Genomic DNA, 144,179 nt, shown 5'->3' on the forward strand with positions numbered 1-144,179 from the left:
AAGTGAAAAATACACAAAACAGAGGATTCCTCTTTTGCAGCGTTATAACCCAAATAAAGGGGATCATTGGTAAATCCCCATAAATCAATGTAAAACATGGTATTATCATCATATATGTTGCAAATATGTGGGAATTTAATATGATAAAGGACAAAGTTCATTATGAATTTTACATGCATCAACATCCCCAAGCTTGACCTATGCTCGTCCTAAGCATCAAGGTGATAAAACTAACATGAACTTTGGAATGTATAATATATAGCTTCCAAATAATCATGCAAAGTATCACATGGTTCAATCAATAAAGAATGACAATAAATAACATGAACTAATCAAGTGATAACTCTTACATTCTACAAAGCATGCATAATAGTAAATAGCATTGTAAGAAACATGAATGATAAGTATTATGAATAATAAAGCATGCTTGGAAGAATCCTATGGAATTGTTGGAAGACTTTTGTCCTCTCTTTTCAGGAATATTTATTTTGACTCTTGAACACAAGAAAATAAGCAGGGAATTTATATGCTAAACCTCCAATAAATTAAAAGGATGGGTACCAAGTATCTCACGCATGAAGATATCTATGTGTCATGAGTTTAACCTCTTATGAGTAATTGTTGCCTCACTTTATTGAATGCTAAGGACTACACCTCTTGTTACTCAACTTTGGGTTACCGAGATTTTTCGACATACATGTTTCAACCAAGCATCACAATGGGGTACCTTCATGCCACCTTACAAAGGACCAAAGGAGATGTGCATCTCAATATAATCCATCCATACCGGGACAACATGAACAACATACGTTGAGCATCCTCTATTACTCTCTCTCATTTTTTTCTCATACTCTTTTTGTTTTTCTTTTCTCATTCTTTTTTCACGATGACGTTGGGACTCCAAGTGCAGAATGTTGCGTCAGCGAAGTATTTTCCCCACAAGGGTGACTCGAGGGTTTATATCGAACTCTCGGGGAACTAGCTCAAAGAGTATTCTCTTCTCTCCTCTTCAAGCAATCCCGCAAGTAAAATAAATGCCTTGTGTCCCCAACTCCACCGTGTGGTTGTCAAGCACAAGGTTTCGCGTAAGTAAATAACATAAGTAGTAATAAAGCAAGTAAAAAAACTAAACTAGATAAAATAACTAATTAAAATTGTAAGAGTTTGAATGTTTTTGGTGTTTTGGATGTAAATAAGATAAGTAAATATTTTTATATTTTCGGATAAAAATAGTGCAACAAATAGAAAACAATGTAAAACAAATATAAAGGTGTCTCTGATGATAAAAAGTAGACCGAGGTTCATGGGTTCACTTGACTATTTTCTCGTAAAGTTGTGGTGGAAAAAAGCAATTCATCAATGAGATATGAAGGTACAAATAATATTATATATAAGATCAGAATAAATATGAGCATCACATCCTAACATAGAGATGGTGCAACACACCTCTCTTATGCTCCACAAGAAAGAAACTTCATCAATCTTGTATTAAGAATTAACAGAGCATAGCAATAAGTAATTCGACATGAAGCTTGAATATCAAATATGCTACCTTGAACCAACAAGATCATCATTGTTGTCACATGATGAACATATCACATGCATTCACTTAATCCCTATTGAGGTAGCAAAAGAAAGGTAAAACCATAATAGATCTTGAACATATTGTCACTATCCAATCACTAAAACCTTTGCTACTCCATCTAACACACACATCACCCCTGCACCTTCTCTAAATTAGGACCTGCACCTGCTCTAAATTAGGCCGAAATTATTTTTAATGTTCGTGTGAATTATCGTTGCATGCAGAGGTATTCTCATGCTCAGCTTATGGAAGCAACTAATTTGGAGCAGCCTACATGCGATGTGTGTATGATGCGTTTATGCAAGTTCATACCTGCAGAATGTCAGATTGCATGCGAGACTGATACGTCTCCAACGTATCTATAATATCTGATGTTCCATGCTTGTTTTATGACAATACCAACATGTTTTGTTCACACTTTATATCATTTTTATGCGTTTTTCGGAACTAACCTATTGACGAGATGCCACAGTGCCAGTTCCTGTTTTCTGCTGTTTTTGGTTCCAGAAAGGCTGTTCGGGCAATATTCTCGGAATTCGACGAAACGAAGACCAAAGCTCCTATTTTTCCCGGAAGGCTCCAGAACACCGAAGAAGAGTCGGAGAGGGGCCAGAGGGCCACCACACCATAGGGCGGCGCGGCCTGGCCTGGGCCCGCGCCGGCCTATGGTGGGGAGCCCCCAGGTGCCCCCCTGCGCCGCCTCTTCGCCTATAAAATCCCTTTCGACCTAAAAACACCGGAACTCTGGACGAAACTCCAGAAAGACTCCAGGGGCGCCGCCGCCATCGCGAAACTCCAATTCGGGGGACAGAACTCTCTGTTCCGGCACCCTGCCGGGGCGGGGAATTGCCCCCGGAGTCATCTCCACCGCCGTCTCCACCGCCATCTTCACCGCCATCGCTGTCTCCATGATGAGGAGGGAGTAATCCACCCCCGGGGCTGAGGGCTCTACCGTAGCTATGTGGTTAATCTCTCTCTCTGTACTCCAATACAATGATCTCGTGAATTGCTTTGCATGATTGAGATCCATATGATGAGCTTTGTATCGCTACTAGTTTATGTGCTACTCATGTGATGTTATTAAAGTAGTCTATTCCTCCTACTTGGTGTAAAGGTGACTAGTGTGTGCACCGTGTGGTTCTTGTCGTAGGCTATGATCATGATCTCTTGTAGATTGTGGAGTTAATTATCATTATGATAGTATTGATGTGATCTATTCCTCCTTCATAGTGTAATGTGGACGGTGTGTGCACTATGTTAGTTCTTGGTTTATCTTGCAATGATCTATTATGCTCTAAGGTTATTTAAATATGAACATTGAATTGTGGAGCTTGTTAACTCCGGCATTGAGGGTTCGTGTAATCCTACGCAATGTGTTCATCATCCAACAAAAGAGTGTATGTAGCACATAAGAGAAAGAGTTATTTATTATGCGATCAATGTTGAGAGTGTCCACTAGTGAAAGTATGATCCCTAGGCCTTGTTTCCAAACATCGAATCTCCGTTTATTTATCGTTCGTTGCATGTTTACTCGCTGCCATATTTTATTCAGATTGCTATTACCACTCATATACATCCATACTACTTGTATTTCACTATCTCTTCGCCGAACTAGTGCACCTATACATCCGACAAGTGTATTAGGTGTGTTGGGGACACAAGAGACTTCTTGCTTTGTGGTTGCAGGGTTGCTTGAGAGGGATATCTTTGACCTCTTCCTCCCCGAGATCGATAAACCTTGGGTGATCCACTTAAGGGAAACTTGTCTGCTGTTCTACAAACCTCTCGCTCTTGGAGGCCCAACACTGTCTACAAGAATAGAAGCACCCGTAGACATCAAGCACTTTTCTGGCGCCGTTGCCGAGGAGGTAAGGTAAAAGGTATTCACATCCTCCGACTACTAAGCTATTTCCTAGCACTGTTGCCGGTGTGTGAGTGCTCGAAGCTATTTCCTTTAGATCCTGCAATTGCATCTTTTTGTTTCTTGTTTTTATTTTCACTAGTTAGGCATAATGGAAAACAACAAAAAATTTGGTGAGCTTTTTAATCTTTTTCCTGATTTAGAATTGTTTGGTGCGAACATTAAAAAACCAATGGAACCTTATTCGCATGCTAGTAGCGATGTTATTAGTATGAATGCAATTACTCGCTAATGCTATGGAGAAGTCTAAGCTTGGGGAAGCTAGTTTTTGTGATCTTTTTAGCTTCCCATCTTTAGGGGAGAAAATTTGCTCGATAATACTTTATCTCCCATATGCGATAACTCTAATGATGCTTGTGATATTTTAAATGCACCTACTGAAAGTATTCCATATAAAATACCTATGAAAATTATTGAACGTGTTATGGATAACCGCTATGAAGGGGATGGAACTGTGCATCCTGGAGATCATTTACTGTTTTTGCATGAATTATGTGGGTTATTCAAGTGTGCAGGTATCTCTATGGATGAAGTGAAGAAGAAATTACTCTATGTCGTTGTCCGGTAAAGCGGCGCATTGGCATAAACTGCTGAAGGATGAGCATGCTCTTGATTGGAAGGATATTGTGCCTCTATTTTATTCTAAATTCTATCCTCCAAGTGAAATTCACAAAGATCGAAACCGAATATATAATTTCTGGCCTCATGATGGAGAGAGTATTGCCCAAGCATGGGAGAGATTGAAGTCTTTAATGCTCAAATGCCCCAATCATGAGCTTCCAGGTAATATCATCATTGATAATTTCTATGCAAGACTTTCTTTTCAAGATAAGACCTTGCTGGATGCTACTTGTTCTGGATCATTCACGCGCAACAAAGAAGAGTTTAAAAGGGACCTTCTTGATCGGATTAAGGAGAACGCTCGAAGATTGGGAGAACGACAAAGGTAAAGAGTCGGGTATAAATTATGATTATGAATGCATTGAAACTTTTATGGATACCGATAAATTTCGAAATATGAGTGCTACTTATGGTCTTGACTCTCAAGTTGCTGCAAATCTTTATAAAGCCTTTGCTTGTCATTTTGAATTGCCTAAAAAGAATTTTGATAAGTATCATGAACCTTTTAAAGAGGCTTGCATGAAGAATGAAATTGTTGTTAAATATTGTAATAAGCATGCTCAAACTCCTAAGAATGCTATTTCCTATAAGCATGTTAATTTTTGTGGAATACATAGACCTTGTGGAATTAATCAAATCGAAGATGAATATTGTATCTATCATGCTAATAAAAAACTAGAAAGTGGTTTAGGGATCTAGATGATCTTGGTAAAAAAGTTTGTGCCCTCTATCCTTTTATTTGTGAAGTTTTCCATGAAGTGGGTCATTTTAATTTTCAATGCTCCTCCAATGATAATTTGAACCCAATGAGTGCTGCAAATTTGTATTGTGATGATGAAATTACTCCTAATCAGCATGATGAACTTACTTTATTTTTGGGGTGTGAGGAAGTGTCAACAAAAATATCTTTGTTGCATATGAGTGATCTTGATATTGATGATGTCCTGCATGGGTGTTTTTCTTATTGCATTGATAATAGCCATACAAATACTTACATACAAAATATTTTAGAAGATGACACCTTGCCAAAATATGATAGGACCGATGTGTGTTTTCAACTAATTAATGAAAAGGAGGGATCCTCCCAAGTTTCTTCTATTGTTTCTGAAAGTAAATCAGGTTATGCGGACAAGCCACCCTTCAAGCCTCTTCCTCCTAAAGAAGGGAACAAGAAGAAGGGAACGAAGAAGAAGAAGAAGAAGAAGAAGAAGAAGAAGAAGAAGAAGAAGAATAAAAAGAAAGAGGTAATGGCGTATCCCCGCGTGAATGAGATAACGCTAGGTAACCGTAAGTATGTTGCTCCTAATGATTATTATGATAACGAATATGAATACGATGATCTTCCTATGCCCTTTACATACATTAGCGATCATGATTTGAATGAGCACACTACTTTTTATATTACAAATCTCTGGGAAACTAATTCTGAAAATGATGATAATAATTGCCATAGTGTCAGTGCTATCCATGCTTCCTCCCATAATGATATAGAAAGCTCTAAGCTTGGGGAAGAGGTGTTTGAAAATCCTTTAGCTACTGGTCATTATGTTCTTGATACATCTCCTTCTAATAACAATGATGGTGTGGACACGGATAAACCGACTGTGAAAGATAACTATTCTATTTCCTATGATGACACTGTGCCCCCGATCTCTGATGATTATTATAAAGAATGCTATGATATAGGTTCTAACTATCCTTATGATACTTGTCATAGTCATGATTGGATTACCAAAAACAATTCCCTTAATATGCAATTTGTTTACCATGTTCAAATTCTTGATAATAATTTTACTCCAATTACTATTAATGAGAATAACTCTTCTTATGCCAAATTTAATGATACTTCTATGCATATGAATCATGATAAGAATGTTTTAAGTGATGGGTATATTGTGGATTTCATCAATGATGCTACTGAAAGTTATTATAAGAGAGGGAAATATGGTTATATGCATTTCAATAATATTAAGTTTCCCCTTTTTATGTCGAGAATCTTGAAGTTACTCGTGTTTTATCCTCTTATGCTTGTCACTTTGTTCTTCATGAATTCATTTGTGTACAAGAATCCTCTTCATAGGAAGCATTGATGACCCACAAGTATAGGGGATCGCAACAGTCTTCGAGGGAAGTAAAACCCAAATTTATTGATTCGACACAAGGGGAGGTAAAGAATACTTATAAGCCTTAACAACTGAGTTGTCAATTCAGCTGCACCTGGAAAAGCACTAGCAACGGGGGTGATGTGAAAGTAGCAGTGATATGAGAGCAGTAGTAACAGTAACACAGCAGCGAGTAATAGTAGTATGAGAGCAATGGCACCAGAAAACAGTTGACATGTAGAACGAGTATATGATGATGAAAGATGGACCGGGGTTCCCAGCTATCTACACTAGTGGCAACTCTCCAATAACAAGTGTTGGGTGAACAAATTACAGTCGGGCAATTGATAGGATTGATAAAGCATTAAGATAGAACATCAATTCATTAATCATGTAGGCATGTTTTCCAATTATAGTCGTACGTGCTCGCAATGAGAAACTTGCACAACATCTTTTGTCCTACCAGCCGGTGGCAGCCGGGCCTCAAGGGAAACTACTGGATATTAAGGTACTCCTTTTAATAGAGTACCGGAGCAAAGCATTAACACACCGTGAAAACATGTGATCCTCACATCACTACCATCCCCTCCGGTTGTCCCGATTTCGTCACTTCGGGGCCATTGGTTCCGGACGGTGACATGTGCATACAACTTGTAGATACAATCTAAGCAACGATATAGAGCTTAAATCTAAGATCATGCCACTCGGGCCCTAGTGACAAGCATTAAGCATAACAAGATTGCAGCAACAATAACTTCATAAACTTTGTAGATAGACAATCATAATGTAACAATCCATCGGATCCCGACAAACACAACACCGATTACATCGAGATGAATCTCAATCATGTAAGGCAGCTCATGAGATCATTGTATTGAAGTACATGGGGGAGAGAATACCAACTAGCTACAGCTAGAACCCGTAGTCCATGGGGGAACTACTCACGGAGCATGGCGGAGGCGGTGGCGTTGATGGAGATGGCTTCCGGGGCACTTCCCGGTCCCGGCGAGGTGCCGGAACGAGTTCTGTCCCCCGAATTGGAGTTTCGCGACGGTGGCGGCGCCCACGGAGTCTTTCCGGAGTTTCGTCAATTGGTACTGCGTTTTTAGGTCGAAAGGGCTTTTATAGGCGAAGAGGCGGCGCGGGGGGGCACACGGGGCGCCACACCCTAGGCCGGCGCGGCCTAGGCCCGGCCCGCGCCGCCATGTGGTGTGGTGGCCCCCGGCCCCTCTCCGACTCTTCTTCGGTGTTCGGAGCCTTCCGGAGAAAATAGGAGGTTTGGCGTTGATTTCGTCCAATTCCGAGAATATTGCCCGAACAGCCTTTACGGAACCAAAAACAGGCAGAAAACAGGAACTGGCACTGTGGCATCTTGTTAATAGGTTAGTTCCGGAAAATGCATGAAAACATCATAAAGTGCAAGCAAAACATGTAAGTATTGTCATAAAACAAGCATGGAACGACAGAAATTATGGATACGTCGGAGGCGTATCAGCATCCCCAAGCTTAGTTCCTGCTCGTCCCGAGCAGGTAAACGATAAAAAGAATAATTTCTGTAGTGACATGCTACTTACATAACCTTGATCATACTATTACAAAGCATATGAAATGAATGAAGTGACTCAAGGCAATGATCTATAGTTGCTAAAAAGTAGATAACATATAGCAAAACTTTTCATGAAGAGTACTTTCAAGACAAGCATCAAAATTCTTGCATAAGAGTTAACTCCTAAAGCAATAGATTCAAAGTAAAGGCATCGAAGCAACACAAAGGAAGATATAAGTTTCAGCGGATGCTTTCAACTTTCAACATGTATATCTCATGGATATTGTCAACACAAAGTAATATGATGAATGCAAATATGCAAGTATGTAAGAATCAATGCACGGTTAACACAAGTGTTTGCTTCTAAGGTGGGAGGAAGTAGGTAACTGACTCAACATAAAAGTAAAAGAATGGTCCTTCAAAGAGGAAAGCATCGATTGCTATATTTGTGCTAGAGCTTTGGTTTTAAAAACATAAAGAGAGCATAAAAGTAAAGTTTTGAGAGGTGTTTGTTTTTGTCAACGAATGGTAGTGGGCACTCTAACCCCCTTGCCAGGCAAACCTTCAAGAGCGGCTCCCATGAATTATTTTTATTTTTGGGTGGCACTCCTTCCAACCTTTCTTTCACAAACCATGGCTAACCGAATCCTCGGGTGCCTGCCAACAATCTCATACCATGAAGGAGTGCCTTTTTATTTTAGTTTCATTATGATGATGACACTCCTCCCAACCTTTGCTTACACAAGCCATGGCTAACCGAATCCTCGGGTGCCGTCCAACAATCACATACCATGGAGGAGTGTCTATTTTGGTTAATTAATTTGGGACTGGGAATCCCATTGCCGGCTCTTTTTGCAAAATTATTGGATAAGCGGATGAAGCCACTAGTCCATTGGTGAAAGTTGCCCAACAAGATTGAAAGATAAACACCACATACTTCCTCATGAGCTATAAAACATTGACACAAATCAGAGGTAATAAATTTTGAATTGTTTAAAGGTAGCACTCAAGCAATTTACTTTGGAATGGCAGGAAATACCACATAGTAGGTAGGTATGGTGGACACAAATGGCATAGTGGTTGGCTCAAGGATTTTGGATGCATGAGAAGTAATCCCTCTCGATACAAGGCTTAGGCTAGCAAGGTTGTTTGAAGCAAACACAAGTATGAACCGGTACAGACAAAACTTACATAAGAACATATCGCAAGCATTATAATACTCTACACTTGTCTTCCTTGTTGCTCAAACACTTTTACCAGAAAATATCTAGACCTTAAGAGAGACCAATTATGCAAACCAATTTCAACAAGCTCTACAGTAGTTCTCCACTAATAGGCTTAGACTACATGAAAAAAAAACTTAATAATGATCTACTTGAGAGCTCAAAACAATTGCCAAGTGTCAAATTATCCACAACATATGAGGCATTTTCTTTTCCCAACCAAATAACCAATAAGTATTGTAGCTTCCAACTTTTATCATTGAACATTAAAAGTAAAACGAAAAACACATGTGTTCATATGAAAAAGCGGAGCGTGTATCTCTCCCAATCAAGGATTTCTAGGATCCGATCTTATTCAAATAAACAAAACGAAAATAAACACACAGACGCTCCAAGTAAAGCACATATGATGTGACCGAATAAAAATATAGTTTCAGGGGAGGAACCTGATAAGTTGATGAAGAAGGGGATGCCTTGGGCATCCCCAAGCTTAGACGCTTGAGTCTTCTTGAAATATGCAGGGATGAACCACGGGGGCATCCCCAAGCTTAGACTTTTCACTCTTCTTGATCATATATCATCCTCCTCTCTTGACCCTTGAAAACTTCCTTCACACCAAACTTCTCACAAACTTCATTAGAGGGGTTAGTACTCAAAAAATTTGAATCCACCTTGGTCCTGTAGTGGCACATTGCAAGAACTCAATAAAACATTAGCTACAGCCCTCTACGTCTAGAAAACCTCGCTTAAAATCCACAAGAGACAATGCAAAAAACAGAGACAGAATCTGCCAAAACAGAACAGCCAGTAAAGACGAATTTTAATAAAATACTTCCGCTGCTCAAATCAGAAAACTCAAAACTAATGAAAGTTGCGTACATATCTGAGGATCACTCACGTAAATTGGCATAATTTTCTGAGTTACCTACAGAGAATTTTACCCAGATTCGTGACAGCAAAGAAATCTGTTTCTGCGCAGAAATCCAAATCTAGTATCAACCTTCGATTAGAGGCTTCACTTGGCACAACAAAACACAAAACTAAGATAAGGAGAGGTTGCTACAGTAGTAAACAACTTCCAAGACACAAATATAAAACAAATTACTGTAGCAAAATAACACATGGGTTATCTCCCAAGAAGTTGCTTTCTTTATAGCCATTAAGATGGGCTCAGCAGTTTTAATGATGCACTCGCAAGAAATAGTATTCGAAGCAAAAGAGAGCATCAAGAGGCAAATCCAAAACAAGTTTAAGCCTAACATGCTTCCTATGCATAGGAATCTTGTACACGAATAAATTCATGAAGAACAAAGTGACAAGCATAAGAAGATAAAACAAGTGTAGCTTCAAAATTTTAAGCATATAGAGAGGTGTCTTAGTACCATGCAAATTTCTACTACCATATTTTCCTCTCTCATAATAATTTTCAGTAGCTTCATGAAAAAACTCAACAATATAACTATCACATGCAGCATACTTTTCATGATTTCCAAACACATAATTTTTATCAAGTTCAAGAATTGTGGAATTAAAACTTTCAAACTTACTTTTATTAATAATATAACAAGGTAGTTGATCAATCTCAATAGATATGGGACTCCTAAATAAAGTCAATACTTCTCCAATCCCATTTTCATTAGTAGCACAATTAATATTGTCAAGTAACATAGGACCATCATCTAGAGCTTTATCATAAACATTTGCCAAACAAAATTCTTTAGTACCATGCATTTCGACATCGAGGCACAAACAAAGCATTATCATAAGATTTATCAAAGTAGCATGGATTATCATATATAACGAGTAGCATAATCATTCTCACAAGTATTACTCATAGGTACTTTTTCAAGAGAATCCACAGGAACATAACATTCAACCTCTTCCAGGTAAGCATGGAGGACAATCAAATAGTGTAAGAGATAAAGAGTTACTCTCATTAGAAGGTTGGCATGGGTAGCTAATCCATTCTTCCTCCTTTTGTTCGTCGCTCTCCTCTTCTTTTTCATCCAATGAGCTTTCAGGTTCATCAATTTCCTCCTCTTTTTCATCCAATGAGCTTTCAGGTTCATCAATTTCTTCTTCCTCCGGTTCCTGCAAATTGTGAGTGCATTCTTGTGCATTAATGTGTCGCTCTTTATAATCAAGGATATAAGGATTCCTACTGTAGCATTCTATGCAAGAATTAAGGATAGTAGAGACATAATCTTTAAGGCCCTTACAAACAACACAAGTTTCATAATTCTCAACCATGAAGGATTCTATCTCGGAGGCTCCCATAAATAAGACAAATTGTTCTACCTCTTCGAACCTATAATGAATATAGCAATTCCGATTATAGTTCTTAATTAAAAATTCCTCACTAAAGCCACATTGAAATTTAAGATGTTTAGTATCCTGTTGAGAGCAACAGTTTATATCATGGCATTCAAGCAAGATTTTAGCAATTGTATTCAATTTTTCTATCATAGCACTCATTATTTTACCAGTTCTTGATTCTCTATAATTATTATAACATTCTATAAGCTCCAAGTAGGTTGTTGGTTCTCCCATAGCAGCAGTTTTTAATTTTTTGGTTTTTCAAATTTTTATGGATTTTTGGGTATATGAGACAAATAAAACAAGACAAAAATAAACTAAGTAAAAGTAAACTAAGCAAACTAATACTAGACAGAAATAAACTAAGCACAAATAAACTAGGAAAAAGTAAACTAAGCAAAACAAAACAAAATAAAATAGAGAGAGAGGTAGAGTGTACTCCCCAGGTGAACTTATGAGTAGAGCTATGCCTCCCCGACAACGGCGCCGAGAAAATAGTCTTGATGACCCACAAGTATAGGGGATCGCAACGAGTCTTCGAGGGAAGTAAAACCCAAATTTATTGATTCGACACAAGGGGAGGTAAAGAATACTTATAAGCCTTAACAACCGAGTTGTCAATTCAGCTGCACTGGAAAAGCACTAGCAACGGGGGTGATGTGAAAGTAGCGGTGATATGAGAGCGAGTAGTAACGGTAACACGGCAGCGAGTAATAGTAGTATGAGAGCAATGGCACCGGAAAACGAGTTGACATGTAGAACGAGTATATGATGATGAAAGATGGACCGGGGTTCCCAGCTATCTACACTAGTGGCAACTCTCCAATAACAAGTGTTGGGTGAACAAATTACAGTCGGGCAATTGATAGGATTGATAAAGCATTAAGATAGAACATCAATTCATTAATCATGTAGGCATGTTTTCCGTATATAGTCGTACGTGCTCGCAATGAGAAACTTGCACAACATCTTTTGTCCTACCAGCCGGTGGCAGCCGGGCCTCAAGGGAAACTACTGGATATTAAGGTACTCCTTTTAATAGAGTACCGGAGCAAAGCATTAACACACCGTGAAAACATGTGATCCTCACATCACTACCATCCCCTCCGGTTGTCCCGATTTCTGTCACTTCGGGGCCATTGGTTCCGGACAGTGACATGTGCATACAACTTGTAGATACAATCTAAGCAACGATATAGAGCTTAAATCTAAGATCATGCCACTCGGGCCCTAGTGACAAGCATTAAGCATAACAAGATTGCAGCAACAATAACTTCATAAACTTTGTAGATAGACAATCATAATGTAACAATCCATCGGATCCCGACAAACACAACACCGATTACATCAGATGAATCTCAATCATGTAAGGCAGCTCATGAGATCATTGTATTGAAGTACATGGGGGAGAGAATACCAACTAGCTACAGCTAGAACCCGTAGTCCATGGGAGAACTACTCACGGAGCATGGCGGAGGCGGTGGCGTTGATGGAGATGGCTTCCGGGGGCACTTCCCCGTCCCGGCAGGGTGTCGGAACAGAGTTCTGTCCCCCGAATTGGAGTTTCGCGACGGTGGCGGCGCCCCTGGAGTCTTTCTGGAGTTTCGTCAATTGGTACTGCGTTTTTAGGTCGAAAGGGCTTTTATAGGCGAAGAGGCGGCGCAGGGGGGCACACGGGGCGCCACACCCTAGGCCGGCGCGGCCTAGGCCTGGCCCGCGCCGCCATGTGGTGTGGTGGCCCCCCGGCCCCTCTCCGACTCTTCTTCGGTGTTCGGAGCCTTCGGAGAAAATAGGAGGTTTGGCGTTGATTTCGTCCAATTCCGAGAATATTGCCCGAACAGCCTTTTCGGAACCAAAAACAGCGAGAAAACGAGAACCGGCACTGTGGCATCTTGTTAATAGGTTAGTTCCGGAAAATGCATGAAAACATCATAAAGTGCAAGCAAAACATGTAAGTATTGTCATAAAACAAGCATGGAACGACAGAAATTATGGATACGTCGGAGGCGTATCAAGCATGTTAGACTTAAATGTGTTTTGGATTTGCTTCTTGATGCTCTCTTTTTGCTCCAAATACTATTTCCTGCGAGCGCAACATTAAAACTGCTGAGCCCATCTTAATGGCTATAAAGAAAGAACTTCTTGGGAGATAACCCATGTGTTATTTTGCTACAGTACTTTGTTTTATATTTGTGTCTTGGAAGTTGTTTACTACTGTAGCAACCTCTCCTTATCTTAGTTTTGTGTTTTGTTGTGCCAAGTAAAGTCTTTGATAGTAAAGTGAATACTAGATTTCGATTACTGCGCAGAAACAGATTTCTTTGCTGTCACGAATCTGGGTCTAATTCTCTGTAGGTAACTCAGAAAATTAAGCCAATTTACGTGAGTGATCCTCAGATATGTACGCAACTTTCATTCAATTTGAGCATTTTCATTTGAGCAAGTCGGGTGCCCTTTTAAAATTCGTCTTTACGGATTGTTCTGTTTTGACAGATTCTGCCTTTTATTTCGCATTGCTTCTTCCGCTGTGTTGGGTGGATTTCTTTGTTCCATTACCTTCCAGTAGCTTTGAGCAATGTCCAGAAGTGTTAAGAATGATTGTGTCACCTCTGAACATGTGAATTTTTAATTATGCACTAACCCTCTAATGAGTTTGTTTCGAGTTTGGTGTGGAGGAAGTTTTCAAGGGTCAAGAGAGGAGGATGATATACTATGATCAAGGAGAGTGAAAGCTCTAAGCTTGGGGATGCCCCGGTGGTTCATCCCTGCATATTTCAAGAAGACTCAAGCATCTAAGCTTGGGGATGCCCAAGGCATCCCCTTCTTCATCGATAAATTATCAGGTTCCTTCTCTTGAAACTATATTTTTATTCGGTCACATCTTATGTATTTTACTTGGAGCGTCTGTATGTTTCTTGTTTTTGTTTGAATAAATGCTTGTGTGGGAGAGAGACACGCTCCGCTGGTTCGTATGAACATATGTGTTCTTAGCTTTTAATTTTCATGGCGAAGGATGAAATTGCTTCGTTAATTGTTATATGGTTGGAAACGGAAAATGCTACGTGTAGTAACTGGTATGATGTCTTGAATAATATGATACTTGGCAACTGTTGTGCTCATGTTTAAGCTCTTGCATCATATACTTTGCACCTATTAGTGAAGAAATACATAGAGCTTGTTAAAATTTGGTTTGCATGAGTGGTTTCTCTAGAGTCTAGATATTTTCTAGTGAGGTGTTTGAACAACAGGGAAGACAATGTATAGTCTTATAATGCTTATAATATGTCTTTTATCGAGGAGAGTGAAAGCTCTAAGCTTGTGTTTGCTTCAAACAACCTTGCTAGCCTAAGCCTTGTATCGAGAGGGAGTACTTCTCATGCATCCAAAATCCTTGAGCCAACCACTATGCCATTTGTGTCCACCATACCTACCTACTACATGGTATTTCTCCGCCATTCCAAAGTAAATTGCTTGAAGTGCTACCTTTAAATTTCTATCCTCTACCTTTACAATATATAGCTCATGGGACAAATAGCTTAAAAACTATTGTGGTATTGAATATGTACTTATGCACTTTATCTCTTATTAAGTTGCTTGTTGTGCGATAACCATGTTTCGGGGACGCCATCAACTATTCTTTGTTGAATATCATGTGAGTTGCTATGCATGTCCGTCTTGTCTGAAGTAAGAGAGATCTACCACCTTAATGGTTGGAGCATGCATATTGTTAGAGAATAACATTGGGCCGCTAACTAAAGCCATGATTCATGGTGGAAGTTTCAGTTTTGGACATATATCCTCAATCTCATATGAGAATAATAATTGTTGCCACATGCTTATGCATTAAAGAGGAGTCCATTATCTCGTTGTCCATGTTGTCCCGGTATGGATTTCTAAGTTGAGAATAATCAAAAGCGAGAAATCCAAAATGCGAGCTTTCTCCTTAGACCTTTGTACAGGCGGCATGGAGGTACCCCATTGTGACACTTGGTTAAAACATGTGTATTGCGATGATCCGGTAGTCCAAGCTAATTAGGACAAGGTGCGGGCACTATTAGTATACTATGCATGAGGCTTGCAACTTGTAAGATATAATTTACATAACTCATATGCTTTATTACTACCGTTGACAAAATTGTTTTCTTGCTTTCAAAACCAAAGCTCTAGCACAAATATAGCAATCAATGCTTCCTCTGCGAAGGGCCATTCTTTTACTTTTATGTTGAGTCAGTTTACCCATTTCTCTATCATAGAAGCAAACACTTGTGATTAACTGTGCATTGATTCTTACATACTTGCATATTATACTTGTTATATTGCTTTGCATTGACAATTATCCATGAGATATACATGTTACAAGTTGAAAGCAACTGCTGAAACTTAATCTTCCATTGTGTTGCTTCAATGTCTTTACTTTGAATTTATTGCTTTATGAGTAACTCTTATGCAAGACTTATTGATACTTGTCTTGAAAGTACTATTCATGAAAAGTCTTTGCTATATGATTCAATTGTTTACTCATTGCATTAATATTGTTTTGAATCGCTGCATTCATCTCATATGCTTTACAATAGTATGATTAAGATTATGTTGGTAGCATGTCACCTCGTAAATTATCTTTTATCGTTTACCTACTCGAGGACGAGTAGGAACTAAGCTTGGGGATGCCGATACGTCTCCAACGTATCTATAATTTCTGATGTTCCATGCTTGTTTTATGACAATACCAACATGTTTTGTTCACACTTTATATCATTTTTATGCGTTTTTCGGAACTAACCTATTGACGAGATGCCACGGTGCCGGTTCTCGTTTTCTGCTGTTTTTGGTTCCAGAAAGGCTGTTCGGGCAATATTCTCGGAATTCGACGAAACGAAGACCAAAGCTCCTATTTTTCCCGGAAGGCTCCAGAACACCGAAGAAGAGTCGGAGAGGGGGCAGAGGGCCACCACACCATAGGGCGGCGTGGCCTGGCCTGGGCCCGCGCCGGCCTGTGGTGGGGAGCCCCCAGGTGCCCCCCTGCGCCGCCTCTTCGCCTATAAAATCCCTTTCGACCTAAAAACACCGGAACTCTGGACGAAACTCCAGAAAGACTCCAGGGGCGCCGCCGCCATCGCGAAACTCCAATTCGGGGGACAGAACTCTCTGTTCCGGCACCCTGCCGGGGCGGGGAATTGCCCCCGGAGTCATCTCCACCGCCGTCTCCACCGTCATCTTCACCGCCATCGCTGTCTCCATGATGAGGAGGGAGTAATCCACCCCTGGGGCTGAGGGCTCTACCGTAGCTATGTGGTTAATCTCTCTCTCTCTCTGTACTCCAATACAATGATCTCGTGAATTGCTTTGCATGATTGAGATCCATATGATGAGCTTTGTATCGCTACTAGTTTATGTGCTACTCATGTGATGTTATTAAAGTAGTCTATTCCTCCTACTTGGTGTAAAGGTGACTAGTGTGTGCACCGTGTGGTTCTTGTCGTAGGCTATGATCATGATCTCTTGTAGATTGTGGAGTTAATTATCATTATGATAGTATTGATGTGATCTATTCCTCCTTCATAGTGTAATGTGGACAGTGTGTGCACTATGTTAGTTCTTGGTTTATCTTGCAATGATCTATTATGCTCTAAGGTTATTTAAATATGAACATTGAATTGTGGAGCTTGTTAACTCCGGCATTGAGGGTTCGTGTAATCCTACGCAATGTGTTCATCATCCAACAAAAGAGTGTATGTAGCACATAAGAGAAAGAGTTATTTATTATGCGATCAATGTTGAGAGTGTCCACTATTGAAAGTATGATCCCTAGGCCTTGTTTCCAAACATCGAATCTCCGTTTATTTATCGTTCGTTGCATGTTTACTCGCTGCCATATTTTATTCAGATTGCTATTACCACTCATATACATCCATACTACTTGTATTTCACTATCTCTTTGCCGAACTAGTGCATCTATACATCTGACAAGTGTATTAGGTGTGTTGGGGACACAAGAGACTTCTTGCTTTGTGGTTGCAGGGTTGCTTGAGAGGGATATCTTTGACCTCTTCCTCCCTTAGATCGATAAACCTTGGGTGATCCACTTAAGGGAAACTTGCTGCTGTTCTACAAACCTCTGCTCTTGGAGGCCCAACACTGTCTACAAGAATAGAAGCTCCCGTAGACATCAGAGACGTGCAAAGCAGATCGAGGAGCTCGAGAATGTCCGCATTAGCTCACGGGGGAAATCCTCATCAGCCCTCGGGGGTGGTCCACATCAGTTCTCCTTCTCTTGAACATCTGTCAGCACAAGGGAGAGCCTCAGAAGTAGAAGTTTACATGAACTAAAAAAAAATAGTCCACAGAAGTGCTCCCCATGTGCAAATGGAATTTAGAACAGATGGGGAGGTCAGCGGCGGGTACAATTTTAAGTGATACCAACTTCCATGGATTCCTTTCTAATAAAAAGTCACCTTTTTTCATGGGCAATGTGAATTTCTATCTTTTGCTATCAGCCACACATCAAATATTTGTACTGGTGAGGCTAATTAGAAACCACTATAGAGTCAAAATATTACTGAATATTATTACTGAATCCGAATTTCAGTAGGAGAAACAGTAAACAATGCCAGCGTTGTGTATCATACCAGAGCTCAACATTCACAGAGAGCTCGTTCTTGCTCATGTGAACTAGCACCTTCTATAGTTGCATCTTGCATTTATGCCTGCATATACAGTAAATATAAAGTAACTAACTGTTATATAAAAGTTAAGGATAAGGAAAAACACAAGGAATCCAGTAGCACATGTGCATGCTACTCCGAATCATCTAGTGAACTCGCATAAATGTAAAACAATCAGTATCTTCCAGTAATATGAACGAACTTCATTATTTATATAAGGCAAACTTCCACTATACAAACAATGATTTTTTGGTTTTATGTTTAAAATGGATACTTTCATGGTAAACAAAACACTGAACTTTGGCATGCTAATCAACTACATTTCAAGATTAAAAACATATACTTTTTCGAAGAGGTGGTGTTTGGTTTTAAGGTTGAGGATGTTAGCATTATTGAGGTTTACCAGGGGACAGTGCCCCTTTCCCTTCCTATTATGAGATTGGTTCTCTTCCTCTTCTAAAAATTGTCAAGTTAATTTTACAATTTACGTTTTGTTGGTGCTTCTTGTAAATGCCGCACCAGGAGCTGTTCCTAGCCTATATAAACACGCATCCGACACCGAGATAAAGGCAGTCGATTCACCTAGCTTGATAGAGGAAACAACATTACTTGTGCATTTCTCAAATGCAAATAATGAACTTACAAATATCAAAGAATGAATGTTTAAAATTTCTTTTAATGCTAACGTTAATTTTTTTCCCAAACTAAGCACACACAATCTACAAAATTATCTCACGCAAGCATAACCAACAGAAATTGAAGAAATACTCTAGGAAGTACGATGTTAAAATATTCTGCAATTTCTCCCGATTTAAGTGGTTGTGCATGTACTGCAGTGGGTCGGCAGCTGCAGGGGCTGCAACAATGAGGTTTAGAAATATAAACAAAGAAATTCAGAAGAAGGGTGGGGCAATACGAACTTCCCTATTAATAAGAGTGATTTTCTTCCGGATGCAAAAAGTGCACCGCTAAGATTGCACTTGTGTACCTCGCTCACAAGGTATATGAACGCCATGAAGGTGAGCAGGAGACTTCACATACATACAAACCAAACGTCAGTTTGTCCGTAGTGAACTTTTATTTTTATAGCGAACTGACATAGTTTGAGTTGTGAACTTAAATTTTAAGAATGGAACTAACTTTGTACAAGATTGAAATAAATTTTATTGAATCAATAACCTGAACTTTCCGGGAATAGTGGATTTTACATAGAAGTAAATAAACAAATGCACTGACATCCTAAAATAAACAAGTGTACTAGTGGAATTTTTTTGACAGGAACGTGAACTCGCTCGGCCTAACCGATCTCCTCAATGTTGTCATATACTACTCCTTACTGAAATGAAATAAAATACCAATCAAAAAAGTGTCGACAAAGATATTGTGAACTCTCCCGACAAACAAAGCAGACTCCCATGTGGGAGAAAGTTAACTTCTCATACCCTCCTCGGAAGATGTGAACTTTCCGACAAAAAATTGTGAAATTTCCACTCAGCGATAGAATTTGAACTTTGGTGCAGTTAAAAAAGTGAACGCCTGCGTTAGACGTTAGACGAAGCAAACTGCTCCAAATAATAAAAATGAACTTCACACGCGCTGCCCGAATGTGTTTTTTTTACCAGCACATGTTTATGTATTTTCAGGAACACTAATTTACCTCAGTTCTCTCCATGACTAGTCCAGTGCGCTTAGACAGAAAAATGCAAACTCCAGCGGTTCAAACACAATATCATAAATTTGTAGTACGGAAGTTCCACTCTCACTGGGGCAAGCCACCGTGGCTGGCACCTCGCTGACTACTCAACTAGCGGCAGTTTAGAACCACACACAAGAAAATTCAGTAGCAAGAGTGAAGACAAAAGGAAACTTGACCAAACAAAATGGGAATTGCTTGAGCGGCCTGATCGAGTTGTTTTCTAGGAAGTGAACCTAACTCAACTGGTTGGGGGAGTGGATGTACAAATCCAGCACCTAAGTTCAAATCCTCACGGACGCGAATTTAGGTTCCTATTTGTACTTGAGGCCCAGACTAGTCCTGGTACTCATGCAACTTATCTTGAGGACTATGGTTTAATCTTAACCAAGATTTAAAAAGTTAGTACTCATGCCAAATGGATGTGTGCATCCCTAGTTGGTGCAGAGGCCGGGAAGTGAAATTCTCCCTATTTTTTTAGGGAAGTGGATGTTCAATACCAGCACCTGAGTTCAAATCCTCACGGACGCGAATTTAGGTTCCTATTTATACTTGAGGCCCAGGCTAGTCCTGGTACTCATGCAACTTATCTTGAGGACTATGCTTTAATCTTAACCAAGATTAAAAATCTTAGTACTCATGCCAAATGGTTGTTTGCATCCCTAGTTGGTGCAGAGGTCGGGAAGTGAAATTCTCCCCATTTTTTATTCTGCGAACAGGTACGCGTCCTCGCGTCGTCCCCCAGGGCGACGGCAGGGCGACTCTAGCGCCGCCAGCCGCCGTCCCCCCTTCGCATACCTCCCTCCGCCGTTGCCGCCAAAGGTGGTCGGGGGGGGGGGTGGTGGCGGCAATCCGTTGTGGCGGCTGAGGAGGCGGTTGCGGGGAGGCACGCACGGCGTCTGGGGCGGAGATCCCTTGATGTGCGGCGGCTGCTCCCTCCATGGCCTTCCAACGATGGGTGGTGGTGGCTGCGGGTCTAGTTCCCACATAGACTCGTCGTTGGTTCGGCTAATGGCGCGAGGAGGGGGCAGCGACCTTGCGTGGCGTGGATGGTGTGGTACCGGCGTCCAAGACCGCGTGGCGTGGCAGGCCTGATCTGAGATCTGGGTGGCGTGGGTCTCGGATGGTTCGTCCACCGATTCCTCCTTCGTTTTCGTTGGCTAGCAGATGGCGGCGAGGGGGCCTGTTCATCTGTTTCGCAGTTTGAAGGTGGTGGTCCTAGGGTTTCTCTTGCGCGAAGATGGAGACCTTCCTGAGGTCTGTCCTTCTTGATTTGGCCGGAGTGTTGAGTTCCGGAAGGCGCTGCCGGTGAATGAAACAGTGCATCTTTTGCGTATAGTTTGCTGGATCGGGTAGTATTCGGTCCGTGCGCACCCATGTTTTTATTCCAGCCATTTGGTTGTGGAGGGAGCGGCGCGAAGCTCTGTTCTGTGTTGACATTAAGTGACATTTTGGTCCATGGTGAAGTCAGAAGAAGAGAATATCATGAAGGCCGGATCGGAGGACTAGCTAATGGAGGTTCAAGTCTCCGCGTTCTTGAGGAACTTGCTTGGTGTTCTGGGCTTCGCAGCAGTGGTATGAACGTGGGGGCGGCAACATAGGTGAAGTTCAGAGTCCTACCTTTCAGGGTGAAAACCCAAGGTCTGGCCTTAACTGGTTGTATCTGGCAATAACCTTGTTGGAGGCATTGTTTTGAGAGCGCGGACTATCTTCATGGTGAAAACCTAACATCTTTGGTCGGGCGATAACGACGCTGGTGCACTGTTTCCTTCTTGAAGGCGTCACTTTTGAAGAGTCTGTATTTTAGGTGTTTTCTTGGTGGTGGATGTATTGTTGTTGTTAGGTCCTGTAGCGGGACTTTTGTTTCTTAGTTTTGTTTTTTTTTGGATGTATGCATTCGTACTGTCATTAGGGTGTTGTATTATTGCAGAAGCTGTGTGTAATTGGTATCTTTTGATATTAATATATTTCCTTTATCTAAAAAAGTATAGATGAAGCCAAATCCCCACACGACCGAATCAGTTTGATAATTTCACAACTGCCGAAACAAGTAGCAGTTTAGTTCAATAGTCCAGTACCAGCAATAAGTAAACATCGACACAAAAATAGCTGCCTACCAAAAGAAGTTTTTTTTTGAAACGGAGGCAAAAGCTTTGCCTCATTCTATTAAATAAGGAGAAAAAAGAAGTTTACAAGGTGACCCAGTGAGACTTTACAAACCGCCTACTCTCGGCATCAAAATACTCACATGCTTTGCCCCCCGGCGACCCAAAGTTTTAGCTCTTTTTTAATGTTCCCGAAAACCACCCGTTGGCGGAGCATGTTTGTGCCTAAAAATTCTAGCGTTTCGCTCATTCCAAATCTCCCAAGAGCTTTCCGGTTTGGCGTAGAGGCACCGGTCATGAGGCTCCACCACTCATGAAGAGACATAGCAAGCCACGTGTGGAGTTCAATAGAATATAAACCGAGCCACTCTTTGATTAGACCCCAAAGCCTTTGGGTGAAACGGCAATGAACGAGAAGATGATCGATGGACTCCGCACTCCTCATGCATAGAGGGCAATTGCCGCAATTAGACCAACCTCTTTTTTGCAAACGATCCGCCATCCAAAGCCTATTTTGAAGGGCAAACCAAGCAAAGAACTTAACTTTCACATACCAAAAGAAGTGAAATTTTCTAGAGGACGAAGAGAGCATGTTTCCACATAGTAAAGTGAACTGCACGCACCATAAGATAAAAAAAAAAACAAATAGCAGGAGTGATCCATCCAACAGTGTTAGAAGTGAATAAGTATGAAAAACCAGCTGCAGGCATTAGGACGAACTGAACTCTACGCCTTGGTGGACTTCACGCATCAGTTTAGGGAAAGAAGGAAGTGACACAGCATGCGGGATAGGAGCCGTACCCACGGCCCAGAAGCAGGACAGGGCAGCCACGAAGGCAGGCGTCGTACATCCAGCAACAACACAGATGGCCAGGGATGGGCGTTGGTCGAGCAAGGACCATGGGGGTTCAGAAGAGCTCTAGGGCATATGGACGAGGAGGGAAGGGTGGCTATGCCGGTGAGCTCCACAACGGGCCAGCCGGCCAGCGGAAGGTGAACTCCTAGCAGGGGAGGGGCGCCAGCGGCAGTGGTGCCGCCGGTAGGTCCTGCGATAGGGAGAAGAGGCTATGCCGCAAACGCCTAAAAACTAAACACGTTTCGCGCACCGAGGCCGTCCCCAGGATTTTCCTTGCTCCACAGTGAATCATGTGTCGCGCGGGGAAGTCTTTTCCCTTCGCAAAGGTTATCCTTTTTTTTTTTAGAGAATTTGACAACAAGGCAGTAGTTACCTTGTGCCATCGGCACCCATCATAACAGTTCGACAATTGGTCGTCTTGTTTGTCTTGTTTATTACCAGTCCGTAAGTACATTCCCAAGTAAATTTCTCAGAATTCTGATTTTTTTGATGATCAGTTCACCGACTTGCCATCTCGCTGATTTTAATTTCCGAGGCCCTGATAGTGAGAATACATTACATTGCTTTTTCTTTCCCGACTCTAGGCACTACACACATATATTACAATTTTCACAAATTCGAGATATATTAAGTATATTGTATTACTCCCTATGTTCAATCATATAAGATATTTTAGGTATTTCTAAAGTAGACTACATATAAACTAAAGTGAGAACCTACGTACTGAAAATAGACTAGATACAAACTAAATTGGGTCAACCAAAGAAAGTGTTTCAACATCTTACATATACAAACGGATGGACAATACTATTCTCTAATGTCTACCTTCACATAGATGACATATAGTTGGTGCCACTCAATATTTGATGTAATTATTTTTCAGCATTGTGTGATATCATGCCGTCTTTATCGAGAAAGTGTCCATCTGGTCATGCTTAAAGGAAACCAACAAAATAGATGGATGCCTTGATACAACCACATAGAGGATATGTGGAGATATTCACAAATTTTCCATGGCTATTTGGCTAATTCTACTGCTTCTATAAACACAAATGATGAGTTGGCGATAGTTGCCATGGAGGAAGAGCAATGAGATAAAGATTTTTTAAATTTGACAAGCAAGAAGAAAATATCGACACTAACATTGGCCACAAAAACTTAAGTAACTTTGCATCAAGGAATGTTAGAAGAAACATGTACGAATTATTTACTGTGCAATTGCTCGTTTGGATGTATTTAAGTGTTATTGACAACACATGTTGACGCGTATAGTTATTACCGTTCTGATGTCTACATAAAAGGCTCCGAATTTTTCTTTTTTGAGGTATAAAAAGGCTCCGTATTTTAGTCTCGCTCCAGGGGCCTCTAAAATCCAGGACCGGTCCTGTCACCAGATCCTCACCCAGCAAAAAACAAAATGGTCTTCTTCTCCACCCAGCTCCTCCTCCTGCTCCTGCTGCCCATCTTGGGCTCTCTGCTTCTGCTAGCGAGGAGCGGAAGGAAAGGCAAGCTTGCTCCCGGACCCGTAGGTATGCCGATGCTCGGGAACCTGCACCAGCTGGGCCCGCTCCCGCACCGGAACCTGCGGGATATCGCTCGGCGGCACGGCCCCGTGATGCTGCTCCGCCTAGGCGCGACGCGCATGCTCGTGGTGTCGTCGGCGTCGGCGGCGCGCGAGGTGCTCCAGACGCACGACGCCGACTGCTGCAGCAGGACGGCGGGCCCTGGGCCAAAGCTCCTCTCCTACGGGTTCAAGGACGTGGCGTTCGCACCCTACGGCGAGCAGTGGCGCGAGATGCGCAAGCTCTTCGTCAAGGAGTTCGTCAGCATGCGCCGTGTCAAGGCCGCGTGGGTCGCGCGCCAGGCGCAGGTGGAGAAGCTGATGGCCGGCTTGACCCCCAACACGCCGGTGGCCCTCGGCGAACGCATCTACGGCCTCGTCAATGGCATCATCTGCACCGTGGCGTTTGGCGACGTCTACGGTGCAGAGATGTTCCATCGCGTGCTCGGCGAGGCGTTGGAGCTGCAGGCCAGCTTCTCGGCGGAGGACTTCTTCCCAAACGCGGCCGGCCGCCTGGTCGACCGCCTCACCGGCCTCGCCGCCAGCCGCGATCGGAGCTTTGCAGCCATCGACACTTTCTTGGAGGTGGTCATCGAGCAGCACCTGGAGCCCAAGAGCGAGAGGGAGGGCAGCGACCTCGTCGACGTCCTCATCAACCTCTCCAAGGAGCACCCGGCCTTCACCAGGGACAATGTGAAGGCGATCCTCATGGTACGTGCATGTTAACCGAGCTCTTTCTCCGCATTACATTAATTTTTAAAATCAAAATCAAAATTGTCTCTAACTGAATGCAGGACACGTTCGTGGGAGGCGTGAACACGACCTCGGTGACGATCCTGTGGGCGATGTCGGAGCTGATCCGGAACCCGCGGGTGCTGAAGAAGGTGCAAGAGGAGATCAGGGTGGCGGCGCGAGGCAACAACTGGGTGCAACCGGAAGACATGCCCAAGCTGAGCTACCTCAGGATGGTGGTGAAGGAGACGCTGCGGCTGTACCCGCCGGCGACGCTGCTGCTACCGCGGGAGACGCTGCAGCACGTCAAGATCGGCGGCTACGACGTGCCGGCGAGGACGAGGGTGGCCGTGAACGTGTGGGCCATCGGGAGGGATCCGGCGAGCTGGGGCGAGGGCGCGGAGGAGTTCGACCCTGACAGGTTCGAGGCCGGAGCGAGCCACGGCGAGGTGGACCTGCACGGTGCACACTTCGAGCTGCTCCCGTTCGGCGCCGGTAGGCGGATCTGCCCGGGCATCGCCATGGCGCTGATGAACGTGGAGTTCACGCTGGCCAACCTGCTGTGCGGCTTCGACTGGGAGCTGCCGGAGGGGATGGAGGTGGAGGACATAAGCATGGAGGAGACAGGCGCCGGGCTGACCTTCCACCGCAAGACGCCGCTCGTGCTCGTGCCCACTCTGCCTCAGCGCGCCTAAGGGAATTGATTGTTCTAACAGCTGCATGCAATGCTTGTTCGGCCAATTCTTTGGTCGTTGGCTATGTTTACTGCTTTTTAGCTAGGCCGAATGATCCACGAGTGATAAGCAACCTCGATCGACTATGTATATATTTGCAGTTGCCACACTATGCTAATCATGTGTTGTGCCCATTCTCAGCTCCTTAATCAATGATGTGATATATTAGTATTACCATGTGATGACCATATAAGCGTCAGTTTTTCTTCTTCACAACTTGCGGAGAAGGATTGTACTAGGTTATACTCTCCACCTTTTATTCATTCAATTCAACCGGCGTTTAACCATTGATGCATGATTTCCAGATGCATTTTTTCTTGGAAAACGTGCAAAAATCCACAATCAGACTTCAAGTTTGCAGAACACAGTAACTCTGCTCTGTAGTTCAAGGAAAACACCACACACGTGCGATCGAGCAGCTGATTCAAGATATCAAGTTGTCACTCAATGGGTTTCTCGCCCAGGACGACGACAGAACCAAGGCAGTCGCCCTGGACACTGAACGCACACAATCGGGTAGCTGATTCAAGATGTACTCGCTACAGCGTTTCTCTCTCTTTTTTCTTTCTTGGACAAATACACACATTGCATTACTCAGTGGACGAAGCTAAATCGGCTTCCATTCCCATGCTACAAGCAAAGACGTACTGTGGCGTGTGGGCCGACCCACCCACGGTGCGTCTCGTGATCGAGCGAGACGCAAAATGGTGTAGCCGACCCACCCACGGTGCGCATGCATGTGCCAGCCGCTGCTTGTATGTTAAACCACTTCCGGCGTCATTTTTGTTTTTGTCATCGCCAACAGATTAATACGTAAGATGAGAGCATCCTCACCGGCACCTGTAAATAGCACAAGCGTTTTGGAGGCGCCGGCGGATGATGCTGCTGTTTTGGGGCCCACAGCGCGCGGCGCCAAATGACCAGCTCAAATGCAAAATACTAGAAGGATCTCGCGCGCTTTGCTGCCCGCGATTTGTTGCCCTTCAAGCTATTTTTTTCCCTTTACTCATGGGAAATTTTGTAATTGAAGTTATGCCGATGCATAAAATCAATAGCAATTTGAAAATTGACATCCACAACTCAAAGTGATTGAGCCAGAAAAAAGTTACATGAGTTAAAACCTGTATGAAAGACTTGTTTATGATGAAAATGAGTAACCACTAATGCCCACGTGTTGGATCGGCATTAGTGATTACCCATTGATGGCTCCCTGCAGAAGAAAAAATAGATACTTGTTGTACTTCAAGATGTTTACACACGAACAAGGGAAAATACAACCTTTCGAAAAACAATGTTGTTGAAACCCTTTGATAGCACCCCGCAAAAGAAAAAATAGATATAGTCTACACACTCAGAAAGAAAAAAGCAAAACAGAGAAGGTTAGAAGTAAAGAAGCAAAAAAAATGCAATATAAAAAAACAAGGCAAAACATAATGAAAAATGGGGATGTTTACTGGATGAAATGTAAAATTGCAGGAAATGTTAAACAGGGAAGATATCTAAGCATTTCACCAAACATGTTTTTTTTATAAAGGATGCTTTATTACTTTTGAGAAGCAATTACATCCAGCCTCTACATAACCAGGATGCACACACTAGTCGGAGGTTACAAGGTAGACGCTACTTGGATGACAGATCAAATAGATCTCGCAAATTGGCACTAGAAGAAAAGGTGTTTAATGGTTTCATCATGATGACAAAAAATACATCGAGTACTTCCGTGCCAATTCCGCTTAACAAGATTGTCCTTGATGATGATAACACCTCGACGAAGATACCATCCAAATATTTTTATTTTTAATGGTATCTTCATCTTCCAAATTTTCTTATTATTATCAACTGGTATATCAGAATGAAGTATGGCGTTGTATAAAGATTTGACCGAGAAAGAGCCATCTACATGTAAATTCCACCTAAATTCGTCTGGTTCAGGTGATAGGTTAATATCCCCCAGCCTTTGAATTAGTGCATTCCATGCCAATAGTTTTTGTCCTAGCAAAACTCTTCTGAATGTCACATTCGGTGGCGAGGTAGCCATTACTGTAGCAATGGTATCACCTTGGCGACGAACAATACTATACAACGCATGATACTGTTCACTTATGGGTGCATTATCTAACCAAACATCTTCCCAGTGCTCCATTCTTGATTGAGAAAGTACCATGACGAAAAAAGACATTTTTTGTCGCCATTAGCCCAGCCCAGAAATGTGAATCCCCATGTTTCCAAACCACTTGGGATAACGTCTTGGAGCCGATATATTTTCTCCGAAGAATAGTTTTCCAAATCCCATCCTCGGTAAGAAGCTTTAAAAGCCATTTACCCAGCAGAGATGAATTCTTGACCTCCAGGTCATGAAATCCAAGCCCGCCTTGATCTTTGGGACTACAAACTATACTCCATTTAACCAATCGATATTTCTTTTTCTCACTTTCCCCTTGCCAAAAGAATCTGGATCGATAATAATCGAGTTTATGCAGAATTCCTTTTGGCAATAGGAAGAATGATAACATATACAGTACCATATTTGTCAGTACCGAATTAATGAGTACCAATCTTTCCCCCAGGGACAGCAATTTACCTTTCCAACTGCTAAGGCGCTTCTGTAATCTTTCTTCCAGTATTTTCCGTTCAGCAATTGTAAGTCTCTGATAATGAATCGGAATACCCAAATAGCGAATAGGAAATTGGCCCTGCCCACAACCAAACAACTCTTTATATAGAGCTGTATCATCTTGGGCATCACCGAAACAGAACAATTCACTTTTATGGACATTGATTTTCAGGTGTTGAGCTTTTTCGAGATCGTGATCCATAAACAGAATTGTATCATCGGCAAATTGAAGGATACATAAACCACCATCAACCAGATGTGGAATCTCACCTTCAATCTGACCATCAGACTTGGCCCGCTCTATGAGTATAGCCAGCATATCCGCCACAATGTTGAATAACATTCGTGATAACGGATCACCTTGGCGTAACCCCTTTCGTGTTTGGAAATAATGGCCGGTGTCATCATTAACCCGGATTGCCACACTACCTCCATACACAAAATCATTTATTAAAGTGCGCCATTCAGGAGAAAAACCTTTCATCCTGAGTGTCTGTTGTAGGAAAGACAACTTGACCTTGTCATAAGCCTTTTCAAAACCTAGTTTTAAAATAACCCCATTTAATTTCTTGGTATGCATCTCATGTACCGTCTCATGCAAAACCGCCACTCCATCTAGGATATTTCTTCCTTGCATGAAAGTGGTCTGTGATAGCTGAACGACATGATCCGCAACCGTATTAAGTCTAATGGTGGCCACTTTCGTGAAAATCTTGAAACTTACGTTTAAGAGGCAAATAGGTCTATATTGTTGAATCCTTTATGCCTCATTAACTTTCGGTAACAAGATTACTTCACCAAAATTTAGACGAAATAATTCTAGTTTTCCAATATGAGAGCACTGAATAAATCTAGAAGATCCACTGTGCTTTGTTGCATTCCATTTGGAAAATTGCCTTCTGCACTTCTTCCTCACAATAAGGTGCAGTTAATAAGCCATTCTCTTCAATAGAAACTTGGGGTATATCAGCTTTTGAGTCCTCATTTAGAGAAAAGGAGCTTTCATCCGGAGGACCAAACAGACCTTTATAATAATTAGTAATGTAAGATTTGAGTTGCTCATGGCCTTTAATCAACCCTTCATCTTGAATAAGAGAGTGAATACGTTTTTTCCGATGTCTCCCATTGGTTATGCCATGGAAATATCGCGTATTTGAGTCTCCTTCCAGAATGAATTGGGCTTTGGAACGTTGATACCATTTGAGTTCCTCTTCGCGAAGAAGACTCGACATCTGCGCATTGGACTGATTCTTAAGTTCAATCTCATCTGGAGACAACGGTCTTACCTCAGCAACCGCCTCTAGCTCATCAATTACAGTTGATAAGCGATCCTTCTCTTTTTTGAGAATGTCAGCCGTATGGGCAGCCCAACCAGAGAGATGTGTGCGCATTGCACGCATCTTATTATTCCATCTCAAGATTGGAGTGCTACCACCAACTGGTCTTTCCCAAACTGTCTTAAGCATCTGATGAAACCCTTCTCTATGTAACTAGCCAAGTTCAAATTTGAAAGGCCGCTTACAAACAGGTCGGGTATTCCCAGTAGTTAGGAGTATAGGAGCATGGTCAGACAATTTTTTAATACATTCTAGTGCACGGACAGACACCATAGGGTATTTATCTTCCCATTCGGTATCCATCAACACGCGATCTAGCTTTTCATATGTGGGTTCAGGCAAGCTGTTGGCCCAAGTAAACTGTCGACCGGACAAAATCACATCCCTTAAGTCAAGGCTATCAATGACAACATTAAACAAGAAAGGCCAATGTCCATCGAAAAAACCTTTAATTTTCTCATGAGGAAATCTTAGTAAATTGAAATCCCCTCCGATCAAAATCGGGTAGGGATTATCTTTAGTAAGATTTACCAACTCACGTAAAAAGTCAGCCTTAAAAGCGTCTTGGGCGGCACCATACACAGCAACCAGACTCCAAGTGAAACTGTCAGCTTTATTCTGAATGTCGAGCTTAATGTGATACTCTCCATCAGAACTAGCTAGAATAGTCATGGTGTCTATGCGGATGCCAAGTAAAATGCCCCCAGACCTACCACGAGGCGGGCGAGAAAACCACTGAAAGTTAATCCCACCTGATAAACGGTCTAGGAAACTCTGTGAGAAATTCCGCCTACTCGTCTCTGATATGGCAATAAAATCTAAATCATAATCTCTACAACCATCGGCAATGTGAGAATGCTTAGCCAAGTCTTCAAGACCTCTGCTATTCCGAAACATGCCATTCATTAAGAGACTATTTTAGATTTAGAACTCTTGCTATATCGACGAGACTTCTTTCCAGCTGACGACCGAGAACCTCGTGCTGAAGCTTTTAGATCATAAACTGAACTAAGCTCCAAGTGTTCTAAGTCAACTTCTGAAATATTACCAATGATAGTCGAGAGAAGCTAGCCATCTAGGATGGCATCCTCTTCATCATCATCTATCACGTAAGTTTCAAGCCCAGTGGAGTCATTCGGAGCAACCGTTAAACGGTCAAGTTCCGTTTGTCTCAACACATTAGCCGAAACCGAGATCTCATCAGACGTAGTACCCAACGAGACCCCTAGACTACTCAAATTAGAAGAAATGCGAGAATTTGAAAAAGAAGTAAAAGACTTGGATGGTTGTTTCAAACCAGCCGTGTCGAGGTTCTTCTCCACCTTGCGTCGCATAACTCGCTGCACGACGTCCTCGTCCGTCGCCCCGGACCCATCCTCTACAAGCGCGTACCTCCCACTCCGCCTCACCGTCGGTTGAACGACAGGAGAAGGGACAGCGGGAGGTGGCTTCTGCAAGGTGGAGACCGGCGGAGGTGAAGTCGAACGTTGTGAAGACCCAACCGAGGGTGGAGAGAAGGCCGGCGATACATGGGTAGAAGGAGGTGTAGCCCCCTGTATCGAACCAGCCTGCGACGATCCCTCCTTCGAGGGAGAAGACGGTGACGTGGGCATTACCCTTCGGGTAACTGACATTGCCCTATCATGTGCGGCCCAACTGGAGGTCCATGAAGATACCCGACGGCAAGGTGGGCCACTAGGACGGTGCAGGAGAAGATCCCTTGAAGAACAAGGCAAGAGGGAATCCGAACAAGGAAAGTTTAGAGCTAGGCCTTTTGTAAACCTAGTCGTACCCGGACAGATCTCTTGAGACCTGGCCTCCTATATAAAGGCCAGGAGAGGGGCTGCCGAGGGACAGAATCCATCATAGCAATTTTAGCCACCAGAAGTCTAGAGCTAGGTCGCCATAGCACTTAGCCTCTCGACGAGATCACAGCCGAAACCTTCGGCATCCCATTGTAACCCAATATTCTCATAATCAAGATCAGACAGGCAGGACGTAAGGGTTTTACCTCATCGAGGGCCCCAAACCTGGGTAAATCGCTCTCCCCGCTTGTCGGTTAACCGGTGTCTCGTGTCAGCCTACAGGATTCCATCAACCCTAAGCCCCAATCCGAGGGCATTGCCGAGGAGCACCCTCGACAATTGGCACCGTCTGTGGGAAGCCTGTCGGCACAAGATCCGACATCGGCAGATCCAGTCATGTCGTCGGCAGCTTCGCCGACACCATCATCGTCATCATCACCAAGCCTAGGAAGCCCGATTCGATTCGGCTCCTACGAATTCACCCCGCACAGTGAATCCTCGCGCTCGACTTTCTCAGATCTACAAGGAAACATGGAGATGACGTTCGGCAGCGTCCACTACAACGTCAACGCGGAAGGAGTCCTTCGACTGCTAGAACCATACACCCCCAGGTCAGCGAGGAAATCACCACCACCGGCCGCGGGACCAAGCTTGTCATCATCAGTCGACCTTTCGGCTGGCCTGATCGACTCGACGAACTCATCATCGCCATCAACCCCTCGGTCGACGTCTTCAATGTCAGTTGGATATGATAATCTTGTGTCTTCAGAGATGACCTCATACTACTGTTTAAACTGCGACACCAGGCACGGGTTGGGATCAAGCGACACACTGTTCATCTGCAGCGTCCAGTATTCGTCGGGAGAGGACAACGTCGACAGCGTCGTCAAGAGGGCCACCTGGAAAGCAGCGCGCCACCAGGTTTATGCCGCCAATAACACAGGAAACACAAGAAATAGGGGAGATGGAGATCACACCCCCCGCTCCAGCAGACGGATAAGTTTTGAAAACAGCGTCAGTAACAACAACAACGATTACACCATCGCAGAAGAAGAGTGGGCAGCAGCCAGGGCAGCCGTGCTTAACAACACATCGCTCTCTGCAGGAACCTCGGTTGGAACCCTCAACGCCTATCGCTCTATATTGGAGAAGAACCGGGAGCGCTTATCAAAAGAGTAAGCCACCCTCGAGAGACGCCTATCCGGTGCAGATCAATCTAGCGAGCGACGATGGGGCTCGCGAGGAAGCGCCTCCCGAAGCAGTCAAGGCGTAGGCAAGCACGATCGAGGTTATCCAGGCTTTCGGAAGACGACGCTAGAAAAATCACGTCGAATCTGACCAAGTCCTTCATGACCACGGACACCGCGGGCATGCTACGGCCAAAAACCGTCGAGGGAGCAACTGCCAGTGTCGCAGCGTACCTCATCAATCAACGACCTGAAGGTTCTATGGCTCAAGCTCATCGGGGCGCCTTAGAAAGTCTCGCGATATTAGGAGACAACTTGGTCCCGCGGAAGGAAAAGACCACTTTACAGGCCAGTGGCTCAAAGCATCGCTCGAGGGATGCTCGAGATGAAATCACCCAGAGTAGAATCGATAAAGCAAGACGACGACGCGCCGCTAGGGAGGAATACGACAGTGATACCTCGGATGAAAACCAAGAGAACGACGATGAGCTAAGGGGGGGCGATTGCTTAAGCTACAAGATCCGCGAGGCGATGCCGCCCAAAAAATTCAAGCCCACCCCCACTGACGCCGCCAAGTACGATGGACAGCAGGAGCCGAGGTCTTGGATAGACGATTACTTACAGACTGTGATCCTACACAAGGGAAATTAGATAGCAGCAATGCAGTGCTTGCAGCTTTACCTGAAGGATTCGGCACGAGCTTGGTTGAGAGGCCTGCCGAAAGGTTCCATCAAATCATGGGACGACCTAGTGGACGCTTTCGTTCCGAATTTCCAAGCAACATACAAAAGACCCATCGGGATCGAGGAATTACGGCATTGCCAACAGAAGCAGAAGGAGTCGATGCACGCATACATCGAAAGATTCACCAAGCTCCTAAACGTTGTCGAAGATGTTTCTGTCGACAGAGCAATCGATGCTTTCAACGATGGCATCCAACGTGAAACCTACATAGAGGAACTTGGGCGCAAGAAGCCGAAAACCATAACCAAGTTAATGGAAATCGCCAACAGCTGGGCTGATGGCGAGGACAACGTACGAAGGCCACGACAGCGCAGTGACGACGAAGACGATGATCAGCCGAAACAACGACAGTAACCTGGTAGCTGCGGGATACTCCGATCGGCAGGACGATCGGTACGATGACAGACGAGACGATCGACAGGACGGCAACCGGAACAACTCTAGAAATCGCGGCAATTACAAACCATGACCACAGAGGACTCCCGAACTACCCTTTGCTGAACAGATAAACGCTCCCCGCTACCTGCATTCGTACGTCGACTCTTAAGACAACAAGACGAAGTCAAGTCATCTGCTCAGGGATTGTCGACAGTTCATCGAAATGCAGAAGCTCATCCAGCAGCAACAACAGCCAACACCACCACCACCTCCACCTCAGCACCAGGTCCAGCAGGCTCAGCCTCACAACCCCAACGAGTCGTTTCCACCACCACGTGGGCAGATGAGCATGATCCATAGGACAGTGATGTCTACGGGAGCTTCTATTCTTGTAGACAGTGTTGGGTCTCCAAGAGCAGAGGTTTGTAGAACAGCAGCAAGTTTCCCTTAAGTGGATTACCCAAGGTTTATCGATCTCAGGGAGGAAGAGGTCGAAGATATCCCTCTCATGCAACCCTGCATGCAACCACAAAGCAAGAAGTCTCTTGTGTCCCCAACACACCTAATAGGTGCACTAGTTCGGCGAAGAGATAGTGAAATACAGGTGGTATGAATAAGCAGTAGCAACGGCACCAGAAAAGTGCTTTGCCCAGGACAAGTAAACAAGCAGTAGTAATACAACGAGTAGTAACGCAAGTAAAACAAGTAAACAAGCAGCGATAGCAGTATTTAGGAACAAGGCCTAGGGATTACACTTTCACTAGCGGACACTCTCAACATTGATCACATAACAGAATAGATAAATGCATACTCTACACTTTTGTTGGATGATGAGCACATTGCGTAGGATTACACGAACCCTCAATGCCGGAGTTAACAAGCTCCACAATAATGCTCATATTTTAGTAACCTTTAGTGTAAGATAGATCAAAAGACTAAACCAAGTACTAGCATAGCATGCACACTCGTCACCTTCATGCATATGTAGGAGGAATAGATCACATCAATATTATCATAGCAATAGTTAACTTCGCAATCTACAAGAGATCATGATCATAGCATAAACCAAGTACTAACACGGTGCACACATCTGTCACCTTTGCACACGTGCGGGAGGAATAAAACTACTTTAATAACATTGCTAGAGTAGCACATAGATAAATTGTGATACAAACACATTGCAATCATAAAGAGATATAAATAAGCACCTCACTATGCCATTCAACGAGTGAATAAGTATTCTGTGAAATATAGCCTAAGAGACCCACACGGTGCACACACTCGTCACCTTTACACACGTGGGACAAGGAGTCTCCGGAGATCACATAAGTAAAACTCACTTGACTAGCATAATGACATCTAGATTACAAGCATCATCATATGAATCTCAATCATGTAAGGCAGCTCATGAGATTATTGTATTGAAGCACATAGGAGAGAGATGAACCACATAGCTACCGGTACAGCCCCGAGCCTCGATGGAGAACTACTCCTCCTCATGGGAGCAGCAGCGGTGATGAAGATGGCGGTGGAGATGGCAGCGGTGTCGATGGAGAAGCCTTCCGGGGCACTTCCCCGCTCCGGCAGGGTGCCGGAACGGAGACTCCTGTCCCCCGGATCTTGGCTTCACGATGGCGGCGGCTCCGGAAGGTTTTCCGTATCGTGGTTTTTCGCATCGGGGTTTTCGCGACGGAGGCTTTATATAGGCGAAGAGGCGGCGCAGGAGGGTCGAAGGGGTGGCCACACCATATGGCGGCGCGGCCGGGGCCTGGGCCGCGCCGGCCTATGGTCCGGGGGTCCGAGTGCCCCCTCTCGGTCCTTCCCGCGTGTTCCGGATGCTTCCGGTGAAAATAGGAACCCGGGTCTTGATTTCATCCGATTCCGAGAATATTTCGTTACTAGGATTTCGAAACCAAAAACAGCAGAAAACAAGAATCGGCACTTCGACATCTTGTTAATAGGTTAGTTCCGGAAAATGCACGAATATGACATAAAGTGTGCATAAAACATGTAGATAACATCAATAATGTGGCATGGAACACAAGAAATTATCGATACGTCGGAGACGTATCAGCATCCCCAAGCTTAGTTCTGCTCGTCCCGAGCAGGTAAAACGATAACAAAGATAATTTCTGGAGTGACATGCCATCATAAACTTGATCATATTGTAAACATATGTAATGAATACAGCGATCAAAACAATGGTAATGACATGAGTAAACAACTGAATCATAAAGCAAAGACTTTTCATGAATAGTACTTCAAGCATCAATAAGTCTTGCATAAGAGTTAACTCATAAAGCAATAAATCAAAGTAAAGGCATTGAAGCAACACAAAGGAAGATTAAGTTTCAGCGGTTGCTTTCAACTTGTAACATGTATATCTCATGGATAATTGTCAACATAGAGTAATATAACAAGTTCAATATGCAAATATGTAGGAATCAATGCACAGTTCACACAAGTGTTTGCTTCTTGAGGTGGAGAGAGATAGGTGAACTGACTCAACATAAAAGTAAAAAGAATGGTCCTTCAAAGAGGAAAGCATCGATTGCTATATTTGTGCTAGAGCTTTTATTTTGAAAACATGAAACAATTTTGTCAACGGTAGTAATAAAGCATATGAGTTATGTACATTATATCTTACAAGTTGCAAGCCTCATGCATAGTATACTAATAGTGCCCGCACCTTGTCCTAATTAACTTGGACTACCGGATCTTTGCAATGCACGTGTTTTAACCAAGTGTCACAATGGGGTACCTCCATGCCGCCTCGTACAAAGGTCTAAGGAGAAAGCTCGCATTTTGGATTTCTCGCTTTTGATTATTCTCAACTTAGACATCCATACCGGGACAACATGGACAACAGATAATGGACTCCTCTTTAATGCATAAGCATGTGGCAACAATTATTATTCTCATATGAGATTGAGGATGTATGTCCAAAACTGAAACTTCCACCATGAATCATGGCTTTAGTTAGCGGCCCAATGCTCTTCTCTAACAATATGCATGCTCCAACCATAAAGGTGGTAGATCTCTCTTACTTCAGACAAGACGGACATGCATAGCAACTCACATGATATTCAACAAAGAATAGTTGATGGCGTCCCAGAAGCATGGTTATCGCACAACAAGCAACTTAATAAGAGATAAAATGCATAAGTACATATTCAATACCACAATAGTTTTTAAGCTACTTGTCCCATGAGCTATATATTGCAAAGGTGAATGATGGAATTTTAAAGGTAGCACTCAAGCAATTTACTTTGGAATGGCGGATAAATACCATGTAGTAGGTAGGTATGGTGGACACAATTGGCATAGTGGTTGGCTCAAGTATTTTGGATGCATGAGAAGTATTCCCTCTCGATACAAGGTTTAGGCTAGCAAGGTTATTTGAAACAAACACAAGGATGAACGGTGCAACAAAAACTCACATAAAAGACATATTGTAAACATTATAAGATTCTACACCGTCTTCCTTGTTGTTCAAAACTCAATACTAGATGTTATCTAGACTCTAGAGAAACCAAATATGCAAACCAAATTAGCAAGCTCTATGTGTTTCTTCATTAATGGGTGCAAAGTATATGATGCAAGAGCTTAAACATGAGCACAACAATTGCCAAGTATCACATTATCCAAGACATGATAGCAATTTACTACATGTATCATTTTCCAATTCCAACCATATAACAAATTAACGAAGATGAAACTTCGCCATGAATACTATGAGTAGAGCCTAAGGACATATTTGCCCATATGATACAGCGGAGCGTGTCTCTCTCCCACACAAGCATTTATTCAAACAAAAATAAAAACAAAAGCACACAAACGCTCCAAGTAAAGTACATAAGATGTGGCCGAATAAAAATATAGTTTCAAGAGAAGGAACCTGATAATGTTGTCGATGAAGAAGGGGATGCCTTGGGCATCCCCAAGCTTAGACGCTTGAGTCTTCTTATAATATGCAGGGGTGAACCACCGGGGCATCCCCAAGCTTAGAGCTTTCACTCTCCTTGATCATAGTATATCATCCTCCTCTCTTGACCCTTGAAAACTTCCTCCACACCAAACTCGAAACAAACTCATTAGAGGGTTAGTGCATAATCAAAAACTCACATGTTCAGAGGTGACACAATCATTCTTAACACTTCTGGACATTGCTCAAAGCTACTGGAAGGTAATGGAACAAAGAAATCCACCCAACACAGCGAAAGAAGCAATGCGAAATAAAAGGCAGAATCTGTCAAAACAGAACAGTCCGTAAAGACGAATTTTAAAAGGGCACCAGACTTGCTCAAATGAAAATGCCCAAATTGAATGAAAGTTGCGTACATATCTGAGGATCACTCACGTAAATTGGCATAATTTTCTGAGTTACCTACAGAGAATTAGACCCAGATTCGTGACAGCAAAGAAATCTGGAACTGCGCAGTAATCCAAATCTAGTACTTACTTTACTATCAAAGACTTTACTTGGCACAACAAAACTCAAAACTAAGATAAGGAGAGGTTGCTACAGTAGTAAACAACTTCCAAGACACAAATATAAAACAAATTACTGTAGCAAAATAACACATGGGTTATCTCCCAAGAAGTTCTTTCTTTATAGCCGTTAAGATGGGCTCAGCAGTTTTAATGATGCACTTGCAAGAAATAGTATTTGAAGCAAAAGAGAGCATCAAGAGGCAAATTCAAAACACATTTAAGCCTAACATGCTTCCTATGCATAGGAATCTTGTAAATAAACAAGTTCAAGAAGCATAATGCAACAAGCATAGAAAAACTAGACAAGCTCAACTTCAAGATTTTAAACATATAGAGAGGTGTTTTAGTAACATGAAAATTTCTACAACCATATTTTCCTCTCTCATAATAACTTTCAGTAGCATCATGAGCAAACTCAACAATATAACTATCACATAAAGCATTCTTATCATGAGTCTCATGCATAAAATTATTACTCTCCACATAAGCATAATCAATTTTATTAGTTATAGTGGGAGCAAATTCAACAAAGTAGCTATCATTATTATTCTCATCATCAAATATAGGAGGCATAGTATCATCAAAGTAAATTTTCTCATCAATGCTTGGGGGACTAAAAAGATCATGAAAACCAGCTTCCCCAAGCTTAGAACTTTCTATATTATTATCAACAATGGTGTTCAAAGCGTTCATACTAATATTACTACCAAGCATGCAAATAAGATTTCATAGGTTTTTTAATTTTCGCATCAAACAATCCATGTTTTAAATCAGGAAATAGAATAAGAATCTCATTGTTGTCCATTATGCCAAACTAGTGTAAACAAGAAACAAAAAGATGCAATTGCAGGATCTAAAGGAAATAGCTTCGAGCACACACACAACGGTGCCAGAAAAGTACTTTACCTGGGACCGGAGTATGAGTGCCTTTTCACCTTTCCTCCCCGGCAACGGCGCCAGAAAATAGCTTGATGTCTACGGGAGCTTCTATTCTTGTAGACAGTGTTGGGCCTCCAAGAGCAGAGGTTTGTAGAACAGCAGCAAGTTTCCCTTAAGTGGATTACCCAAGGTTTATCGATCTCAGGGAGGAAGAGGTCGAAGATATCCCTCTCATACAACCCTGCAACCACAAAGCAAGAAGTCTCTTGTGTCCCCAACACACCTAATAGGTGCACTAGTTCGGCGAAGAGATAGTGAAATACAGGTGGTATGAATAAGCAGTAGCAACGGCACCAGAAAAGTGCTTTGCCCGGAGACAGTAAACAAGCAGTAGTAATACAGCAATGAGTAACGCAAGAAAACGAGTAAACAAGCAGCGATAGCAGATATTTAGGAACAAGGCCTAGGAATTACACTTTCACTAGCGGACACTCTCAACATTGATCACATAACGAGAATAGATAAATGCATACTCTACACTTTTGTTGGATGATGAACACATTGCGTAGGATTACACGAACCCTCAATGCCGGAGTTAACAAGCTCCACAATAATGCTCATATTTTAGTAACCTTTAGTGTAAGATAGATCAAAAGACTAAACCAAGTACTAGCATAGCATGCACACTTGTCACCTTCATGCATATGTAGGAGGAATAGATCACATCAATATTATCATAGCAATAGTTAACTTCGCAATCTACAAGAGATCATGATCATAGCATAAACCAAGTACTAACACGGTGCACACACTCGTCACCTTTGCACACGTGCGGGAGGAATAAAACTACTTTAATAACATTGCTAGAGTAGCACATAGATAAATTGTGATACAAACACATTGCAATCATAAAGAGATATAAATAAGCACCTCACTATGTCATTCAACACTGAATAAGTATTCGTGAAATATAGCCTAAGAGACCCACACGGTGCACACACTCGTCACCTTTACACACGTGGGACAAGGAGTCTCCGGAGATCACATAAGTAAAACTCACTTGACTAGCATAATGACATCTAGATTACAAGCATCATCATATGAATCTCAATCATGTAAGGCAGCTCATGAGATTATTGTATTGAAGCACATAGGAGAGAGATGAACCACATAGCTACCGGTACAGCCCCTAGCCTCGATGGAGAACTACTCCTCCTCATGGGAGCAGCAGCGGTGATGAAGATGGCGGTGGAGATGGCAGCGGTGTCGATGGAGAAGCCTTCCGGGGGCACTTCCCCGCTCCGGCAGGGTGCCGGAACAGAGACTCCTGTCCCCCAGATCTTGGCTTCGCGATGGCGGCGGCTCTGGAAGGTTTTCCGTATCGTGGTTTTTCGCATCAGGGTTTTCGCGACGGGGGCTTTATATAGGCGAAGAGGCGGCGCAGGAGGGTCGAAGGGGTGGCCACACCATATGGCGGCGCGGCCAGGGCCTGGGCCGCGCCGGCCTATGGTCTGGGGGTCCAGTGCCCCCCCTCTGGTCCTTCCCGGGTGTTCTGGATGGTTTCGGTGAAAATAGGAACCTGGGTCTTGATTTCGTCCGATTCCGAGAATATTTCGTTACTAGGATTTCTGAAACCAAAAACAGCAGAAAACAAGAATCGGCACTTCGGCATCTTGTTAATAGGTTAGTTCCAGAAAATGCACGAATATGACATAAAGTGTGCATAAAACATGTAGATAACATCAATAATGTGGCATGGAACACAAGAAATTATCGATACGTCGGAGACGTATCAGACAGGTGTTTCGAGAAGGGAAATGAAGAAGCTCACTCGAGAAATTAATCTGGCAGAAAGCATTATGGCCAACATCCCCGAATACGTCGAGTGGTCATCTCAAAGCATTACGTTTAGCAGAGCAGATCACCCGATGACAATCCCGAAACCAGGACACGATGCCTTAGTAGTTGAGGCGCAAATTGGAGGGTTCAAGATGAGCAAAGTCTTCATGGATGGCCGAAGTGGATTAAACCTGATATTCGTCGACACAATCAGAAGTATGGGGATCACCATGAGGATGCTAGAGGAGACAGACACCTCTTTCCATGGGATTCTCCCCACTTCACCGGCGTACTCTCTTGGCAAAGTTTACCTGAATGTCGTCTTTGGCAAACCCGACAACTTCAGGAAGGAAAAGATCGAGTTTGAAGTCGTGAACTGGGAATCGCAGTACCACGCTATACTCGGAAGACCAGCTTATGCCAAGTTCATGGCCGTGCCGCATTGCGCATACCTCAAGCTGAAAATGCCTGGGAGCAATTGGACAAACATCACAGTTTATGGAAGTTTCTCACACTCGGACAATTGTGATCGCGACTTTCAGAGGATCGCTGCAAAGTTTGGGATAAAACAGGAAATTATCGACCTCCCTTCCAAGTCATCGGCGCACGATAATAACGAAGATGAACGCGTCAGGAAGACGAAGAAGAAGCCAGCCGGTCTTGCCTTAGAAGTTTCGATAGTAAAAGCTTCAGCAGTTGATGGCACAACAGTCATAGAAGAAAATAAAACACTAGCAATCACCGCCGAGACTCCTGGCGAAACCAATGACGCTCCCAAAATAGCTGATGCGGTGAACAAGTCAGAAGATAAGAAGAATCCTCCCCTTGCTTAAGCGGATAGATAGCATTTAGTTTTTCTTTTCTTTTCAGCAGGGCCCCCTTTCGCCCCTTAATTCCTTGCTTACTTTATTAATGAGAACTTAAGTTTTGGTTCCTTGAAAAGCATTGCAGTAATTCGGAGCACCCGAACCACATCATCATGAGCCTCATTCGCATATTTCGGCAAACGCTGGGGCGATGAAGAATACGTCCGATGATTGAGCTTCGAAAAGCCTCTGAAATTACGAGTGCTAAAAGAATGCGAAAACAACAAGGACTCTGCCTTCTTCCTTTGCTATAGATGCCTCAAAGAGTGCCGCAAATAGCAAGGAACATGAAACATTTACGTTAAACGACCCACGTTCGGTACTTTACTTGTGGAAGTATCAAAGAACAACGGGCCATCGGCAGAGTTAGTGCTTCCGATATATTCGGGAGCCGCTGTCAAGACATGCATCGGTTGAAAGCAAAGTTGCGCATACAACGGGTTTAGCAAGACCCGCAACACGAGCTGATCACTCAAATAGTTTGCTGACGAACAAACACACATACGCTTAAACGAGTAATTAAGATTTGCTCCTCCCAAAATTTGCCAACGGTATTAACATGGTAAAAGTGCATATATATGCACCTACCGAAAAAATAGTTTTCGCAATCCAAACACTTGGATGCAGTAGTCAAATTATCTATTTACAATAAGAGCATGACCCTGAATTACTCTTGCGGAGTTTCTTTTTCTTCAGGTGTCTTTGAATCCTCTTCAAGCCTGTCGACAATTATATTGGCAGGTAACACCACCCTCGGGTACAACGGCTCCAAACTACCAACCGCATTGGCAATAGTCAACAGGTTTGCCGAAGGATAACGTGCAAGGACGAGGGCAAATGTAAATCTGGCTCCCGCAAAAACTTGAGCTCGCACCAAGTCTCGAATCTTCTTGGTGTTGCTAAACTCCGACATCAGAGTCAGCAGCGTGGGAAGGACCGCGTTCAAAGGGAACATTGTCTTTCAAATTACTCTGAGACTTTTGTAGCACTTGTCGAAGAAGCGGTGGATTTGCTGGACCCGGTCTTGGAACTTTGCGACAGCCGAAGCTTTCGAGTGCTCTCTCCAGAAAACCTCATCTGCCAATGATAGCTGGGTCAGTGCGTTCACACGCTCGTGAATCCGCTTGTTTTCTTCAGCACGGTTCAAAGCTATGACTGGCACAGGAATCAACGGAAGTTCAGACAATGCATTTTGACGAAAAATAATGAGCAAAAGGACCAGGGAGCTTACAGTATAAACTTTCGGTGGCCCTATGCAGTTCAGTAAGACCATAGCGCTCTACGTCAGCCGCAATCTCGCTCTTCTTTTTGATAATGGCGGCCAAGGCATAAGTACTGCGCAAATCCTTTTCCATCTGCGCGATCTGATCCTTCATACGCTGGATTCGATCACTTTCAGAAACAGCGCCCGAGGAATCGTTGACAAACGCAGGCACCGGGAACACCTGCAAAACAGTGTCAAAGGGTATGATGGATCGCATCGCTTCAGCATTGGAAGTTACTCCCATCGGGAGAGTGCAAGTAAAAATGTCATAACAAGAGTACACTAGCAACACTGCTAGCATGGAATTTATTACAACCACGAGTCTTACGGAAAGACATTGTTTCAAATCAAGCTAAAACAGAAGTCTGTTACAAGAATCAAGGGGCTTGGGTCTGGTTCGACAAACTTGGGCCAACTGATGATTTCTTTGCCGAAACGAGCTCAAGGAGTTGGCGTGCACACTTAAGAGCCGAAGTTTTAAACACGCCCAGGTCGACAAATTGCCCATCTCGCTCTTTCGGCAGCTCCTTAGATATCTCTTCAATATCGGCCTTGAAGCCATGACCCATCATGAGTTGGAAGGCTAGAAGGGCACCATAGGTACGTGAAGTACGTTTGAATACCTTGATAACCTCCTTGGTGTTGATGGCGAAAGCATCGATTAGCTGCCCCAAAGTTTTGTCTTGATTAATCTTGGGGAAGATCATCGAGTGCATCCGCGTCATGGCTCCCTTGCCCTTCTCGAGGAGGTCCAGTGTAAGCTGATGTGAAGCAAGAGTCATCCACACACCGTTTGCCGGAGAATTTTTTGGAAGCTTATCTAAAGCATTGGCAGGGATATCGGCGGCCTCTGCGAAGAACAAAATGAGAAAGATTTCACTAACAAAGGATTGGATTTGCAAAGTAATAATCAACAGGGAAGTCGAAAGAGATTTACTGAGCAAAGCCAAAGCAGATTGGCGAAGAAGATCATCCTTTTCAGCCGCCCAAGCTTCGGCGGCCAGTCTGGATGCTTCTTTGTCCTTTAGCTTCTCCTTCAGCCCCTCGAGTTCCTCCTTCAGGGAGTCGACTTCTTGGCGGGCTTCGGCAGCTATTTTTATTGCGCCTTCCAACTTCGAGGAAGAAGACTTGACCTCCTTTTGCAGTCGAGCCTTGTCTGCTTCCAGGAAAGTGAATTGGGAGGCGAAGGCCTCCAAAGAAGATATGACGGCTCGCAGGTATTTGTCGAAGGATCAATAATCAAGGCATATTCAGGAAAACTTGCGCTGCAACCAAAAAAGACTTACAGGTTTCCCTGAAGGAGGAGTTGCGGCGGCAGCAGTCAAAGGGATGTCTTTCCCCTTGGAAAGGGAGGAAGCTGTCGACATCTGGGTCGCGGGGACTGCAGTAGGAGCCGAAGCCTCGGAAGCTGCAGGATTCGGCGGAGCGGCGCCAGATTTGGCCTTCTTAGACGGAGGCTCGATGAAACCTTCGTCACTACAAAGAACAAAATTGGCAAGAGTTAGGAAAAGAATGCGAATGGTGAGAGCAAAATACGAATTCTGGGAAAAGAAGTAAGCACTTACAGGTCGAAGAGATCGTCTTCATCGGCAAAGCTGCCGGTTGGTCTCTTCACAGGCGAAGCTCTGGCCTCCTCCACAGCTGCATTAACAAAGGCATCATGATCAGCGTCGTCATCACGCACTGATCCCACTGTGTCGCTAGTATCATTGGCTGGGGAGGAGGATTGGTAAAGACAGCTTCAGAATTCATCGGATCATCGCGTTCATCCTTTGGGCTTGTGTTTTCGACAGTATGAAATTCAACAGGGGCTGAGGAATCTCTTCCTTCGGAAGTATCGTCCGGCAGGTCACGCAAGTTTCTGGAAGCTATGAGGGTCTGCCGAAGAAAAAAACAAGAAAGAACAATGATAGTCATGATGATCAAGGAGAACAGAGTAATAAGAGTATGAGAAGGAAAATTTACCTCCATTGGCGGATGATCAACATCAAAAGGTGGATGAGAAGATATCAGCGGGATTGAGTCTTCCTGGCTGAAGAGAGTAAGGCGTCGAACTTCATCAAGCAGTTCTTTTTCTGATAGTTCGGCAACATTTATCCTGGTCTCATCTTTCGGACCCGAATATAACCACATCGGACGAGCCCTAGCCATGATTGGCTGAACCCGACGCTTCAGGAACACAGCAGCTACCTCTGTGCCTATCATGGTCTGACCGTCGGCTTCTTTGATCCGAAGAAATTTGTCAAATAACTCGTCGATTGCTGGTTTTTCGTCGGGAGAAAGAAATGTTTTTCCAAGAGTGCTTAGGTTTGGCTTCGAGAACATCAGAGAAGCGAGGAAGCTGGGATTCGGTTGTTGACGAATCCCTAATGTAGAACCATTTCAGTCTCCATCCTTGCACGGATTATCTCATCAGAAAGTTGAAATAATTGACCTCTGAGCGAGCGACGAACCCAACTCCCCCAATGACAAAGGGTCCATTACTACTGTTGTATCTCTTTACAAAGAAGATTTTCTTCCACAACCCAAAGTGAGGCTCAATTCCCAAAAACGCCTCGCAAAGGGTGATGAACACAGCAAGGTGAAGGATTGAGTTGGAGGTAAGTTGCCACAGTTGGATCTCGTAAGACCGCAGAAGGTGGTGAAGGAACTTGTGGGCGGGGAGCGAGAGACCTCGGTACAAGAACGACAAGAACATCACGGTAAAGCCAGCGGGAGGATTAGGCCGAGAAATCGCATCTGGGAGAATTACATTCCCCTCGTCGGAAGAGATTAGACCAAGGCTTCGAGCCCTGTTTTCATCACGCTTCGTGACGGAGGACGCCAGCCAATCTCCAGGGTTGGTCCCAGCCATGGAGCTTGACGGCGCTGGCGGCGCCGGAGCTGGAGGAGGAGCATCGGGAGCGTTCCTCTTCGGAGGATTTGAAGGAGCCTTGGCGGCAGCACCGCTGCTCACGGATCTGGCGGCGGCGATGGGGATCTTCTTCTTCTTCACCATCGTTGGATCTGGAGAAGATCTAGAAGCGGCGATGGCGGTGCAGCGGTTATGAGAGAGGAAGATGGAAGAAGGAAAGGAGGATGCGATGATGATGTGTGAGAATGGGAAGGACTTGCCCCAGGAGATTTTAAGCATGAGGAAATCTGAGGATTGCGTAGGCACGTGTCATTTTTCCGAATTCATTAAGAGGACCCTCTCTTCATCGTTGATCGTGGAAATCGAGGAGGCGTCTTGGTAACTGTACGAGAATAGCGGATATTTCTTAAAAACAGAGCCACGCAGAAGTAGATGGGCCCAACGGGTCGTGTCTTGTCAGTCAGATAACGTCATCAGTGATGTCGTGAAGACCGTCAGAAACAGTCGACGAAAAATGAAAGAGTATCGTATGGTGAGCTTGAGTCTAAGTACGGATTGCAAGCACCCGTGCCTAGACTCGGGGGCTACTCCCATCGGGAGCGCTGGACGCGCACCCGACAAAACGTGACCTCGAAGATACCCCTGTGAAGAAATATTTGAAGAAAAGGATGGAATGCTCAGCTCGAGTATGCACCCGACCGCAAGCACCCGTGCCCAGACTCGAGGGCTACTCCCATCGGGAGCGCTGAGCGCGCACCCGATAAAACTTTTTTGCACTCCAGGATCATGCCCGGGGACTTGATTCTGTGTAGGGTAACGTTGTTTTGCCATCGGCAGTTAACCAGCAAAGCTGGACACGTTACTTATTATCCCTTACGCGTTGAAACCTTACAGAAGAATATGAGCCCCGACGCAAATATATCGGATGACCCATGAAGACTTGCAGAAAACTTCGGCAGAAGAAGATGTCGAGTGGCACAACTTGAGTCTACGCACGGATTGCAAGCATCTGTATCTAGACGCGCACCCGATAGAAGAAGATGATGCTGTTACAAGATGGACAACAACAATCAAGGAGAAGATCATTAGGTGGAGGCATGCTTTAGTCTCTACCCGAAATATCTTCGGCTAGACACTCGGGGACTACTGACGTGGGCATTACCCTTCGGGTAACTGACATTGCCCTATCCTGTGCGGCCCAACTGGAGGTCCATGAAGATACCCGACGGCAAGGTGGGCCACTAGGACGGTGCAGGAGAAGATCCCTTGAAGAACAAGGCAAGAGGGAAGCCGAACAAGGAAAGTTTAGAGCTAGGCCTTTTGTAAACCTAGTCGTACCCGGACAGATCTCTTGAGACCTGGCCTCCTATATAAAGGCCAGGAGAGGGGCTGCCGAGGGACAGAATCCATCATAGCAATTTTAGCCACCAAAAGTCTAGATCTAGGTCGCCGTAGCACTTAGCCTCTCGACGAGATCACAGTCGAAACCTTCGGCACCCCATTGTAACCCAATATTCTCGTAATCAAGATCAGACAGGCAAGACGTAATGGTTTTACCTCATCGAGGGCCCCGAACCTGGGTAAGTCGCTCTCCCTGCTTGTCTGTTAACCGGTGTCTCGTGCCAGCCTACAGGATTCCATCAACCCTAAGCCCCAATCTGAGGGCATTGCCGAGGAGTACCCTCGACAGATGGTGTCGACGAAAGAACGCTCACAGCCCCATGGGGAGCAAGCTCACTCCACGGCGCGGCATACCCCTCCGCCCGTGGAGGCGGTGCCGCTGGCTCAAGGATCCTGTCCGCCTGGACTGGAGAGACCTGTCTCTCCTCGAGTACCACGCTAGGCCGGCGTGGCTGAGAGTCGACGTGCACCTCCTCCAGCTCCGCGGCACTCCGACGCGGCTGAGCATGTGGAGGCGCGTGCGACTCCTCCTCAACACGACGCAACAGCGCGTTGTCCTCCATATCCCGCTGCCGCGGGTGCACATGCCCGGTGGCCGGCTGTCCCGAGGCCGGCTGCTGCACCGTAGCGGGCGACGAGGCCGGCTGCTGCAAGGCCGGCAGCTGCACAGGCGGCGGCGTCGTGGCATGTCGCTGCGGTGTAGCGGGCGACGAGGACGGCTGCTGCGAGGCCGGCTGCTGCACAGGCAGTGGCGTCGTGGCCTGTCGCGGCGACGTGGCCGGCCGCCAAGACCGGCTGCTGCTCGCTCGCTAGCCCCGCGGCCGGCTGCTGTGCTAGCATGTCCTACCGAGGCGGGGACGAGAGAGGTGGCTGCAGTCCCGGCTGCGGCTGTGGCACCGCGTCCGTCTATGTCGAAGTAGAAGACGGAGGCGGTGCCTCTTGATGCGTGCTCGATGAAGCGGCCCGTGAACTAGTCGAAGAAGTAGGACGAGTGCGACCCTGCATGAAAGTCCGAACTCTGGACGGTGAGGAAGCCCGAGAAGACGACGGAGGTGCAGCGACCAAGTGAGGGTACTCCGCCCTAGCATGAGCCACAATCTCTCGCCCTCTGTCCGTCATCGGTGAATGGTTGAACGGAGTCAAAGCCACCTGCGCGGCCGGCACCGCTGAAGTGCCAGGAGTATGTGTCGGGGCCTGTCCGTCAACATCCATATTAGCTGCCTCCGACGCAGCGTCCGTTGTAGCATCATCAAACCTCTCCTCCTCAAAACCGTGAGAACCATCATCATCTCCTCCGTCCTTCCAGAAGAAAGGGCGGAACCGAGGATCTGGCTGAAACCCCACTGTCTCACGACGAAAACGAAACCTGTAACCATTAAGATGTAATAGTGCAATCACCTCCATGCAACCATTATCTTTCTCCAGAGCTGCAGGATCACGCATAGCCACAAGAACACGAATAATCCCCAGGCTCCGAAGGGAAAACAAATCAACATCGAGAGTGGTACCAATAAGAGAACCCACAGCCCAAAGACCCAAGAAATGTCGGACAGAGTCAGGAACGCCGTCAACGTGCACCCAAACCAGCTCCATAATAAACGATGGCTTAACATCTTGATGCACCCATGAAGAAACAAGAGCCTGAGCTTTAATCTTGGACACACTCATCTGCATGCCATCTATCCGGGACAAATCATCAGCTGTAGGAATACCAATAATAAAAGCATTAACACCATGGGGCACCGCCTCCCACTTCCAAGTAGGATTCCCGGGACACATACGTGCCATAAGACTTTGAATATCATCTACAGCGACAACCCCCTCCCCTGACACTTGCACCAAAGCTGTAGGTGCTCCAGAAGTAATCAGCTGAGGCTTATAAACTGAGTCCGGTAGCTGAAGATCAAGCGTGCCATCATTACCGCATCCAACAAAGAAACTTGTAGGCCTGGGCAACTTCAGGATTGGACACAGCAAGGTCGGAAGTGCCCCAGAATCACAAACCAAACAGTAATGGATAACCTTACAGTCCTTTGTTGCATGAGTATTTACGGCACATTTCCAGCAGCGTCCCACCTTCTTTTGTTTCACCACAGAAGGTGCATGCATGGGAATCAAAGAAGCATCAGAGTTCACCACCAAAGACGGCTGACCCATGATCATCGGCGCGGTCTGTCCCATAGGCGGCACTGGCTGCCCCAAAGGCGGCACGGGCTGCCCCAAAGTAGCAACAGGCTGCCCCGCAGTAGTGGCGCTCTTCTTCTTCCTTCTCTTCTTCACTTGCCCAGGCTGCGGCGGTGGTTGTTGATGCGCAGGTTGCTGAATATGTGGCTGCACCACTCTGTTGTCCAGGCACCGGATACTGAAACTGACCTTGGTACTGCTGATATGGATGTTGCGGCACAAACTACATCTGAGGTACCGGCAAGCGAACTGGCGGTCGGAACCCAGGTGTTGGTCTCGGAGTTGGAGCAACCGGTGTAGGGGCCGGCGCACCCTGCGGCATGGGCATCCCTGTCGGCCAACCCTGGAAACCAGGGGGTCCCAAGTAAGGGCCGGTGACAGCAGCCGCCGAAACCATCGGGGGAGCTACCCCAGGCGCAGCCGGATTGGGACCAGGCGCCGCCATTGGCGCCCCTGGAGGCGCAGATGGCCTTGCAGGCCCGGCCATCTCCTCGTACACGGAGAGCCCGGCCACAACCTGCGCGAAGGAACGCTGCGGCACGGACGGTGTCGGTGCAGAACTTGGCGGCGTCGGTGCAGAACTTGGCGGCGTCGAGGGTGAGGGCGACGATGGAGAGGCACCGTCGGGGTCGGGTTGGTGTCGAGAGGCGGCGGCGATGGAGATCCTGGTGTGAGTCGAAGTCGTGTTCTCGATCGAACCTTATCGTGAGAGATCAGCGTACGCCGAACGACGAGGCGCCTCCTGCATGGCCCTCGTGGCCCGCCCAAACCAGGCCCATCTAGATTGCGGCCCACCAACGGATTCCTCGCGTCCCGCCTCGTCCGCCTCAGACAGTTTGAAACGTGGCCGAATGTCCGCCGTGATCGACGCTCTCACCGTCGGCAACGCGGTGACCTCCGCCGGCATCGTGACCGAAGAGAAGGCTTATCTCGGAGACGCAAGACCCACCCCCGTCTCACGCGCAGCCACCGTCCCACGAGCAGCGATGATGAAATCCGCAAGAACAGGAGGCGGCGTGATCCGTTTGGGGGGTAGGGGTCCTCTCCAAGCCTTCAGCTTCATCGACGGCTTGGGCACTCGAAAGACCGGCGGCGATGAAGACGCCTTTCTTCCTCCCCCCGAAACCTTCTCCGTCCTAGGCGGCGACGAAGACCTAGCTCGCTGATCACGCGGATGGGCGGCCGCCATCTTCCTTTGCCATGGCCTGGAATCCGCCGTAGGAGAGCCGATGTTGGCCCAAAACTCGTCAAGCCACTCGCCGTCGTCCTTGCGGACAGGCAAGACCCGCGGTTCGTCCTCGAGCCCGCACCACGCCACTTCCTCGGCCACCGAGATCCCGTCGTCATCTTCGGACACCTCGCAGATAGGATCGAAACGGGACCCCGAGACTGGAGATCCGATCACAGGCGAGAGAACCGGTCGGAGCGGCGGTAAGACCAGCCGTCGCCGGGGTCTGGCCGCCGGCGTTACCCACGCCGCCTCAATCGCCTCGCTCATCGCCTCATAACTCGCTCGCTAGGTATGGACGTCATTTCACCAAACATGTGCATCCCTTCTATCATCAATCCTTTAAAATTACAAATGTCTTTGTCATCACACAACATCAGTAAATTTTGGTGTTTTTCTATACACTTGTGTGTCTTTTTTATACAGAGAACTTCAGTTTTGGAAACATGCAAAGTGAATACATATATAATTGAAAGAAGATATTAACATAATAATTATGGCTAGTCAAGAACACTTATAGCTCCTGGTGATTCTTCATAATCAACTTTATTTCCCCCTTCTCCACCTCTGTAATGCAAACTTTAAATGAACAGCCAAAACATATATGTATCATAATCCTAGATGGTGATCTGGCATTAGATTTCGTGATCCTGATTATTAACTGAATTTATAATTCACTATCAGTTCCCCTTATTTTTCTTTGAACTTTAATGTAGAGCTTATAGTCTAAAGCAATTCAAGTTCGCCAACTGAGTGTTCTTAGCAATGTAAGCTGCATATTTAAAACTGGCAGTTCAAGAAAAACTGACAATTCATCTGAGTTCATTTTCTTAAAAGAAATGTATAGTTGATATATTGGGGTAGATAAATACATTCTTACCGAGTTCTTTTTGGATTTCCAACCGTTGACTTAAGTGTCCACATCTGAAGCTGGAAATTCAGGAAAAAAACATGATATGGTAAATTGTTATTTAAGGACGCCCAGGAATATATGATAAGCTAATTTGTAAATGCAAAATCAGAAGAAAATGTGAAGTAATTGTTTCTGGCATTTCAGGCTAGCACCTTGAGAAATGTAAACATGAGATAATTCATTAGGTTTATAGTACATATACAGTAGATAAATCAAAACGTGAAAAAAGTGTGGTCACACGTGCATTGTTGGGTGCATTCTTTCAGATGTAGTGAAGGATGCAGACAAAAAGATAACCTTATGTATTCTTGCTGCCATATTGAACTAAGCAAGCAAGAAGCCAACTGAAAAGGAGGAGATGCTGCCTAAGAGTAGAAAGTAGAAACATGTGTGGAGTAGCAATGTGCCCTCTGAAATCATCTAAGGTAGCCAACAAAAGTTTCGTTGTAGCCTATAGCAAATCCACAATGAAACAACAAATGACCAGTTCTAATGATTACAAACACCAATAAATTGTAGCACAATCATCGTTCTCTGATGACAACTAAAGCGAATTTTCACATATACTCTTAGGCCATACATCATGCTCTTCTGATCTATCGCTTCAACCTTCAGCACTCTCACTCAAAGCTAACACTGCCAGGCTAAAAAGATCACACCTATGACAGTCTGAAGCGTTGTAGCCTATATACACTTTGTCGCCTCGCTCCATCGCGATGCTTGGCTCCCTTGTCAAGAATGTGGAGAAGGTGAAAAAGCCCAAGGGCAACAAGGTCGGCGCCAAGAAGAAGGCGGTTGAGATTACATGATGGATGTGGTTCATGCAACCTTCGTGTCGAATTGTCGAATAGATAGCTCTTTGTCGTTGACAAGTTGGTCGATCTTGTTCTGTTGTTGTTTTAGACTTTGGGAGTAGTCCGCATGTCGGAGGTACTCAAGTTTGTATGGTTTTTGATTCGGTTTTCCTCATAAACTGGATCATTTTCCTTTCTTCTTAAATGAATACCCACAGCTCCTGGCGTTTGCTCCAAAAAAAAAAATGACAGTCTGATGTTGTTCTATCCAGTCCTTGCCCAATTTCAATACCTTCTACATAAACGCTACATTTTAATTTTGATAGATTAGTATCAACATCGAGCTACCCGCATTTAGCCGAATCCATCAAGTCAAGTAGTTGAAGAATTGTAACAAGTAGCTAAAACAGGGAATCTCATGTGTGCCCCTCATTTTCAAGGTAGCACAAGGCCAGCTCCCGGAAGAGCTTCCATGCCCAATGGCAGGTCCCATTGTGGTTGAGGTCGGAGGTATTGAAATTGGGCAAGGATTGGACAAAACTACAACAGAGGAATGATTTCTCTTTGGGACAGTTGTGGCCTGATGGGCGTGAATTCCTTCTTGATAGAGTGGACTGGACAAAATTACAACAGATGAATGCTTAGCCGGTTCCAAGGTTCATAAGAGACGGTCAAGGGAAGGGTAATAAGCGGTGTCTCGGTCATTGACATGGTAAATTTCTTCTCCTCTTCTCAATGTTGTTAGCATATATGTGAGCATATATCATTGATTAAGAAGGGAAATGGCAATGGCAATTCGTCAACGGACGACACCATTGACCTCGAATATGATGGGAAAAGCCTAGGCGCTCGTTCCACTGATGAGGCAGGCGGTGGTGGTTGTGCCAAACGGCTAGTTGGCCACAAGGCAACCAAGACCGACATGCACCGTCAAGTTTCCTCATTGGCGTTCCAAGACATCTTGAGGGAGTTGATGGTCAAGAAGGAAAAGGCCATCGCCGAGAGGGAAGACAGGCGGCACAAAGAGAAAGAGGCAACCGCCAAGAGCTTTGTTGATCTTCAACTGAGAGCTCTTTCGGTGGAAGAGGCCCGTGCGAAGTCTAGTCTCGTTGAGGCCTATGTGACTCTGTGTATCTCGCATGAGCGGGAACGGCGGAGCGGGCATTCTGAAAGGTGGATCCTCATCTTCCACTTGATTCTCTATGACTGGATCTGGATGGGGATGTCCTGGCAGCAGTTGCCATGCCCACCGCATTAGGGTTCGATTCTCTTCATCTTGGATATTCGGGCTCTTCAGAATTGCCATCGCCTGCTCCGACTTCCCTTATGGTCGTGTATTCAACATAGCTGCAACAAAGTCGTCTTTGCTCATTGCTCTAGTATGTGAGTCATCCGACGCATTGTCTAAGGTATCCAGAATAGATTTGTTCACTTTGTCGGCTCCATTGGAACCAGAATTTGAACTAGAAGTAGTTTGGCCGACAAAGTGATACCTTCGTGTCTCAAATGCATGAGTGAAAAGGCGGATCTGCATTGGTCTTCCACCATTATTTCCTGCCCTAGGAAGGTTTGGGTGGGTCCTGAAATTTTTAGATCTAAGGCGGAATTTTCCAAAGAAAACTCTTGCCTATATCAAGCTTCCGTGAATGTTTCCAGCTCAAAGGTGGTCCGTGCAGGTCTTGATGTCAGATCGATTTCGTCGTCACCGATGAAGACGTGGATGCCGCCGATAGGGACTATTGTGAAGCGGGTGGGGCTTCTCCAAGCCGGAACCCAACACTCATCATATATTTGGGACGATGGGGATGTCGCCATCGTAGAGGACACGTCCGATGGCGACAGTGTCGCTGATGCCTACGAAGGCGGATCCCGTCTGGATCCGCGCTCCAAACGCCTCTTTCCCCACAATGGGCGCCAACTATCGTTGTGTGAATGATAAGTACGCTATGGAGGGTACCTCACAACATGTACAGAGAGGTGCGTGTAAGGCAGTAAGCTACCGGTACGGTGAGACACAAGTTACCCAACTTCATATTCGCAACGGTGGCAAAACTCTATGTGATGCTATAATTCACTATAAGGTTAACAAGTGCGCAACATGAGAGGATTGGTTGTGCCTCAACGGCTCCCAAGATCGGGCTTATAAAGGCCTAGACCTAGGGTTACAAGGAGTGGTACAGGTCGGATTCTACTAGCAGTAACCTAATTGATACAACTTGTCGTACACAAAAGATCCCGCTAACCTATGTAGGTACAGATCCGTCCAACTACGTCGGTGACGGATCTGGCTAGACCTTCTTATTCTGGACTCCCCATCTTGATCAATTAGCAACTGGGTCGCCCGGTTGGGCCATAGGCCCATCCACCATCTGTGGGTCATTCGGACTTGCCGGAATTGGTCTATATCGTTGGTATGCCCATGAAGTATATGCATAACAAGTGCTTCATCCAGATCAGAAGATTGGGCGAGGATTGCCCTCATCTTCACTTGCCACAGAGAGAACCTTGTAGTGTAGTTTAGCTACGGTAGATCGAACTTCAGTAACGCCATGTCACAAACCCTAGATCAAACACTACCACTTGTTATAAACGCGACATATATAACACTGCATAAACCGACTTCAATATTAGGTTATGCACTTGTGTCATGGAAATAATTCTCTATGGCCGACAAACTCGCTAAATTTAGTCGAACCTAATATCTACTGGAATGCAAGGTGTACTAGACTTTCGGCTAAAACAAAAACCCTCTTGACCAAGAGTATCCAATTAGGCATTTGGCCGAAGTCGCAACAAGTTTAGTGACCTAGTCAAGTAGTTTAGCCATAATGTGTGTAACAGAAGAGCTCAAAAAGTAGGAACAGGACAAAATGCACGAGCGGGTATCATATATTCCCATCAGAAATTAAAAGGAGAACAAAGAAACAGCAAAACTGTCATTTGAATGCCACGCAAGAAAAACACATGAGTTGCAAAAAAAGAGAAAACAATAAGGCAGACCGCATGTTTGATTTTCTCCTTAATTTACGTGGAAATTCCATAGAAAAATTCAAAGGTACACAGGGTAAGAGATTCCAATGTTCCAACGGTACCAATGATTTTTTGCTACGGAATACGTATCCTCCAAAATCTCCGTTTCTAGTTTCTTGTTCCAAACAGGATCTAAGAGTTCGGTGGTCGATCATCTTGATTCTTGAGCCAGTTAAACAAGTTCATTTCCAAAGGGTAAATTACAATTTACCCTTTGTATATCACGGAAGGAGTATGACATACATGTAGATTTCAGTTTGTTATGGCTACCATGATACCACTTCTCAAAATTCAAACTATAAGTGTCTAAAAAAAATTAAAAAAATGTAGTACTCAACAGATGTGTGTTTGCAGTCCCCAAAAAAAAATTGGAACCAAATCCCAAATACACTCTGAGAAACAAAAAGAAAAATCGAACATAAATAGTGTCACAAAAAGACAAAAGTACAAATGACACCATTCACATATCAATTTGTCTTTTTTGTTTCTCTATATGTATTTCGAATTTGGTTCCCAAAACTCTAGAGATTATAAAGAAAAATCTTGTGAACACTCGCAATATTTTTTTCGGACTTTTTAGACCTGTAAATTTAAATTTTGAAGAATGGTGTCATGCATGGTAGCATTTGAATTGTGGCATCACTGGATATTTACCCGGTGAAATAGATCAACTATGGGCCAAATTTTTCTACAGCCGGACAAAAGATCACCATCGGTCGAAATAATGTCGATGTAATGCAGTACATAATTTGCTAGATCAATACCTGCAGTTTTTCGAGTTGAAATACCAGTGCCACTCAGCTGAACTGAAGTCGTTGAGTCAGACGTCCACATATTCTGATAGGAGAATCCGCGGGTCCACGCGGCGAACGCCCATTGGCCACGACGGGATAAACCATGGATGAAGCATAACCAATCTCGTGCCTCACCCAATCCTAGTGGCGCCAGATGATTCGCAGCTTCGTCGATTCGCGATATTTTACAACATCGCCTTAAAAAAGGAAACATCAGCGGACCAGCACACGCTAGCCAAGACCTGAGCAAGACACACTCTCCAGCTAGGATCAGCAGGGCAAGCAGCACAGCACAGCAGCAATGGCCACCATCAGCGCCGCCGCGGCGACCACCGTCGTTGCCCGTGCCGTGATCACCAGGCCACAGGCTCTAGGTAAGTGGCGTCGCGTGCCTTCATGCCGTTCTAGGCACAAAACTCTGGTCCATTTGCACGTACGTTCACTCTGAGCTGTGCTGAGCTGAGCTTTAAGGATCTGTCTATCAACTGTGCAGGTCTGCCTCAGCTGAGCACGAGGAGCCAGAGGGTGAGGTGCAGCTACTCCAAGGACGCCAAGGAGGCGACCCCGGCCGCCGCCGTCCGTGGCGCAGGCGCGTCCCTGCTCGCCGCAGCGGGCGCGGTGACCGCGTCCGCGGCGCCAGCGTTGGCGCTCGTCGACGAGCGGATGTCGACGGAGGGCACCGGGCTAAGCCTCGGCCTGAGCAACAACCTGCTGGGGTGGATCCTCCTCGGGGTGTTCGGCCTCATCTGGTCACTGTACACCGTCTACACCTCCGGCCTCGACGAGGACGAGGAGTCCGGCGGCCTCTCGCTCTAAGCCTTCTCATGTAATCCCCGTGTAAGCATGGCGATGCTTGGTGTAATGTAATTCCAGACATGGATATCTGTATCTAAGTTGTTTCCATTCTGAGAGATGTTTAGCGGTCAGAAGAAATGCTTGACTCCTGGGATATTGTGGGTCGAGCAACTTGAATAAAACAATTAAGGAACATTTCACGCGCACATATGGATCGGAGTTTTCAGTATAGCTGTTGCTGATTTGTATAGAATGCTGCATACACCTATTTGCCCATATAGTTTTTGGTTTGCCTGTGTACAGAACTCTACATCTGCTATATGATCATAACCATATGATTTAAAAAAATATCTAATCACTACTACAACAGAATAAATTAACAATGTTGAGTCGGACGTCCATTTGCCATAGGAAGTTCAAAGTCAGATTGTTTCTGCTGGTAAATACTGATTCTGGGCGCAGCTCATAGTGCAGCTCAAAGAATGCCCCCAATTTCAACCATTGATTCCAGCTCATTAAGCAGTGGTCGGATAGTGATTGACGGCCCTGACTCAACACTGCTTGCTTCCTATGTTGGGCAGATTTTCGAGTGTAACAAGGCCAGCTCTGACCATGAAGGTGCTCCAAGTTAGGTGAAAAAAATCGGTGTCTGCTCTAAGGGTCAGCTGGTGCTATCTTCATTTTGCTCCTGATACACAATATCTTCATCAGTATCCCCAGCAAGTTTTTGGGACGAGCCACCTGTAGCATCAGTCCTCATGGGCTCCCTCATGAACTCAGAGTCGGCAGTTACCACAATATTCTCATGAGGTATTGAGATGGTCTCCAAGGACTCATCGGGTTGGCTTGTGACAGAATGAGACATCAATATAACAGAACTTGATTGAGTCTGGACACCGGATGTGGCCACATGAGATTCATCGGGATTCTCATGATCTCTTGAATTCTGCTCTAAGGAGTTGTCCTCTTCATTGCGGTACGAGATGCCAAGTTTTTGAGCGTGATTCAATCCTGGACAAACTCCCTAGCGAAAAAATACAGTGCAGTTAGAAAAAACTAATAAAAAAAGGAGGCACTTCAGATCAATGTGCATAAGATAATTGAAGTGGCACAAGATCATAGAGGATCCTCTTGGTAAACGTGGTATTCACGTATAGTAGTAGAAGTACTATAAAACATATAACAGAGCCATTCATCTTTACATAATGAACGCAACATCAGATAAAGTTTTACATTGCACTGTTGTGCTCCAAGTTAGGTCCCATGCAAGCAGTCAATATATTGTTAAAGAGAAATCACCTCAAACAGAATTATCTATTATCTTTCCGTTTCTTTCAGTAAGCAAGATATAGTACCTAAGGAAATTGTCAAACAGAAATGCAGTAGAGCATACCTTGATGTAACCTCTTGTTGCAAACAAAACATTGGACATTGAATATTGACTGGAAGCAGTTTGTCTGTCATCAAACTGAGTGTAGTTAGAACTTTGCTGCTTACTAGAACTATCGCCATTACCGTAGCCACGGTCTGTACTACCATTACAGAATGCTCCAAAATAAAGGCAATGCTCATCTACCAGGGCTATTTCGGGAGTAGCAGGTAACAAATGACCTTCTGTACTAAATATGTATCTGCAGAGTCAACGATACACAGTAAGTTGGAATGTTAAGTATGAACAAACAACTGAACTTAATAACTCCACAGAATCGTACTTACTTATATGGACCATTTTCAACAATGTTATCTGGGCCTACAGCTAAATCAAAAAGAAGCCACAGATATTTTACCTGCAATGTGCTAGTAGTTAGAATTAACTGGCAGAGAATGACTTGAAGGAAAAATAGCATGCACATATAATTTAACACACAAGAAATGACTGTTAACTTGTTTTAAGATTTCCGATTCACTGTAATGATAATGAATTAGATACACGACAAGATCAGACTGAAAATGTTTAGTACTTACTGGTATATTTAGAGGTATAACATTCAAATGAAATCTAGCAGACATGAAATAAATGATTATATTTCTTAATTCATATCAGAACTTAAATCTATTCATAAATGTCAGGATTTAGGAGGAGAGATGTTTTTTAAGTTTTTATGGTTCACTCGTGTTAGTAGACTAGATACCCTACAAGATAAATGACTAAATGTTTGGTAGTGGTACACTAAGTAATTATGCCAACACATGCTAATGTCATATTAATAAACTGATCTTGGTGATGTGTGACACTGATCCAAGAAAAAAATCATGGGCATGCAAGCTTTTTATCACAAGAGATTACATCACAAAATTTGATATACAAATACTTGCCGTTTCTGCAAGGAAAAAACTCTCCATGTGGTCATCCTGCTTGTGGGTTTCCACATCTGATATGTGGCAATAACCACAAGGGCATTTAGCACCATACTGAAGGCTTGCTAGTATATCCCTTCCAACATCAAGGTACCTGCAATTAATATATTAGAAAAATGAATTCTAGGAGGGAAACCAGTCATAAACAGAATGAATTTAACTAAAAATGGTTAAGAGCTTGCAAGTATCAGTTAGAAGTACTCGATCCTGCAATTTGTTTCATAGTAATGAAATTACTTTTGCACTTGTAAATGAAAGACCACTGGTTCAACCATCTAATTGGCAAAGGCCAAAGGTAAACACCTTTTGTCGCCATCAGCATCCCATAGAAAACCATACATACAAAGTTCCACTTAAGTCTCCTATCCCTTTTAGTGGTGAGAGCAACTGAATCTAAGAGATTGATGTATTTAAAAAGTACAAGCTCCATCTTCACCTTGCAAAGAAAGACACACCTATAATCTCTGGTAGCCTTGAATAGCCAATATGTGCTTTCAATCAACTCAGGCCGCAGCGGGTAGCTCCTTTGTCCATTCTGTGAAACATAGGAAATGGTGAGATTAGTGCTAGTATATGTGGCAAATAACCTTGTTTCATAGAGTTTTGCTAGGACCATATGTGTCTTTTAGGGTTGATAATTCCATTTAAAGTTCAAGGCTTGGAGTGCATCCTGCTCGTTTGAGGACCAAAACTATATTAGCCCATAAAGATATGAAAAATGTACTGTTGTTCCAATACCTGAACAGTGGATGTGGCGAGGTTAAACCCTTCTGGAGTGAACCCATATTTTTTCCAGACGCTAAAGAAGGCAGCATGTGTTCGAATGGCAGGATCAACATCTCCAGCTAGAACCTTAAATCCAAGTATCATAAGTAACCATCCAGAATACCTTGCAGAGCTAGTCTATATGTGTTCTGGCATATGAAGAACCCAAACCTGAAGTCCTGGCCAGAATGCCTGCAGACTGTTGAATAATGGCCAAACAGTAGCGCCAGAATTCATATTTACCTCAATATACCTAGCCAAGAATTTTTAAATAACATTTCAAACTTGAACATTCAACAGAAAACAGCTGAAGAACTTAAAACAGCATGCACATATAACTATCTGATCATCAATGCTGACCTATAAAAACATGAGTGAACATATGTAGCTGTACTTTACAGATTCATATTACAGAGAAAACACAGATGATTTTGATCCTTACTAGTGTATTCAACTATTCATGCATATTAATCATGCAAGATCACATTCCAACTTTCGACTTTTAAACGACAAAACCTTGAAAAATAGCCAAATCCTCAAACAATGACATGAACTGTAATTCAACAATTCTGAACAGGATGTTTACTAGGGAGAAAAAGAATTGCATTTTTACCAAGGATCGTGATGGAGATAGTGCATTACAGCCTTGTAAGCCTCCTGAAATACATACAAGTATTCTTCATCTCCGAACAATAAATATGCCTGTTCATACAAAAATAACTGTTAAACCCCGTAACAGGAAAAGGGTCAAGAAAAAGATGCAGGCCCAGCTAGATGATGAGCAGGCTTTTGTTCATGCTCTAGAATAAGCATGTATCGAGGATCATTTCAAAAAATTATTCCACTATGCCCATTTTATTACATATGATGGTATGGAACTTTTTTTTCAAAATATGTTCTAAGATTTACAGTTTTGATACCTTCAAAAGATATTCGTAGAATGAGTCGATACTTGTTCCGATTCCTGCATCCTGCATGATGGTAATGGCGAATCATCTTCAAAACTTTTAAGACTGCAAAGAAAACAGTTGAAAGCACATTTTGGAAAATTGCTGTAGCATGTAATTATGTTGTTTAATTGTTAGCATGATCACTCAAGAAGCAAAAGCGACGATACATTGCAGAACAAACAGAAGCAGTCATGCATCAACTTAATAAAAAGTGGATCTAGTGGGTTGATATGGGGAGATGGTTTATACCAGACAGTGCTGCATGCCCACACAAATGGCATGAGGTACTTTATTGTACACCAAAGAGTTAAACATCAGCAGGCATGCTAGAAATAATACGTTTGGTGGTACAAACTTATCACAAGAGGACAAAGGTTAATACCTTCTGTGTCCATTCACCAGTAAAGACATTTATATGGGCACCGACAAGGTTGAGTTTTGACCTACGTGCCCATATACCACGCACTGAATTTTTTGTGACTTGCTCAAAAACTGCCATGAAGAGTAGCAAATTAAACAAAAAATGATATAATAAAACAATATTAAGAAAGCAATACAACAAGATCAAAATTGTAAAACTGATACGTATTACCAATACTGACCACTGTTATTAGTCAATCGACTCAAGATACCGAATTCCAATGTCAAAGTGCCACCACCAGCGGTCGATGTTACCTGGGGTAACATACAGAGTGTCAACAGAAAATATAATGATTGTTCATGCCCATTTAATAGCCTTGTCAAGTTTCAAACAAACTGCTTGACTGATTACCAAAGATGAATATGGGAGATTAGGCAGCAGATATGTGATGGTATTTATCGTACAAAATACATCATGAGCAAAAGAAATTTAAAGTGATTTAGAGGTTTAGATGCCACGCATGTATTATTTTTATCGATTGCAAAATCAGTAGAATAATTCAAGGAAAACCATTCCAAAATTACCGAAGCAAACTGCATAAGTAGTTGGGATATCTCAGCAAATCTCTACACTATCGATAATCAGCATATGTCTTGACATGTTTCTGTTTGCAAAACTTTACAGCCAAAAAAAAAAAGCTTACCTTGCTTTCATCATCATCGACACCATACAATAAATTAACAGATCCAAATGGGATACCTACAAGATAAATTCCGCCTTGTTAGGCAAACAATAGGAAATCAGAGCACAATATAAACTAAAATTTTGAAAAACCTTTTTCCTTGTTCAAAACGATTATGTAAGGCAATGAAATTTTCCAACGCAATTAACAAAGGAACATACAATACCACACTTTTTTATCAATGATATTGAAGACCATGTGAGATACAAGGTTACGAGCATGCTTTATACTAAAAAGGTACTCAAATGGTTACATTGACCAAAAATTTCCAGCAGAAATGAAGATTTTCTGTAATTTGCACTTTGCAAAGCACCTTCCTTAGATAAATATTTTGTCACATTATGAACTTCATTCAATGATAGTCTGCAAATTTCAACATCAATTTCACTACTGTAAACCTCGATAAAATCAAGTTGGTAGGGCCATCAGAAAGTGCAACACATAATAAATGAGCCTTCAAGAGAGCATGAAGGGAAATATTCTTAGAGCAAACCTAACTATTTTATTCTTTATTTCTACCTCTGGCCATCAAAAATAGCATTGAACAGCAGTGAGGCAGTAACATAGGTTCAACAACAGGAAAACTCAGGTGACAGAGCCCAGCACGTCGCAAACTAGCATATAAGATATTTATCGTTTTACAAATTCGCAAAGTGTGTGGATGCTCACACATGCGTGAGCGGGAGCGCGCGCGGGGGTGTGTGTGTGCGTAAAACAGAACATGCTTTTCCATGTAATTTGGTATAGTAATGCCATCCCTAAGCAGTGAAACTAGTTCTTTTGCACGAAGAGTTGTTATAAATAAGGTATCAAATGTCTGATGTATTAATATGATACATAACATATTCTATTCGAATATAGATACAGGCAGACAAAGTTGTGAACCTGTAGGAGTATCAAATGCAGGCAACAACCTCTGGGCTAAGTCATCAGCCAAATGAAGTAACTGATCATCATAAGAGTCGATCCTCATACCCTATCAATGAAAAGTTAAATCAAATGCTGGAACATCTGAACCACGTTAAAGTTCAGAATGATAATAAACTTCTATTAGTCAAACTAATCCAGGTACATACTGGAAGATAATAGCACTTGCAAGCCATGCATGAGAAGACAAATAAGAAAGATTTTCACACGCTGCCTGTGACTTATTTGTGCTCCGCCCATTCAGGAATTGTTACCATTTATTCAGAATGATGTTCTGTAATATCTGTTAAATGACACATGGAGAGTGTAGCAATTGCATTTTTTGAACTTCTGGTCACCCTTTTATAGTTTGACTGAGAAAGTTAAAATGGAAGCATTATAAACCTTGTTGCATTCAAATTGGCTTAATGTCTTATTGATTTGTGCACACTTGAACAGATAATATGAATGGAGTTTGGTGTGATGAAAGCCCATTTTCCTCTTTGAACAATAGATTATTTTACTTCACTGAGATTATTTTGTTCACTGCATATGGGTGCTATTAGTGAAACGTAAAAACTAAAAAAAGACAGTTGACTGTACCTATTCTTCATGCACCACATGCAGCCATAATACTACAAATAATCTCAACCAAAAACACAACAGTTGGAATTAGGTTACAAATGGTCTAAGCAACAGGATATCTGCATGGTTGTCTCTCAAGTAACAAGTTATGGTGTCATCCGTTTACAGTGCAAAGCACAGGCACACTAATCATGGTGTCACGGGCCCCGCAAAAAGCAAGCCCACAAATCAGTGACCGTAGTTGGACTTAGTGTCAGGTTGGGTACAAAAGCAGAGCCAAACAGGTATTGATAGGGACGGCTAAGGTCATGCCACGTCGCAGATTCGACGGCTGGGACCACATGTGGCCTGAGAAGCCTCCATTTCCCCCAAGAATGTTTCTTTTAGATACGTATGATTTCAGTTCAAAAGTGGTCTTACATAAGTAGGTTTCATTTGCAGCACGGCTGCTGGTTTCAGTCAGATTTCCTGCTGTATTTTGGACTTTGGTATATGTTATAGTATGCAGCAATATCTATCAGTATATACTTTTCATGCCATACCAAAAAAAGCGTTATCAGGAAATAAATTATAGAACAATCACAACAAATATAAGATAGGATTGAGCAGACATACAGTGGCATAATCACTGGCAATCAGGTGAGCTGATAAAAGACCTCCAAGGATGCGTATGTTGGTTTCAAAAACTGAGACAGTTTTGTTCTGCATGCCCAGAGGAAACATGATTACTAAAATGGCATGAACTATAAACAACAATCAAGTGTAAACAGACTCACAAATGTGGTAAACCAAAAGCATTTTGATTTTTACAAGCTAAAATTCAAACAAATAAAGCAAGTACACCAAGCAGAAGTAGAAGACTCAAATATACTAATGAATTAGTGACGTATCTACTCAACAGATATGACATTCTTGGTACTAAAATATTTGATACAGAAAAGCGTATTGCTACTTCACAGCATCATTTGTGAATTAGATCAACAGATTAATAGAGAAAATAATTTCTCCAGCAAGCAGTAGATTATTTTGCTGTCCAGCACAAATTAAGATTTAAGAGTACTTCATTTTGTTTACTATGTATTGAAGGCTTCTTCATCTCGGAAATTACAGTTCCAAGTGTAAAACAATTTCTAATGGCTATGGCGCATTAATTAGATTTGTAATTAGTGAAACCAGATTCACTAAATGTCACTGCTGTTCACTTACAATATCAAAACGGACGTTCTTACCAACCCACTGCACGCCAGCACTAAATCTCTCCTTATCACCTAGTAAAGCCAAAGTATCCAAAGAATCAATCTGTTCAAAAAAGCATATTGGTGAATGATGATATTCCACCGAGGAAACAAATGTAAGAAAAAAAATACATGAGTAACTAGTCTATTAATTCTTACAAGAGTGAGCGCATAACCACCAAGGGAGTCTTCTCCTTGACAGCTCAATGGTCGCAGTTCATCAAGTGGAAAAGCATGTTGCATGTACCCATCAAATGCATGATAAAACATATCTTTCACCTACATGAAGGACATACTTTTGTATGTTAGCACTTACACAAGATTTTAGGTTAATACATAGCATGGAAACTCAACTAGCTTGTCTGTATGACATTTGGAGACTACAGAGTTACTGCCACTACTGCTAGGCAAGCTAAACAAATGTTATCGACATGGTTGGTTAATTATTTAACACGGCACATGATATTATCTAGGTGAAGTACAAGAGTAAGACAATAGGAGAAATCCAGGAGAAATCAGATTACAGAACTGGCCTAAGTTGCACCCCATAAAAAATGAGCTGTAATTTGGATTATAATCCAATTTATTTTACCATCAAGACATGATTAGAACGTGGCTCGCACAAGGCACACAAAATTAAGAGAATTGCCTGAGAAATGCTTCATCAAAAAGTAAATGTAATAAGAAAAAATTCAGAGGTAACTTGAGGCATGCCTCCGAACAGCCCTATAGAAAGACAACATCACAGCTCTACCTTTGGAAAGCCATATAATGGGCCCTAATCTGATCCGCAGAAACAGCACTATCAAGTTGCGGCCGGCCAAAAATGATCTCATATAATCAAATTCAACACCATATGCTCATCAAAATGGCTTTGTAACTGAGGTGTGGTGGGGTGCAATTGCTTAAGTCCCAACTGGTACCATGATCTTATAACTAATAACACATGTCAGCGCGTCTTGGAAATGCCAAATCCAAACTAAGTTGTGGTAATTTCCCCCCACTCAAATAAGCCTCGAGTAGTAGAATTGTAGAAATGCACACAACTATAACTGAACAATGATCTAGAGTGGGCAAAGAATGAAACTTTCACTAAATCCTTCAGCAATATTCACGAATCAAACAAATGTCCACTAATGAGAACACTAACAATGCCTTCTGGTCATCTCCCATCAGGCATGATGAAAATGCCAAATGCCCCAAGAAGTGAACTCTTGAAAGTCAATTCCAGCACCATTTTTCCAGGAACAAATAGTGGTGGGTATGACTGAAGCCAGGAATCTGACAAATTTAACTAGGAGTAGCCAAACCAAACACCAGATTACAAAACCAGCTCGCTTCGCAAGCACGGTGCCGTTGCTGGCAATCGAACTGAAGCCAACGACACCACTCGGCTTATCGCATCGAGCAGAGCTGAACAACACTTGTCGCTGGTGGAATCAGGTGGCTAGTAGCTATTAAGCTAGAGGTGCTGCGGCTAGGCGTGGCGGATCTGAGAGGGCGGGGTACCTCGTCCCGAAGCCGGCGCGCCTCGGAGGGCGTGACGCCATCGGCGACGGCGGGGCCGGCGAGCAGAGCGCAGGCGAGGAGGGCAGCGGAGAGGCAGAGGAGGGGCGGCCCTTGGCGCCTCAGCAGCCTCATCGGCTGCATCGCCTTGGAGTTTGGGGATGGTGTGCGGGAGAGGTAGGAGGATTGCAGTGCAGAGTTCCAGCATACAAACACGGCTCGAGGTCGAGGAATCGTGTCGTGCAGCAGTAAAAGTCGATGATTTTTTTGTGACATGACAAAATTCGAAGATTAGCTATAGGTGCATGCTCTTTATTCTTTTCGTTCCAAAATAATACTCCCTCTCTCATAGTTTATTAGACGTGCGCGTACTTCTAGATCGCAAATTTAATCAAGTTAGTATTAATTATATGTTATAAAAATTATATCATTAGAAAGTTTAAATGTTCTATTTTTAATGATATAATTTTTATATTATATAATTTAAATTATATAGGTCAAATTGACGACCTATAGATACGGGGAAGACTAGTAAACTGAGATGGAGGGAGTATAAGAATGTGGTTAACATTATATGGTCTTTGATACACTATTTTATCACTACCTTCCCCGTTTTAATAAATAAGGTATTTTTAAAGGAATGTTATACTCCACCCCTCCTAAAATATTAGGTTGTCAAAGATGTATGCTATTGACTTTTTTTAACTTTTATGCTATGCTATTGACTATTGAGCACGAAAAGTCAAAGATGTCTTATATTTTGGGGTGGGTGGACTTTAAAAAAAACTCCATCCCTCCCAAAATATTAGGTTTTCCCTCGATGTAAGGATATAATTACAATGTACAAGGCTGAGACTAGGTCGAAACCACCGACTACTCAAAGCCACAAACATGGTTAAAAGACATATTGCAGTCGACTTGTAAAATAGTATTCGTGAGAACAAATCTTCATGCAAACATTCCTCAAACGTGATGAGCTCTTCGCGATAATTATCCATGTCACCAAATGCCACGCGATGAGCTCTTTCTAATGGTGTCTGGATGAGAGGTATACAATGTATGAGTTTTGAAGCCGAGATTGACTGGTTCATGTTCATCAGTTTGTGGAGTAAAATTCAGAGTATTCATCTATCCAACTCGCCTGACAAAGCATCGTGGAATCTCACCACTGATGGCCAGTATTCAGCAACTTCAGCCTATGATATTCAATTTACTGGTCGGATCTTGCGAGATGAGATGTCGATGATTTGAAAGTTTAGAGTTGAAGACAAGATTAAGCTTTTCATGTGGTTGCTCCTCCAAAACAGGGTGAGGACAGCCGACGGGTTAAACAATCCTGGACGGTCACATGATGATCTGTGTTGTCTATGCGACCAATCTATGGAGTCTGCCTTTCACTTGGCTCTTGATTGCCCCTTTGGAAAGGAGGTTTTGGCAATTTTCTTGCATGAGCCTGAGTTAGTGCAGGCTTCAACCTCGGCTATCTCCATTGCTGATTGGTGGATCTTAGCTCACAAGCATTGTAATCTCAGGAAAAGAGTCTCTCCACTACGGCATATATCCTTTGGAACCTTTGGAACGAGAGGAACATGCGTATTTTCCAGATCAAGTCGATGCTTTCCGTCTGCTGTTGTTGTACACACGACACTACAACCAGCTGGGGCATCAATGGCGGAATGCTCCTAAGGGTTTGGAAATCCGTCAGCGAATGTCTTTTTCTGTGATGGTACCGCGTTTTCGCGTTACATGTGGCGTTTTGGGCCGTTTGGGCCCCGAAAATCGTGACGTGTGAGCTCTAAACGTCAACAATTGTCCAGAAATGAGCATCGAGGGAGGTGGGCGGCCTGAACTGGACTCGGAGAGGGGACGTCGCAAGAGCTGGACTTCGGGCCGCTGGACACACCAGACCCACCCACGTACTTTTCTGTGTGCCCGCACAAGAGTCGAAGGCCTAAGGCACTGGGACCCATATTTCTAAGGGGACACAGTCACTGTTCGCATACATGTAGCCGACCTGGAGCACTCGGACCCGCATGTCAAGTACCGACATGACCCTCCTCCGTGGGGCTGCCCGTTCCGACAGCCTTCCAGCATGCGAAGTGGACCAGACCTGTCAGTACCACCAACATGGGCTCCGCATGTCAGTTGCCATGCCAAAAAAATTGCACACGTGCGATCACAAGTGTCTGCATGCCGTCAATTCTAGACGCCTGGCCCCGCATGTCAAAGCTTGGTGGGCCCAGCATGTCAGAACTTGGTGGGCCCGACATGTCAGAACTTGGTGGCCCTACATAATATGTCGGGCCTACATGGGTCTTAGGTGCAATTCTCGTTGGGCTCACATGGAGATGTGTCAATTCTAGATGCCTAGCCCGCATGTCAGAGCTTGGTGGGCCCGCATGTCTGGTACCGATACGACCAGGTGTCTTTCGGCCAAATTGGGTGAGTAAAGGCCAAGGCTTATTTATTTGGTTCGAAGCAAGCCTGCAGAGGAGCCCAGCTTATATTTAAAGCTAGACTGGGGCCTGAACCAATTCGGAGAAAATTATATTCCGGCTCAGATCGATTACCCATAACGCTGCTCCAGTTTGCCTCATGAGCCCTTTTTTTATGGGCGAGATTATATAACTATAGTCCTCTATTGCTTCACCTTGGTACAGTGTACCTTGGTCCGGCACTGGTCCTCCTGGTTTCATTGAAAATGAGACAAATGGTACAAGCAGCGAGACCACCTCCCGATCTTAAGAAGTTAAGCTCTGTTTCGAACCTAAACGCGCGACTAGGCTAAAAAAGAATACCAACCAATTTCTCTTTTCAAGTATGCAATTTACCACTCTCTATGGCAATTTCATCGAAAAAAAACTTTTGAACTTTTGTTCAAATTTAGTTTTTTGGCTGGCCCGATGCAGTTAAGTGTTATCCAGGATAGCACCACATGGACAATAATCATGGACAATAATCATATGTAAAACTATAAAAGTTACATGTTTTTTCTTTAAACTGTCAAAATTACGTACTTTCTATTGACACAAAGTGGATCTGATGATCACCACTAATAAATCTGAAAGTTTCACTTTAGTGCCGGTTTTGTGTCAGATTCATGAGAAATTTGCCGCAGTTGATTGTTGCCTCATCTAATAAAATGATCTTATCAGCGTAGCTGTTTTCACTACATGTTGCTTATCTTTTTCTTAATAAAACGGTTAAAATTTCTCGCTTTTATTACTAACTAATGCATTGATTAGATTATGCAAATTACTTTCATGTTTCATGATTTCATAGATGATATGAAAAGTTCTATTATCCTTACGAAAATGGACGGGCGTGGCAACGCGCGCCATCATGGTCTAGTTGCTATGTATAGCAAATTTGGTTGAATGATGTAATTTATTTGGTTGAGTAATTTTATTTGATTGAATTGTTGTCTGCAAATACGAACTGTGTTGTGATAGAGATTTTTTTTGTTGCAAATAGCAAGTATGTTACATTTGAGGATTTTTTTGCAAGTAACAAATATTTTGCATTTGAGCTGGTCATTTGGCGCCGCGCGCTATGGGCATCGGACCCCAAAACGGCGGCATCATCTGTCGGCGCCTCCAAAACGCTGGTGATGTTGTTGTTGCCGAACAGAGTTACGGGGTGCCGGTGACGACATCTTACGTATTAATGTGTTGGCGATGACAAAAACAAAAATGACGCCGCAAGTGATTTAACATGCAAGCAGCGGCTGGCACATGGATGCTCAAGAAGATTTCATTGGGTTTAGAGCATCTCCACCGGCGGCCCCGATAGCTATTTGGGGGGCGGGAGCGTAAATGAGCTCGCACCGACGCGTCCCAAACGGTGCCGGCCAATTTTCGAGCCCAATAGAATCGCCGGTAACCCCGTGCTGGCCCCTTCGCCAAGGGCGCGAATCGGGCGCGCCGGCGCCTCGCGGAACGACGTTTTTCGCAGGTGGGGGCGCCTTGTCAGCGAGGGGACGCGGCGGTTTGCATGGGAAACGACGCGGGGAGGTTGGTCATCGACGTTAATGGCCTCCCGCGCGGAAATCAAAACGGCGAGAGCGGCGATTGGACACGCGGCGTCCACCCAATGCGCGTCCGCCGCCTCCCATAAAACCCCACCGGCGCGCTTCTCTCTTTTCCCCGCCGTCCAAACCTAGCCGCCGCCGTTCTCAACCACCCACACGCACCCCGCCGACGCGATGGCGCACAACGACCAGGCCGGCGGCAGCGGCATGCTCCGCTCGACGCAGCTGTCGTTCGACGAGGCCGACGTGCTGTACTGGCACCGCATCCCCGTGCCAGTACAGTACAAGTTGCCGCACGGCTGACACGTCTCCAACAGTGGCTTCGCCGTGCCCCCGCCACCGCCGCGAGGACCGCAGACGCGGGCCCTCGCCAAGGAACGGCGGAACCAGATGACGCCGGAGGAGAGGAGCCTGCCGAAGAACGCTCTCGACAGCCCAGACTGGGCACAACGCTTCGAAGACGAGCGCGCCATCGAGCTCGCGCGGACGGCCAACCGCTCGGGCGGCCGCTTCAACTTCAACAACGTCGGCCACCGTGCCTGGTGGTACGGCCGCGACGTCGATGAGACGCTCCGCGAGTACGGCTTCTGGCCACGCCACCGCGGGCAATGGGAGCCGGTCTATTTCTCGCAGGCAGCGAACATGGCGCCGCTGCCTACGAGGGCGCCGGAACGGACCGCGGCGTCCGGAACCTCACGCACCGGATCGTCTGCTGTCGCGCGCACGTGCTCGGCCGCGCACGCGCCTCCTTCCGGAGGCGTCGTCATCCGCGACGACGCGAGGCGCGCGTCTTCTGCTCCGGCTCCTCGGACGACGGGGTCGGGCCACCGCGTCAAGGAGGAGGACGCCTCGCCACCACTTCCGTCGGCGAAGAAGAAATGGTGGGAGAAGGAGGCCGAGGCGCAGGCGGCCCTCCGTGGCGACGTCGACGAGGAGGAGTTCCCCGGCCAGAACTTCCTCGTCGGCCGCTCCGTCGATGATGACTATCGCCACATCGCGATCGACCTGTGGCAGGCGGCGGTGTGGTCCGCCAGGGACCACGATGCCAACTACGTCGACCTCGCCGGACCTTCGGAGTTGCCGGCGCCAAAGGAGGAGAAGGCCGACAAGGAGGAGGCCGATGACGCCAACAGCTGGTCCTTCGGGACGTCCAGGGGCGAGGAACTGGACTCCTTCGACTCCCCGCGCCGCTAGATGTTTATTTTTAGTTTTGTAGTTTCCATTCGCGTTAAATTTGTACAAATTTTGTTCGAACTTCGTATGAATATCGTTTTCAACATTTCAAATTGATTTACTAAATGTATCGGGGCCGCCGATTTGGAGGCGCCGGTGTGGGAGCAGCATCCCCAAATAGAGGATGTTGTGCCGGCGGCCTCCAAACGGAGTTGCCGGCGCCCCTGCCGCCACGCCACCTATTTGAAAGCTACCGGTGGAGATGCTCTTAGGGGGGAATTGTGGCGAAATGCAAGAGGTGGCGGAAGCCGTGGATGAGAGCGTCCTGCCCAACCCCGCACGAGTCACAGGCTCCCAGCCTGCACGAATGGTCTCATCAGACACCGTTTTACGTCTCGCTCCATCACGAGACGCACCGTGGGTGGGTCAGCCCACACGCCACAGTGTTTGCTTGTAGCATGGGAATGGAAGGCTAGCTGATTTAGCTTCGTCCACTGAGTAATGCAATGTGTGTATTTGTCCAAGAAAGAAAGAAAAGAGAGGAACGCTGTAGCGAGTACATCTTGAATTAGCTACTCGATCGTGTGCGTTCACAGTTTCCATGGCTCTGCCTTGGTTCTGTCGTCCTGGGCGAGAAACCCATTGAGTGACAACTTGCTATCTTGAATCAGCTGCTCGATCGCGTGTGTTGTGGTGTTGTCCTTGAACTACAGAGCAGAGTTAAAAATGCATCTGGAAGCACCTTGTCTGGAAGTCAAGCATAAATGGTTAAACGCCGGTTGAATTGGATGAATAAAAGGTGGAGAGTATGTCCTAGTACAATCCTTCTCCGCAAATTGTGAAGAAGAAAAACTGACGCTTATATATGGTCATGACATGGTAGTACTAATACAGTACATCACATCATTGTGACAATGGGCGCAGGATTAGCATAGTGTGGCAACTGCAAATATACATAGTCGGTCGAGGTTGCTTATCACTCGTGGATCATTCGGCCTAGCTAAAAAGCAGTAAACATAGCCAACGACCAAAGAATTGGCCGAACAAGCATTGCATGCAGCTGTTAGAACAATCAATTCCCTTACTTAGGCGCGCTGAGGCAGAGTGGGCACGAGCACGAGCGGCGTCTTGCGGTGGAAGGTCAGCCCGGCGCCTGTCTCCTCCATGCTTATGTCCTCCACCTCCGTCCCCTCCGGCAGCTCCCAGTCGAAGCCGCACAGCAGGTTGGCCAGCGTGAACTCCACGTTCATCAGCGCCATGGCGATGCCCGGGCAGATCCGCCTGCCGGCGCCGAACGGGAGCAGCTCGAAGTGTGCACCGTGCAGGTCCACCTCGCCGTGGCTCGCTCCGGCCTCGAACCTGTCCGGGTCGAACTCCTCCGCGCCCTCGCCCCAGCTCGCCGGATCCCTCCCGATGGCCCACACGTTCACGGCCACCCTCGTCCTCGCCGGCACGTCGTAGCCGCCGATCTTGACGTGCTGCAGCGTCTCCCGCGGCAGCAGCAGCGTCGCCGGCGGGTACAGCCGCAACGTCTCCTTCACCACCATCTTGAGGTAGCTCAGCTTGGACATGTCTTCCGGCTGCACCCAGTTGTTGCCTCGTGCCGCCACCCTGATCTCCTCCTGTACCTTCTTCAGCACCCGCGGGTTCCGGATCAGCTCCGACATCGCCCACAGGATCGTCACCGAGGTCGTGTTCACGCCTCCCACGAACGTGTCCTGCATTCAGTTAGAGACAAATTGATTTATATATTTTAATTAATGTAATGCGGAGAAAGAGCTCTGTTAATTAACATGCACATACCATGAGGATCGCCTTCACATTGTCCCTGGTGAAGGCCGGGTGCTCCTTGGAGAGGTTGATGAGGACGTCGACGAGGTCGCTGCCCTCCCTCTCGCTCTTGGGCTCCAGGTGCTGCTCGATGACCACCTCCAAGAAAGTGTCGATGGCTGCAAAGCTCCGATCGCGGCTGGCGGCGAGGCCAGTGAGGCGGTCGACTAGGCGGCCGGCCACGTTCGGGAAGAAGTCCTCCGCCGAGAAGCTGGCCTGCAGCTCCAACGCCTCGCCGAGCACGCGATGGAACATCTCTGCACCGTAGACGTTGCCAAACGCCACGGTACAGATGATGCCGTTGACGAGGCCGTAGATGCGCTCGCCGAGGGCCACCGGCGTGTTGGGTGTCAAGCCGGCCATCAGCTTCTCCACCTGCGCCTGGCGCGCGCCCCACGCGGCCTTGACGCGGCGCATGCTGGCGAACTCCGTGACGAAGAGCTTGCGCATCTCGCGCCACTGCTCGCCGTAGGGGGCGAACGCCACGTCCCTGAACCCGTAGGACAGCAGCTTCGGCCCCGGGCCCGCCGGCCTGCTGCAGCAGTCGGCGTCGCGCGTCCGGAGCACCTCGCGCGCCGACGACGCCGACGACACGACGAGCATGCGTGTCGCGCCGAGGCGGAGCAGCATGACGGGGCCGTGCTGCCGAGCGAGATCCCGCAGGTTCCGGTGCGGAAGCGGGCCCAGCTGGTGCAGGTTCCCGAGCATCGGCAGCCCTACGGGTCCTGGAGCAAGCTTGCCTTTGCTGCCCCTCCTCGCTAGCAGAAGCAGAGAGGCCAAGATGGGCAGCAGGAGCAGGAGGAGGATCTGCGTGGAGAAGAAACACATCTTGTTTTCTGCTTGGTGAGGATGTGGTGACGATGTGCTTTGCTGTTGGACTGACGAAGAAGAAAATGGGGAGGAGGAAGGACGGCGGCGCAAGACAGGGAAGAGTGGGACTAGCGTTCGGAGGGCACTGGCTCCGGTGTCTTAAAGGAGGGAGCGAGCTCGGGAGGCCGCTCGATGCAGGGTTGGAGAACGTGTCGATCTCCATTGCCAGATACGGGAGAAGCAGACGGGGCTAACGGGGAAGACGAAGACGGAGTTTACCCGAATGGGTACCGGCGGGAAATTGTTGAGAGAACTGGCCGTCGTTAGAGCATGTCTAGTAGAGCCCCTAAACCCCTAAATCTGTAAAAATAACCGCTTTTTTACAGTTTTTGACGGAAAAATCGCAAAGATTAGAGCCCCTAAAACTGTAAAACTGTAAAAAAATTCCCAGGTCGAACCTGGGAATCCCTTCTTGACCTGTAGAAACGAGGGTTGGGCAATCCAACCCGTCCCCGACCTGGGAACGCCTCGTACACGCGCGGGAGGGACATTTCAGCTCCCTCTTCCTCCCTCTTCCTCCCTCCCCCGATCCCGCCGCCGCCGCCGCCGGCCCGCCCCGCCGCGGCCCGCCTCCTCCGCGCCGGCCCTGCCCCGCCGCGGCCGGGCCTCCTCCGCTCCGCCCCGCCGCGGCCGGCCTCCTCCGCCCCGCCTCGCCTCCTCCGCCCGGCCTCACTCTCCTCCCGCTCTCCTCCGCTCCGGCCTCCTCCCGCTCTCCTCCGCCCGCCTCCGCTCGCCCTCCTCCGCTCCGCCTCCTCCCGCTCCTCCTCGCTCCCGCCTCGCCGCCCTCCTCCGCCGGCCTCGCCTCCTCCGCCTCGGCCCCGCCTCCGCCCGGCCTCCTCCCGCCTCGGCCTCCTCCCGCGCACCGGCCGCCGCCGCCATGGACGCCTCCCCCGCCCGCCCGTGCCGCTCGTGGCCGCGCCGCCCGCCCCGCCGCCCGTGGCCGCGCCGCCCGCTCCGCCGCCCGTGGCCGCGCCGCCCGCCTCGCCGCCCGCCCCCGGCCCGCCGCCCGCCCGGCGCCCGTCGCTCCCGCCCCCACCCCCGCACCGGCCGCCCACCCGCACGTCGCCGCCGTCGGCGCGAAGCGGCGGCGTGCGGGGCATCACCTCGTGCCGGCCGTCGGCCCCGCACCGGCCGTCGCTCCCGCCCCCGCCCCCGCCGCGGCCGCACCACCCGCACCTCCCCGGAAACGGACGAAGGTGTCCTCCGGTGGTCCTCGTGCTGCCAAGGCCAAGGCGGCCTCCTCCCCGGCGCCGAGGAAGGCCGTGGCCAAGAGGAGGGCAACGGCGAAGCTGCCCGCCCCGGCCGCCGTGCCGCCCGCCCCGGAGGTGCCGCCCGCGCTCATTCCGGTCGCTTCAAGGCCGGTGGGACTTGATGAAGCCGGCATGTGCGCGTTGGAGTGCCGCCATGGACCAAGTGATGGATGCGCCGCCGAGTGGCACCGTGGAGAGTGACTATGTAAGTTTGCAAACCTCACATCGTATGGTTTCTCTCATGTGTGTTCTATGGTTTCTCTCATGTGTGTTGTGTGTGTTGCTTGGTTTGTAGGAGAAGATTGCCGGCTTGAGGTACAAGGAGATGGCCGGCTCCAAGGGCAAAGAATTCCCATTCAAGCATGTTTGGTCAATTCTTCAAACATATGACAAGTGGAAGTTGAGAGATGATGAAACCGCACCGAAGAAGTCCGCAATGCTTGACATGGATGATCCGGAAGTTGAGGAGAGGAACTTGAACAAGCCCGAGGGAACCAAGAAGGCCAAGCTTAGGGTGAAGATGGAAGGAGAGGCGGCTAGCCTAAGGGAGAAGATGGATCATATGATGAAGGCAAGAGAGGCTTTGGCAACCAAGACGTTGGAGACAAAGCTTCTCATCACCGAGCAAAAGAAGGTGGTCAAGCTTGCACACATTGAAGCAAAGCGTGAGGAGGCAGCCCGCAAGGCCGACTTGGAGGAGAGGATGCTCAAGGTGAAAGAAGCAAAGGTATGGAAAGAACTCATGGTGGAAGAGAAGGAGCACATGATGATGTGCAAGAAAGACATGGATGAAGAGCAATTGCAATGGTGGAAGGAGTACAAGGAGGACATCGCCGAGAGGAAGAGGATGTTCCGAGGGTCCTCCTCTACCTTTGTAGTTGACACTACCATGAGCGATGGCGGTGTCGACAACTCGCATGATGGTGGGGTTTGATGGTGGTGGAGTGGCCTAGCATATGGCACCGACGTGTAATTTTTTGGTGATGGTGCCAATGAGATGGGCAAGATGATGATTATGTGATGTAAAAACTACTAAACCATGCATCCATGATTATTACTTTTGTAGTATGTTTGATGATTCATTGTGTTTTTGTGTCATATTGTGATGAATATGTGACAGGTTTAGAGGTTGGGGTTGAGGCAAAGAATAGAACCCCTAAACCCTCAAACCCCTAAAACGGAATATTCTGTTACACGGGTTGGGTTTAGGGGTTCTATTCTTTGCCCCTGTTTTTCAACCTGTAAATGTGTCCAAAACTTGCAAATCTCGGCCTGTAAATCCTAGAAAACTTTTACAGTTTTAAGGGTGCTACTAGACATGCTCTTAGTCGCAAGGTTCTCCGTAGCCGTAGTGGGTAGCGAGGTTGCTCCGCCCTGGCGACGCCATCGGTGGCCGACGGCAGCAGCGACCAAGGCCCAGGCGTCTTTGTCCCTGTATCGTGGTCGTCCCCATCCGCGTCCCCTCACTACAAGAGCGTAGCACCAAGGAGAGATACACTTGATGCCGTCTGCAACCAAGGACAGCAGCAGCGCCCTATTCCTAATAATCATGGTGAGCTTCCTCACCGATTATTCTCTGATTTCCTTTTCTTATCCCACTCGGTAAAGTTCAGGTCTCACGTGATGGATCTGGCTGAGGGAATTTGTTGTGTGGTAGACCTTGTGTCCAGTACTGCTTGTGTTGTTATGCTCCATTAAGCCAATTCCTTGTCATGATTTCTGATGTTTGTATTGATTACTGAACAAAATTCCCCTGTCATGTTTTCTTTTACATGATTTAGTGAGTGTTGATTCATATGGATAAGAGGTTCCAAATACTTGACATGCCTTCGATCTGAGGAGTTTCTTCAGTTTAGTTGTACATTTCGTGTACTACACGTGCTGTCATTTCTGATTTCAGTTGCCACTAGATCATAGAAGCGCGCGTTGCTGCGCCCGTCCATTTTGTACGGACAACTACATAAATAGGTAGCAAAATTTGGACATTTTGCCGAGATTGCAGTGCCGTTACACATTAGCTTATAGCTTCATTTAAAATGGAGTAGCATCATTTTGTCGAAGAGCTCGAAAACATACGCAAATTTGTAATGTGCTCTCAAATCTTTTATTGAACAGAGACATGGTTCCGTGTGATGAATACACAAATATAATATGTGGGAAGAAATTAATAACTAACTAATCATGAAATATTTCGGATACAAAACAAAGGGATTGGTAGCTCTCGTTCATCCTCAATTCATAAAACTGATTCTATCCAAACTTCCAAAATTGGACCACTGCAATGTGAAATAGCTTTGGCTGCTGAGATACACAAAATATATAGTAATGAGCGCATATCAATAGCCACTGTAGAGGTTGGGTAGTCTAACAAATGCCACCCCTATCTTAACAGCATGCGTGAACGCAAATGCCATGGAGTCATGGACCTAAAGAAAAAAAATATTCAAGTTACACCTAAGGTATAACCAAGGTAGGGTTTTACAGTGCTATCTATCGGTAGGTCTATTGCCAAGTTCCGCTCCACGTCCAGCCAACGGATGACCTTAGAATTCTTAATGGACTACAACATAGCAGGAAGAAGGGTCAAAACTGATATGTTTTGCACCAATTGGTGTCACATAATAAAAGGTTCTACTATGTCTTGCTACTTTTGGTATTAGAAAGCATGTCAGTGGCCTAATATTTCCAGGACCACTCAAGATATTTATACCTTCTTTGTTGTGTATCATAAATCTTTGAGGAGGCTAAGTACTTGTAATCTGCAGAGAACCCAATTTGGATCGTTATATGAAAAGATAAATAAAGAGCATGCTGAAGGGGCCGTTCTAAATCTAATGTAGAAGCCATTGCCTTGAAGCAATGGTGTGACACACCTTTACCTTTCTGACAAGTAACTGGATGGACATATTCGGAATGCTACCGTCCCGTGCTTGCTACAAATATGAAGTTGCAACTAAATGTGATATAATCCAATATAATAACAAAAAAATGTATACAATGACATACATGGATTATCTGATCTGATTGATATGACAACACAAGCAAGCAAGGTCAAAATTATTTTAATTATTTTTGCTAAAAGAGCATGGTATTTAATCTGATCCTAAGCAGAAATTCCAGAACCATATTTAGGCTAGATCCAATGAGTCTAGTGCAAAAGGAAGAATCTCACACATAAAGTCAAAGAGGCTGTATTATGCAAGATGGCAAATAAAATTATGTTCACTTTACAGTCTTTAATTTGAAAAAATTCCATAGCTTCAAATCTACAAAATACATATTAATTTACCATCAGCACAAACCTCACCTGGCAACATTTTCCAGTATTCAAGATTCTGCTTTTTGAAAACAATCTTACGAATTGCAATTAGAAAACAAATACTCACAGGCAGCTAACAGGTTCATGATTGTATTTTCGCAACATACTTAAAAATATATTTAAAAAATCACATATTCGCAAGCAGCTAACAGGTTATGGAATAAATATATCAAAGTTGGTGGATACCTTGATTAATATTAGAGTAAAAAAGCACAAATATTGCAGTTGCCTTTTGTCCATACAATAAGGAATACAAACTTGTAGTAGGAAGAGGTTGACCTCTTTGCAGTAAGAGTAGGTAAATGAGGAACCATAATTTATAAACCATTTTACCTAGAAATTCCATAGGCTAGTGATTGGATATACATATTACCTCCTAAAGTGCCACACGATGTCCATTCCTAAACGTCCAGGTAGTATAATTCAGTTGGATCAAATGAATCAAGTCCTACAAAGGAGAACATCACAAAAGTGAGAAGAACCAACAAAGAAGAAATTTGTAAAAGTTAAGATGAAGAGTACTCCCTCCGTGCAGAAATGTAAGACGTTGAGGAAACTTAGGCCAACTTTCGTCACGCTATGAATTTTTCCGAGTTTCCGGTTTTACCCCTCCCCTTGCACGACTCGCCCGGTCGCGACCTGCTCCACCCGCTCCCTCCTCGCCGGGGATCCCTCTCCCTCCCTCGCGACGACGGCGACGTCGCCCTCTCACTCCCTGGCCGAGGAGCCCTCTCCCTCTCCACCCGCTCCACCCAATCCCTCCTCGCACGACAGCGCTCGCTGAGGCGCCCTCTCCCTTCCTCTCCCTGCCACATGGAGTTTCAGATCAAAATGGGTTCTTTTCCTTCTCCAACGGCCGGATCTACTTCGTCGGTGCCCGATCTGTCGAGACGACGTCAGGGACGAGTTACAATCATGGATGTGGCCGGCGGGGGCGTCGTGACGGTGGTATCCGTGAGAGGGAGACACGGAGGAGCTGCTGCTGCCCAGAGTTGCTGCTTCCTCCCAAGCTCCTCCCCGAGCTGCTGTTGCCCGGAGCTACTGCTTCCTCCCAAGCTCCTCCCCGAGCTGATCCTACCTCGTCCCGACGGGCATGGAGGCGGGCAGGTCTGCCAGACCTGCATCGACGGGCATGGATGCACCCAGGCGAGCCCGCAGTGAAATTCAAGTACAGGTGCCACAAGGGTATGTTGCCGGCCTTCCCTCCCTGCATAGATTTCATTGCAATTCTGTTTAGGAACAGCATCAACAGGCTGCATAACATGGTTATGAACCGAGCTGCTCATTTATCATGTGAAACATGGAACTTGGAACAAACATGCCTAGCTGCATCACATGGATATTCTTTTGTCAGTAAGAGATGCCGAGCTGCTCATTTGTCACATGCCTAGCCTAAAACTGATAGTGCATTCAGAAATACTTCTTGGTTGCTACACATAAGTAATGACTGCAGTACATTTCTGTGCTTTACGAATGCTCGAATGCGAATGCTTTACAATCTACTCCATGTTTACTTTTCAAGTTAAAGATGCCAGAACATGAACAATTGTTTCAGCACATGACAACAATTGTTTATTTTTCTGTAAGCTGGTGCTACTGTATGTTTTATCATTCCAATTCATTTTTCTGTTTGAGTGTACTGAGGCTTGCTCCTATGCCATATCGTGAGCTGATCAACAAATCTCTTTTTCTGAGTTACAATGGTTGGTACTAAACTGACTGCTACATGCAGTTAAATGTAGCCCCAAAACTTAAGCTTCTGGAGTTTGAGAACTGCATGAAGAAGCAAGTAGAGAACTTGGTGAATCCGCTGAATGTCATCAGCGGAAGGCTGTCGCAGCTGGAGCTATTGCTATAGGCTTGAAAGATCCACTGGAGAGCTACAAAATGACGTGATGGATTACCACGGCGAAGCAAAAAAAAACTTCAGTGGCCTTGAAAAGCATGTGAAAGAGGTATGTCTTCTTCTATATTGACACAGGGACACAAAAGTATTGGTGAGCATTGAGTGCCAAATCCTTAAATCCATAACCATGCTTAATTGCTTACAACTGATGTACCCTTGTGGATGCAGATCACCGAGAATGTGTACAAGGAGCTGGAGTGAAGCACCAAGAACCTACGCTTCTCACTACCATACCCGCTCCTGCCTTTCCTTGTCTACCTCGTAAGAATCATTGTGCTCTGAATCCTCAAGTATCAATTGAAAACTGCACTGAATCTGACTTCTCCAATGCTTTAATGTTTGCAGTGGTAAGCCCTGGCAAGAATGGTTCGCAGTTCAACCCAAGCAGCGATCTCTTCACCCAAAAGGAGAGGCGTGATGTGATCATCTCAACCACTTGCTAGGCGAGCTTCTGGCAATTGGACGGCGGCCAGCTTCAGGGAACTGCAGCAGCGAGCTGGGCGACCTGGAGTGCAGCTGGGCGACGCCCCCGTCGATCGATCGGAGCTGGAGTGCAGCTGGGCAACGAGCCAATGGATGTATCGGACCTGTAGTACAGCTGGGTGATCACCCTGGAGGTGAACGAGCTCGGCGGATCGATCGATGGACATGGAGTTGGGGACGCGCCCGTGGATCGATCGGAGCTGGAGGCGCACGCGTGGATCGTGTGGCGAGCTGGGCCACGCGCGCCTCCTTGATGGGGAGGATCGATTCTTCCTGGGGGAGGATCTGGCTGGCGGAGGAGATTGCCGGGGAGAATCAATTCCGGTGGGGATGGGGAGCTGGCTGCGGGAGGAGGAGATGCCGTGAAGGATCAACTCCGGTGGGAGACGATGGGGGAATCGAGATCGGGATCCAATTTTTTGACAAGGGTATCGATGTCTTTTCGTAGCTTTTTCACCTGGTCGGAAGAACTCCCCGACGTCTTATATTTATGAACGGAGGGAGTACTTGGCATGATTAACATGTACATGGGACCTTCCAGTAACAATGCCTTTTAGAGATGTAATGCCACCTGTGTTGCAACATCTATGTGAAAGACGATCTTCAGGAGATATAGATGCAAAATTTCAGTAAACATACATAAGGGTGATTCTTTAAATTGTACAAATCAAAGGCTACAAATGAATTACCTTGTTAAACACCACCATACATTAAGATTTCCCACAATTGTTGGAAGAATTCCATCATAGTCCAGAAAAGATTTATAATATTTTTCAACTGGTCGGTTCAGTTGAGTGCCTTGAATGAGACAAAGGAAAAAATAATACTTGCCTGCAAGAAAATATATAATGGAAATCATTTACAGGAGATATATGTATGGGTAGATGAGAGAAAAAATGATAACCAGTAGATAAATGTTCATACATTTACTCTTTAATTATGTTTAGCAAATAAAAAGCGGTGTATGGAGTGCACGGTGTGCATCATGATAACTAATTTGCTAGGCTATCATTACATATTATTTTTATTGGTATAATTTGTAAGAAGCAATTGGGGATCTGGAGATGTTTCTCACTGTGTGAAGCTGGACCGAGCAAATGAGTTCTTGCATCACAAGTGATACATGAGCGCTTGTTTTGTGTTCATCACCTGGTGGTCTTCTGGACCTCATCCAACATAGACGACATGACAAAACTTGGAGCAGAAATCTGAGAAAAAGGTATCAAGAATTACTATAACATAGATCTTAGATGACCACCATTAGTTGCAACATGCCAGCAAAAACGCTCACCAGCTTTTAGGGCCGGACATATCTAGGTACTCTCGCTGGCTGCCGTGGGACATGGGATACCGCCGTATGCGACGAGCGCGTCCCCCTTGTCGGCATAGACGGCACACCAGCACCGGATACCCACGTGGTGTCGTCTCATCCCCTTCTTCTCACGTGTAGACACGAAGAGGCTGCGAGCCACATCCAGATAGACTTGATGGAGTTGAAGATCGAAAAGTACAGCGGCGGATGAGCGAGATCAGAAAAGAGGCAAGGGGCAGCCGGGCAGGAGAGGCCAACTGTAGGGTTTCCCTGCTGTGTCGATTTGATTAGCGGCCGATGAATCTCCACGAGGACGGAGGCTGCATGAACGAAGTGAATTTTCAATTGGGCCGCAAAAACGAATGGGGCACACCACGAGGCCCGGTGAAGGAGAGGTTGTGCAGGTAGTTTTGTGGAGTAGCAACCCTTTAAGGATAACCATGCCGTGATGGGCATCAGGACGTGGTAATATTTGCCAACGATGCTCCGCGACAGAGCAAGAAAATCTGCACCGTTGGAGATCTGATCGACGGATGAGAGCGCCAAATCGCTGTGGTTTGGCCTAGGTGGTTCCATTATACTGATATGAAGAAATATTCACATATTCTGCCATAAGAAAAGGTGTACATATTGAGGGACGACCTTGAAAAACCCAACAAAAGTTTGAAAGTCTACTCCAAATTATTTCCCATATCAAGGATTCTCGGAACCAAAGCAACTGAGAGATCCATCTTGAATTTATAGTACAAATGATATATCTCGCACAAGAAAGGCATCAAATGTTCCATACGAGCATAGGCAAAAGGACTACAGCTCTAAAGGTGTATAACATATGGACTTGGCCTATTCTTATGAAAGCATGTAAATGAAAGAAAAGGTCAAAACAGCAGACAAAAATGCATATTGTGCATGCCCAGTATTGCATGTATAACATGGATTATAATCACCAAATAAATATTGGGAGAAAAATGTATTGCATGTATAAAATGGATTATAGAACAGATCAGTAATGCGGATAAAAATCTTAGTGCAATTCAAATGGAGAATTTGTAAGACAGAATATTTCTCTATCTAATCATGAAAGAAAATTAAATCTTGAGGTCATAATTTATGTCCTTGTTTACTGACCTCTCAGTAAAAAATTAAGTGTAGAACCGAAAGGTAACAACTTACTTGACCATGGAGCAACCCCTGCAAAAGAAATGTTTACCATGCATAGTGGTTGGAGAAGGTTAATATTTCTTATGTAACAAATAAAAATGGTATGATCAGTTGGGAACTAATAAAAATTGGTTCTATGTTATAACTTTCAAAGCACACTTCATATAATGAACGTATAAGTTAGAAAGTGACTTGAAGGAGTTCGTTAAAGAGAATAGCAAGTATGAACCAGCTGAGAGCTAATAAAGAAATGGCAAATAACAAAGGGAAAACCATAAGACTGCAGTTAGACTACAATTCTTTTCCATAAAACAGCTTGTATATTTGTAAATATGATGTGACTGCCAAACCAAATTGTTTAAAGCTCATCATTTACATAAGACATGAGACGAATAATAATTGTAATCATCATGCTAAAAATGGAAAAGCACCTACCAATTCATGAAAGCCTCTTTTGTGTCGGCAGGGTTGAGCCTGAAAATACCATGGTCACCTTGAATAAAGGCCAATATCTCAAAGTTGGCCCAAATATATCCAGAGCAGACAACATATGAAGCCGACAACATTGTTCAGATAACATTTACATAAATTTAACTAAATATGTATTCTAAGAATATAAATATGTGCAAGAAGGCAAGGAAACGACATGAGAAATAATACCAAGATTGTTTTATCTTAGTAAATGTACATACCCAGAATCAACAGAGACCTTTAATATGGGTCCGACCAACTGCATCAATCTGAGCGTTTGCATCCCAGCGTAGGACTGTGTACGAATTGCCAAGATGTACAGCTAGCTGGAGCCAAATAAAAAAGAATCTGTAGCATGCGTTGATCCTACCAAAGAACTCACAACGAATTCTCACTCGCTCAGTTGAATCAAGGTCACATGATCCAGCCCATTCAACCACCTACATATGCTGATCAATTGAAGGTGACATGATCAAGGCATGCGCTTCATATTTAGAATTTGTAATTAACTTTCGACTTTACCATGATCACTTTCAGACTGGAGGCTCACCATGCCCACCTGTGATCGCCGCCATGATCCCATAGGGAAATCGCAAAAAAAAAGAACAACATGGATCAAGAAAGAGAGCGAGGGATAAATAAAAGTTTGCACGCAATGAGAAGGAGCCTATGCATCGCTACAGGGAAAAGTAAGAAGAGGATGCAATAGATCAGAGAAATAAAATAACCTCATGAAATAGGGGAGAGGAGCTGAGGAGGCGGCCGGGGAAGAGAATGGAAGGGCGCCTGTGCCGAACCATTTTATTGTCCATTAATTGCACGAAGAAACGTCTGCAGTCTCACGGCTGCATCACCTCGTCACCTTTTTTTTAGCTGCATCACCGCGTCTCCTCGGCCTTTCCCCACATTGTCGTACCTCCGGTACAAATCAGAGGCTTCACAGCCCGTTTAACAGTTTGCTGGCCCAATTGATGACACGATGTCCAGATCGGTTTTGGGAGTAGCAGCCCAGACATGTTGGCCCGGCGGTAAAGGGCTCGTTGATGGGTGAAGAACGCCTCTGAGCACGAGGTGGAACGACCGAGCGATGACCGAGCGATCTGATGCGTTAATTCCACGATCCAATGGCCTACAAGATCAAATCGCTGTGGGAGGCCGTAGCTGGTTACGTTATACTGTTAACTAATTATGCAGATCTTGTATTCTCTTCTCCGTAGGATTCAGATATATGAATGTCAACCTTTTCATTTCTACTGAAGATAATTTTATTAACAAACTATTTGTGCCACTCACGGGGCCAAAAAGAAGACCCTACAACAGATTGCTGAATTATTTCACACAAAGGTTGCACCAAAGGAGTTTTGTTGATGTAATGAAGGAAGGCATTTATCAGTTTTCATTAGTCAAATGTGTCATTTTCTAAATGAATTCATTTTTAACTTCTTTAGTTGGTCCCTACATCAGTGGATTTATATTTTAGCTAAGTGCTCATCTAGCATTTCTAAGGAATTAAGGCTTGTGTATCCTATGTAAAAAAAGATAACTTTTGTACATACGCCTTCTCTTTGTACTTTTAATTTTCTCTTAGCTAGTATCTTCCATGTGTTGAACCAGACCTAAGGAGCATTAATCTTTTGAGTTGGATTAGATTTTCTGAAAATCATCCAGTTCAGCTGTTAGTTCATGTAGTCATTTTCTTTCATCAGTCAAAAATTAAATCAATTTTCAGTATTTCTACCTTTTTATTTAGTCCTCAAACTCTCTCCTACCTGAGAATATCACTCATTGTAATTCCCGAGTCTCTCTATTTTTTATTCTCTTTCTGTTCACTTATAACACACTTTCTTTGGTCTTTATTTTTCTAAATTTCCTATCAGTTTTGGGTAAGTTTTTATATTATTTTTTGGGGCCATTGTCATTTTCTTATTCCGTTTGTTCAGACACTATGTCCTTTTTAGTCGCTCAGTTTGTCAATTTCTTAATTTATTTTCAGTATTTAATGATGAGTTCCTCAGTTTCTTTTCTCGGTACCCAGTTTCTTCGCTCCTCAGTTTTCTCTGTGCAGTCACTATTTTTTTGGTATCTCACTTAGTTGACATTATGGTCTATGTTGCTTAGTTTTTTTTCATTCTCTTTTGTTGTTCTTGTCTTCTTTTGTCATTATGGTTATTCAGTTTTTTCTGTCATTTTTCTTTAGCAAGTCTATGGCATTATCTCTGTTTTCAGTCACCAGTTTCTTATTAGAGTACATAGCAGCTAGTACCTCAGTTTCTATCCAGTTTCAGTCCTTCTCATTTTCCAAGTCATTTTCTTAGTCCTTCATTTATATATTTCTTCAGTCCTTACTTAGTTTTTTTTTTAGTTCAGTGGTAAATATAGCTCCGTCCATATTTCTTCATTCTTCATTTTCTCATTATTTTCAGTCTTTCGGTATGTAAATTTTATTATTGAACCACTATTTCATATATACTACAAATTTCAGCACAGTTATTCTCGCTGTGGAATCATATATTACAATAGTCTTGCGGTTTTAAATATGAGTGTAATAGATGTTCTTTGACATTTGTGATCTTTGCACATGCATGCACAGTTGGAAACATTACAACCAACAAGTATTACTTGGATAAATCTTTTTAGTCGAGTATTTGACATGTTGTGTTTCCACCACTGCTCCTCAATTACAGTGTAATTTTTGTTGATTTGATGTCAGTGCTTTTTTTTTTTGCAACGAGTTGAGCATGAACTTGTTGTTAGCCTATTACCATTCATGTTTCTGGTTCAGTATCATTACAAACTGTACATGTTCTTTGCTTTAGTCTATTCTCTGACCTTCAACCTTACAATTTCCTATGAAGCTTTCATTCGGAGCCACGTTTGCATGGTTGTGGTTAATCAGCTAGCGCTATGTGAACTCTGATGTTCGTTTTCTGTATCTTCCTCCAACAATCCCAATTTTCCAGCAAAGAAAACATGGAGTACCCAAGTTGCGGATTGTTGGTACAATGTTTTTTTTGCAGTCAGATTGGTATTATACTCATGTTATCTGTATGTTTGTAGCAAACTGTCATCACCTTTCCACTTGCTTCATTTTCATAGGTATGATTAATTGATTATGTCGATGTTAATTCTTGTTCTTTTTTGTGTCAATGAACATGAAGATAATCCAAGAGCCGTAGTGTTCTCTAGGCACTCTAGCTGGATAGGGATGAGAAAAGTCCTGATGTGATGAGTACATAATGGCGCACGGCTTTGATCTAGAACAGATGAGCATTTATTTTGTTTTGTTGTTTTAGAGGATCCCTAAGGTGATATCTAAAGCTCGCAGCCTTCCATAAGGGATGGATTTGCAGCTCTGTCAATGTATCATGGGAACACCATGCAAACAGATTTCTACACAAACGCCGGGGGGTGTTAGCTTGAAAACTAGCAGGAATCAATTCACCGTAATCAATAAACTCGACATAGGTCCCGATGTACTGATGTTGTCATAATCTCATTCTATGCGCCATAGGCAGGAAGTTTGGTGGTGGTGGTCGCCCGTTGATTCCGTGTTTTTTGGAAGTTTCCGTGTGTGCTTGTGCGTGGGAATCACATCTGAAGACAATGTGTTTACTGTTTTTTTTCTAGCTTTTGAAACGAACTTGTAGTATTCTGGGTTCAATGCAATGTGAACTCAATGGATTAAATTTGAATGCAAGTTTGTTCATGCTAGATGGTCTATTTTTTGTGAAATAGCATTTCTGGATGATTTTTATGTTTGACTTTTCTGCTCATTCTGATACATTCTCCATCTGATCCTTCTTTGTTTCCCCACTATTGAGGGCTGCAGTCCCAATGCAATTTATAGATAAACACTAGGTTTACCAGGTTTCCTCTACATATTACTTCATTGTTTCCAATTGATGTTGCAAGTATGTAGATTGTAGGGTTTTTGAAAGGAGAATTATTTGGCTATGCGGACTCTCTTCTACGTCCAGCAGGTTAGGTCCATCCATCTTCAGGTGGATTTTTTTTGTTATTTTTGCTTCAGCTCTGATCTGGAACTTGTTTCCCTTCCCGTTCCTATCTTTTTTTGGATATGTCCAGTACCATCAAACCACCGATCAGCCACCCGGCATGATGTGTTTCTGGAGAAGACCAGCTTTCAGTTTCTTTTCCTGTTACTCAACATTGTCCCGCCTTTCCCTTTTTTTCTGTTGCGTTGGACCGAGCCAAACTCAGCCAAGCACAACCACTAAAGCACATGTAACGTGTTGCTACTGCTGGGCTTTTACCAACTCAATTTTTGTTAGCTGAGGATGCGAATCAAAGGATCAGCCCAGCAGACAAAAAATCTGTCTGTTTAGTAAATGAAAAACAGATAGTTTTCATTCGATTTTCTCATTATTTAAGCTTTCATATTTTAACTGGCTATAGAAATCTTCCCGTTGTCGAATTGTAAAACAGTCAGCTGTTCATTAGACACTCCCTAGAATTAATGTGTCAAAATACCACTCATGTTCAGTTTTTTATGTCAAACTACCACTAGTGATTGGGAGTAACTTTCTCAAATAAAGACACATATTCCAACTTCGCCTTTTTGTAGGATATGAATCGAAAAGCATGTGTGCATGGTTTACCACAAATCTGACATCTCATGAACTTGATGGGAGTGTTGTTTTGGCACAACAAAACCAAAGTGGAGTGGTTTTTTGGCACTTTGGTCCTAACTAGTGTTATTTTGTCTCTTTTGGTTTTCATGTGTGACATTTTGGCTATTCTCTTGAAATTTTTCGACTCTGGTCGCCTCCGACCTCTTTTGCCTCCGTCATGCTTGTGTACACGATCCTGGTGATTCCTTCTCTCTCCTGGACCTCTCCTTCATATACCTTCCAGTCTCTTTCGTTCCCCTGACGTGACCATTGTTCTTCCGCCGCATGTTCATGTCGTCGAAGATGCTCCAATGGGATTTCGGCCTCACAACTGCCACTTTCGGTCTCCCCAGGTTCTTCCGCGTCCCCTGCGTCTAGCCCGTCGTCCCAGTTTGCTCGTTCATGCCAGGACCATGCTCGACATGCGTTGGCTGCCTCCACTACGCCAAGCTCCTCTCTATGCCGGACTGAGATTCGCTACGTTGCAGTGCCTCGCTTGGCTAGTGTTCGACATGCTAAGGCAAGGCACGCAACATCTTGAGGCATAGAATCCACCGTCCAACTGCATCTACGGCCAGAAGTAGTCAACAACCGAAACAACAAGTCACTGCATGGGAATGAGCACGGGCAGGGGAAAGAAGAGCATCTCCACTGGGGGGGGGGGGGCTAAAGGTCCCCTAAAGGGCAATGTGGGGTGCCGGCGCTAAAAATCGCGCCCATCCGGGTCCCTGAATTTCTTTTTGGCACTGGCGCTGGCCGGAAGAGCTTACCGTAATGGCAATCCTGACGATCGAGGTGCCTTCCAAGAACAGAAACCGCCGCCCTCTTCGATTTATGTGGATCCTTCTCAGCTTTCAGCCGCGTCGAGATAAAAGCTATATGTCTGAGTGCACGATGCCCATCCGTGATGCAATATCCTACCGGCCGCCGCCATCATCTCTACGATTTGGTGGCCGGTGGGAGCAGAACGACTCGTCTGAAGAGGAGACAAGCAGGAAGCATCGCCGTGACGATGGCGTGGCAGGGCCCTCCAAGAAGAAGAAGTAGAGATCTTGTTTCGATGTTTCATGTTGCTTCACTGTGAATTTGTGATTATTTGCATATTTTATTATAGTACATCAAAAATAGTGTTAGGGGGAGCGGGCGTATAGGGTGAATCGCATCCACACCAACGCCCTCTATACGGGCCAAAAAACCAATTCACTGAACACCGTATTGGAAGGGGGGGCAGTTGGTCCTACCGCAGGCTGAACACGACGGCGTGCTCCGTCGGAGGTACCTCCGCCCCATATCCAACGGCTCACTCGACATGGGCCGTCTTAATAAGTTGGCCAGACAAATGATCTGGACATAGCGATAGGCACACAAGGCAGTCGATGGGCGATGGTGCCCTATATACGGTTGTGCTGTCAACTCTTCAGAGTATATTACAGCTTAGTCATATTAGGTGGTTTAATACTTCCTCCGATTTATATTATTTGATGCTAAATAGATGTATTTATAACTAAATGTATCTAGATATATCTATATTAGTATGAAGTAATATGAATCGGAGGGAGTATTGTAATCTACATCTATCTTTACTAGAATTCTTGCCCTTGAAATCTTCTCCAATATATAAATAGCCCAAGAAGCACAAAATGTAATCATCAATATCGATCAACAGAACAACTATTTCGCAATTCTAAATGATATTAGAGCAGTTCTTTCCATATAGGGTTTAGCCATCCACCACTTTCGTCCATGGGGAGATCGATCTGCATAATCTCTTCCGGGGGCATCCGATCTCGTAGCTAGTTTTTCTTTAGATTGGTTTTGTACTTTAGCAAATTTTGTCTTAGATCTATTTTTTCATCTTTTTTTCTTAAACCACCAAACAGTCCTCTCGCCGTGATGTCATCACGTGCCTCTACTCTAATATTGGAGTCAACTCATCTGCTGCAAATCCTTGCCAAACGACCATGCAAACGAGTTTCTGCGCGGCGCCGCAAGGGACGCCTTCACGTGTCGTTGTCGGCTTCTCCGTCCGCACGTCGCCACCACGCCGGATCGTCTTCGCCAACCTCATTTAGGACACCCATCCCGAGTATGCACCAAACCATCAACAAAGAGCCGCATTATCATCGTTGGTCATCATCGCCGACAACCATCTACATCAACAACCGCATCGTCGCCAACACTCATGGTCTTCATCAACACTACAGTTGGGCATGGGCAGCCTGGCCCGCACGGCCCGACCCAACCCGGCCCGAAAATCCCAGACCGGGCTTGCATGTTGGGTCAGGTTCGGGCCTCAAATTTGAGCCTGAATGTTGGGCCCGGCCAGGCTCGACCTTGCACAAAACATGAGTTAGGCCTAGTTCGGGACGGGCTTGTCGGTCTGGGCTTGTTGGGCCGGGTCAGGTTTTCATCTATTCGGGCTAGGTTCGGGCCTAATTTGCAAGCCCAAAGGTTGGGCTCGGGCCTGGGAATTTAGGTTGGCCTTTTCCAGGCCCGACCCGAAACCTGGCCCGGCTCGAGGAATGCCCATGTGTAGTCAACACCAACGGGGTTCTTTTTTGACACCACATTCATGCACGCGGATGAACCGGGTTTAATCCCCGGAATTTACTACCGAAATCTACTTCAAAAACTACGTCGCCGTTTTCATCCACCACGATCTCGCCACCGCAGTTGCAGCCTATTTTTTATTTACGCACCCGTGCTTAATTTTTTTTCTTGAAGCTACTTCGTCTACTCCGACATATAGGCAGGCAACTTCAATGCACCGATCCTTCACGAAGATCTTCTCCGCTAGTCCATCCAACTCTGGTGTGCACGGTTCATGATGGTCCATGTCTTCCTACGGCCGGTACTGGCAATACCGAAGTGTACCTTCGTTCTCGGCGCGCTATCGAGCCCGTCAAGCTCGGCGCGACGTGTCGCCTACTACTTCTACCACAAGTACAAGTACAACTACGTCTTCTTCCTTCCGGGCGTGTTCCCAGGCTCAACAACGACATCGACAAAAAACACTATCTACCTCAACTACGTTCTCCAAGGCAACTACATCAAACACGACACCATCGATCATGACAACAACGGCTTCATCGACATCGGCATCATGGGCTACACCATGTCTTCGGCTTCTTCTCCAATCAAACCGTCCGAGTCAGTACTGATCTAGATCTATCTCTACTAAGTTTATTGCCCACCAAAGCTTCTGTACTATATAAACAGCCCAAGAGGCATACAATGTAATCATCAATATCGAACATTTCGCAATTCTACAAACTCGATAAGTGCTCGTGTAGTCATCTCCAAGATTGTAGTTTCTGCTGAACCTGGCCAACAAATCTTGTTGTGTTGTCCATCTTGATGTAATATTGCTTGTCATAGGTATTATTAGTTAACAGTAAAACTCAACCAGCTATGAGCCATCACAGCGATTTCGCGCTGGGAGCCGTCCGATAGCATTGCTGGACGTTTCAGATCATTCCGTAGCTTCAGCTAGCGCCCCGCTCGCACTTTCACCTCGTTACCCATGAGACCCGCTTGGCCCGTTGTGAAGGCTGCTACTCCGCAGATTGATTTGGAGCTTTCTAATTAACCGGGCCGTGATGCTGGTTGGCCGATTCAACGGCCCACTAGGGCACTTCTGTGTTCGGTGAGCCCTGAGACTGGAGGCGGCTGACTAATGCCGATGGAAGTCGACCGTCTTAACTCTTGCCAGAAGTGGAGGTGCGTTACCACTCGTTTGCCTCCTTTCTTCTTCGTTGGATCGTTGATGACCCACAAGTATAGGGGGTGTATCGTAGTATCTTCGATAAGTAAGAATGTCGATCCCAACGAGGAGCAGAAGGTGTTGACAAGCAGTTTCGATGAAAGATTCACTGTAAATGCTCACAGACAAGTATTCAGGGGGTTTTGATGTAACAGATGAATAAAGTACAAGTAAGTAAAATGCGAGAGAAATAATTGCAGCGAGTGGCCCAATCCTTTTTAGCACAAAGGACAAGCCGGTTTGTTTACTTATAATGACCAAACGTTCTCGAGGACACACGGGATTTTAGTCTAGTGCTATCGCTACATACATCTGATTAATCTTCATTGTTTTGATAAGTGTTGTGTGGGTGAACCTATGCTAATGTACCGCCCTTCCTAGGATTAATACATACTTGTGATTATACTCCTTGCAAGCATCCGCAACTACAAGAAAGTAATTAAGATAAATCTAACCACAGACCTTAAACTGCGAGATCCTGCGATCCCTCCTGCATCGATATACCAACGGGGGCTCAGGTTTCTGTCACTCCGGCAACCCCGCAATTGGCAAACGAGTACAAGATGTATTCCCCTAGGCCATAAATGGTGAAGTATCGTGTAGTCGACGTTCACACGACACCACTAGAAGAATGACACCACAACTTAAATATCATAACATTGAATATTACTCAACCATAATTCACTACTAACATTTAGACTTCACCCATGTCCTCAAGAACTAAACGAACTACTCACGAGACATCATATGGAACATGATCGGAGGTGATATGATAATGAACAACAATCTGAACATAAACCTTGGTTCAACGGTTTCACTCAATAGCATCAATAACAAGTAGAAATCAACACCGGGAGAGTTTCCCCTATCAAACAAACAAGATCAAACCCAAATTGTTACAGCGGTGACGAGGTGCAGCGGTGGAGATGGCGGTGATGATGATGAAGATGATGGTGATGGTGATGGAGATGATGTCCAGCTCGATGGCGGTGACGATGGCGTCGATTTCCCCCTCCGGGAGGGAATTTCCCGGCGGATTCCTGCCCGCCGGAGAGCTCTTTTCTCTCTGGTGTTCTCCGCCCCGCAGAGGCGGCTGTGGCTCTTCGCGACGTACCCTCTGGAGCTTAGGTTTTCGGGACAAAGGGTTTCGCGAAAAAAAGGAGGCGAAAGGGGCTGTGGGGCCCCCACACCACAAGGTGGCGCGGCCAGGCCATGGGCCGCGCCGCCCTATGGTCTGGGCCCACCTTGGGTCCAGCTGGCTCCCCTTCCGGCTTCCTTCGTCATCCGGAAAAATAGGATTTTTGGTATAATTTCCTTCCACGAGTTGATCTTCCGAAATATTGCATCTCGACGGTGCTTTTTCCAGCAGAATCCTGGTTCCGGTGCGCGATCTCCAAATAATCATGAAACATGCAAAATAGATGAAATAACATAAGTATTGTGTCCCAATATGAAATATATCAATGAATAACAGACAAATTATGATATAAAATAGTGATGCAAATTGGACGTATCAACTCCCCCAAGCTTAGACTTCGCTTGTCCCCAAGCGAAACCGAACTCGGTAAACAGGACCACATGTTTATGGAGTGAAGAGTCGATAAATAAAATACGGACAAGAAGCATCATATTCATTCACACAAGACATTATAGTAAACAACTTCCTCATATAACTCAACTTGAAACAAGTATAAGGTAATCACAAATAAAGGTGCATAAGAAATCATAATTGGTGATGGCAAACTTTTGTTCTTGGTCAGAGAACAGTTAACAGATTATACTTATCTATTGAGCAGCGCTCTCATATTAAAGCTTATGGTAAACTTGCATACTCAATCATAGTAATCATTGATGACTTTCAAAGCTATATTCATTCAGGTAAAACTTGTACTAAACAAGAAACAATAAAAGACATGATGAAGCAAATCACAATATAATAGTTTGATCACAACAACTAAAATGCTTGCTTGAGATGGAGGGAAATAGGTTTACTGACTCAACATAAAGTAAAAGACAGGCCCTTCGCAGAGGGTAGCAGGGATTAAATCATGTGCTAGAGCTTTTTCAGTTTTGAAATCATATAAAGAGAATAAAAGTAAAGTTTTGAGAGGTGTTTGTCGTTGTCAACGATCGGTAGCGGGTACTCTAACCCCCTTGCCAAACGGACCTCCAAAGAGCGGCTCCCATGAAGGACGTTATCTCTACCGAGCAAGGTAGATCATCCCTCTTCTCTTTTGTTTACACATGTATTTTAGTTTATTTAAGGATGACACTCCCCCCAACCTTTGCTTACACAAGCCATGGCTAACCGAATCCTCGGGTGCCTTCCAACAATCTCATACCATGGAGGAGTGTCTATTGCAAAATTAAGTTGCTTACTTGATGAATCGGAGCAAAACACGTGAAGAGAATTATTAATGAAAGTTGATTAATTGGGGCTGGGAACCCCGTTGCCAGCTCTTATTGCAAAATTATAGGATAAGTGGATGAAGCCACTAGTCCATTAGTGGAGGCTGCCTAACAAGACTGAAAGATAAAACACCACATACTTCCTCATAAGCTATAAAACATTGACACAAATAAGAAGTAATAAATTTTGAATTGTTTAAAGGTAGCACATGAAGTATTTACTTGGAGTGGCAGAAAATACCATCAGTAGGTAGATATGGTGGACACAAATGGCATAGGTTTGGGTTCAGGTTTGGATGCACGAGAAGTATTCCCTCTCAGTACAGGTCTTTGGGTAGCAAGGTTAAATAGCAAGCATAGGAGTTGAGGGAAACAAACAAATATACATGTGATAGAAACAATCATGCATCTTACTTGTAAGTACAAACAATCTTAACTTCATAATAGTAAGCTATGAGCTAACAAGAAAGGAAGACAATGAAACAACTATATGTATTTCTCTTTTCTACTTAAACCTCAAGGTGTTGTTGCTATTGACCAATGCTAAGTTTGCCAAAACCAAATAGATTTACTCAATGCTCCCAAAGTGGTACCAATACTAAAATCAAGATCAATCATATAGTAGAAATTGCAAACTAAAATAAGGTGTGCAATATGTAAATGATAAGACTTCTCATTAATATATCATAACGATAACTCACACCAAGGGATACATAGACAAACTAAAGGAGAGATACTTCCACACTTCAACCCATCTTATACGATAACCTCCCTACTCATGATATGACACTACTTGATAGTAAAAAGTAAAAGGTAGTGATGATGTGATACCGCGGCACTCCCCCAAGCTTGGAACAAACCAAGGGGATGCCAATACCGATGATGAATTACTCCTTTGGCGGTGGTGGTGATGAATTCCCGTCTTCAGACTTCCAAGATAGAGGCTCTCCATCAACAAATGACATCTTGGTCTCGGGAATCCTGAAACTAGCAGCACGGCTTATGTGTTTAAACCTGTTTTCATACTCACGGTTCTGATTATGAACGTCATAGAGTTGAGCTTGGAGTTTGTTGGTGGTGTCGTGAAGTGAGAGGATGTCGCCCCATAGCTTTGCAGTTTCCTTCTCGTGTTCAGCAATGAGTTTAGACACAATCTTGTGGAAGATATCCACTTCACGCTCGGCCATCTTCTTGTAATTGAAGACCTCTTGTTCTAGCTTCTCCATCCTGTCTTCCAAGCTTCCTTCTCCTTTGGGACCCTGAACATCTTTGATCTGCAGTTTTCCCTCGACGAGCATCAACTCCTTTGGATGCATCCTCAGCTCCTCCATGTACAAGTTGCCAACATCCTTGCAGGAGCTGTCCTTCGGAGTTCCCGATGAAGACATGATGGCTCTAGATCCGAAACAAATCCTGGCAGAAACAGCTCGAAACAAAACACGTCGAGAAAACGATATACGGACCTCCAGGGGTCCGGGGGATTATATAGTAAAAAAATTCAGAACAAACGGAAAGTACCAGGTCGAACCAGAGTCGGAAAGGGGCGACGAGGCGGCCAGACCATAGGGCGGCGCGGGCCCAGGCCAGGCCGCGCCGGCCTATGGTGGCACGCCCTCGTGCGTCTTTTCCACTCCGTTTCGATCTCGTAATTTTTCACATTTTCCAAAAACAGCAAAAACATTGTTCGGAAAGTAAATTGCGAACTTTTCATTACCAGTACTGTTACCTATTCAAAGTTGAGTTTTGGCGGACTGTCAATTTGTCCTTTGATGAAAGCCTCCGGTGTTTCCACTTGAATAATATCAACATCAACATTATAAGAATCACCCGAGATATAATGCTTGAGTCTTTGTCCATTCACCACTTGCGTAGCATTGCCTTGGAGAGAGCTAATTTTAATTGCTCCTGAACGATACACCTCCTCAACAACATATGGTCCTTCCCATTTCGAGAGTAATTTCCCCGCAAAGAATCTGAGACGAGACCGATACAATAGGACTTTATCCCCAATATTAAACTCTCTTTTGATAATCCTTCTATCATGCCATTTTTTAACTTTCTCTTTAAAGAGTTTAGCATTTTCATAAGCTTCACTTCTCCATTCATCTAGAGAACTTAATTGCAGCAACCTCTTATTACCGGCTAGTTTAGGATCTTTATTTAGTTCTCTAACGGCCCAATAAGCTTTGTGCTCTAGTTCTAAAGGTAAATGACAAGCTTTTCCGTAAACCATTTTATAAGGTGACATTCCCATGGGGTTTTTATAAACAGTTCTATAAGCCCATAGTGCTTCCTTCAATTTACTAGCCCAATTCTTTCTAGATTTATTAACGGTCTTTCCCAAAATAGATTTAATCTCTCTATTTGATAATTCTACTTGACCACTAGTTTGAGGGTGATAAGCGGAAGCAATTCTATGATTAATACCATACCTAGCAAGAGTTTTTCTAAAACCTCCATGAATAAAATGAGAACCTCCATCAGTCATAATATATCTAGGTACTCCAAATCTAGGAAAAATAATATCTAAAAGCATTTTTAAAGAAGTTTCACCGTCAGCACTTTTTGTAGGTATGGCTTCCACCCATTTAGTAACATAATCAACAACAACAAGTATATGAGTGTTACCTTCTGAAGACGGAAAAGGTCCCATGAAGTCAAATCCCCAACAATCAAATGGTTCAATAACAAGAGTATAATTCATAGGCATTTCATTACGTCTGGAGATATTACCAACCCTTTGGCATTCATCACAAGATAAAATAAACTTTCTCGCATCCTTGAAGAGAGTTGGCCAATAAAAACCTGATTGTAGAACCTTTTGCGCGGTTCTTTCTCCGGCGTGATGTCCTCCATAAGCACTACCATGACATTTACTCAATATCTCTTGTTGTTCATATTCGGGAACACACCTTCGCAGAATACCATCCACTCCTTCTTTATATAAGTGTGGGTCATCCCGGAAATAATGCCTCAAGTCATAAAAGAATTTCCTCCTTTGCTTGAGCTGAAAAGGTTGGAGGCAAGTACTTGGAAACAATAAAGTTAGCATAATCGAGCATACCAAGGACTCGTCTCGCGAGCTCACCTTTATTACAGCCAATTTTTCATTTGGAAAACTATCATTAACGAGAACGGGATCATAAGCAATATTTTCCAATCTAGACAAATTATCGGCAACAGGATTATCAGCACCTTTCCTATCTACAATATGTAAATCAAATTCTTGCAAAAGAAGTACCCATCTAATAAGCCTCGGCTTAGCATCTTTCTTTGTCATAAGGTATCTAATTGCAGACATGATCGGTATGAATCGTAACTTTTGAATCAACAATATAAGATCTAAATTTATCACAAGCAAAGACTACAGCTAATAATTCTTTTTCAGTTGTAGCATAATTTCTTTGAGCAGCATCAAGAGTCTTGCTAGCATAATGAATAACATTTAACTTTTTATCTACTCGTTGTCCAAGAACAGCACCTACGATAAAATCACTAGCATCACACATAATTTCAAAAGGCAAATTCCAATCGGGAGGTTCAACTACGGGAGCAGTTGTTAAGGCTTTCTTTAGAGTTTCAAAAGCTTCCTTACAATCATCATCAAAAACAAAAGGTACGTCTTTTTGAAGAAGATTAGTAAGAGGCTTTGAAATCTTGGAGAAATCTTTAATAAATCTCCTATAAAACCCAAGCATGACCAAGAACACTACGAATACCTTTAACATCCCTCGGATAGGGCATCTTCTCAATTGCTTCAACTTTAGCTCTATCAACTTCAATACCTCTCTCGAAATTTTATGTCCCAATACAATTCCTTCATTAACCATAAAGTGGCATTTCTCCCAATTAAGAACAAGGTTAGTTTCTTCACATCTCTGCAAAACTTTATCAAGGTTTCGCAAGCAACTATCAAAAGAATTCCCATAGACGGAAAAATCATCCATGAATACTTCCACAATACTCTCACAAAAGCCATGAAAAATAGCGAGACATGCATCTTTGAAAAGTAGCGGGAGCATTACATAAACCAAAAGGCATACGCCTATAAGCATAAGTTCCATAGGGACAAGTAAAAGTGGTTTTCTCTTGATCTTTAGTTTTAACGACAATTTGTGAAAACCCGAATAACCATCAAGAAAGCAAAAATGAGTATTTTTAGACAATCTTTCTAGCATTTGATCAATAAATGGTAAAGGGTAATGATCTTTCTTAGTCACTTTATTAACTTTTCGAAAATCAATGCACATTCTATACCCTACAACTACTCTTTGAGGGATGAGCTCATCATTATCATTAGGCACAACGGTCATTCCTCCTTTCTTAGGAACGCAATGCACGGGACTAACCCATCTACTATCGGCAATAGGATATATAATACCAGCTTCAAGAAGTTTTAATACCTCATTCCTTACCACCTCCTTCATCTTCGGAATTAGACGACGCCGATGTTCAACAACGAGGCTTTGCATCATCTTCCATATTAATAGCATGTTGGCAAATAGAAGGAGAAATCCCCTTCAAATCATCAAGAGTGTAGCCAATAGCTCCTCGGTGTTTCTTCAATATTTCCAATAACCTTTCTTCCTCAATCTCTGAAAGCTTAGAACTAATAATAACAGGATATATTTTCTTATCATCAATATGAGCATATTTAAGATTATCAGGCAAAGGCTTTAAATCAAAAACATGATCTTCCTTGGTGGCGGTGTTGTACCCAAATCTTCCACCGGTAAATCATGCTTGAGAATAGGTTGGCGAAGAAAAATTTCCTCAAGCTCATCTCTTTCTTTCCTAAAAACTTCACTCTCGCTATTCTCCAAATGTTTCTGCAAAGGATTATTAGGAACAAGAACAATAGATGCACACTTGCTCCATTTTAAAATCATCACTAGGCAAATCAGCTTTATAAGGAGTTTTGGTAAATTTAGAGAAGTTAAACTCATAAGATTCACCAGCAAATTTAGTCAAAATTTTCTCTTTCTTGCAATCTATAATAGCTCCACAAGTATTTAGAAAAGGTCTACCAAAAATGATAGGACAATAATCACTAGCAGCAGAACCAAGTACCAAAAAGTCAGCAGGATATTTAATCTTACCAGTTACCACATAGAACTTCCACATCTCGAACAATACCAATTGGAGAAATATTTTCTCTATTAGCCAGCTGAATAACCACATCAATATCTTCAAGTTCACAAGAATCAATTTCGTGCATAATCTCCGTGTAAAGCTCATAAGGAATAGCACTAACACTTGCACCAATATCACATAAACCATAATAGCAATGATCACCAATTCTAACGGATAGCATAGGAACACTAACTTGTTTGGGTTTATTAGGATGTGAAACAATATTAGAAGCATCTTCACGAGAAAATAATATGACCATCCTCCACATTTTCGGTCACAAGATCTTTAACTATTGCAACGACGAGGTTCAACTTTTATTTGTTCTTCGGGTTCTACAAGTTTCTTTTCACTTTTATGAACCGCGCTATTTATAACGAGTACTCCTTCATTTTAGCAGGGAAAGGAGTTTTTTCAATATAAGCTTCGGGAATAACATGATCAGCGAGTTTCAACTACAACGCATTTATTAATAGATGAATCAATTTTATCTTTATACGGTTCATGATACTTATCAAAATTCTTCTTAGGCAATTCATAATGAGAGGCAAAAGCTTTATAAAGATTTGCAGCAACTTGAGAATCAAGACCATATGTAGCACTCATATTACGAAATTTATCGGTATCCATAAAAGCTTCAATGCATTTATAATCATAAATTATACCTGATTCTCTATCCTTGTCGTTCTCCCAACCTTCAGTATTTTCTTGGATCCGATCAAGAAGATCCCTTTTAAACTCTTCTTTGTTGCGTGTAAATGATCCAGAACAAGAAGTATCCAACAAGGTCTTGTCTTGAAAAGAAAGTCTTGCATAGAAATTATCAATAATAACATTACCAGGAAGCTCATGAATGGGGCATTTGAGCATTAAAGACTTCAATCTCCCCCAAGCTTGGGCAATACTTTCTCCGTCATGAGGCCAGAAATTATATATGCGATTCCGATCTTTGTGAATTTCACTTGGAGGATAGAATTTGGAATAAAATAAAGGCACAATGTCCTCCCAATCAAGAGAATCACCATTCTTCAGCAATTTATACCAATGCGCCGCTTTACCAGACAGCGATATAGAGAATAGTTTCTTTCTAACTTCATTCATAGAAATACCTGCACATTTGAATAACCCGCATAATTCATGCAAAAACGAGTAAATGATCACCGGGATGGACGAGTGCCATCCCCTTCATAGCGGTTATCCATAACACGTTCAATAATTTTCATAGGTATTTTATATGGTATTACTTCCTCACCTGGCGCCTCATCCACTACCGTTGCAGTAGTAGTAGATTTCCCAAATAGAAATTGAAGAGAAGATCTCTCCATAATGACTTATAGCAGCAGGCAAAAATAAAATCAACACAAACAGTAATGGTTTTCCTTACCAATTCCACTTACCAATAGCGCTTCACTCCCCGGCAACGGCGCCAGATAATAGTCTTGATGACCCACAAGTATAGGGGGTGTATCGTAGTATCTTCGATAAGTAAGAATGTCGATCCCAACGAGGAGCAGAAGGTGTTGACAAGCAGTTTCGATGAAAGATTCACTGTAAATGCTCACGGACAAGTATTCGGGGGTTTTGATGTAACAGATGAATAAAGTACAAGTAAGTAAAATGCGAGAGAAATAATTGCAGCGAGTGGCCCAATCCTTTTTAGCACAAAGGACAAGCCGGTTTGTTTACTTATAATGACCAAACGTTCTCGAGGACACACGGGATTTTAGTCTAGTGCTTTCGCTACATACGACTGATTAATCTTCATTGTTTTGATAAGTGTTGTGTGGGTGAACCTATGCTAATGTACCGCCCTTCCTAGGACTAATACATACTTGTGATTATACTCCTTGCAAGCATCCGCAACTACAAGAAAGTAATTAAGATAAATCTAACCACAGCCTTAAACTCTGAGATCCTGCGATCCCTCCTGCATCGATATACCAACGGGGGCTAGGGTTTCTGTCACTCCGGCAACCCCGCAATTGGCAACCGAGTACAAGATGTATTCCCCTAGGCCCATAAATGGTGAAGTATCGTGTAGTCGACGTTCACACGACACCACTAGAAGAATGACACCACAACTTAAATATCATAACATTGAATATTACTCAACCATAATTCACTACTAACATTTAGACTTCACCCATGTCCTCAAGAACTAAACGAACTACTCACGAGACATCATATGGAACATGATCAGAGGTGATATGATAATGAACAACAATCTGAACATAAACCTTGGTTCAACGGTTTCACTCAATAGCATCAATAACAAGTAGAAATCAACACCGGGAGAGTTTCCCCTATCAAACAAACAAGATCAAACCCAAATTGTTACAGCGGTGATGAGGTGCAGCGGTGGAGATGGCGGTGATGATGATGAAGATGATGGTGATGGTGATGGAGATGATGTCCAGCTCGATGGCGGTGACGATGGCATCGATTTCCCCCTCCGGGAGGGAATTTCCCCGGCGGATTCCTGCCCGCCGGAGAGCTCTTTTCTCTGCGGTGTTCTCCGCCCCGCGAGGCGGCTGTGGCTCTTCGCGACGTACCCTCTGGAGCTTAGGTTTTCGGGACGAAGGGTTTCGCGAAGAAAAGGAGGCGAAAGGGGCTGTGGGGCCCCCACACCACAAGGTGGCGTGGCCAGGCCATGGGCCGCGCCGCCCTATGGTCTGGGCCCACCTTGGGTCCAGCTGGCTCCCCCTTCTGGCTTCCTTCGTCATCTGGAAAAATAGGATTTTTGGTATAATTTCTTTCCACAGTTGATCTTCCGAAATATTGCATCATGACGGTGCTTTTTCCAGCAGAATCCTGGTTCCGGTGCGCGATCTCCAAATAATCATGAAACATGCAAAATAGATGAAATAACATAAGTATTGTGTCCAAATATGAAATATATCAATGAATAACAGCAAATTATGATATAAAATAGTGATACAAATTGGACATATCAATCGTCCATAAAGAGGCGTTTAATCTGCCGTTTACTTTTTTTTCGAAATGGGGATATTGCCCCGGCTTCTGCATCATGATGATGCACACGGCCATTTATTAAAAAAAGGTTCCACAAAGTAAGGTTTACAACTCACACATCATCGAGGATTGATACAAGAATCAACCATCGAAAACAACATATACTATGACTATATCTCAACATAGTCTACTAGTATGTCGCCAACCAGCCTGGCACAAGATATCCTGAGCGACCATCAGGAGCCGTGTGCATCCAGAAGCCATGACATCCCGCTGCCCCTCCGGAGAGAGTAGGGCCCAAAGCTGGACCCAATGGGAGACCATATGAATAACCTGCAAGAAATGAAAAGAGGATTTTTTGTTAAAAATTATATCATTTCTGACCCTCCAAATAGACCAACATAAAGCAGAAACCCCAATCCGGATAAAAGCTTTAGATTGTCTATCTACTCCATTTAACCAATTACCAAACAAATTAGTAATATTGGTGGGAGGTGGAAGATCATAAGTGAAATTAACCGTGCGCCATAAGAGCTTAGCTAGAGGGCAGTCAATGAAAAGGAATCTGCCGTTTACTACCTCCAACAAGGTTTTGATACAGCTTTTCCTTTGGGAACCTCCCTCCTCTCTGCACTAGCGTGGTGCGGCCCGCCAGATCCGGCGATCTCGCTCCGAGCGCTAGCGAGAATAAGCTTTTGCTCCTCGTGTAATCATGTTACAGATGTTTGGGGATGCTACTCCGCTATTGCTCTGATTTTGTGGTGAGTCCCTTTGCAGCTCCTCCTCCGTCATCCTCTCCATCAGCATGATCAACGGTTCACTGTTTTTGTTACTTTAGTTTCAAAATTGAAGCATAAAATCAGAGCAATAGGACTTTTCCTTACAGTGTGCCTTCTATAAAACTATCATACTCTCGAAAAAAGAAAAGGATTTTAGATTTTTTTACAGTCGGGTGAGAAGGAGCTGTTAACAGACAAGTTGGCAATCTGGTGTAATTGCAGGAATTCGAGATCCCGTGCAGATTTTCCTCTCTACCTGACATGTTCATCGATCATCACACCCGGAACCCCTGGTACAGTAAATTGGTTGTTGTTTATTAATGTTAAGCACATGGCGATTGGCAGCTTGTCTCTCTGGGAAAGTAGGGAATGGGATTACTCAAGACAACTTAGCATGATGCTGTTCCTAGCCACTAAATCTTGTTTATTTGGTATAAACAAGATGCAGTTGTTTGCATCTTCTGATTTGTTGGCATATGCTGCTGATTTCTGATTATGAGGTGTTACAATTTATCGTGTTTCATTGTTGCTATCTTGAAGTGACATGGGTGCTGAAAATATAAAATTGCACTTTATTATGAAAGCGTGATGATTAACTCGTGAGAGGCTGATAGGTTATTGGGTTTTAGTTCCTAATCCTACCGACTTAGATGTATTTTACATCTTGCAGAGTTGATACTTGATGGGCAATGTTAAGGAACAAAGGAACTACGAGGTGACATATTCAGGTCTGTCACAGTCTGTTGCTTTACTTATCCTTGCCTAGCACTATCTCTACTCCATTGAGTAGATACTGAGTAGTGGTTTTGATTGTTATTTGTTAGCATGCACTTATTAGGATGCTTCCAACCATCTGTATGTTTCTTTCTTGATCAAGCACCCAAATTCGTGTAATTTGTATTAGAAGAGAACGCCGAGGCGGCGATATACAACTTCAGTGTCAGATTTTTCTTCTCCTGTTTTGCAAGCTTAGCCCACCTTGCATTTTTCGGCCATGGTGTTGTAAGGTTTGCCATCTTGGTGTTCTTCTTATAATACATAACAAAATTCATTTGAGTGTTCGAGAAGAAATAGAGCGACAAAGGGTTTGGATGCTCTATGAGTGGTTAGTCAATACTGTAAGAGTGATGAGATTCTTCTCTTCAGAAATCTCGAACATTTGTTGAAGAGAGGTTATCAGAAATTAATTTTAAGATTGAACCCTTAAATAACAAGTCATAACAGGGAAAAATATACGAAGCAAACCATTTATATTTCTGCAGGGTTTTCCAGGCACGATGACCTTCGACAAGCCATTGATTTCATATACAAGTCATGAAATAATGTAGTGCTCATGTTCAACAGTCTATTTTAGTTTGCTGGATTGAAATACTCTGCAAGACTTCAAGCTCTTGCAAAATGTTGGCCAGTTTAGTTTCCAAGATGTTTAGTACAGTATTGAATAATCTATAATTTCCTTCTTTTCTAAAAAAAAATCATGACTTTTATGTTTTCAATGAAAATATGAACTTTCGGAATTTTCTACCAATGTATAGTATGTCATACATGAGACATGAGGTGGGGTGAAGCTTTGATACATACTTGATAAGTACGGTGGAAAGTTTCTGTTAATTTAATAACTCAAAATATAGTTATCAGAGCATATAGTTATCCTCATATAAGATTAACCTTGTTTAATTAGCAGAGCATACTTCCTCGTATATAATATTAAACTTGTGCAGAAGAGAATATTTCCTCCGGATTTCGGTGCGAACCTAATGGTTATGCTATTAAGTGGATGGACAATTCCCATATTGGTTGCAAACACTAAGGGTTCCTCTTTTCATATGTACCTTTCATACAACATTACTTTTGACTGAACTTACAGAGGCAATTGATACAAGTAAATATTTCTCCAATTTTTTTACTTGCTTATACGGTGCCCCAACCGAATACAGGTTGTATAATTAGTTCATTACACCCTATAAGAGTGGGTTGCACCTGTTAATATATTTTAGATACCACAACTTGTGTCACATCTGAAAATTTATTTATAACTAATAAGTGAAGTCTTTTTTTTCACAAATTCAGTCATTTATCTCCTTGCAGCTTTGCACTTCCCACACATATTCACCTATTTATGTTTCTTTTTGAAGTACTTTTCTAAAGGGTTTTTGAAGTGTTGTAATCGTTACCATCGTTCAGTTAAGATTGCTCATGTCATTAATAAGTTGTAACCTTTACAATTTTCATTTAGTATTGTGAGGCCATGCATTCAATTTCCATGTTACAACTTAAAGAAATTCAATTTTCTCAGAAGCCTACAATGTCTATATTTTCTCAAATATTTCTCGTTCTCTTTCATCAGTATGGGCGGGCGCAGCAACGCGAGCTTTTATGATCTAGTTATATGATTCAAATCTTAGTGGACTACGTTTCCAGCTCATAATTCCGAGACAGATGACGAAGTGTAGTCTTGACTAAATGTACCTTGACAAACATGAGCGGCTAAGAGCATCTCCAGCCGCGTCCCCCAAAGCGTCCCCCAAACCGCGCCGGATTGAGCGTTTGTGGGACGTGTTTTGTTCGTGCCGCCTTTGGGGGACGTCGCTTCCCAGCCGCGTCCCCCAAACGCCTCCCCCAAACATTTAAAATACTTTTTTTTGGCTTTTTTTATTTTAATTTCCACAAACTAATACATAATTTGGAACGTGGTTTACACGAAAACACAGTTAGGCACATGGTTTTCCAAAAACTAATACATAGTTTGAACCGTCGTGGACACAAATATAAAATTTTGCAAAGAAACTAAACCTAACTAGGCCGTGCATCGAAGGTTTCCTGTGTTCGCTGCTAAGAAAGAACATTAGAGGGCATACCCAGTCACCTAAACTGGAAAATCCAGCGGGAGGATGGTGCCCTTGTTGGTTCTACCGATGAGGCGAACATCCAGAAACCTCCGTGCACGTGTTCGCTGCGAAGAAAGAACACTCAGTCGTCCTCCTCGTCGGTGCTGTCGCCGTGGTAGTCCCGGTGGCACCGCGTCTCGTCGAAGACCTTGACGCTCATGTCCCTGTCGCCGAAGTAGGAGAACAGGAGGATGAAGCCGGCTTCGAGGCTGTGGTGCCGCGCAAACTTCTCCCAGCCGATGTTGAGGTACATCTTGCCGCGCGCGTCGTAGATCACGTCGACGATCCACCGGTAGCAGCCGCACGCAGCCTCCCGCAGATGCATCGTGTGCGGGCGGTCGTCGCCGGCGACGTAGTCGGCGAAGGAGTCCGGCAGCCTCTGGATGCCGCGCGGGTCGCCCTTGAGGACGAGGACGAACTCGAACCGCACGTCCGGCTCCACGTCCATCTCCGACGATGAAGCCGGCGGCGTGGAAGGCGACGGCGAGCGTTCAGCTCTGCCGCGGCCACGACCACGACCACGGCCGCGAGGTCGGTCTCCGCCTCTACCAGACATAGCGTCGTGTCTTGTTGAGATGGTGGCGGCTAGGGTTTGGGAGAGAGGCGCTAGGGTTTGTGTGTGAGAGGGACGATGAGAGGCGGCCCTTTTATAGGCTGGAGGGAGGCGGAGGAGCGGTGGCGCTCATTAACGCCGGCACGCAGAGCTAGGCGCGACGGGACGCGTCGCTGCGTCGCTGCGGGAACTGCACCGTCGCTGCGTCGCTGCGGGAACTGCACCGCCAATAACTTCCGTCGCGAGGTAGGCGACGGTTAGGTTAAAAATTTATTGTGCCGCTGACGAGTCGGCCCCGCCACTCCCCGCCTCGCTTTTCGTTGTGTCCGGCGTCCCCGGTGCGTCCCCTGTGGGACGGGGACGGGCTCGGGGCGCCGGACACTGTATCGCGGCGCGCCGGACAAAAATGGCCTTTGGGGGACGTGGCTGGAACGAATTTTTTGTCCGGCGCGCCCCAAATCCCTTTGGGGGACGCTTTGGGGGACGCGGCTGGAGATGCTCTAAATTGTGCCAAAACACACTGAACCAAATTTGACTACACATAATATTCCTTGCGCTGCGTGCAGATCTCCTATATATACCGTGAGAAAGAGGCGATTTGCACAAAAATAACCCAAAAGTGAAAGAAAAGCACGGACTGACCCTCCGGCGAAACTATTTCACCCATCTAACCCTTTTGTGTGGCGCCCCCCACGTCGGCGCCACACATGCTAGTGTGGCGCCCCTCCTGCCGGCGCCACTCTCCCAGCCGACGTGGCGCCCTCGACGCTGAGCTGGTGCGCCGATCCGACGTGGCAGCATGTGTGGCGCCCCTCCCATCGGCGCCACACATGCACTTACAATTGCCCAAAACATACTGTGAGACAATTCGTCTGGGACATAGTCGTTTTGGCGAGGCTCTATGTGTGGCGCCGATGCCACGGGCGCCACACATGCCACGGGCACCACACAAAGAGCATCGCCAAAACGGCTAAGGACTTATCGTCCGGAGCCCCTGGATGTTTTCGACCCAATAGTTGATATAGGTTGGCATGTGTGGCGCCAATGCCGCGGGCGCCACACAGTGCAGTGTGGCGCCACTGTGAAGGGCGCCACACATTGACTTGTGTTAAAAACCTGAAAAATCCTACCAAACTCCAACAGTTTTCATTGGACACAACAAGTACCAATCTCAGAACATACACAACAAGTAGCAATCTCAGAAGATGTAGTCAAATGACATAGGGTTCACAATTCGATACTTATGAAGATATAGTTCACAACAACACGGAGCACATCCTACTGTCGTCCTCGACGTGTCGTCCTCACGGGCTGCTTCCGGACGGCCATCCTCTTCGTCCGCTGTCGTGGCTCTTGTTGCTGCTGCTCCTGCTCTCCTGCTGCTCCTCCTGCTCCTCCTCCTCTGAAGAGAACGGCTCGTCGTTCCTCATCCTCGACAAAGATGATCTCCGCACCGGCCCCTCATCCTCCTCAATGACAACCTTCTTTCCTCGGGTGACATAATCTTCCGGAGTGTACCGTTTTGGAGCATTACCCCTTGGCTTCAACTGGTAAGCTGACCGTGGAGCTTGCTTGGAGGTATGCTTTGGAGGTATGCTTTGACTCAGAATCAACTCGTGGTCAGGAATCTTCACAAACATGAACACATGAGATTACAAAAGTTGAAATTAGTAAGAACATGTTTTACAGCAACAAAATAGTCCATACCTGCGCTTCTTCAGAAGAGGAGGATGTAGGGATTTCGCCTTCGCGGCAACCTAGCAAGTTGGCTAACCGCCGCATCTTTCGTGCGGTGTTCGCGTCATGGAACTCATGGTTACAAAGCCACCAGAACATAATAGCGTACATTCAAAGTTGGTGATCATACCTTAATGAAATGCCGCAACGGTCCGACGAAGCTTTTCATCTCTCCCGCTCCGGTCCCACATAATCTCGCACTCGTCGGCTGTTTTTGGATCTCCGACCGCCGTGACAAACATAGCATACACAATTTAAGCGAGCACATGGCAATCTAGATGATGTACTAGTTAATGAGAGAATCCATTACCACGAAGTTCAGCTCGGAAGCGATAGAAGTCGATCTCCCTCTGCGAGCATAGGTGTCGTGCTGGCTTTGCGCAACCTCATCGAACTCGATGGGGTCGTCCAAGATGTAGTCAGCATACTGATACGTCTCCGACGTATCGATAATTTCTTATGTTCCATGCTACATTATTGATGATATCTACATGTTTTATACACATTATATGTCGTATTTATGCATTTTCCGGCACTAACCTATTAACAAGATGCCGAAGAGCCAGTTGATGTTTTCTGCTGTTTTTGGTTTCAGAAATCCTAGTAAAGAAATATTCTCGGAATTGGACGAAATCAACGCACAAGGTCCTATTTTGCCACGAAGCTTCCAGAAGACCGAAGGAGAGTCGAAGTGGGGCCACGAGGTGGCCAGACACCAGGGCAGCGCGGCCCAGGCCCTGGCCGCGCCGACCTATGGTGTGGGCCCCTCGTGCCGCCTCTTTACCTGCCCTTCCGCCTACAAATAGCCTCCGTCGCGAAACCCCCGATGCCGAGAGCCACGATACGGAAAACCTTGCTGAGACGCCGCCGCCGCCAATCCCATCTCGGGGGATTACGGAGATCTCCTCCGGCACCCTGCCGGAGAGGGGATTCATCTCCCGGAGGACTCTTCACCGCCATGGTCGCCTCCCGAGTGATGAGTGAGTAGTTCACCCCTGGACTATGGGTCCATAGCAGTAGCTAGATGGTTGTCTTCTCCTCATTGTGCTTCATTGTTGGATCTTGTGAGCTGCCTAACATGATCAAGATCATCTATCCGTAATTCTATATGTTGTGTTTGTCGGGATCCGATGGATAGAGAATACTATGTTATGTTAATTATCAAGTTATTACCTATGTGTTGTTTATGATCTTGCATGCTCTCCGTTATTAGTAGAGGCTCCGGCCAAGTTTTTGCTCTTAACTCCAAGAGGGAGTATTTATGCTCGATAGTGGGTTCATGCCTCCATTAAATGCGGGACGATGTGACGAAAGTTCTAAGGTTGTGGATGTGCTTGTTGCCACTAGGGATAAAACATTGATGCTATGTCTAAGGATGTAGTTATTGATTACATTACGCACCATACTTAATGCAATTGTCTGTTGTTTTGCAACTTAATACTAGAAGGGGTTCGGATGATAACTCTGAAGGTGGACTTTTTAGGCATAGATGCATGCTTGGATAGCGGTCTATGTACTTTGTCGTAATGCCCAATTAAATCTCACTATATTTATCATATCATGTATGTGCATTGTTATGCCCTCTCTATTTGTCAATTGCCCGACTGTAATTTGTTCACCCAACATGCTTTTATCTTATGGGAGAGACACCTCTAGTGAGCTGTGGACCCCGGTCCTATTCTTTACATCGCATACAATCTATTGCAATACTTGTTTTACTATTTTCCGCAAACAATCATCTTCCACACAATACGGTTAATCCTTTGTTACAGCAAGCCGGTGAGATTGACAACCTTCTTGTTTCGTTGGGGCAAAGTACTTTGGTTGTGTTGTGCAGGTTCCACGTTGGCGCCGGAATCCCTGGTGTTGCGCCGCATTACATTCCGCCTCCATCAACCTTCAACGTGCTTCTTGGCTCCTCCTGGTTCGATAAACCTTGGTTTCTTTATGAGGGAAAACTTGCTACTGTCTGCATCACACCTTCCTCTTGGGGGTTCCCAACGGACGTGTGTCAACTGCACGCATCAAGACTGTTTTCTGGCGCCGTTGCCGGGGAGATCAAGACACGCTGCAGGGGAGTCTCCACAATCCAATCTCTTTACTTTGTTTTTGTCTTGCTTTATTTTATTTACTACTTTGTTTGCTGCATTATATCAAAACACAAAAAAAAATTAGTTGCTAGTTTTACTTTATTTACTGTCTTGCTTTCTATATCAAAAACACACAAAAAAATTAGTTACTTATTTCAACATGTTTCCTTTTAATTTTACCGTAAAAGACATACCGGTAGGACGTGGGTCTATAGTTGGGAGAAACAATATAGAAGAATTTTTCAATCATGTTAGTACCGTTGAAGATTTTGAAGATAGACACTTGGTAGAACTTGCTCCTACTTATGAAATTGCTGCTGCTGCTTTAGTTCGCATGTTCGAAACTAAATTTGTTAATCTCAATCCTATAATCCAACACATGTTTCTTACACTCGGTGATATGGAAGAAGGGGAAAAGAAAGATTTTGTTTTAGAAACCCTTCTTAAAGAATTTGGTAGTATAGCAAGAGAGGCTAGAAAAGTCTTTACTAAATATAAGATGCTTGGTTCTTATACCAATTTTGTTAGTATCCTTGAAAAGATGGACATGGAGAGAGTAAGGTACACTAATAACATTAATGATGGTGGGGAGATCAAAGCACCAATACCATGTAAGCTCCTAGCGATGAATGAAGCGTTAGAAAATAACTCTGCTTGGCTTGTTCCTGAAAATTTGTTTGATGAGAGTAGCAAGCCCAAGACTAATGAAAAGGGAGCCGCTGAAACTTATGTATCTAATATACTATGCATGGTTGAGAAAACTCCAAACCCCGCTGAAGATTCATCATCTCTCGATAATACTTGATACACACTTTCTGCGCCTAGCTGAAAGGTGTTAAAGAAAAGCGCTTATGGGAGACAACCCATGTTTTTACTACAGTATTTTTGTTTTATATTTGATTCTTGGAAGTTGTTTACTACTGTAGCAACCTCTCCTTATCTTAGTTTTATGTTTTGTTGTGCCAAGTAAAGTCTTTGATAGTAAAGTGAATACTAGATTTGGATTACTGCGCAGCTTTGCCGTCACGAATCTGGACATAATTCTCTGTAGGTAACTCAGAAAATTATGCCAATTTACGTGAGTGATCCTCAGATATGTACGCAACTTTCATTCAATTTGGGCATTTTCATTTGAGCAAGTCTGGTTCCTCAATAAAATCCATCTTTACGGACTGTTCTGTTTTGACAGATTCTGCCTTTTATTTCGCATTGCCTCTTTTGCTATGCTGGATAAATTTCTTTGATCCATTAATGTCCAGTAGCTTTATGCAATGTCCAGAAGTGTTAAGAATGATTGTGTCACCTCTGAACATGTTAATTTTTATTGTCCACTAACCCTCTAATGAGTTGTTTCGAGTTTGGTGTGGAGGAAGTTTTCAAGGATCAAGAGAGGAGTATGATACAATATGATCAAGGAGAGTGAAAGCTCTAAGCTTGGGGATGCCCCGGTGGTTCACCCCTGCATATTTTAAGAAGACTCAAGCGTCTAAGCTTGGGGATGCCCAAGGCATCCCCTTCTTCATCGACAACATTATCAGGCTCCTCCCCTGAAACTACATTTTTATTCCGTCACATCTTATGTACTTTGCTTGGAGCGTCTGTTTGTTTTTGTTTTTTTTTTGTTTTTGTTTGAATAAAATGGATCCTAGCATTCATTGTGTGGGAGAGAGACACGCTCCGCTGTTGCATATGGACAAATATGTCCTTAGGCTTTACTCATAGTATTCATGGCGAAGGTTGAATCTTCTTCGTTAAATTGTTATATGGTTGGAATCGGGAAATGCTACATGTAGTAATTCTAAAATGTCTTGAATAATTTGATACTTGGAAATTGTTGTGCTCATGTTTAAGCTCTTGCATCATATACTTTGCACCCATTAATGAAGAAACACATAGAGCTCGCTAATTTGGTTTGCATATTTGGTCTCTCTAAAGTCTAGATAATATCTAGTATTGAGTTTGAACAACAAGGAAGACGGTGTAGAGTCTTATAATGTTTACAATATGTCTTTTATGTAAGTTTTGCTGCACCGGTTCATCCTTGTGTTTGTTTCAAATAACCTTGCTAGCCTAAACCTTGTATCGAGAGGGAATACTTCTCATGCATCCAAAATCCTTGAGCCAACCACTATGCCATTTGTGTCCACCATACCTACCTACTACATGGTATTTCTCCGCCATTCCAAAGTAAATTGCTTGAGTGCTACCTTTAAAATTCCATCATTCGCCTTTACAATATATAGCTCATGGGACAAATAGCTTAAAAACTATTGTGGTATTGAATATGTACTTATGCACTTTATCTCTTATTAAGTTGCTTGTTGTGCGATAACCATGTTTCCTGGGGACGCCATCAACTCTTTGTTGAATATCATGTGAGTTGCTATGCATGTCCGTCTTGTCTGAAGTAAGAGAGATCTACCACCTTAATGGTTGGAGCATACATATTATTAGAGAAGAACATTGGGCCGCTAACTAAAGCCATGATTCATGGTGGAAGTTTCAGTTTTGGACATATATCCTCAATCTCATATGAGAACACTAATTGTTGCCACATGCTTATGCATTAAAGAGGAGTCCATTATCTGTTGTCCATGTTGTCCCGGTATGGATGTCTAAGTTGAGAATAATCAAAAGCGAGAAATCCAAAATGCGAGCTTTCTCCTTAGACCTTTGTACGAGGCGGCATGGAGGTACCCCATTGTGACACTTGGTTAAAACATGTGTATTGCGATGATCCGGTAGTCCAAGCTAATTAGGACAAGGTGCGGGCACTATTAGTATACTATGCATGAGGCTTGCAACTTGTAAGATATAATTTACATAACTCATATGCTTTATTACTACCATTGACAAAATTGTTTCATGTTTTCAAAATAAAAGCTCTAGAGCACAAATATAGCAATCGATGCTTTCCTCTTTGAAGGACCTTTCTTTTTACTTTTATGTTGAGTCAGTTCACCTATTTCTCTCCACCTCAAGAAGCAAACACTTGTGTGAACTGTGCATTGATTTCTACAAACTTGCATATTGCACTTGTTATATTACTCTATGTTGACAATTATCCATGAGATATACATGTTACAAGTTGAAAGCAACCGCTGAAACTTAATCTTCCTTTGTGTTGCTTCAATACCTTTACTTTGATTTATTGCTTTATGAGTTAACTCTTATGCAAGACTTATTGATGCTTGTCTTTAAGTACTATTCATGAAAAGTCTTTGCTTTATGATTCATTTGTTTACTCATGTCATTACCATTGTTTTGATCGCTGCATTCATTACATATGTTTACAAATAGTATGATCAAGGTTATGATGGCATGTCACTCCAGAAATTATCTTTGTTATCGTTTTACCTGCTCGGGACGAGCAGAACTAAGCTTGGGGATGCTGATACGTCTCCGACGTATCGATAATTTCTTATGTTCCATGCTACATTATTGATGATATCTACATGTTTTATACACATTACATGTCGTATTTATGCATTTTCCGGCACTAACCTATTAACAAGATGCCGAAGAGCCGATTCTTTGTTTTCTGCTGTTTTTGGTTTCGAAATCCTAGTAAAGAAATATTCTCGGAATTGGACGAAATCAACGCCCGGGGTCCTATTTTGCCACGAAGCTTCCGGAAGACCGAAGGAGAGTCGAAGTGGGGCCACGAGGTGGCCGGACACCGAGGCGGCGCGGCCCGGGCCCCGGCCACGCCGACCTATGGTGTGGGCCCCTCGTGCCGCCTCTTTACCTGCCCTTCCGCCTACAAATAGCCTCCATCGCGAAACCCCCGATACCGAGAGCCACGATACGGAAAACCTTGCGAGACGCCGCCGCCGCCAATCCCATCTCGGGGGATTCCGGAGATCTCCTCCGGCACCTGCCGGAGAGGGGATTCATCTCCCGGAGGACTCTTCACCGCCATGGTCGCCTCCGGAGTGATGAGTGAGTAGTTCACCCCTGGACTATGGGTCCATAGCGGTAGCTAGATGGTTGTCTTCTCCTCATTGTGCTTCATTGTTGGATCTTGTGAGCTGCCTAACATGATCAAGACCATCTATCCGTAATTCTATATGTTGTGTTTGTCGGGATCCGATGGATAGAGAATACTATGTTATGTTAATTATCAAGTTATTACCTATGTGTTGTTTATGATCTTGCATGCTCTCCGTTATTAGTAGAGGCTCGGCCAAGTTTTTGCTCTTAACTCCAAGAGGGAGTATTTATGCTCGATAGTGGGTTCATGCCTCCATTAAATGCGGGACGGTGACGAGAAAGTTCTAAGGTTCGGATGTCTTGTTGCCACTAGGGATAAAACATTGATGCTATGTCTAAGGATGTAGTTATTGATTACATTACGCACCATACTTAATGCAATTGTCCGTTGTTTTGCAACTTAATACTAGAAGGGGTTCGGATGATAACTCTGAAGGTGGACTTTTTAGGCATAGATGCATGCTTGGATAGCGGTCTATGTACTTTGTCGTAATGCCCAATTAAATCTCACTATATTTATCATATCATGTATGTGCATTGTTATGCCCTCTCTATTTGTCAATTGCCCGACTGTAATTTGTTCACCCAACATGCTTTTATCTTATGGGAGAGACACCTCTATTGAACTGACCCCGGTCCTATTCTTTACATCGCATACAATCTACTGCAATACTTGTTTTACTATTTTTTTTTGACAGCCTGTTTTACTATTTTCTGCAAACAATCATCTTCCACACAATACGGTTAATCCTTTGTTACAGCAAGCCGGTGAGATTGACAACCTTACTGTTTCGTTGGGGCAAAGTACTTTGGTTGTGTTGTGCAGGTTCCACGTTGGCGCCGGAATCCCTGGTGTTGCGCCGCATTACATTCCGCCACCATCAACCTTCAACGTGCTTCTTGGCTCCTCCTGGTTCGAAAAACCTTGGTTTCTTTCTGAGGGAAAACTTGCTACTGTCTGCATCACACCTTCCTCTTGGGGTTCCCAACGGACGTGTGTCAACTGCACGCATCACATACGCGCGCTTCACTAACTCCATACGCGTGTTTTCATGGAACCACTGGAGGTAGTTGTTGAAAGCGGCCAAGTCGTGAGGCACAATCTCCACAGGGCCAGCAGTCCGTGTCGCTTCCAAACAGTGTAGGAACGCTGCGACGTGGCGGCTATGATGAACTGGCCAATTTGTGATCTTCCTCTGCCGCTGCCTATCAAGCCTGCAAGAATCAAGAAGTTAGATTCTACCTCTTCTATCAAGAATCTTCCATCGCATGATTCCAGGAATTTACCTATGAAGCGCCTTGTCCGTGTCTTGCCACTGAGGTGGGCACTCCTGATACAGCCTGATGTCTACGGGTGCTTCTATTCTTGTAGACAGTGTTGGGCCTCCAAGAGCAGAGGTTTGTAGAACAGCAGCAAGTTTCCCTTAAGTGGATCACCCAAGGTTTATCGAACTCAGGGAGGAAGAGGTCAAAGATATCCCTCTCAAGCAACCCTGCAATCACGATACAAGAAGTCTCTTGTGTCCCCAACACACCTAATACACTTGTCAAATGTATAGGTGTACTAGTTCGGCGAAGACATAGTGAAATACAAGTAATATGGATGTATATGAGTAGTAATAGCAATCTGAATAAAATATGGCAGCGAGTAAACATGCAACGAAACAGTAAACAAACGGAGATTCGATGTTTGGAAACAAGGCCTAGGGATCATACTTTCACTAGTGGACACTCTCTACATTGATCACATAATAAAACCACTCTACACTCTTGTTGGATGATGAACACCACTAATTGCGTAGGGCTACAAGAGCACCTCAATGCCGGAGTTAACAAGCTCCACAACATTCAATGTTCATATTTAAATAACCTTAGAGTGCATGATAGACCAACGCAATCACACCGAGAATTAACATAGCATGCACACCGTCACCGACAGACTATGAAAGGGGGAATAAATTGCATCAATACCATCATAGTAATAGTTAACTTCATAATCTACAAGAGATCACAATCATAAACTACGCCAAGTACTACACGATGCACACACTGTCACCATTACACCGTGGAGGAGGAATAGAATACTTTAATAACATCACTAGAGTAGCACATAGATGATATTCAACTAGATCACAAAGAGAGAGATGAACCACATAGCTACAGCAGAGCCCTCAGCCCCGGGGGTGAATTACTCCCTCCTCATCATGGAGACAGTGATGGCGGTGAAGATGGCGGTGGAGACGGCGGTGGTGATGACTCCGGGGGCAATTCCCCGTCCCGGCAGGGTGCCGGAACAGAGACTTCTGTCCCCCGAGTTGGAGTTTCGCGATGGCGGCGGCTCCGGAAGGTTTTCTCGGGTTTCGTCAATCGTGATAGGGTTTTCGCGACGGAGACCTTAAGTAGGCGGAAGGGCAGCCTCGGAGGGGGCCTGGTGGGCCCACACACTAGGGGGCGCGCCCCACCCCTTGGCCGCGCCGCCCTGGCGTGTGGGGCCCCCCGGCTCCTCTCCGGTACTTCTTCGATGCTCTGGAACCTTCCGGGAAAAATAGGATGTTGGGCGTTGATTTCGTCCGATTCCGAGAATATTTCCTTTCTAGGATTTCTAAACCAAAAACAGCGAGAACAACGAATCGGCACTTCGGCATCTCGTTAATAGGTTGTTCCGGAAAATGCATCAAAACGGTATAAAGTGTGAACAAAACATGTAGGTATTGTCATAAAACTAGCATGGAACATCAGAAATTATAGATACGTTTGAGACGTATCAAGGATCCCCAAGCTTAGTTCCTACTCGCCCCCGAGTAGGTAAACGATAACAAGAATAATTTCTGAAGTGACATGCTATCATAATCTTGATCATACTATTGTAAAGCATATGAGATGAATGCAGCGATTCGAAGCAATGATGACGATAATGAGTAAACAAATGAATCATATAGCAAAGACTTTTCATGAATAATACTTTCAAGACAAGCATCAATAAGACTTGCATAAGAGTTACTCATAAAGCAATAAATTCAAAGTAAAAGCATTGAAGCAACACAAAGGAAGATTAAGTTTCAGCGGTTGCTTTCAACTTCAACATATATATCTCATGGATAATTGTCAACACAAAGTAATATAACAAGTGCAATAGGTAAACATGTAAGAATCAATGCACACAGTTGATACAAGTGTTTGCTTCTAAGATAGAAAGAATGGGTAAACTGACTCAACAATAAAGTAGAAGATAGGCCCTTCGCAGAGGGAAGGATTGATTACTATATTTGTGCTAGAGCTTTTCATTTTGAAAACAAGAAACAATTTTGTCAACGGTAGTAATAAAGCATATGTGTTATGTATAAAACATCCTATAAGTTGCAAGCCTCATGCATAGTTTACTAATAGTGCTCGCACCTTGTCCTAATTAGCTTGGATTAACACTGATTATCATTGCATAGCATATGTTTCAACCAAGTGTCACAAATGGGTACCTCTATGCCGCCTTTACAAAGGTCTAAGGAGAAAGCTCGCATTGGATTTCTCGCTTTTGATTATTCTCAACTTAGACATCCATACCGGGACAACATAGACAACGGATAATGGACTCCTCTTTAATGCATAAGCATTCAACAACAGTTAATATTCTCATAAGAGATTGAGGATTGATTGTCCAAACTGAAACTTCCACCATGGATCATGGCTTTAGTTAGCGGCCCAATGTTCTTCTCTAACGAGTATGCATACTCAAACCATTTGATTGTGAGAACCGCCCTTACTTCGGACAAGACGAACATGCATAGCAACTCACATGATATTCAACAAAGGTAAAAGAGTTGATGGCGTCCCCAGAAACATGGTTACCGCTCAACAAGCAACTTATTAAGAAATAAGACACATAAGTACATATTCTTCACCACGATAGTTTTTAAGCTATTTGTCCCATGAGCTATATATTACAAAGACAAAGAATAGAAGTTTTAAAGGTAGCACTCAAGTAATTTACTTTGGAATGGCGGAGAAATACCATGTAGTAGGTAGGTATGGTGGACACAAATGGCATAGTTTTTTGCTCAAGGATTTGGATGCACGAGAAGAATTCCTCTCAATACAAGGCTAGGCTAGCAAGGTTGTTTGAAGCAAACTCAAGTATAAAACGGTGCAACAAAGCTCACATATGAACATATTGCCGGCATTATAAGACTTTACATCGTCTCCTTGTTGTTCAAACACCTTAACAAGAAAATATCTAGACTCTAGAGAAACTAATCATGCAAACCAAATTTTAACAAGCTCTATGTAGTTATTCATTAATGGGTACAAGGTACATGATGCAAGAGCTTAAACATGATCTATATGAGCACAACAATTGCCAAGTATCTAATTATTCAAGACATTATACCATTTACCACATGCGGCATTTTCCGTTTCCAACTATATAACAATGAATGAAATAGTTTCAACCTTCGCCATGAACATTAAAGATAAAGAGAAGAACACAAGTGTTCATATGAACCAGCGGAGCGTGTCTCTCTCCCACACAAGCATTTATTCAGAGAATGAAAATAACAAAACGAAAATAAAAGCACACAGACGCTCCAAGTAAAGTACATAAGATGTGACCGAATAAAAATATAGTTTCAAGAGAAGAAACCTGATAATTTGTCGATGAAGAAGGGGATGCCTTGGGCATCCCCAAGCTTAGATGCTTGAGTCTTCTTGAAATATGCAGGGATGAACCATGGGGGCATCCCCAAGTTTAGACTTTTCACTCTTCTTGATCATATTGTATCATCCTCCTCTCTTGACCCTTGAAAACTTCCTCCACACCAAACTCGAAACAAACTCATTAGAGGGTTAGTGCATAATCAAAAATTCACATGTTCAGAGGTGACACAATCATTCTTAACACTTCTGGACATTGCTCAAAGCTACTGGAAGTTAATGGAACAAAGAAATCCATCCAACACAGCAAAAGGGGCAATGCGAAATAAAAGGCAGAATCTGTCAAAATAGAACAGTCCGTAAAGACGAATTTTAAAGAGGCACCAGACTTGCTCAGATGAAAATTATCAAATTGAATGAAAGTTGCGTACATATCTGAGGATCACTCATGTAAATTGGCAGATTTTTCTGAGTTACCTACAGATAATCATACCCAAATTCGTGACAGCAAGAAATCTGTTTCTGCGCAGTAATCCAAATCTAGTATTCACTTTACTATCAAAGACTTTACTTGGCACAACAATGCAATAAAATAAAGATAAAGAGAGGTTGCTACAGTAGTAACAACTTCCAAGACACAAATATAAAACAAAATTGCTGTAGTAAAATAAACACATGGGTTATCTCCCAAGAAGTTCTTTCTTTATAGCCATTAAGATGGGCTCAGCAGTTTTAATGATGATGCTCGCATAAGGATGAGAATTGAAGCAAAGAGAGCATCGAAAAGCAAGTATGAAACAAATTTAAGCCTAACCCACTTCCTATGGGAAAGAATCTTGTACACAAATAAATTCATGAGAAGCAAAGTGACAAGCATAGGAGAATAAAACACGAGTAACTTCAAGATTCTCAACATAGAGAGGGGAAACTTAATATTATTAAGACGCATATAACCGTGTTTCCCTCTCTCATAATAACTTTCAGTGGTATCATTGATGAAATCCACAATATACCCATCACTTAAAACATTCTTATCATGGTTCATATGCATAAGAGTATCATTAATTTTAGCATAAGAAGAGTTCTTCTCATCAATAGTAATTGGAGCAAGATTATTATCAAGAATTTGAACATGGTAAACAAGTTGCATATTAAGGGAGTTGTTTTTAGCAATCCAATCATAACTATGACAAGTTTCATAAGGATAGTTATAACCTATATCATAGCATTCTTTATAATAATCATCGAAGATTGGAGGCATAGTGTCATCATAAGAAATAGAATAGTTATCTTTCACAGTATGTTCATCTGTGACCATACCACCGTTGTTACTAGAAGGAGATGTATCAAACATATAATGATCAGTAGCAAAAGGATTTTCAAACACCTCATCCCCAAGCTTAGAGATTTCTATATCATTATGGGAGGAAGCATGGATAGTACTGATACTATGGCAATTATTAACATCATCATTTTCAGAATTAGTTTCCCAGAGATTTCCAATATCAAAAGTAGTATGCTCTTCTAAATCATAATCACTAATATAGGTAAAGGGCATAGGAAGATCATTGTACTCAGATTCATTATCATAATAATCATTAGGAGCAACATACTTACGGTTACCTATCGTTATCTCATACACGCGGGGATATGCTGATACGTCCCAAACGTATCTATAATTTCTTATGTTCCATGCTACTTTTATGATGATACTAACATGTTTTATACACATTATATGTCATTATTATGCATTTTCCGGCACTAACCTATTGACGAGATGCCGAAGAGCCGATTCTTGTTTTCTGCTTGTTTTTGGTTTCGAAATCCTAGTAAGGAAATATTCTCGGAATTGGACGAAATCAACGCCCAGGGTCCTATTTTTGCACGAAGCTTCCAGAAGACCGAAGGAGTCACGAAGTGGGGCCACGAGGCGCCTCCACAACAGGGCGGCGCGGCCAACAAGGGGCCCGCGCGGCCCTGTTGTGTGGGGCCCCCGTGGCGCCTCTTGACCTGCCCTTCCGCCTACTTAAAGCCTCCGTCGCGAAACCCCCGATACCGAGAGCCACGATACGGAAAACCTTCCGGAGACGCCGCCGCCGCCAATCCCATCTCGGGGGATTCGGGAGATCGCCTCCGGCACCCTGCCGGAGAGGGGAATCATCTCCCGGAGGTCTCTTCATCGCCATGATCGCCTCCGGATCGATGTGTGAGTAGTTCACCCCTGGACTATGGGTCCATAGCAGTAGCTAGATGGTCGTCTTCTCCCCATTGTGCTATCATGTTAGATCTTGTGAGCTGCCTATCATGATCAAGATCATCTATTTGTAATCCTTCATGTTGTGTTTGTTGGGATCCAATGAATATTGAATATTATGTCAAGTTGATTATCAATCTATCATATATGTTATTTATGTTCTTGCATGCTCTCCGTTGCTAGTAGAGGCTCTGGCCAAGTTGATACTTGTGACTCCAAGAGGGAGTATTTATGCTCGATAGTGGGTTCATGCCTCCATTAAATCTGGGACGAGTGACGGAAAGTTCTAAGGTTGTGGATGTGCTTGTTGCCACTAGGGATAAAACATCGATGCTTTGTCTAAGGATATTTGTGTTGATTACATTACGCACCATACTTAATGCAATTGTCCGTTGTTTACAACTTAATACTGGAGGGGTTCGGATGATAACTCTGAAGGTGGACTTTTTAGGCATAGATGCATGCTTGGATAGCGGTCTATGTACTTTGTCGTAATGCCCTGATTAAATCTCATAGTACTCATCATGATATATGTATGTGCATTGTTATGCCTTCTTTATTTGTCAATTGCCCAACTGTAATTTGTTCACCCAACATCTGCTATCTTATGGGAGAGACACCGCTAGTGAACTGTGGACCCCGGTCCTATTCTTTACATCCGAAATACAAACCGCTGCAATTGTTCTTTACTTGTTCTTCGCAAACAACCATCATCATCCACACTATACATCTAATCCTTTGTTTACGAGCAAGCCGGTGAGATTGACAACCTCACCTGTTACGTTGGGGCAAAGTTACGTGATTGTGTTGTGCGGGTTCCACGTTGGCGCCGGAATCCCTGGTGTTGCGCCGCACTACACTCCGCCACCAACAACCTTCAACGTGCTTCTTGGCTCCTCCTGGTTCGATAAACCTTGGTTTCTTTCTGAGGGAAAACTTGCTACTGTGCGCATCACACCTTCCTCTTGGGGTTCCCAACGGACGTGTCAACTACACGCATCATATGCCGTTACCTCTTTCTCTTTATTCCCCTTCTCCTTCTTCTTTTCTGTTCCCTTCTTCTTCTTCTTCTTTTCTTTCTCCTCGTTCCCTTCTTTAGCGAGGAGAGGCTTGATGGGGGGCTCCTCCACATAACCTGATCTGTTTCCAGAAACAATAGAAGAAACTTGGGAGGATTCCTCCTTTTCATTAATAAGTTCAAAACACACAGCGGTCCTATCATATTTTGGCAAAGTGTCATCTTCTAAAATATTTTGTATGTAAGTATTTGTATAGCAATTATCAATGCAATAAGAAAAACACCCATGCAGGACATCATCAATATCAAGATCACTCATATGTAACAAAGAGATTTTTCTTGATAACTCTTCACACCACAAAAATAAAGTAAGTTCATCATGCTGATTAAGAGTTATTTCATCATTACAATACAAATTTGCAGCACTCATGGGGTGCGAATTATCATTGGAGGAGCATTGAAAATTAAAATGACCCACTATATGGCAAAGTTCACAAATAAAAGGATAGCGGGCACAAACTTTTTTACCAAGATCATCTAGAGCCCTAGACCACTTTCTAGTTTTTTCATTCATATGGTGGATAATATTCATCTTCGATTTGATTAATTCCACAGGGTCTATGCATTCCGCAAAAATTAACATGCTTATAAGAAACATAAGTTTGGGCATGTTCATTGCAATCATTAATAACAGTTTCATCCTTTATGCAAGTGTCTTTAAAAGGTTCATGATACTTATCAAAATTCTTCCTAGGCAATTCAAAATGAGAGGCAAAAGCTTTATAAAGATTTGCAACAACTTGAGAGTCAAGACCATAAGTAGCACTCATACTTCAAATTTTATCAGTATCCATAAAAGTTTCAATGCATTCATAATCATAATTTATACCTGACTCTTTACCTTCGTTGTTCTCCCATCCTTCAGTGTTCTCCTGAATCCGATCAAGAAAGTCCCTTTTAAACTCTTCTTCATTGCGTGTAAATGATCCAGAACAAGTAGTATCCAGCAAGGTTTTATCTTGAAAAGAAAGTCTTGCATAGAAATTATCAATGATGATATTACCAGGAAGCTCATGATTGGGGCATTTGAGCTTTAAAGACTTCAATCTCCCCCATGCTTGGGCAATACTTTCTCCATCATGAGGCCAGAAATTATATATGCGGTTCCGGTCTTTGTGAATTTCACTTGGAGGATAGAATTTAGAGTAAAATAGAGGCACAATATCCTTCCAATCAAGAGAATGCCCATCCTTCAGCAGTTTGTACCAATGCGCCGCTTTACCAGAGAGCGACATAGAGAATAGTTTCTTCTTCACTTCATCCATAGAGATACCTGCACACTTGAATAACCAGCATAATTCATGCAAAAACAGTAAATGATCTCCAGGATGGACAGTTCCATCCCCTTCATAGCGGCTATCCATAACACGTTAAAGAATTTTCATAGGTATTTTATACGGAATACTTTCAGCAGGTGGATTTAAAATATCAGAAGCATTATTAGAGTTATCGCATATGGGAGATAAAGCATTATCAGAGCAAAATATTTCTTCCAAAGCTGAGGAGCAAAAAAGATTATTTTTATATAAACTAGCTTCCCCAAGCTTAGACTTCTCCATAGCATTAGCAGTAATTGCATTCATACTAATAACATTGCTACTATCATGTAGATAAGGTTCCATATATTTTTTAATTTTCGCATCAAACAATTCATATCTTAACTCAGGAAATAGATTAAAAAGCTCATTGTTGTTTTCCATTATGCCTAACTAGTGAAAAATAAAAACAAGAAACAAAAAGATGCAATTGCAGGATCTAAAGGAAATAGCTTCGAGCAAACACGCAATGGCGCTAGAAAAGTACTTTACCTGGGACCGGAGTATGAGTGCCTTTTACCTTTCCTCCCCGGCAACGGCGCCAGAAAAGTGCTTGATGTCTACGGGTGCTTCTATTCTTGTAGACAGTGTTGGGCCTCGAAGAGCAGAGGTTTGTAGAACAGCAGCAAGTTTCCCTTAAGTGGATCACCCAAGGTTTATCGAACTCAGGGAGGAAGAGGTCAAAGATACCCCTCTCAAGCAACCCTGCAATCACGATACAAAAAGTCTCTTGTGTCCCCAACACACCTAATACACTTGTCAAATGTATAGGTGTACTAGTTCGGCGAAGAGATAGTGAAATACAAGTAATATGGATGTATATGAGTAGTAATAGCAATCTGAATAAAATATGGCAGCGAGTAAACATGCAACGAAACAGTAAACAAACGGAGATTCGATGTTTGGAAACAAGGCCTAGGGATCATACTTTCACTAGTGGACACTCTCAACATTGATCACATAATAAAACCACTCTACACTCTCTTGTTGGATGATGAACACCACTAATTGCGTAGGGCTACAAGAGCACCTCAATGCCGGAGTTAACAAGCTCCACAACATTCAATGTTCATATTTAAATAACCTTAGAGTGCATGATAGACCAACGCAATCACACCGAGAACTAACATAGCATGCACACCGTCACCGATAGACTATGAAAGGGGGAATAAATTGCATCAATACCATCATAGTAATAGTTAACTTCATAATCTACAAGAGATCACAATCATAAACTACGCCAAGTACTACACGATGCACACACTGTCACCATTACACCGTGGAGGAGGAATAGAATACTTTAATAACATCACTAGAGTAGCACATAGATGATATTCAACTAGATCACAAAGAGAGAGATGAACCACATAGCTACGGCAGAGCCCTCAGCCCCGGGGGTGAATTACTCCCTCCTCATCATGGAGACAGCGATGGCGGTGAAGATGGCGGTGGAGACGGCGGTGGAGATGACTCCGGGGCAATTCCCCGTCCCGGCAGGTGCCGGAACAGAGACTTCTGTCCCCCAAATTGGAGTTTCGCGATGGCGGCGGCTCTGGAAGGTTTTCTCGGGTTTCGTCAATCGTGATAGGGTTTTCGCGACGGAGACCTTAAGTAGGCGGAAGGGCAGCCTCGGAGGGGGCCTGGTGGGCCCACACACTAGGGGGGCGCGCCCCACCCCTTGGCCGCGCCGCCCTGCCGTGTGGGGCCCCCCTGGCTCCTCTCCGGTACTTCTTCGATGCTCTGGAACCTTCCGGGAAAAATAGGATGTTGGGCGTTGATTTCGTCCGATTCCGAGAATATTTCCTTTCTAGGATTTCTGAAACCAAAAACAGCAGAAAACAACAACTGGCACTTTGGTATCTCGTTAATAGGTTAGTTCCGGAAAATGCATCAAAACAATATAAAGTGTGAACAAAACATGTAGGTATTGTCATAAAACTAGCATGGAACATCAGAAATTATAGATACGTTTGAGACGTATCACAGCCCAACACAGTAAGCGCCTTCAGCCAACACCAATGGGCCAGCATCCCCCCACTGTCAGGAAAGAGAGTCCTCGAAATCATGTACCATAAGTACACGCGGGTGTACGTCCTCCGAGTGTCCTCGTTGGCCCCTTCCGGGCGTTCTGCAAAGTTAGTCCTGATCCAAGAGAAAGACGCGCCGGCGGGAACTCTCTCCTTTGGATTTGCTGGCGCCGGAGGAGCCCTGCCAATAAGCGCCTCCATCTGCTAGCGCCACCCATCAGAAGCTGTGTTCATACACAGTGGCTCGCCCTGAATAGGTAGTCCAAGGATCATGGAAACATCCTGGAGAGTAGGGGCCATCTCGCCGGCCCTCAAGTGGAAGGTGTGAGTCTCCGGCCTCCACCGGTCGACAAGGGCGGTGAGTGCCGAGGGGTTCATGTTCGCCCCCCACGGCTTACAAGGGATATGAACGGCATAAGACCGGTAGGCTCGATGAACTCAGTGTACCTCTCGTCATACGGTATATCCACTGTGCCATGGTAACGAATCTTCAAAGGGTGAAGATCCGTTGTCCTCTCCGTCATATGAACAGCCCGGTGCTCCCTGTCGTACTCTTCATCCAGGAGCCACACCATCCTACATGTTTACACAAATACAACATATTATGACCAACACATACATGAGAATATATCCAAATAAGCCATCACAAATACATCAAATACATACATATACATTCATATCTAGGGATAGAACACCATATGAGTTATTCCTACACATACACATTCATGAAATTTGATGCCTAGGGTTCCTCCACAAATCTAGGATACATACATATCTACGGTTCCTACACATACACATTCAACACTTACATACCCATTTCAAACATCTTTGGTTCAAACACAACCAACATTTCAACACATACATACATAGGATTTCAACACATACATGTAAAATTTCATATCTAGGGTTCCAACAAATCTTTGGTTCAAACACATATACTACAATGTAGATTCCACCAACATTAATTTCCATATCAATGGTTCATATCCAAATCCACCAACATAAATTTCCATGTCTAGGGTTCATACCCAAATCTACCAAATCCACCAACACTAGTGGATGAATCGGAGGGAATCGAAGGGGAATACCTTGAGGAATGGAGGAGGAAGGAGTTGGCCGGATAGATCTGACGATTCCTTGGTCGATTTGGTTGGGGGCCGAAGGGGAGGCGGGCGGCGGCGGCGGTTTCGTGGGAGCAGAGAAGAAAGAAGAGAGAAGAAGAGGTGTGGTCGGGCTGGGGCGGGCGTGGGCGCCACACTTAAGTGGATGTGTGGCGCCCGTGGCATCGGAGCCACACATGCTAGTGTGGCGCCCGTGGCATCGGCGCCACACTTAGAGGCTCGCAAAACGGTTAAGTCCCAGACGAATTGTCTCACAGTATGTTTTGGGCAATTGTAAGTGCATGTGTGGTGCCGATGGGAGGGGCGCCACACATGCTGCCACGTCGGATCGGCGGACCAGCTCAGCGTTGAGGGTGCCACGTCTGCTGGGTGTGTGACGTCGGTAGGAGGGGCGCCACACTGGCATGTGTGGCGCCGATGTGAGGGGCGCCACACAAAAAAGTTAGATGGGTGAAATAGTTTCGCTGGAGGGTCAGTCTGTACTTTTCTTTTACTTTTAGATTATTTTTGTGCAAATCGCCTGAGAAAGATGGGTTGGAAGAACATGGAAAAGGGTCAGGGTGCATGTGGCCGGCCCCAGCCGCTGAGTTGAAGGTTGAGCGCGACATGTCGAGACACACACGGGATGCGAAATAGGTCAGATCACTTCAGATGAGGGAACTGTACACAGCAAGCTACATATCTCAAGAGCCACGGGATGTATACATGTATTGTCAGAGCTACAGGAGTCAGGAGCTCGTTGATTTGTACTCCAGACCTACAGTAATATGGTTGCTTCGTCTGTGTTCACATGACCGGGGTCCTCGATCGACCGTTTTCGTCCAGACTCGCTGCGTTTTGCAAACTTGGAAGTGTGATCGTGGATTTCTGCATTGGTCTACGCCAGATTGATTGAACGCTGATCTGGCGTAGCGTCCTTCCCCCTACAATGTGAAGAAGAAGGAAAACATGCATGGTCATCACATGGTAATACGTACATCCTTAATTAAGTGGAGAATAAGCACTGAATTGGCATACTATGCCAACTGCAAATACATACTAGCCATGCTGCTCTAACCTCTAAGTGTGGAAAAATGGCAGAATTTAGTCACACACGAGGCCATGTGCAAGCGATCGCCATTTCTTGTGAAACCTGGTGCATGGGCCGATGGCTGACAAGTGACAACGACGTAAAGGTGCATCCGCCGTGGCTCGCAAAGAACCGGCAAATTTCAACTCGACAAAAACTGTACCGAAAGGAAAAGAAAAGAAAAGAAAAGGCCGTGCACATATTACCCTAGCACGACTTGGGTAGGATCTACCATTATATAGGATCTGTGAGATTAATTTTTTTTAAAGAAAAAACATGTTCAAATATTCTAAAAAAAAATTGACAATACAAATCTATGCTATATATGCAACCTCAAAAATTTGCTGCTTCGAATTTAACCTACACTTAGAGAACCAAAGAAGATAAATTTGGGTGTGAATAGTATGGAATACTGTTCACCCAAAGATGACACTATTCACAGTATAATTTATCTTTTTTGTTTCTCTAACTGTAAGTCGAATTTGAAGCAAAAATTTCTTGGACTTGTAGAAACAGCATGTAGGTATGTTGTATAAAAGTTTTTGATGTTTTCACAATTTCTAAATACGAATTTTATGTGTTCATCCTAGGATCTCACCACCTAAAGTAGAGATCCTACACAAGTCTTCCCCATATTACCCTAGCTACAACCTTCGTAGTATGGAGTCTAAGAGCATCTCCAGCCGCGTCACCAAAACGAATCGCAAAGGTATTTGGAGCGCGCCCCAAAGGCTCCTTCCATCCGGCGCGGTTCAATATGTTGTCCGAGGCTCCGAGCCCATCCCTGGTCCACAGGGGATGCTCCAAGCACGTCGGACACAACGAAAAGCGGGGCGGGGAGTGAAGGGCCCGACGCGTCATTGGCACATTCAAGTTTAACCTAACCGTCGCCTACCTTGCGACGAAAGTTATTGGCACGCAGCGATGGTGCAGTTTTCACAGAGGCGCAGAAATGTGTCTCGTCACGCCTAGCTCTCCTTTCAGGCGTTAACGAGCGCCACCGCTCCCCCTCCTCCCTTCGTGCTATAAAAAGGGGCGCTCTCGCATCGTCCCTCACACACAAACCCTAGCGTCTCTCTCCCCAACCCTAGCCGCCACCATCTCAAGAGTCGAGGGCCTTTCCTTGGCTGGTAGAGGCAGAGGCCGAGGCTGAGGTCGCGGTCCTGGCTATTGATGCGGCCACGGCCGTGCTGAAAGGCATGCACGGTCCCCATCGCATGCGGCGTCGTTGTCTTCCGAGGTGGAGTGGTGATAACGCGTGAAGCACACGTCCGTTGCGAACCCCAAGAGGAAAGTGTGATGCGTACAGCAGCAAGTTTTCCCTCAGTAAGAAACCAAGATTATCGAACCAGTAGGAGATGAAGGCCACGTGAAGGTTGTTGGTGAAGGAGTGTAGTGCGGCGCAACACCAAGGATTCCGGCGCCAACGTGGAACCTGCACAACACAATCAAGATACTTTGCCCCAACTTAACAGTGAGGTTTTCAATCTCACCAGCTTGCTGTAAACAAAGGATTAAACGTATGGTGTGGAGAATATTGCTTGCAAAGAACAACAGAGAACAATGATTGTAGTAGATTGTATTTCAGATGTAAAAGAATGGACCAGGGTCCACAGTTCACTAGTGGTGTCTCTCCAATAAGATAAATAGCATGTTGGGTGAACAAATTACAGTTGGGCAATTGACAAATAGAGAGGGCATAACAATGCACATACATATCATGATGACTAATATGAGATTTACTTAGGGCATTACGACAAAGAACATAGCTAGACCGCTATCCAGCATGCATCTATGCCTAAAAAGTCCACCTTCGGGTTAGCATCCGCACCCCTTCCAGTATTAAGTTGCAAACAACAGACAATTGCATTAAGTATTGTGCGTAATGTAATCAACACAAATATCCTTAGACAAAGCATTGATGTTTTATCCCTAGTGGCAACAAGCACATCCATAACCTTAGAACTTTCCGTCACCGTCCCGCATTCAATGGAGGCATGAACCCACTATCGAGCATAAATACTCCCTCTTGGAGTCACAAGTATCAACTTGGCCAGAGCCTCTACTAGCAACGGAGAGCATGCAAGATCATAAACAACACATATATGATAGATCAATAATCAACTTGACATAGTATTCCATATTCATCGGATCCCAACAAACACAACACGTAGCATTACAAATAGACGATCTTGATCATGTTAGGCAGCTCACAAGATCTAAACATGATAGCACAAGAGGAGAAGACAACCATCTAGCTACTGCTATGGACCCATAGTCCAAGGATGAACTACTCACGCATCAATCCGGAGGCGGGCATGATGATGTAGAGTCCTCCGGTGATGATTCCCCTCTCCGGCAGGGTGCCGGAGGCGATCTCCTGAATCCCCCGAGATGGGATTGGCGGCAGCGGTGTCACAGTAACTTTTCTCGTATCGTGGCTCTCGGTACTAGGGTTTTCGCGACGGAGAGAATAAATAGGCGAAGGGGTAGAGTCGGAGGGGTCCCGAGGGGCCCACCCCATAGCTGGGCGCGCCCCCCTCTTGGCCGCGCCGCCAGGTGGTGTGGGGCCCCCTTGGCCCCTCTCCGTCTCTCCTTCGGTGTTCTGGAAGGCTCCGTGCAAAATAAGACCGTGGGCTTTTGTTCCGTCCAATTCCGAGAATATTTCCTGTGTAAGATTTTTGAAACCAAAAACAGCAGAAAACAGGAACTGGCGCTTCGGCATCTTGTTAATAGGTTAGTGCCGGAAAATGCATCAAAATGATATAAAGTGTATATAAAACATGTGAGTATTGTCATAAAACTAGCATGGAACATAAGAAATTATAGATACGTTTGAGACGTATCAAGCATCCCCAAGCTTAGTTCCTACTCGCCCTCGAGTAGGTAAACGATAACAGGGATAATTTCTGAAGTGACATGCTACCATCATAATCTTGATCAATACTATCGTAAAGCATATGAGATGAATGAAGTGATTCAAAGCAATGGTAAAGATAATGACTAAACAACTTAATCATATAGCAAAGACTTTTCATGAATAGTACTTTCAAGACAAGCATCAATAAGTCTTGCATAAAAGTTAACTCATAAAGCAATAGATTCTTAATAGAAGGTTTTGAAGCAACACAAAGGAAGATATAAGTTTCAACAGTTGCTTTCAACTTCAACATGTATATCTCATGGATAATTGTCAACACAAAGTAATATGATGAATGCAAATAAGCAAGTATGTAAGAATCAATGCACACAGTTGACACAAGTGTTTGCTTCTAAGACAGAAAGAAGTAGGTAAACTGACTCAACATAGAGTAAAAGAAAGGCCCTTCGCAGAGGGAAGCAGAGATTACTTATGTGCTAGAGCTTTTTATTTTGAAAACATGGAAACATTTTTTTCAACGGTAGTAATAATTCATATGTGTTATGCATAAAAAATCCTATAAGTTGCAAGCCTCATGCATCGAATACCAATAGTGCTAGCACCTTGTCCTAATTAACTCAGATTTCCATGGATTATCATTGCATTATGATACGTCCCCGACGTATCCATAATTTCTGTCGTTCCATGCTTGTTTTATGACAATACTTACATGTTTTGCTTGCACTTTATGATGATTTCATGCATTTTCTGGAACTAACCTATTAACAAGATGCCACAGTGCCAGTTCCTGTTTTCTGCTGTTTTTGGTTCCGTAAAGGCTGCTCGGGCAATATTCTCGAATTCGACGAAACGAAGACCAAACCTCCTATTTTTCCCGAAGCGTCCAGAACACCGAAGAAGAGTCGGAGAGGGGCCGGAGGGCCACCACACCATAGGGCGGCGCGGCCTGGCCCGGGCCCGCGCCGGCTCGTGGTGTGGCGCCCCGTGTGCCCCCCGCGCCGCCTCTTCGCCTATAAAACCCCTTTCGACCTAAAAACACCGTAACTCTTGACGAAACTCCGTAAAGACTCCGTGGGCGCCGCCACCATCGCGAAACTCCAATTCGGGGACGAAGTCTCCGTCCCGGCACCTCGCCGGACGGGGAAGTGCCCCCGGAAGGCATCTCCATCAACGCCATCGCCTCCATCATGCTCCGTGAGTAGTTCCCCCATGGACTACGGGTTCTAGCTGTAGCTAGTTGGTATTCTCTCCCCCATGTACTTCAATACAATGATCTCATGAGCTGCCTTACATGATTGAGATTCATCTCGATGTAATCGGTGTTGTGTTTGTCGGGATCCGATGGATTGTTACGTTATGATTGTCTATCTACAAAGTTTATGAAGTTATTGTTGCTGCAATCTTGTTGTGTTTAATGCTTGTCACTAGGGCCCGAGTGGCATGATCTTAGATTTGAGCTCTATACTTATTGCTTAGATTGTATCTACAAGTTGTATGCACATGTCACCGTCCGGAACCAAAGGCCCCGAAGTGACGAAATCGGGACAACCGGAGGGGATGGCGGTGATGTGAGGGACACATGTTTTCACGGAGTGTTAATGCTTTGCTCCGGTACTCTATTAAAAGGAGTACCTTAATTTCCAAGTAGTTTCCCTAGAGGCCCTGGCTGCCACCGGCTGGTAGGACAAAAGATGTTGTGCAAGTTTCTCATTGCGAGCACGTACGACTATTATTGGAAAACATGCCTACATGATTAATGATCTTGATATTCTGTCTTAATGCTATTTCAATCATATCAATTGCCCGACTGTAATTTGTTCACCCAACACTTGTTATTGGAGAGTTGCCACTAGTGTAGATAGCTGGGAACCCCGGTCCATCTTTCATCATCATATACTTGTTCTACATGTCAACTCGTTTTCCGGTGCCATTGCTCTCATATTACTATTACTCGCTGCTGTGTTACTCGTTACTACTGCTCTCATATCACCGCTATTTTCACATCACCCCGTTGCTAGTGCTTTTCCAGGTGCAGCTGAATTGACAACTCAGCTTGTTAAGGCTTATAAGTATTCTTTACCTCCCCTTGTGTCGAATCAATAAATTTGGGTTTTACTTCCCTCGAAGACTCGTTGCGATCCCCTATACTTGTGGGTCATCAAGACTATTTTCTCGGCGCCGTTGCCGGGGAGGCATAGCTCTACTCATAAGTTCACCTGGGGAGTACACTCTACCTCTCTCTCTACTTTTATTTTATTTTGTTTTGCTAGTTTACTTTTGTCTAGTTTATTTGTGCTTAGTTTATTTCTGTCTAGTATTAGTTTGCTTAGTTTACTTTGGCTTAGTTTATTTTTGTCTTGTTTTATTTGTCTCATATACCCAAAAATCCATAAAAATTTGAAAAACCAAAAAATTAAAAACTGCTATTATGGGAGAACCAACAACCTACTTGGAGCTTATAGAATGTTATAATTGTTATAGAGAATCAAGAACTGGTAAAATAATGAGTGCTATGATAGAAAAATTGAATACAATTGCTAAAATCTTGCTTGAACGCCATAATATAAACTGTTGCTCTCAACAGGATACTAAACATCTTAAATTTCAATGTGGCTTTAGTGAGGAATTTTTAATTAAGAACTATAATCGGAATTGCTATATTCATTATGGGTTCGAAGAGGTAGAACAATTTGTCTTATTTATGAGAGCCTCCGAGATAGAATCCTTCATGGTTGAGAATTATGAAACTTGTGTTGTTTGTAAGGGCCTTAAAGATTATGTCTCTACTATCCTTAATTCTTGCATAGAATGCTACAAGTAGGAATCCTTATATCCTTGATTATAAAGAGAGACACATTAATGCACAAGAATGCACTCACAATTTGCGGGAACCTGTGGAAGAAGGAATTGATGAACCTGAAAGCTCATTGGATGAAAAAGAGGAGGAAATTGATGAACCTGAATGCTCATTGGATGAAAAAGAAGAGGAGAGTGACGAACAAAAGGAGGAAGAATGGATTAGCTGCCCATGCCAACCTTCTAATGAGAGTAACTCTTTATCTTTTACACTATTTGATTGTCCTCCATGCTTACCGGAAGAGGTTGAATGTTATGTTCCTGTGGATTCTCTTGAAATAGTACCTATGAGTAATACTTCTGAGAATGATTATGCTACTGTTATCTATGATAATCCATGCTACTTTGATAAATCTTATGATAATGCTTTGTTTGTGCCTGATGTCGAAATGCATGGTACTAAAGAATTTTGTTTGGCAAATGTTTATGATAAAGCTCTTGATGATGGTCCTATGTTACTTGATAATATTAATTGTACTACTAATGAAAATGGGATTGGAGAGTTCTTGACTTATTCTATGAGTCCCATATCTATCGAGATTGATCAACTACCTTGTTATATTATTAATAAAAGTAAGTTTGAAAGTTTTAATTCCACTATTCTTGAACTTGATAAAAGTTATGTGTTTGGAAATCATGAAAAGTATGCTGCATGTGATAGTTATATTGTTGAGTTTGTTCATGAAGCTACTGAAAATTATTATGAGAGAGGAAAATATGGTGGGAGAAATTTTCATGGTACTAATACACCTCTCTATATGCTTAAAATTTTGAAGCTACACTTGTTTTATCTTCTTATGCTTGTCACTTTGTTCTTCATGAATTTATTTGTGTACAAGATTCCTATGCATAGGAAGAATGTTAGGCTTAAACTTGTTTTGGATTTGCCCCTTGATGCTCTCTTTTGCTTCAAATACTATTTCTTGCGAGTGCATCATTTAAAACTGCTGAGCCCATCTTAATGGCTATAAAGAAAGCAACTTCTTGGGAGATAACCCATGTGTTATTTTGCTACAGTACTTTGTTTTATATTTGTGTCTTGGAAGTTGTTTACTACTGTAGCAACCTCTCCTTATCTTAGTTTTGTGTTTTGTTGTGCCAAGTGAAGCCTCTAATCGAAGGTTGATACTAGATTTGGATTACTGCGCAGAAACAGATTTCTTTGCTCGTCACGAATCTGGGTCTAATTCTCTGTAGGTAACTCAGAAAATTATGCCAATTTACGTGAGTGATCCTCAGATATGTACGCAACTTTCATTAGTTTTGAGTTTTCTGATTTGAGCAACGGAAGTATTTTATTAAAATTCGTCTTTACTGGCTGTTCTGTTTTGGCAGATTCTGTCTCTGTTTTTTGCATTGTCTCTTGTGGACTTTAAGCGAGGTTTTCTAGACGTAGAGGGCTGTAGCTAATGTTTTATTGAGTTCTTGTAATGTGCCACTACAGGACCAAGGTGGATTCAATTTTTTTGAGTACTAACCCCTCAAATGAAGTTTATGAGAAGTTTGGTGTGAAGGAAGTTTTCAAGGGTCAAGAGAGGAGGATGATATATGATCAAGAAGAGTGAAAAGTCTAAGCTTGGGGATGCCCCCGTGGTTCATCCCTGCATATTTCAAGAAGACTCAAGCGTCTAAACTTGGGGGTGCCCAAGGCATCCCCTTCTTCATCAACTTATCAGGTTCCTCCCCTGAAACTATATTTTTATTCGGTCACATCTTATGTGCTTTACTTGGAGCGTCTGTGTGTTTATTTTCGTTTTGTTTATGTTTGAATAAATTCGGATCCTAGCAATCCTTGTTTGGGAGAGATACACGCTCTGCTTTTTCATATGAACACTCGTGTTCTTCGTTTTACTTTTAATGTTCAATGATAAAAGTTGGAAGCTATTGCACTTATTTATATTTGGTTGGAAACAGAAAATGCCTCATCATGTCTGGGATAATTTGACACTTGGCAATTGTTTTGAGCTCTCAAGTAGATCATGATTAAGTTTTTTTTCATGTAGTCTAAGCCTATTAGTGGAGAACTACTGTAGAGCTCGTTGAAATTGGTTTGCATGATTGGTCTCTCTTAAGGTCTAGATATTTTCTAGTAAAAGTGTTTGAGCAACAAGGAAGACAATGTAGAGTATTATAATGCTTGCAATATGTTCTTATGTAAGTCTTGCTGTACCGGTTCATACTTGTGTTTGCTTCAAACAACCTTGCTAGCCTAAGCCTTGTACTGAGAGGAAATGCTTCTCGTGCATCCAAAACCTTGAGCCAAAACCTATGCCATATGTGTCCACCATACCTACCTACTATGTGGTATTTCCTGCCATTCCAAAGTAAATTGCTTGAGTGCTACCTTTAAACAATTCAAAATTTATTACCTCTGATTTGTGTCAATGTTTTATAGCTCATGAGGAAGTATGTGGTGTTTATCTTTCAATCTTGTTGGGCAACTTTCACCAATGGACTAGTGGCTTCATCCGCTTATCCAATAATTTTGCAAAAAGAGCTGGCAATGGGATTCCCAGTCCCAAATTAATTAACAAAAATAGACACTCCTCCATGGTATGTGATTGTTGGACGGCACCCGAAGGATTCGGTTAGCCATGGCTTGTGTAAGCAAAGGTTGGGGGGAGTGTCATCATCATAATAAAACTAAACTAAAAAGGCACTCCTTCATGGTATGAGATTGTTGGCAGGCACCCGAGGATTCGGTTAGCCATGGTTTGTGAAAGAAAGGTTGGAAGGAGTGCCACCCAAAAATAAAAATAATTCATGGGAGCCGCTCTTGAAGGTTTGTCTAGCAAGGGAGTTAGAGTGCCCACTACCATTCGTTGACAACAACAAACACCTCTCAAAACTTTACTTTTATGCTCTCTATATGTTTTCAAAACCAAAGCTCTAGCACAAATATAGCAATCAATGCTTTCCTCTTTGAAGGACCTTTCTTTTACTTTATGTTGAGTCGGTTTACCTATTTCCTTCCATCTTAGAAGCAAACACTTGTGTCAACTGTGCATTGATTCTTACATACTTGCATATTTGCATTCATCATATTACTTTGTGTTGACAATTATCCATGAGATATGCATGTTACAAGTTGAAAGCAACCGCTGAAACTTATATCTTCCTTTGTGTTGCTTCAATGCCTTTACTTTGAACTTATTGCTTTATGAGTTAACTCTTGTGCAAGACTTTTGATACTTGTCTTGAAAATACTCTTCATGAAAGGTTTTGCTATATGTTATCTACTTGTTAGCAACTATAGATCATTGCCTTGAGTCACTTCATTCATTTCATATGCTTTGTAATAGTATGATCAAGGTTATGTAAGTAGCATGTCACTACAGAAATTATTCTTTTTATCGTTTACCTGCTCGGGACGAGCAGGAACTAAGCTTGGGGATGCTGATACGTCCCCGACGTATCCATAATTTCTGTCGTTCCATGCTTGTTTTATGACAATACTTACATGTTTTGCTTGCACTTTATGATGATTTCATGCATTTTCCGGAACTAACCTATTAACAAGATGCCACAGTGCCGGTTCTGTTTTCTCGCTGTTTTTGGTTCCGTAAAGGCTGCTCGGGCAATATTCTCGGAATTCGACGAAACGAAGACCAAACCTCCTATTTTTCCCGGAAGCGTCCGTAACACCGAAGAAGAGTCGGAGAGGGGCCGGAGGGCCACCACACCATAGGGCGGCGCGGCCTGGCCCGGGCCCGCGCCGGCCGTGGTGTGGCGCCCCGAGTGCCCCCTGCGTCGCCTCTTCGCCTATAAAACCCCTTTCGACCTAAAAACACCGTAACTCTTGACGAAACTCCGGAAAGACTCCGTGGGCGCCGCCACCATCGCGAAACTCCAATTCGGGGACGAAGTCTCTGTTCCGGCACGCCGCCGGGACGGGGAAGTGCCCCCGGAAGGCATCTCCATCAACGCCATCGCCTCCATCATGCTCCGTGAGTAGTTCCCCCATGGACTACGGGTTCTAGCTGTAGCTAGTTGGTATTCTCTCCCCCATGTACTTCAATACAATGATCTCATGAGCTGCCTTACATGATTGAGATTCATCTGATGTAATCGGTGTTGTGTTTGTCGGGATCCGATGGATTGTTACGTTATGATTGTCTATCTACAAAGTTTATGAAGTTATTGTTGCTGCAATCTTGTTGTGTTTAATGCTTGTCACTAGGGCCCGAGTGGCATGATCTTAGATTTGAGCTCTATACTTATTGCTTAGATTGTATCTACAAGTTGTATGCACATGTCACTGTCCGGAACCAAAGGCCCCGAAGTGACGAAATCGGGACAACCGGAGGGGATGGCGGTGATGTGAGGGACACATGTTTTCACGGAGTGTTAATGCTTTGCTCCGGTACTCTATTAAAAGGAGTACCTTAATTTCCAATAGTTTCCCTAGAGGCCCGGCTGCCACCGGCTGGTAGGACAAAAGATGTTGTGCAAGTTTCTCATTGCGAGCACGTACGACTATTATTGGAAAACATGCCTACATGATTAATGATCTTGATATTCTGTCTTAATGCTATTTCAATCCTATCAATTGCCCGACTGTAATTTGTTCACCCAACACTTGTTATTGGAGAGTTACCACTAGTGTAGATAGCTGGGAACCCCGGTCCATCTTTCATCATCATATACTTGTTCTACATGTCAACTGTTTTCTCGGTGCCATTGCTCTCATATTACTATTACTCGTCAGCGTGTTACTCGTTACTACTGCTCTCATATCACTCGCTACTTTCACATCACCCCTGTTGCTAGTGCTTTTCCAGGTGCAACTGAATTGACAACTCAGTTGTTAAGGCTTATAAGTATTCTTTACCTCCCCTTGTGTCGAATCAATAAATTTGGGTTTTACTTCCCTCGAAGACTGTTGCGATCCCCTATACTTGTGGGTCATCACATTACATATGTTTCAACCAAGTGTCACAAAGGGGTACCTCTATGTCACCTGTACAAAGGTCCAAGGAGATAGATCGCATTTGATTTCTCGATTTTGATAGATCTCAACTTAAGGACATCCATACCGGGACAACATAGAAAACAGATAATGGACTCCTCTTTAATGCTTAAGCATTCAACAACAGATAATATTCTCATAAGAGATTGAGGATTAATGTCCAAACTGAAACTTCCACCATGATACATGGCTTTGGTTGGCGGCCCAATGTTCTTCTCTAACAATATGCATACTCAAACCATTTAATCATGAAAAATCACCCTTACTTCAGACAAGACGAACATGCATAGCAACTCACATGATATTCAACAAAGGTGTAACAGTTGATGGCGTCCCCAGAAACATGGTTACCGCTCAACAAGCAACTTATAAGAAATAAGATACATAAGCGATATATTCAATACCACAATAGTTTTTAAGCTATTTTCCCATGAGCTATGTATTGCAAAGACAAAGAATGAAATTTTAAAGGTAGCACGCAGGCAATTTACTTGGAATGGCAGAAAAATACCACATAGTAGGTAGTTATGGTGGACACAAATAGCATAAGTTTTGGCTCAAGGTTTTGGATGCACGAGAAGCATTCCCTCTCAGTACAAGGCTTTGGCTAACAAGGTTGTTTGAAGCAAACACAAGTATGAACCGGTACAGCAAAACTTACATAAGAACATATTGCAAGCATTATAAGACTCTACACTGTCTCCTTGTTGTTCAAACACTTTTACCAGAAAATATCTAGACTTTTAGAGAGACCAATCATGCAAACCGAACTTCAACAAGCTCTATGGTAGTTCTTCATTAATAGGTTTAAACTACATGATGCAAGAGCTTTAACATGATCTATTTGAGAACTCAAAACAATTTCCAAGTATCAAATTATTCAAGACCATATACCAATTACCACATGAAGCATTTTCTGTTTCCAACCAAATAGCAATGAACGAAGCGGTTTTCAACCTTCGCCATGAACATTAAAAGTAAAGCTAAGAACACCAGTGTTCATATGAAACAGCGGAGCGTGTCTTTCTCCCACACAAGGAATGCTAGGATCCGAATTTATTCAAACAAAAAAAAAACATACAGACGCTCCAAGTAAAGCACATAAGATGTGACGGAATAAAAATATAGTTTCACTAGAGGTGACCTGATAAGTTGTCGATGAAGAAGGGGATGTCTTGGGCATTCCCAAGCTTAGATGCTTGAGTCTTCTTGAAATATGCAGGGATGAACCACGGGGGCATCCCCAAGCTTAGACTTTTCACTCTTCTTGATCATATTATATCACCCTCCTCTCTTGACCCTTGAAAACTTCCTCCACACCAAACTCAAAACAATCTCATTAGAGGGTTAGTGCATAATCAAAAATTCACATGTTCAGAGAGGACACAATCATTCCTAACACTTATGGACATTACCCAAAGCTACTGAAAGTTAATGGAGAAAAAAAATCCACTCAACACAGTAAAAGAGGCAATGCGAAATAAAAGGCAGAATCTGTCAAAACAGAACAGTCCATAAAGACGAATTTTTTAGAGGCACTTAACATGCTCAGATGAAGAAGCTCAAATTGAACGAAAGTTGCGTACATATCTGAGGATCACTCATGAATTTTCGCGGATTTTTCTGAGTTTCCTACATAGAGTTCTACTCAAATTCGTGACAGCTAGAAATCTGTTTCTGCGCAGAAATCTAAATCTAGTATCAACCTTACTATCAAAGACTTTACTTGACACAACAATGCAATAAAATAAAGATAAGGAGAGGTTGCTACAGTAGTAACAACTTCCAAGACACAAATATAAAACAAAAATTGCAGAAATAAAATAATGGGTTGTCTCCCATAAGCGCTTTTCTTTAACGCCTTTCAGCTAGGCGCAAAAAGTGTAAATCAAGTATCATCTAGAGATGAAGCATCAACAGAAGAGTTGGGAGTTTTATCAAAAATGCATTGTATCTTATCTATGTAAGTTTCAGAGACTCCTCTTTCATTACTTTTAGGCTTACTATCCTCCTCAAATAAAATTTCAGGAACAATCCAATCAAGATTCTTTTCTAGTGCCTCATGCATTCCTATGAGCTTAAAAGGTATTGGTACTTTAGTCTCTCCCTCACAATTGGTTTTATTAGTGTACTTTAGCCTATCTTTTTTCCATCTTTTTAAGGATATTTTCAAAATTGGTATAAAAGCCAAGCATCTTATATTGAATAAAGACTTTTCTAGCCTCTCTAGCTACATCACCAAATTCTTTAAGAAGGGTTTCTAAAATAAAATCTTTCTTCTCTCCTTCTTCCATATCAGAGAGTGTAAGAAATATATGTTGCATTATAGGATTAAGATTAAAAAATCTAGCTTCCAACATGTGCACTAAAGAGGCAGTAGCAATTTCATAAGTAGGAGCAAGTTCTACGAAGGATCTATCTTCAAAATCTTTAACCGTACTAACATGGGTGAAAAATTCTTCTATATTATCTCTTCCAATGATAGACCCACGCCCTACCGGTATATCTTTCAAAGTGAACTTAGGGGGAAGCATGATGAAATAAGCAAAAGGTAAATAAAGTAAATGCAAGTAACTAATTTTTTTTGTGTTTTTGATATAAAGAAAGCAAACAGAACAGAAAATAAAATAAAGTAAAGAAAGACAATAAACATAAAGAGATTGGATGTGAGAGACTCCCCTTGCAGCGTGTCTTGATCTCCCCGGCAACGGCGCCAGAAAAAAAGCTTGATAACGCGTGAAGCACACGTCCGTTGGGAACCCCAAGAGGAAGGTGTGATGCGTACAGCAGCAAGTTTTCCCTCAGTAAGAAACCAAGGTTATCGTACCAGTAGGAGATGAAGGCCACGTGAAGGTTGTTGGTGAAGGAGTGTAGTGCGGCGCAACACCAGGGATTCCGGCGCCAACGTGGAACCTGCACAACACAATCAAGATACTTTGCCCCAACTTAACAGTGAGGTTGTGAATCTCACCGGCTTGCTGTAAACAAAGGATTAAACGTATGGTGTGGAGAATGATGTTTGTTTGCAAAGAACAACAGAGAACAATGATTGCAGTAGATTGTATTTCAGATGTAAAAGAATGGATCGGGGTCCACAGTACACTAGTGGTGTCTCTCCAATAAGATAAATAGCATGTTGGGTGAACAAATTATAGTTGAGAAATTGACAAATAGAGAGGACATAACAACGCACATACATATCATGATGACTAATATGAGATTTACTTAGGGCATTACGACAAAGAACATAGAACGCTATCCAGCATGCATCTATGCCTAAAAACTCCACCTTCGGGTTAGCATCCGCACCCCTTCCAGTATTAAGTTGCAAACAACAGACAATTGCATTAAGTACTGTGCGTAATGTAATCAACACAAATATTCTTAAAGCATTGATGTTTTATCCCTAGTGGCAACAACACATCCATAACCTTAGAACTTTCTCATCATCGTCCCGCATTCAATGGAGGCATGAACCCACTATCGAGCATAAATACTCCCTCTTGGAGTCACAAGTATCAACTTGGCCGAGCCTCTACTAGCAACGGAGAGCATGCAAGATCATAAACAACACATATATGATAGATCAATAATCAACTTGACATAGTATTCCATATTCATCGGATCCTAACAAACACAACATGTAGCATTACAAATAGACGATCTTGATCATGTTAGGCAGCTCACAAGATCTAAACATGTGTTATCACCAGAATTTAGCCAGAGCAGGAGATGGGCCGTGATCGAAGATGGGTTTAGAGGACATGCATATAAAGTGTCTCTGAATCGGCCTTGTGCGAAAGTTTGGGCTAGATTGCCCATGTATCTGTATATTATGGTAGATTACGTTTTATGTTTAGAATTAAGAGATAGAGTTTAGTCGTACACAGCTGGGTTTATTCCCAAGATAGAAAGTCTACGGACTATAAATATGTACCTAGGGTTATTGAGAAAGGAGGGCGATCACGTTCACAACAAAACAATCTAGGCGCATCGCCACCCCTTGTTTCGAGGGTTTCTTCCGGGTAAGCAACATGCTGCCTAGATCGCATCTTGCGATCTAGGCAGTATCCGTTTATTCGTTGTTGGTGTTGCTCGTACTGAAGCCTTTTTGATGGCGAGCAACACCCTTATCGTGGATGTTTTGGGGCTGACGTCGATACTTTCATGACATGCTTGTTTAGCTACGCTGCCCCTCAATATCTAGCTGCCTTTGCACCTATCTTGGGTGTAAGGGCAGCATCTTGCTTGTTCTTTATTTAGTAGATCTGATCCGTTATAGTTGTTCCTTGTTTTCCAAGGATTGGTTTGATATCCGCATGGTTAGGCCTTGCAAACGGGTTGAACGATCCGGTAGTGCGTAAGGTATGGTTTGCTAGTTCTAGAGGGATTGTTCCGGGGATCGACTTCGTGTTGGTTTTTAGGCCTCTTTAGGACTGGTTTCCATCATCTTACGTATCTGCTAGGCCTACGTGTAGGATGTTCCGGTTATACGGTGAAAACCCTAGACTGTCGTAGATTGGTTTAACTTTATATTGATAAAGCAGGACCCCCATGTTATCATAAATCCAACGTGAACCATGGGATAATCGGCTCTTTGAGCCGATCCACAGGGCAACCTAAGAGCCGATCGGGGCTCGTATTTAATGTTTACGTGTTTGCCATGCAGGAAACTAATTGAAGCAATCCATCACCTTCCTGACCAGGTATAGGTCAGGTGGCACGCCCTTGCATTAGCCAGGACGTGT

General features: G+C 43.8%; 4 protein-coding genes across 5 annotated transcripts; 2 read left to right on the forward strand and 2 right to left on the reverse strand.

The window, feature by feature from the left end:
* The first annotated feature begins 24,021 nt into the window (after positions 1–24,021).
* Positions 24,022–25,834, forward strand: LOC124693634 (4-hydroxyphenylacetaldehyde oxime monooxygenase-like). Its single transcript, XM_047227117.1, has 2 exons — positions 24,022–24,902; positions 24,986–25,834. The coding sequence occupies exons 1-2, from the start codon at positions 24,048–24,050 to the stop codon at positions 25,616–25,618; spliced, it is 1,488 nt and encodes a 495-aa protein (XP_047083073.1). The 5' UTR covers positions 24,022–24,047; the 3' UTR covers positions 25,619–25,834.
* Positions 25,835–56,478: 30,644 nt separating this feature from the next.
* LOC124693636 (photosystem II reaction center W protein, chloroplastic-like) lies at positions 56,479–57,263 on the forward strand. The gene is made up of 2 exons (XM_047227121.1): positions 56,479–56,636; positions 56,756–57,263. The coding sequence occupies exons 1-2, from the start codon at positions 56,564–56,566 to the stop codon at positions 57,076–57,078; spliced, it is 396 nt and encodes a 131-aa protein (XP_047083077.1). The 5' UTR covers positions 56,479–56,563; the 3' UTR covers positions 57,079–57,263.
* Positions 57,264–57,594: 331 nt separating this feature from the next.
* Positions 57,595–66,628, reverse strand: LOC124693635 (alpha-mannosidase I MNS4). Of its 2 annotated transcripts, XM_047227120.1 has the most exons (18): positions 66,469–66,628; positions 65,119–65,238; positions 64,931–65,023; positions 64,340–64,426; positions 63,119–63,209; positions 62,195–62,250; positions 61,733–61,805; positions 61,513–61,622; positions 61,101–61,151; positions 60,794–60,882; positions 60,352–60,433; positions 60,154–60,267; positions 59,871–59,950; positions 59,374–59,509; positions 58,774–58,844; positions 58,634–58,688; positions 58,451–58,514; positions 57,909–58,081 (listed from the first exon to the last, which is right to left on the reverse strand). In XM_047227120.1, exons 1-18 carry the CDS (start codon positions 66,607–66,609, stop codon positions 58,026–58,028), a joined length of 1,569 nt encoding a protein of 522 aa, XP_047083076.1. In that variant the 5' UTR covers positions 66,610–66,628; the 3' UTR covers positions 57,909–58,025. The 2 variants fall into 2 exon arrangements, with proteins under 2 accessions (XP_047083074.1, XP_047083076.1); XM_047227118.1 differs by having other exon boundaries at positions 57,595–58,081; positions 58,451–58,688; positions 66,469–66,624.
* A 6,005-nt stretch (positions 66,629–72,633) lies between these two features.
* LOC124691135 (4-hydroxyphenylacetaldehyde oxime monooxygenase-like) lies at positions 72,634–89,194 on the reverse strand. The gene is made up of 6 exons (XM_047224412.1): positions 89,139–89,194; positions 83,078–83,218; positions 82,648–82,787; positions 81,595–81,640; positions 73,472–74,309; positions 72,634–73,386 (listed from the first exon to the last, which is right to left on the reverse strand). Exons 1-6 carry the CDS (start codon positions 89,192–89,194, stop codon positions 72,754–72,756), a joined length of 1,854 nt encoding a protein of 617 aa, XP_047080368.1. The 3' UTR covers positions 72,634–72,753.
* Between the last annotated feature and the right edge of the window lie 54,985 nt (positions 89,195–144,179).

The sequence above is a fragment of the Lolium rigidum genome, chromosome 2, assembly GCF_022539505.1.
Source record: "Lolium rigidum isolate FL_2022 chromosome 2, APGP_CSIRO_Lrig_0.1, whole genome shotgun sequence".
NCBI classification, from domain to species: domain Eukaryota; kingdom Viridiplantae; phylum Streptophyta; class Magnoliopsida; order Poales; family Poaceae; genus Lolium; species Lolium rigidum.

Excerpts from the sequence above, each read along its gene's own strand:
- LOC124691135 (XM_047224412.1), bottom strand. The coding sequence starts at position 89,194 with ATGAACATGCGGCGGAAGAACAATGGTCACGTCAGGGGAACGAAAGAG. Across the intron at positions 82,788-83,077 it reads CTGATGCCCATCACGGCATG|CCTCTTCGTGTCTACACGTG; the intron begins GTTATCCTTAAA and ends TGTGGCTCGCAG. Across the intron at positions 73,387-73,471 it reads ATGTGAAGGCGATCCTCATG|GACACGTTCGTGGGAGGCGT; the intron begins GTATGTGCATGT and ends AACTGAATGCAG.
- LOC124693635 (XM_047227118.1), bottom strand. The coding sequence starts at position 66,609 with ATGCAGCCGATGAGGCTGCTGAGGCGCCAAGGGCCGCCCCTCCTCTGC. Across the intron at positions 59,951-60,153 it reads TCGCCACATCCACTGTTCAG|AATGGACAAAGGAGCTACCC; the intron begins GTATTGGAACAA and ends TATGTTTCACAG. Across the intron at positions 59,510-59,870 it reads AAGGCTACCAGAGATTATAG|GTACCTTGATGTTGGAAGGG; the intron begins GTGTGTCTTTCT and ends TATTAATTGCAG.
- LOC124693634 (XM_047227117.1), top strand. The coding sequence starts at position 24,048 with ATGGTCTTCTTCTCCACCCAGCTCCTCCTCCTGCTCCTGCTGCCCATC. Across the intron at positions 24,903-24,985 it reads ATGTGAAGGCGATCCTCATG|GACACGTTCGTGGGAGGCGT; the intron begins GTACGTGCATGT and ends AACTGAATGCAG.
- LOC124693636 (XM_047227121.1), top strand. The coding sequence starts at position 56,564 with ATGGCCACCATCAGCGCCGCCGCGGCGACCACCGTCGTTGCCCGTGCC. Across the intron at positions 56,637-56,755 it reads CACCAGGCCACAGGCTCTAG|GTCTGCCTCAGCTGAGCACG; the intron begins GTAAGTGGCGTC and ends TCAACTGTGCAG.